This window comes from Neofelis nebulosa, chromosome 7 (assembly GCF_028018385.1).
Source record: "Neofelis nebulosa isolate mNeoNeb1 chromosome 7, mNeoNeb1.pri, whole genome shotgun sequence".
Classification (NCBI taxonomy): Eukaryota; Metazoa; Chordata; class Mammalia; order Carnivora; family Felidae; genus Neofelis; species Neofelis nebulosa.
This window is the reverse complement of record NC_080788.1, coordinates 128,532,809-128,676,987: the sequence shown is the minus strand read 5'-3', so window position 1 is coordinate 128,676,987 and position 144,179 is coordinate 128,532,809. Positions and strand designations below refer to the sequence as shown.

Sequence of the window (144,179 nt, the reverse complement as noted above, 5' to 3'; positions counted from 1 at the left end):
GTTTGGCTCTCTGTCTTTCATTCCTTGTTTTTTTTAAGGTTTTTTTTTTTTAATTTTTTTAACGTTTATTTATTTTTTTTGAGACAGGGAGAGAGAGAGCATGAACGGGGGAGGGTCAGAGAGAGAGGGAGACACAGAATCTGAAACAGGCTCCAGGCTCTGAGCTGTCAGCACAGAGCCCGATGCGGGGCTCAAACTCACAGAGTGCGAGATCGTGACCTGAGCCGAAGTCGGCCGCTTAACCGACTGAGCCACCCAGGTGCCCCAAGGTTTTTTTTTTTTAATATTTATTTATTTTTGAGAAAGAGAGAGAGAGATAGGGCATGGGGGAGGGGCAGAGAGAGAGGGAGACACAGAGTCTGAAGCAAGCTCCAGGCTCTGAACCATTAGCATAGACCCTGACGCAGGTCTCAAATTCATAAACAGTGAGATCATGACCTGAGCCAAAGTTGGACACTTAATCAACTGAGCCACCCAAGCACCCCATCTTTGTTCTTCATTCCTATTTCAAGACACCCAGGCTCAGCATGGTGGAACAGAAAAATATGGTCTCTGTTCTGCCAGGAAATTGTTCACGTAATGAAGAAATTAGCAAACCAACAATACGTATCAGAAAGAAACAAGAAAAAATGTGGAATGGGTCTTGTGGGTATTGGCCCAATGGGTCCAAGTTTAAAAGATTTATTGGCCTCGAAGTACTTAGAATCTGTCTTAGATGAGATGGCTTTTTGCAACGTGAACGTAATAATTGTCTACCTGTAGCATTGGTATGGCACTGTTATCTGTAGACCAATAGCATGGATATCACACAGGAGCATATTAGAGATACAAATTTTAAGTCAATTCAGATGTATTCAGTAAGAATATGTATTTTATGAAGCTTCCAGATAATATGTATTATATTTAAGTTTAAGAAACACCAGCCTACAGTAAATAAAGTGGAGATGGCTTAAGAGATTATTGAGGAAGGAGTCAGAAGGCTCAAGAAAATAAAAATGAGTCTCTTGGAAGGAAATGGAGAATGGTCCCTTTGCTAAAGCAGTGAGGAATGTATAGGTAAGAGGAGTAGTGGCATCTTTAAAAATCTTGGTGAAAGTGCTGTTCTCCAGGGCAAGGTTCAATGTAGGGATATACCTATTGACTGGGACCCCTATTTTGAATGGGAGACGGTAGACTCTGGAATGCAGAAGCCAGATGGCAACACTCCATGAGCAAGGACAAGGTGGATTAATGACCATCATGGATCACAAGGGCCAAATGGTAATTATGCTGCTTTAACCTGCAGGATCTGTGAAGATGATTAATGGATCCTGGTGTTTCGTCCTGAAAAGATAGACAGTTAAAAATAGGTGTTACTTGACTTGAACAACTAAGAAAAAAGAAATGAGAGCTAGTGAGTCAAAAGTTGACATTAGTGATCATGTCAACCTTTCAACCAGTTTTTAAATGTAATATTCCCTGCCTCAGAGCCATTGTCCACCTATGCGGAAGCTGAGTTTCTAGAGGAATATCCTTGCAATGTATGGGGCGAAAGTAAACGTCCAAACTTTTTGAACTGGACTGTTGGACATGGTGTCTGAATTTGCACTGAGACCAAGGGACTGAAAGTGCCGTCTTGGTTTTCCAGATAGAATGATGATTTAAGGAGTAGAGGTGATGGATGGAGTCTGACTCAAGTCCATTGTACAGTGGGTCTAATACATTCATAACTAATCCTGTCTCTATTTTCTAGCACCCAAGCATATAATTGGGATCGGTATATTTAATAGTTTAAAAAAATATCACATTGTTTTTATAAACTGTGAAGTGAGACATTCTTGGCAGAAAGGGTAAAGTAGAGGACCCTAAAACTGATTTCTGCAGTCCCTTGGCAACATAGTATATCAGAAACAATACTGTCTCCCAGAAGGAGTTATGAGATTAACACCACCATCTAACTTTCATAAAATGTAGAAGTGTAGGCTCCCATCATGTTCCCGTTCAAACCCAAAAATGTCAGGGAAGGCAGACGGTGGTAGTGAGGTGAATTCACAATGCTTTCCAATGTGAACTGGGAAATGTGGCGTTAACATTGACAGGAACACCCTCAACCAGTGGAAGATGAAGCTGATGAATAATGCTCTCCTTGCTTTTATCTCACTGGAAGAGAGTTTTGAGAAGAATATCACACGACTATCCAGAACATCTCATAAGATACAACATTAGTAGCCCACGCACATGGTGTCAAATAAAAACCCTCCTGAGAACCAGCTAGAAAGAACTGGCTGTAGGGGAGTAGGCCGAACCAGCAGTATAATCAAAGAGTTTATCAGAGTGTTTCCCCTAAAGATCAGTCCATTTTCAGGAGGGGCTATGAACAAGACCTTGTTTCCAATGGTGATCCAAAGGTCAGGGGCCCGAGGTGAGAAAAGAAACTTAAGTACAGTTGAGTCAAGTCAGTGGTCCTTTTGTTCAGATTAGTGAGTGTAGACAAACAGCTCACCCAACTATCTATGAGACAAAGAATGGGAATTTGAAGGGTCTGTGTCTGGCCTTGTCATAGGTAAACACAGGAGCCATCCAGAAGTCTTAGGTAAGTTGTATAGGGAAGGATTGTTCTTTGTAGTAAGTCTTTTCCCAAACACAACAAGTTGGAGATGTCTTGACCATGGCTATTTGCCAAGAGCACAGAACTCAGGGGAAAATTCAACACTGCCAGTGGTCAACTCAGAAGCATATCTTCTGATTGCCTTCCCATTTTTCTCTTTTTCATGACCTTGTCCCTCACTCCTGCTCTGTGGAATCACTTGAAAGTAAACTGCCTACACATAAGCCTTTTTCAGGCTCTGCTTTTGGGACAACCAGGCTAAGATAAAATAACAAAAGCAACCCTTACATTGAACTTAAATTAAGGGTCAGTGGTATAACAGAACTGTAGGGCTAGATTAGTCTTCAAGAGAATAGGCTTGCTCTAAAACCTTGCTTGGTATTGACAAAGACTTGTCAATATAGAAATAGTGCTCTGGGAATCTGAAGACCTGTATTGAAATGACTTATCAGTTATCGGAGTTTAGAAAAAAAAATACTTAAACTCTCAGTATTTCAAGTGTTCAGTCAGTGAAATAGAGGCAACAATACCTGAGCTCGCAGATTATTATGAGGATCAAATGCTGTAAAGTACAGAAAAGTTCCTTGAATTCCTTCTGTACAAGTCATTACTAATTCATGAATGGGTGTCTCTCCTTCAATTGTTTAATATAGGTCTTTGGCACGTAAAGAGGTGTTAAGTTAGGAATGAGAAAGAGAGGGAGGGAGGAAAACAGCAAGATGGCTGATGGCTGCTATGGATCTCTTGGAAACACATTTCCACCCAAATTACTCAGTGGCTTACATGCTCTCAGGCATCAAGGCCATGACCATTTCTCTTTGCCTTCTTTTTTATATATGCATTTACTCTGACTTAAGCTCAGCAATTGCTTTTTCTGTGAAAGGCCAGATAGTAAATATTTGATACTTTGGACTCTATGTTCTTTGTCTCAACTACCTAGCACTGCCTTTGTAACAAAAATGTAACCATAAACAGTAGTAACTGAAGGGGCATGGCTGCATTCCAAAAAATGTCAAAACTGGTGGCAGCTGGATATGGCCAGCCAACGGGGAGTAGTGTCTGACCCCTGATCTGACAGGAGTTTAAAGAAATATTCAGTTCTGTTAATATGCCATCCCACTTCATGCTTCTGGTTTTATTCATATACCTTTCCTCTAACAAAATATCTTTGGTTTGTTTGGCTGGTGACCTTCTAGCCATCCTTCAAAACAACATCAGAGACTCAGTTAAGTATTACCTCTGAAGTTAGGCACTGTTATCAAATATCCCAGGGAGGTCTTCAACAATACATCCTTTATTCTCCTGCTTTACCTTATAATCAGCTTTCTTTTGATGTGTATAATAATTTACTGGCCATCTGCATATCGCTTTTCTCTGTAAGAATTCCTTTAGGGAAAGGAAAGTTCATCTTTTAAATTCAGCTCTTATCATGTGTTTTTTGAAACGTTGGTTCGTTGCGCTGGTTGAAAATTTTAATGTATGATGTACAAATGAAACATTCGCCATGACTTTCTGGAAACTTGGTCTTCCTGGCTTGCAATTTTGGAGGAAAAGTTGCTTCCATTTAAGACTCAGACAACATAAGACAAATAAAAGTAATAATATTTGCCTGCGGTGACCCTCTTCTATTTTTTTTTTTTTTTTTTTACTGGAAATCTTTACTAAAGTTTGAATCTGTAGGGTGCCTCATTAGGAGAGATAACCAGATTTACAGCTGAGATTTTGAGAGAAGAAATAATGGAAAAAATCTGAAAGCATTTCCTTATTTTATTCAGACTTGCTCTTTCAAAATAAATAGCTGATTAAAAAAAGGACTCTTAACAGCAATTCAGACCATATGGTAACATACTATCTTCATCCCATTAAGATCCCAACATTAAGGCAATCTTCTTTAAAAGAAAAATGCTTTTAATAGGATTTTTACTATTTTTTATAGCTTTTCTGCCTCTGTCTTTAATACATCCCAAAATAAAATTCATACCCACATTGCAAAAAGGTTCTGTGTATAAGTTACTCATTGACTTCGGGACAGTGAACAGTGTCATCAGGAATAAATTTAAAACTAAACTGCACAAAACTAAAATTAAAACTAAAATCACCTCATACCATCAGCAGAGTTTATAATCCCAGGACTTGCATTTTCTTTAGAGGTGAAATATCTTGTATTTTCTTCTGGCTTTTTCTGTAGCAGTTGTATCAGCTTCAAATATCATTCTGGTGCTTTTCACTGCACTTAGGTCATAGTTGTCATTAGCTAAGAAATCCTGAGGAAAAAGTCAAACTTATCACGGGAAAACTACGAAAGGAACCAAAAACTCTGTCAAAATATTCGGGTTTGTAGCAGGTAGTAGTGATTATGAAACAGATTCCAGGATGAAAAAAAAAAAAAGTCAAACACTGAATGACTAGTCTGAACATTGCATAGTGAACCAAAAAGCCACAGATGTTTCCAGGTTTATGTCTGAAAATCTGGAAAGATGAATGATTTATATATTTTCATTTTTATGATGGGGGCAAGTGAAGTGAATTGTTCTGTAAGTAACAAGTCATGAGATGTTGGAACATATGCTGGAAAGCTCAGTCACTTGGATGCCAAAATTGGCTTCTCTACTTAGTCCTCACAGCTAACCATATTTTATTTCTGGCTCATAGATTCCTTCTATTTTAATAGAATTTTTTTTATTATTTTATGGAAAAAATGTAGAGGTGACAAATAACTTTTTGACTACTTTAAATATTGCAAAGAAATTTAGGAATTGTTTCAGTTGACGAGGTTTGGTATGAAGGGAAAATTAAGTTAGGAATATACGATTTTGAAAATATGCTTTCAGGAAAATCCATGTAGGCGATTTCTAAGGAAAGGTAAATACAACAGAGTGAAAAGTCTATATTCTCCCATTTTCTGCATCTATATTCTACAGTCTTAAATATATAAATATATATACATCTATATATTTATAGATATATAGATAATAGATGTATAGATATATAGATGTATAGACATCCTTAAGCTCACACTCCAGGTACCTGCTATATCAGGATATTGTCTTCAACATACTCATTGTGGATCACAATATGGACCAATAAATAGTATAGCAATTTATAATAATTAACATGCTTGTAATATTCCTTTGAATACGATTCAAATGGTATTTACACTAATACATTGACTTAAATGTTAGAATGGCTTTTTTCCTGCCTTACAAGTTTTCTTCCTTGTCTCTCTTTCTCACGCCCAGAATACCGTAGTATGGGCCAGAACCTGACATAAGCGCTGAACAGTTTCTTTCAAACACACCTGAACATTGGTCACTTCTAGTGATAATCCTAACATTTGGCTAAATGTTTACAGAAGAAAATTTATGAAAAACTATGCACTAATCACCTGGTCTGGCTAATTCTGTAAAAGTCTCATGTTCTCAGTAGGGAGCATACACAACTACACAAACCTACCAGGATCCTAGCTTCAACCTCCACCATGATATACCGTTCCTGATTTTAAAAACAACATACGGAATTCCCACTTGTGCTAGTAACACTCTAGTTAGGAGATACAAATCACAGCAGTTATTTGAACAAAAAGAAATTAATATAAAGAATTTTCTAACTGGATATAAAGCTGTTAACTTTACCTCAAAGGGTAAAGTGAAAGCATAAAAGCATCATATGGAGGTAGCAACCTCACAAAGCAGCTTCCTACCTGTCCCTAAAATCCCAAATGCCTCATGCGTGGAAGAGTTTTCAGGAATCTGCAGCTCACCTTGTAATGTCTCTGTCATTTCTGGAAGGTAGCATGTCCCGGGACCCCTGATATCGTTAAACAAAACAAACAAGTAAATATCCAACTTTTTTTCAGGAGGTACAGCAGAAGCACTAGCCTTCTATGATCTATTACATTCTAGAAGTGGAAGCCTCTTAAGATATCTTTTACGAAATCCACAATGTTACTTCATATACTTATGATAAATTAGTTGCGATTATTTTAACATTACTGGTAGTACTTATCAAGTGAAAGCACACTTTTTTGGCAGTTTGAACACTCATCCCTACCTCTGTATATACGGGACTGTTTCTTTTTATTAAAAGCATATTTTCCAAAGCTGATATTTGGTAGAATGGATATGTACCTATATGAAATTCTAGATATAGATACATGGTGTATGATAGACTGATAGATAGGTACAGAGATACAAAGATAGATCTCTACTATACATTTATGTATGAACTAGCTCTTTTATTATAGTAAAATGAGCGTATGTAGTCTAAACTATTCTCATGCATACTAGTGTGCTGTGAACTGGGTTCCAAATGTTACTCTTTAATACCAAACAACACTTTGTATAAGGTATAAAATGATGACATATTAGAAATATATTACTATGTTTAAGACCCATTATATTCTGAGATTTTTGCTCAGAATACCAAACCTTAAAAATTGTGTAAAGTTGGTGGGGTGCCTGGGTGGGTCAGTCAGCTGAGCGTCTGACTTCAGCTCAGGTCATGATCTCACAGTTTGTGAGTTTGAGCCCTGAGTCGGTCTCTGTGCTGACATCTCGGAGCCCGGAGCCTGCTTCAGAATCTGTGTCTCCCTCTCTCTCTGCTCTTCCCAGCTCATGCTCTGTCTCTCTCTCCTTCAAAAATAAACATTTAAAAGTATTTAAAAGAATCATATAAAATTGTTGATTCATCTGTCATACGATAGCATTATACTGAAAAAGTGGTTTTGCTTTGAAATTCTCCTAATTATGTCTCTTAGCACAGCACAGGTATATTCACCGAAACAATTTGATATCTGTGTGTTAAATATGTATATGAATTACATGCTTATTAAATACATAACTAGCCACCTATATTTATATTAACTTTCTGTGATTGTTTCATTCCTTACTTCTTTTCCGGTCTCCAGAACAACATATCTAACTGACAAATCTAACTGAACTCTATTTGGATGTCTCAAAGGCATCTAAAATGCAGCAATTTCAAAATGAAACTCTCTCTTCCAGCTTGATCCACTTAAAGTATCTGATTTTTCGTAGGGTTAAGGCAAAAATCCTCAGTATGTCATATAATGCATCCATTTGTCAGTCCTTGCTACTCTACACCGTCTCATCAACCATGACCCATTCCTTTGTCACATCCACATGGACACTCGGTTTTCAAGCTGCATCGAGGGCTCTGCATTTTCTAGTTTATCTGCCCAGATTGTCACCAGGCTCACCCACACATTCCCCAAGTTTGCCCTGTTTCTAGAGGGATTTTTTTTTTATGTCTTCAAAGGATAGGGAACATCTTTTTCTTACATGTTTATTTGATATAGCCAGGTACATACTAAACTTTGTAATGATAGATTTTTGATTTTTAAATTACCATCTGTTTCCTCCATTAGTCTCAACTTTTGTGTGTGTGAAAGCAGGTGCATCTGGTTTTTTTGGTTTATTGTTATTGTTATTATTGTTTTTTGACTATTACCTGGCACATTTTAGACACTCAACAGACATTTGTTGCAGGAAGAAACAAAAAGAGAATTGGATTCATGGATTATCAAGGAATTTTTTACATGAAAATGTCTTAAGTTTGGTGTCTGATTAAAATAATTTCAAACTCGGGCTCCAACGTGAAGAAACTATAACTTGAAATTTTGTATCATATTTTTATTAGCTATAATGAGCAAGACCTATGTTCCAATGAACATTAAATGAAATAGTATATGCAAATCATGGATGCCAAGCCATATTCTATGTATACATTCTAAAAGAAGTAATTCTCTCCCTCTCTAAATGAAATAACTAAATTTGCAGTGGTTTTCTGAATGCTTCACTACATCCAAATGTGACATCCAACTTGACATATAATCATAATTTTGCCATCAGGTTTCCTAACATGTTGGCAAATCTTTAGAAATTTCAGATGTATGATTTGTTTTCCCCAAATTTAAATCTCATTTTTAAAATCCCAATAAAACAATCAACTGTTTCAAGATAAATTATATTAATCTAACTTATTTGAAACTTTAAAAATATGTGCCATTAAAGGGAAATAATAGAGCTCTTAATACTTACAGCATATTTACATGTCGTTATAGACTGAATGCTTGTGTCTCCCCCAAATGTATATGTTGAAACCTAATCCCCAATGCAATGGCATGGGAGGTGCGACTTTGAGAGGTGTTAGGTCATGAGGGTGGAGACCTCGTGAATGGGGTTAGTGCTCCTATAAAAGAGACCCCTGAGAGTGCCCTTGGTTCTTCATCATAAGAGCACACAGCAGGAGTATGTCTTTCTATGAACAAATAAGCCAGTCCTCACCAGATACTGATTTTGCCACCAAGTTGATCTTGGACTTCAGTATCTAGAACTGTGAAAAATAAATTTCTGCTGTTTATAAGCCATGCAGTCTAGGGAATTCTGTTATGGCAGCCCAAACATACTAAGATATATTTCTCCAAGTTATATAAATAAATTTTGGCTATTTACTTTCACATGTTGTTTTGTTTTGGGGGCTTGGGGGGGGGCAAAATTATGCTCAGGGACTGAGTTTTTCTTTGCCAGCAATTTACTTAACACAGGTTCACTGTGGAAATTTCACCAGCCTATAGCATACAGGATGATGTCCCTCAGTAAGCCAATTACGAAATAACATACTCCAAACCAATGATAGATTAATCACACTATTGTTCCAGGCAAGGGGAGACAAAAGAAATAAAGTCCATATTTAGTTGAGGTGTACCTTTATACAAGCTGGAGCTCAGGACAGATGGCTTAGTCAACCAAGAGCTAACATCCAGCTGCCAGGGCAGAAGTAAAAGTCCCTGGTAGCTAGAGCATGATAGAGAAATAAGACCACTGGTATTAATGGGCAAGATGATCCTTGAGGGGCCTCTACAAGGCTATTGCCACTGCCAGTAAGAATCGCCTTCACTTGACAGGAGCTAATTGTCCAAGGTCTTTGGAGAGCTTTCTGAATCCGCAAAATGTTTCCTCGGCTAGACCAAACACTCTAGGATGGTCCTCACAAACTCTCGGTATCCAGCCTACGTGTCCCCTGTCATCATTGCTTCTTCCTATGTTTTGCATTGGTAAGCCCCGTGGCAACCCTTAGCAGTTGAGCTACTGAGTTCTTACCAGTAAGAACATAAGATGATGACATCTTAACACATCTTAATTACTTTTTGGATAAAAACGACTTTTGTTTGTCTTTGTCACAAACAAGTGAGTTACAACAACTTCACTTAAGTGGATTTGAAATCACATATAACATATATGTGATTATCTACACACACATATGTGCATGTGCTTATAACCTCTTTTAGGGCAGTCCTACTTCCACGTGCCAAAATGTGCTTCGAATATAGCAATTTCTCTTTATCAAGTAGGATACCTACACTGTCATTAAAATCATCATGCTGTAAAAATCCTTTTTGATTGTGTCGCATAAATTTTACATTTTTTTTTCTTTTTTAGAATTTTGGTATCGCATGTTACTTCCATGAGAATAGCAATTATAAAATCAGTCCTCAAAAAGTTCAAATATGTTTCAAAGGAGTACCGATTCCACTTTCACATTTAATCTGATTAGTACGATTAGATTTTTGTCTGGTTTTCGATGCAATGTCCTAGACCAGTAGAATATTGTCTCCTAAAATAATCAGGGTCAATCAACCAGATAGCTTTGGTATCAATGGATTGACAAGGATCTCCTTTAACATTTTTTTTTCTTCTTTTTGCTCAAAGACTTGTAATAACTGATCAAATAATTGGAGTACCAGATGGAATTATGTGAAGGTATGTGTATATTCAGGTGCTAAGAGACCATCAACAGCCACTACACTGTTATACTTGAAGTTCTGACAGTATACGCAGACTGACCGGAGCATTATGTGGCTGGGGCAGCATAGCTCTTCACCTGGACTCCAGAAGTCTGCTCGACACTACTCAGAAAAGTTTGCACCATCACACCCAGGTCTCCATTTTTCCCCCTTTTTATTTTTATAGATATATTAAACATATTACAGAAATTTTAAAAATCATATTTTTTCAATAACTAAAACAGTACTTCTCCCTCCTTTTTTTCAACTTCCTGTTTGTCCTTATGTAGGTATACTTAATTTTTTTTATATTTATATAACCGTGGATATACTTCTTATTTAGAGTCACTTGTATACAAGATGCTTTGTGCATTCCCCCATGGATCCTTTTGCCATTTTTACGCAGTCTGGGTTCCCTGTTGCAGTTCCAATAGCAACATCTATGTGTCTCTTTGTTAGAGGACTACCTCAAACTTTCAGAGTGCATTTTTCCTTAATTTATGTAAATGCAGAATAAATTGTATATCACATCCTTTACACAAGCATACTTTAAGAATTATCTGGGGCGCCTGGGTGGCTCAGTCAGTTAAGCGTCCGACTTTGGCTCAGGTCATGATCTCACAGTCCGTGAGTTCGAGCCCCGCGTCGGGCTCTGTGCTGACGGCTCAGAGCCTGGAGCCTGTTTCAGATTCTGTGTCTCCCTCTCTCTCTGACCCTCCCCTGTTCATGCTCTGTCTCTCTCTGTCTCAAAAATAAATAAACATTAAAAAAATTTTTTAAAAAGAATTATCTCATTGAGATAGAAATAAAATTACCCTCATTCCTTTGTCCCTAGTCAGAATTGGAAATATGACTTACTTTCTCCAGCGCTCGCCTCCAGGGGGTGCCACTATGTAATTTAGAGTGATGTCACATACTTTCTTGACTTCCTTCTCTTCTTCACTCTATTTTCTTACTTCCTTACCAGGTTTTCCTGTGGATACTTCCTAGCAAATCACTCTCAAATCTCGCTTCTAAAAACTACTCTGGGAAACCCAATCTAAAATAAGATATGAGGAACAAAATAAACAAATTGTTTAATGGGGATATTTTTTATCTCATGTGTAAAATAATTCTTCATGAAGGCATTTCCTAGATGGTTCTTGGTCAGAATTAGTCAACAGAATTAGTCAACAGTGAAGACAGGGTTGGTAGGCAAAGTGAAGTAGCTACCATTACTCTCAACACCATCATATTCAGATTCAGTGATGAACAAATTTAAAGATGATCCTCAAATTTCTGGCTGTCATCATTCTCCCCTGCCCCTCTTCTAGCTCTTCTTTCTAACTGCCAGCCAAGTTGACCACAGCAAACATAGGACCATCACCAGGAGCTTGACTGTGGCTCACAGAAAAGGTACCTACAGAAGGTCAACAGCTTTCCGTAGACTTCCCCATGAGTTTCCCTCTTCCTCTTTGGTAGCTGAAAGAGCTTGGATTCTATGATTGACTTGAAAAACAGCCTTCAGGAGAGCCTGGGTGGCTCAGTTGGTTAAGCATCCGACTTCAGCTCAGGGCACGATCTCGCGGCCCGTGAGTTTGAGCCCCGCGTGGGGCTCTGAGCTGATGGCTCAGAACCTGGAGCCTGCTTCCGATTCTATGTCTCCCTCTCTCTCTGCCCCTCCCCCGTTCATGCTGTCTCTCTGTCTCAAAAATAAATAAACGTTCAAAAAAAGTTAAAAAAAAGAAAAACAGCTTTCAGTTATTTTTCCAGACCTTAAATTCCACAGATCTTTTATAATTGTGCAAGATCTAATTTGTACACTTGGTTCCTTATAACATTCATTGTGACTTATACATACAGTGACTCACACATAATGGACATTGCATAAACATTTGATGAATAAGTTGATGGTGATTTCACTGGGAGAGGTAATTTACTAAGTGACTGGGAAGTTATATGCCCCAAATATTAAGTACTTTCTTTTTCACTAATAGAATTAAGTTCAGTCATAAGCAATGAAGATATTCCTCTAAACATATACTTCCTTATGATATTTAGAATTCATAAAAATCCTTTTTCTTTTTAATTTAGAAAGAAAGCAAAAGAAAGGCATAGGAGTAGAACATTCACGTCCCCCGTTGATAATTCAAATTGATCAAGTGCTCAGTGTACAAATCATTGCCTGTCTAATTGGAGCATAGATAAATGTGTCCAAGAAAACATGATTCAGTGTCCCTGAAAATAAATTGGACCACACTGAACTTTCTTTTTCCTGCCTAACAAAAGAAAGACGCTTCTACATAGGCAGCCAGGAAACATTAAGTCATTTCTAGTTAAATATGTGAAATTTTATAAATGACAGCTCAAAATCAAGGCTTGAAAAACAGCGGTGTTTAGATGCTGACTTTGTGCAAAAAGACCCAAAGTGCCACTTGTTTTATTCTACTTTTCAGTGAGGAAACCTAATAGAAACCACCATGAATTATGTCTTGCCTCATAGAGCCATGATGCTTAACCATGAAGGATCCCAAGATTTATCGTATATGTAAGAAACCATTCAATACAATAAAAACTCATGAAAATTAATATTTTTCAAGCTAAATTATTATAGAAATTATTTATATGTAGATTATTAATAGTGCCCTCATTATTCATTTTCAAGTTACTTAATCAATTCCAGTGGAAGCATTAATATGCTATCTTCAAGATAGGTATTATTCTGCTGTTTCAATTGGATTGTCAGTTTTTCCTCTTACTCCACTTTTCTTCCCAATAATATTTTTTTAAGTTTATTTATTTATTTTGAGAGAGATAGAGACAGGATGAGTGGGGGAGGGGGTGAGAGAGAGGGAGAGAGAGACAATCCCACGTAGGCTCCATGCTGTCAGTAGAGAGCCTGACGTGGGGCTTGAATCAATGAAACCATGAGATCATGACCTGAGCCAAAACCAAGAGTCAGAGTTTAACCAACTGAGCCACCCATGCACCCCCAATAATGTTATTTCTAATTACTTTTTTTTTCAGGAAGGAAAATAAACTATGAGGTGGTCATATAGTAAAATGCTGCCTTTAACTCTTATTGAGTTAAACAGCATACAACGCCAGACTGCACATTGGGAAAGCTTTCAATGTGTTTATATGCTAAAGATTTACAGGTGATTCTGATATGAAGCTAGCATTTTCACACCTCTCTTTCTTTACCATACAAAGCCCTAAAGATATAAATAGGTATAGATAACTATTTGTCTCATAAGTCCTCTAAAGGACATAAGCATTATTTAAGAGTTAAGCAATATTTAATAAAATTTTTCACACTAAGTAAATTGTGGAAAATACTAGCTCTAGTATCTATTAGCTGTGTGATCCTAACCTCATTTCTCTTCTCTGAAATGCATTTCCATTTGTAAAAACTAGAGACTCTCTCTACCAAGCCTACCTTGCAGAGCACTCCTAAAGTTCAATGCAATTAACGAATGTACAAATATGCTTTCTAAACCCTGAGATGGTGCATGGCTGAAAAAACAAACAAAAAAAATCCTGAATACTGTGAATTACGTTATGTATTTTCATTAACCCCTCTTCCAATCACATCTAAACACCACTTTCCCAACAACATCTAAGTTTGTGTTTGACCAAATACTTGGCCACCATAACCTAGTTGACACGTAAGATTAGCCATCAGAGTAGGTCTTCAATAAATAGAAACTATTTGACACAAACATGAAAACATACGGATATCTTTAACATAAAATAAAACTCATTTTAAAAATAAAAGCATTCACACATACACACATACACACAAGGAAAATTAAAATGTACTCCACCATTAGGAAACATTATTTATTGTTCATGTTGCTAATGTTGTAGGGGAATAAAAACAGAAGCACAAAATCTTCACTTAAGAATAATAGATATAGGGGCACCTGGGTGACTTAGTTGGTTAAGCAACCAACTTCGTCTCAGGTCATTATCTTGCAGTTCATAAGTTTAAGCCCTACATCAGGCTCTGTGCTGACAGCTCGGAGCCTGGAACCTGCTTCAGATTCTGTGTCTCCTTCTCTCTCTGCCTCCCCCCCCCCCCTCCGCTCACATTCTGTCTCTCTCTCTCTCTCAAAAATAAATAAGCGTTAAAAAATATTTAAAGGGTACCTGGGTGGCTCAGTCGATGAAGCATCCGACTTCAGCTCAGGTCATGATCTTGCAGTTTGTGAGTTTAAGCCCCATGTCAGGCTTTTTATTTCTTATAAAAATGAACATATTCTTGCCATATGATCCAGCAGTTATGCTCCTTGATGCTCACTCAAAGGAGTTGAAAACTTATGTCCACACAAAAACCTGAACACTGATGTTTATAGGAACTTTATTTTTAATTGTCAACATTTGGAAGTAATCAAGATGTCTTTTAGTAGGTGAACGGATAAATAATCTGGAGTATGTCCACATAATGAGATAGCCAGCACTAAAAAGCTGTCAAGCCATGAAAAGATATGGTAGAATCTTAAAAGCTCATTGTTAAGTGAAAAAAAGCCAATCTGAGAAGGCAACGTGCTGTAGGAATTCCAACTATATGCCATTCTGGAAAAGGGAAAATTGTGGAGACCATAAAAGGATCAGTGGTTGTCAGGGGTTTGTGGAGGGAAGAAACTAATGGGCAGAACACCAAGGATTTTAGAAGCAATGTAAATACTCTGTATGATTACTAATAATGATGTACACATGTCATTACACCTTTCCCTAAACTCACAGAATGCACAACACAGAAAGGAACTCTGACATCAACTTTGTGCTATGGGTGACTGTGAGATGTCAGTGTCGGTTCATTGGTGGTAACAAACATCGCACTCTGGTAGGGGAGGCTGATAATGGGGGGAGCTGTGCATGTGTGGGGTTATATGGAAAATCTCTGTATCATCCCCTCAGTTTTGTTGTGAGCCTAAAATTCCTCTTAAAAGGTCTTTTATTTATTTTTTTTTTAATTTTTTTTTCAACGTTTTTTATTTATTTTTGGGACAGAGAGAGACAGAGCATGAACGGGGGAGGGGCAGAGAGAGAGGGAGACACAGAATCGGAAACAGGCTCCGAGCCATCAGCCCAGAGCCTGACGCGGGGCTCGAACTCACGGACCGCGAGATCGTGACCTGGCTGAAGTCGGACGCTTAACCGACTGCGCCACCCAGGCGCCCCAAAAGGTCTTTTAAAAAGTGATCGAGGGGCGCCTGGGTGGCGCAGTCGGTTAAGCGTCCGACTTCAGCCAGGTCACGATCTCGCGGTCCGTGAGTTCGAGCCCCGCGTCAGGCTCTGGGCTGATGGCTCGGAGCCTGGAGCCTGTTTCCGATTCTGTCTCCCTCTCTCTCTGCCCCTCCCCCGTTCATGCTCTGTCTCTCTCTGTCCCCAAAAAAATAAATAAAAAACGTTGAAAAAAAAAAATTAAAAAAAAAAAAAAAAAAAAGTGATCGATATTGTCATTTGTAAAAACTGTATTGCAGGAATTAAGATGGGGAGATTGTCAGCCAGGGGCCAGGGAACATCATACGAGCCTAGTTCTATCTCAAAGTTAGAGGATTTTTGTAATACATGGCATTATCTAGGATCTCCTTCACAAATGATCTTGCCATCAACAGGGGGAGAGAACTTAAGAGAACTAGCTGGGGAGAGAAGGCACCCCGGACACTTGCCAGGGGAAAAGTTCAAAATTGTAGCATAAGCTAAACTTTGAAAAAAAAAATTAAAACTTTAAAATGGCAATTCAGAAATATTACTAACATATATTTGAGAAAATTCATGGTATCTGTTGAGTGAAACATACAGAATCTATAAATGTCTCAGGCCAGTTGTTCAGAATAGGAAAACAGTAAGAATCTATTTGTTAATTGAAACTTTAACTTTTAGGATTTGGAATATGTAATATCATCTCCTACAGAGAGTCATCCATATTTTCTGATCATTAGCTCTCAAATAAATATAAATGTAAATTACCTTTTCCTAGGAAATTAGAAAAGAACAATTTTGTAAACTGCATTATTTGTACTAATCCTCACATTTGCATTTTAAACTCAAAAGGCTAAGATGTGAGAGGGAGTCTCTTTCAGCACTTCTGGGACTCTCTCAAGGAAGAAATAGAGGAAGGGAGAAAGGGAAATTGAGATCAGCTCTGAGATTTTTCTTATTTTCCACAGTAAAAAAAAAAAATAGTTGTGAAATTTATAAAATCATTCCCAAGCTTTTCTAGCTCTCAGAATTTAAAAGGAACTATATTAGTATCATTTCTTCAACGGCAAATTTGGAACATATTATTTCTACCCTTAAAGGCTTCATATTAAATGAAGATTGATGTGTTAAAGCTGTGGCTACTGGTTTGTGTAGCATATGTGCCAATATCACGAAGGCTAAAACGAGTGGAAAATGTCAGTTTGTAGCCAGGAAACTAAAACAAAGGGAGAAGAAGGAAAAATGCGCCAGGCACCTAGACACTTAAATCAGCACTGTCGGGAATGTGGCAGACCACTCTCTCTCTTCTCATGGCTTTGGTGTGCAGAGGGACTGAGCTGTCATTTGTGTCATAAGGTTTCACTTAAACAAGGAAATAAACGAAGGTGCAGTGCAAATCAAAACATGGCTTTTGGTTAAACAACCAGAGCATGAATGAATGAGAAGGGTTCTTCTGGCTTATGTTTCATTAGATTCATCACTTAGTTATAATTTCTCTTCATCTGGTAATTCACATTTAATCCTCTGGAAGTTTTCAAACTATATTCTTTAAAACGCAACTCAAAAGTCCTGTTCTCATCAAGATGAAAAAAAAAATGGATTTCTGCAGAATCCATTTAATATGATCAAATACAATCTCTTGATAGAAGTTTCAAAATCAGTGGAATTGACATATTCTAGTGGTATCTTCCAAATTAGCTGCACTTATCATATTAGAAATATATACAAACAGGAGTGTGTGTGCATGCACACGTGCGTGTATGCGTGTGCGCGTGTGCACACGCCCACGTGCGTGTGTGTGTGTGGGTGTTTGGGGAAGATTCAAAATTATTATAACTTATGGCAGTCACAAGACCCTGCCAGAAACTCAAAATAATTTCTCTGGTTTTTGACAACAGTGAAAAAACACCACTGTTCACATAAAATGGAAGGAATTCCAGGGTCCTGCCATAGAGGGAACAGAATTCGATACACACATAACAACACCCAAATTATCTCACATTTAAAAACAAGAAGTCACTTTTGAAATGTTTCTCATTTGGCAGTTTTGATCTCTTGACCACTCATTCATTCCTGACTTACTTTTCCTTCACTATTTCCATGCCCAGTTTCCTTTTTTACCTTGCTTGCCATACACCGTTACATTTTTTCCTATACTCCTGACATTTTTCTTGTTTTGAAAGTTCTAATTTGTTTTCTTATTTATTTTTTCCTGGGCGACATATTATTTTTTGAAAAAAATTCAGAATGCAGTGTTTAGGGGCTGCAAATGCTGTTTTTTTTAATCCTATTTATACAAGAATCTTTTAATTTTCCTATGTGCTTTGGCATATATATATATTTTAATTTTATTTGGTCACACACTAAAGTGAGATCAACTGAAACTAAGATACTTGTTGGCTATATTTATATGTAAATATGTATTTGTTTGTTTCCACAAAGCCCTTGAGAGAAAGGAAGGGAACTTGAGAGTAGAAATGGAAGCACATGGAGTAAATCTTTCTCTTTGAAAAAGTCTTCCACCTAACTGAAAAAAATTATCTACTTCTAGATTAGATTGTCATAAATCCCATGCTCAAAATAATTTTTAGAATTGCAAAGTTTCATGTATTTAGAAACTACCAGTAATTTTAGCCTATGAAAATAAGAAAAGAGTCTGTCTGTTTAGCTAGAGAAGTACTTACTCAACACTCCACCATTTATGAAGACCTCTGGAAAAGCTTTGTGAAAGATACAGAAGAAATATCTACACATGTGGTGAGTGTTTCAACAAATCACAGTCTTTGCCCAGTGGGAAACTGTGTTAGTAAGTTCTGGCTGCTATAATAAATTACTACAGACTGAATGACTTATAAACAGCAGAAGTTTACTGCTTACAGTTCTGGAGACTGGAAGTCCTAGACCAATGTGCTTGAATGGTCAAGTTTGAGTGAAGACCGTATTCCCAGTTGTCAAGTGCCACCTTTCCAGTGACTTCTTGCTGTGTCCTCACATGGAGGGGGTATGGGGCACTGTGATCTTTTATAAGAGCCCTGATCCCGTTCATGAGGGATCTACCCTCACAACTCAAGCACCTGGCGAAGTCCTCATCTTCTAATACCATTGCACTGGGTATTAGGATTTTAACATAAATTTTAGGGGGACATTCAGACCATAGCACTCTGACTCTGGTCCCCCCAACATCGTGTCCTTCTCATATATCATTCAAAAGTCTACATCCAAAGTCTCATTTAAATATCACTTGAACCAGATATGCGTGAGAATCTAGGCTGCAAAACTATGAGATCAAATATGTGATATGCTTTTAAAACACAACTTCAGGACAGCCATTGGCTAGATATTCCATTCCAAAAGGGAGGGATAACAGGCCCTGAACAATTCCAAAGCCTTAACGCCCACTAAGGTGGGGAGTCCTGACCTCTGAACATACCAAAGCTATGATTCTACTTTCTGGGCACATTGAGATGGGGATCCTTCCTCAGAACACCCACGGGTAGTTCCCAGACTCAAAGCTTTAATTCTGAGCACAGCCTGTTTGTGGTTCTTATAGTTTGGAATCCCATGCCTGTGTTTCTTCTGGGCTGGAATCTAACACTTGTGACTCTATAGGTTTGAACTTTTGAGGGCAAATTTGCCCTTTTGTTCAACTGAGCGTCACCCTAGGGAGAGTTCTCGGTGGTCCCCTACCCGGATCCAGAACCCTAGAGCTCCAATAGGCTCCATCCTTGAAAAGCTAGGTGGAGATGTGGAAGAAGTCTCTCCACCTGTGATGAGTATCCATTCGAGAAAATCAGTTTTCATTCACTTAGTGGGAAGTAAACAAAGAACAGTCTGTAACTTCAAGACCTTTAAAATAAACAGTTTGGGGTACCTGGCCGGCTCAGTAGCTTAATTGACCAACTTTTGATTTTGGCTCAGGTCATGATTTCAGGGTCGTGAGATTGAGCTCCATGACAGGCTCTGCACTGACAGCACAGAGCCTGCTTAAGATTTTCTCTCTTCTGGGTGCCTGGGTGGTTCAGTCAGCTAAGCGTCCGACTTTGGCTCAGGTCATGAACTCGTGGTTTGTGGGTTCGAGCCCCACGTAGGGCTCTGTCCTGATAGCTCAGAGCCTGGATCTGCTTTGGATTCTGTGTCTCCCTCTCTCTCTGCCCCTCCCCAGCTTGCACTCTGTCTCTCTCTCTCTCAAAAATAAATAAATGTTAAAAAAAAAGATTCTTTCTCTTCTTCTCCCTTGCCCTCCCCCAACAAAAACAATAACAGAAAGCGGTTTGAGAAACAAGATGCTAAAGTGAAAATATTTAAGTTACAACTTATATGTAATATCGCTGTTCCAATGGAATAATTGTTTTAATATCATGCGTAATTAATATTCAACAGGACTGCCTAGAAAATTATTGCTGTAAAAATTCAAAAGAGTGCAAGCACGTTGGTCTGAGAACATTAGAGAAGTTTTGGAGAGTCGTAAGGATCTGAGCTGAGTGACAATGATTCGGTCAGATTTCAACAGGGCCTGAATGTTCAGAGAGAACAAAGATTAACCATAAAGTTTTCTACCAGCAACTCAATTTTCTGAGATAGAAGTAAAAATTTGACTGGAGGACAGAGAAGGAAATTATAATTTTAAAAATAAATATGAACTAAAGTTAAATATTGCTTGCAGCATAATCTGAGCATGAAAAATCTTTTACACTTTTTCCTGTGACTTCTGTACATCCATTTTAGTATGATTAATTAATGGCTAATGTCTTTCTTTTATTGAAGACTTAATAATGAAGGAAGGTTGAAAAATAAAGGGGAAAAATAACATGTGGATAGAAGAGAATAACTTTACTTAGTGTCAGATATTATGACCATGTAAAAATGTAGACAGTCTTGTGTCAAATTATAATAATTCAAATAAAAATGTCACAAGCATTCTTATCTCATGATTCACCTAGAAATATTAGGCTACCATAGATCATTAGTTACCAACTAAGAAAAGTAAAATTAAAAAATTCTTATTTCCAGTAGCAACAAGAGCATAATGTAACTAGAAAACACATAAGAAAACCATGCAAATTCTTGACAAAAAAATTTTATAAAACATTATTGAAGGACACAAAGAGATGTGAAAAAATGAAGAGATATACAATGTTAATGAGTTATAAAGCTGTCATTATAGCAAAATTAATCTATAATTCAATACAATTATAAAAATATATAACATTATTTTTCTTAGAATTTGACAAGACATCCCTCAAATTCATATGAAACGGAAAAGTGCCAAAAATAGTCAAGATAATGTTGACAAATAAGCAAAGATATCGAGTTTGTACTTGTAGACATTAAGACAGACTGTATCAAGAATCTAATGAAGACACTGCAGTCTGGCACTTAGAAGAAAAATGGGGTAATGAAGTCTGGGTTAGAAACAGATTCTTATAGACGTGCAACTTGGTATATGATAGAGGTACCGTCGCAAACATGTGTGATGTTAATAAATTATCTAATATATGGATGTCTCCCTTTCATAACAAAAATAAATTCCAGAGTAAAACTTTTCCAGGTTGAAGTTTCCAGTATGAAGTAGTTATTTTCTTCAATGCTCTAGAAAAGCTCTCCATACGAGGAGAAAAAGAAAAGAAACACATGCATGTGAGCGCGTGCACACACGCACACACAGCAACTTTGAGAAAATTTAAAAATACAAAAATGTAGAAATCCATAAGCATTCTTGGCTATCAGGTAGGGTCATGGAACAACGTTAACAGAGAAGAAACATAACTACAGGGTTCAGAAAAAGCTAGCAAAGCATACTACTCTAACGTTCCAGAAGAAAGGGTATAGCCTGATGGACAGAAGCAAAATCCCGTTTTGACCTTTATAATAAAAGCATGATGCATGGGTTGTCATTGCGAGTTTCCAAGAGTGACTATGGTTTCCAGAAGAAACTAGAACGGTCAACTGTAGAGTTGCTTCAAGATACCATGTCCTATCACTCTCTCACTGGATACAGAGCATGACTTTGGCTGGTATACCGCGTACAAGTTTTATCGGTCTTGTGTATCAGAGCAGAACGAATGGATTGAAAGCCACTCCAGGGTTTGTACTCCTTTTATGTTAAACTTATTAATATCAGATGCCTTTCTAGTCAGAGACATGCATTTTGACAAGATTCTACATCCATATATACCAAAGTATAAATACAAGTGGACTTTAACCTGTTTTCCTCTAGGCCCCCACTGTGGACCAGGGAAATTCTAAGAAGCTTCCCTTGCAACAGTGCCTTTTTGCTCTGATGTTTGTTGGGCAGAGGCTCAGCAGGGAAGCCGGGCATGTATGTCCCTAGTACATTTCAAGAACACCCACAAAACCCAAAATTAAAATTACTTAAAGCAAGATTTTTTCCCCCTCATCTTCTATTTCCACATTTGTGGCCTGATGGAATTTCTCCTTGGGAGGAAAGAGGCAGCTGAAGAAAATCTACCAGCCAAAGAATCATTTCCACAAAATATCTCTCTGTCAACACCTTAATGCCAGCAGAGACTCTTCCTGATCCTCAAACCAGCACCAGAGTGTGTAAGACGGACTCAACAGTGGGTGCTCAGGCCTACACACCTGAAAGGAAGCCTTTGTCTTTCATTAAAAAAAAAAGGAAGTAATCAAGAATTCAGGAATGTTTTTATTACATCTCACAGAGTCCCTTTGATTGGTGTATTGCTCATTCTTTTTCCATCGCTCCATAAAGATGGGAGGGAATACTGAGTGGTGAAAGCTGGTGGAAGCATTAATCTTTTATATCCATTCTAAGTAGTTGCTTTATCTGACAAAATGTTTCCTTCTGGGGAAGAGGGTGTTTGCATTATTCCCAATCTCCTTTTTGTCTTTAATCAGGAAGGTACCTCTGTATTTTAGGACATTCTCTATCACATATAACTTCGCCTGTTTCTTTTTCAGCATTTGGTCTTGCTTTAGGATTTGATACTGGATGGAGAGTTTTGGATTTTATGAAGTGGTACCATTAGGATTCAACAGTGGTGCCATGTGCTTTTTTAAAAATAGAATATGTACATTTTTTTTAAAAAAGAAGACTTCTACTGGGCACCGGGGTGGCTAAGTCGGTTAAGCGTCTGGCTTCGGCTCAGGTCATGATCTCATGGTCCATGACTTCGAGCCCCACATTGGACTCTGTGGTGACAGCTCAGAGCCTGGAGCCTGCTTTGGATTCTGTGTCTCCCTTTCTCTCTGCTCCTTTCCCACTCATGCTCTGTCTCTCTCTATCTCTCAAAAAATAAATAAACATTTTAAAATAAATAAATAAGACTTCTACTAAGATTATTGATCAAGCGTATTTTTTCTAGTCTTTCTCATTTATTTATTCATTCCATTGATTATATTGATCCCTTACTATGCAATAGGTCACAGACTGCATTTTGTGAGACGTTATTTTTGCTATTGAAAGTGGTTAATTTCTTGGAATTGAAAGAAGTGTAAAAAATATATCCTTTTAAGTAAAAATGATATGCATAGAGTTTGTGGTAAAAATAATAAACTCAGGCCACGGGGGAGATTTAGATTTCAGAGATTTAGATCTACATTTCATCTGGGTGGATCTGATCAGGGGATATCAGTTAGTTGAAGATATACATAGACACAGGGATGATTTTTCGTAAAAGAATGGGCTAAAAATCAAGTTGATAAAAATCTGGAAACAAGTTGAAAATTAAATAATAATATAATAAAATAATAGCTAGGACCATTGTAAATTAAAAATACACTGTACTCATATCTCATCTCACACCTTATAAAGGTACAACTGCACTGTGTTGCACTTTTTCTTCCCTCCCATGCAGACCTGATGCTTGATGCTAAGGTAGTCATCCTATAAGTGTGAGAGAAAATGCAAGAGAATCTTAGAGTCTCCAAGCCTGACAGAGTGATGCTGCTGAACCAACGTGAGCAGTAGCCTCTTCTCAGGTGAGCAAAATAAATCCTACTGATTTCAACTACTGTAAGTTGCATTTTACTACAATGAGCAATGATTCTCAATTGGTGTGTGTGTGTGTGTGTGTGTGTGTGTGAGAGAGAGAGAGAGAGAGAGAGAGAGAGAGAGAGAGAGAGGAGGAGGAGGATTTTGCCTGTAAAAGGGCATTTGACAATATCTGGAGACATTTTGAATTGTCACGACCAAGTACTACTGGCTTCTGGTGAGTAGAGGAGCCCAGAAACGCCGTTAAACATCCTACAGTGGCATACAGGTTGACCCCCCAAAACAAGGGAATATCTGGCTGCAAATTTCAATAGTGCCATGGTTGAGAAACTTTGACTAAAAGAGTTATACAAAACCAACGTTGTGGTCTGTATGTTTGTGTCCCCCTCAAAATACATGTGGTAAAATCCTAATCTCCAAACACAATGGCATTAAGAGATGTGGCTGATGGGAAGTCCTGAAGCCCTCCAGACTTGGATTAGTGCCTTATAAGAGAGACCCCACAAAGATCCCTTGCCTCTTCCACCACATGAGGACACAGCAAGAAGGCGCTACCTATGAACCAAGCAGAAGACCCTCACCCGCCGCCACAGGGAATCTTCCAGTATCTTCATCTTTAATGTCCCAGCCTCGAGAACTGTGAGAACTAGGTTTCTATTTTTTTATAAGCTGTGCAGCTGGTGGTATTTTGTTACAACGGTCCGAATGGACTAGGACAACCAGTTAGGTGAACATCTCTAATTGATTATCCTACCGCTTCTTCATTTTACCCGCGGAGAATGACCAGTATGTTTTCGTGCTGCACTGTACTTACCACACCATGATCCAATCAGTCCTTCCTATTACCCTTGTTCATAGCTGTGCTATTTGTAACAGCTGCTGCCTGGATCACTTGCGTGTGATGAAGTTTGTAATTCTGGGTTTGTGTTGGCTCACTTCGTGGCAGGAGCACCAGCCAGTTGCCCCAAGCTGTGAGGGTCCACGCAGTGTCCAACCTGCCTGGAGGTGTCCTCAGAAGCAACCTACCGAATGAATGAGGCCTTGTTTCTGAATTGTTAGGAAACGAAAAATACACATATTCCGAACGTGCGTTAATCATAAAAATACATGTATTAGATTTTGATAAGAGAAATAATCGTCCTCTGTTGCGTAGTTCACGGAGTGATGAGTGAATTTGGTTTCTTCTGAACTTAACACAAAACCGAACTTTTCCCTTTATAGTAATGGTTGAGTCAAAATATTGAAGCATTTTTCCTTATTCCTTTATTGTTGAAAGTAAGTTGAATAAAAGAACTAGTTTGAATAAAAGAACAGACTTGATGCTGTTGTAATGTGGCATAATAACTCTAAAAAAGTTAATGTTTTATGCACTTTTCACCAATTTATAATAATCACTTTTTTAGTTTGCACATTTCAGAAATATTTTGCACTGTCTCTAATCATCTATACACTAGGTATTTTCTCAGAATATTTTTACAAAAGTAAGCATTTTTACAAAACTAAACTGAAGGTAGGAATTCTACATATCAATTAATCAGGATGAAAACTGTTGAAACGTGAAGATTAATATTTTAGCATTTTATAATAAAAGCGTAAATATATTACATAAGTGTAATTCTATAAATCTAATGATTGTTTTGCCAGAGTGTAGTGTAACACTAAGCAGTAAGCAATAGTAACACATATTATAATAATAAAAACTACTGGCTTTTTGGAGCACTTGGTAGCAGGCACTTTCTAAACATTCTGTGTGTGTTATGTTATTTAATCCTTACAACACCCTTAAGATCAACACCATGATTATGTCCAATTTTCAGATGATGAAATATAGATGCAATTTACCTGAGATAATACAAGTAGTGATGGCATCAATATGCAAACTCTTTTTTTACAACTGAAATATTATATGACATCAAAATAGATGAAACAGACAAAGCAGAAATAACCTGTTGGTGATCCGATGAAAAGATGCATGTGGCTTCTGGCTCATTTCTTTAGGCCAAAACCACCTGATTTGGGGTGCCAGTTTTCCGGAAAAAAAAATGTGTCATTATTGTGTTTCTATATATACACCGATAGACAATTGTTATAGTTTATTTATGTACTACTAAGTATCTAATAAATACAAGCACTTTTGCATTTACTCATTTTAGTAGTTTGAATGTTGTCTATTTAGCTCTGAAAGAAAATGTCAAAATGCTAAGAGTTTTGAGTTTGGATTTGCCATGTTTGTATGTAAGTTTTGACTCTCCACTCACGGGCTAGGTGAGGCTCTGACAATACTTCACCTTCCTGAGACTGCTGGTCTGTAATATGTGGAATTGGCCCCTTCCTCCACCATTTGCCTTATTTGTAGGTAAAGATCCTAGTTCATTGCCAGGGATATATTAGCTAATCAATAAATGACAGCTAGTTTTTACTGTGCTTTCAGTAAGTTAGCAAAAATTAATAAATATTAATGTTAAGTTTCCAGGTGTCATCAATGCTACCATTACTATATTCTACTTATTTCCAATTTTTACTCTATAATAGCTCCCACTCATCAGGTGATGTGTTTAGTTACATGACCCATCACTTAACCTAGAACATTTGTCAGAAATATCAGTGCACTTATCAAGTATTTGCCACATCCATAGCTCATCTGCAGCTAACCATATTGACTTTGAAAGAGAAAATGTAATCTTCTAGGGATGTTTACATTATTGATATTTGCTGACATGGTTCTTAAGTTCGCTAAATAAGATTTTTCTTTTTCAAAAGATATTTAGATCTTTCAAGGTGTATTCCACGTGATCCAGGTTTTCCAAGTGCTTTGGATGATAAAATTACATAAAAATAAAATATATAATAATCTTAAGAATTAACTATTTTGACATGGGAATATATTGCATTAAATAATCTTACAAAGTTGATTGTACTTTATTCACTCTACAGTGTAGACTACAGGGTGATGATGTTAGATAAATATTCCAGCTTATCTAGCTTAAATATGTGACTAATGAGGTAAGCTTATAGGTTTATTTACATTAAAGATCAATCAGCTTTGCTTTGCTCAATGGAAACAGATTGCACTCCGACCACTAGCTAGCCTTATCACCAATGAATGAAAATAATCATACGGAATTGTAAGACATGGAAGCATTTAGTCAAAGTTCATTATCACAATTAGATAAAGTCTTCTGAATTGTAAGCTGATAATATCAAAATAATACACAAAAGATACATTTCTCAAGTAAATAAAAATAAATAAAACATGTTTCAATTCTTATTTTACTTTTACTGGAGGGTCCATGAAAGATTTACTTTTGCATGTGATGCCATTAATAGATCTAGAACTCCTTTACATGTTGTAAAATGACCAACTCTGCCTAGCATTCAAAGCCACTCAACCAATGTTCTACATTTCAAAGTCTTCTCTCTCATTAGTCTTATTGTGTTTCATTGATGACAATTCCTGAACATGTCATATTGTCTGTGCCTTTATTCTTTGTTTGACCCTCTTGTCTTTTCACTCTCCTTACCCATCATAGCTCATAGCCTTTTTTTTTTGAATGCATTGTCAATAAAAACTATTATCAGTAAAAAATATATAAATGAAAAATCACTATACTTTAAAAATACATTTATGTAAATTAAATGCAACTTGTTCCTCAGAATAACCCAATGCATTAAGTAGCATGATTAGAGTAAACCAAATTTAAGGATGAAGAAATTTAAATGCAATGACACTGATTGATTTTGTCACACTGAAAGTTAGTAATAAGGTGCCCAAGGTCACCATGATTCTATTTCTGTGCTTTCAAAATGTCACACTTGACTGCTCTATAGTCCTTACAACAGCTGGGGCTTCTTAAGTTTTTTACATGGTATAAGAACCCTTCATCTTGTCTGTCAAGTTATCTATGACCTATGTGTGATTTCCCTTGGAAATAGGAGTAAAGAGGATCCTCTTGAGGACTTTTTAATAGATTTTCCTAAAAGGTACAGAACATCCACCCAAGACTCTTGACGGATCACTAGCTAGTTTTCTCTACTTTCCAAAATTCCCTTGAATGCCAAATACTTGCTCTATCACCCCTAGACCAATTCTTCTCATACACTTGAATCTTTTTAAGTTCCGTAAGATTTTATCCTGCTGTAGACATTTCACTGAATTCTGAACCTTCTCTTCAATCAAACTGTTCATGTTACAGCTGACAGCATATCACACTTAGAGGGCTTTTTCACTGATCCTTTTCTGTGAACCCTTTATTATATGTTTCAATAGAGCCTTAGAAAGAGAAAATAAGTTAGATAAATCTGGCAAATAGTCGTTCTTCACACAGGGACAAAAATATGGAGAAGAGAAATGTAAAAATTAAAGTTATATCAAAATTCAAGAACGTGGGAACCTGAGGTTCACAAACATCAATTTGGGGAAAAACAACCTACTCCAATTACAGGGAAAGAATATAAATACTTTTTTTCTCTGGATAGAGAACATGTGTGTGAGAGAGAGAAAAGAGAGATCATGCCTGAATTACCATATTGCAAAACAAATAGGCATAATGAATTCTTGGGAAATAAACATTTAGAGAAAAATAAGGAAAGTTTTCATGAGCATGGTATTCAGTAACTTTCACACTTAAAATAATTACTTCCATTAGTAGTTACAGTGCTTTTCCCTGAAAAAAATTAAAAAGGTGTTAAGTTTCCAAGTGGGGAGTGGAGAGTAAGCACCACTTTTTCTACCAGAAATTGAAGGAAACGCTGAAGACAGATAAAAGAAAAAAAAAATAGTTCAAGTTTAAAATCAAGTCTACTTGGAAACCAATTTGACAATAAATTGTATTTAAAAAAATAAAAAATCAACTAAATAAAATAAAATCAATTCTACTGTATCAAAAGTATGCTTCCATATAAAATTATATACTAATTTTAGCAAATGTAAACTTTAGTCTTTTTATTTAATTGTAAATCATTTGAAAACTCATCATCAGGCTCTGATCAATCTGTAGGTATGGACAAAACAAGGCAGTGTTTCCCAGATTATAAACAGATGCTCCACGGGATAAATTAAAACATGTGTACATGCTATGATTTTGTCTATTATTCAACAACACAAAAATGACATAGATGGAAAAATTCAATCCCTCTAACTTGATGGCTGTTTTAAAGAATAAACTAATTTCACATAGTATTGATGTGTTTTTCACTATGTCATCTTTTATTTTTGTTTTTACTATGGTAATATAAAGTTTTAGACTGTAAGCAAAAACTAACAAAATGCTTTGGTATATATTTCTCCCAACCACCAGTAAGGCTATCTGCAATTCATTTTAAGTTCATAATTTGAAAAATCTCTTTTGGTGTTGACATTTTACTCCTCTTGGTATTCAGTGAATAATTAAGCCAAATCCTGCCTTCTAGAAAACTTCATTGTAAGGAAATACGATCCATTAATCAGAAATATATAACCACTCACAAATAATCAAGTGACATCTAAAAGAACTGGCCTGGGGCACCTGTGTGGTTCAGTCTGTTAAGCGTCCAACTTCAGCTCAGGTCATGATCTTGTGGTTTGTGGGTTTGAGCCCCGCTTACGGCTCTGTGCTGACAGCTCAGAGCCTAGACTCTACTCAGATTCTGTGTCTCCCTCTCTCTCCCCCTCCATGGCTGACACTCTTTCTCTCTTTCAAAAATAAATAAACATTAAATTTAAAAAAAAATAATAAATAAATATTAAAATAATTTTAAAGAACTGGTTCTGTGGTATGTTTTTTTCTATTTCCTCTTATTTATTTAAAAAAGGAGAAGAAATAATGGCACATTTTGTTTATTGAACTACTTTTTTTGAATCTGTTCATAAAAGAACTTATGAAAACTTAATATTAAATAGATTTACAAACTATGCAACTACATTCTAAAGCCAAAACTCTCCTGAGGACTTTAAAAGTGAAACAAGTTGACTGGAAAAATAATAATATAGAGATAAAATAAATAAGAAATTTATCAAGTAGAAGTATACATAGTATGCAGAAATTTGTCCAGAAATTTACTTCAAAGAGGATCTCTTTCCATTGGATAATAGTCTGCCTTTTTGAAGTGGAAGTTCTACTTAATTAAATAAATATTTGAATACCTATTATTTACCAAGCAGAGGCTTAATATTATAGGAGATACAAAGACTACAGAACTCTATTTCCATCATTCTGAATTAAAATATATTTTTTATTTAAAATATATTTACTAAAATATATTTATTTATCCACATATATTTACCCACATGCAATAATTAGGTAAATATATAATTAAATCATTATTAAAGTTTTTTTTGAAAATAAGTAGATGTTCATGCAGATAAAACCAACATCATATATTATCAGTATGGAATAAATCAGAGTTGATTGTCTGGTTAAGAAATTGTATGCAAAGGTTGGTGTAAGCTGAGTTCCAACAACAGTAAAGAACTCAATATATAACAATTTTAAAGTGTTATATTAAAATTCGAAATGTTATATGAAAAGTATACCAGAGTGTACTAGGATTTTTACAAAAAAAAAAAAAAGCAGAAAAAAAAAAGAAAAAAAAGTTCAATTCTTTATGGTCACTTGACAAGTACCTTGGATTGGAAATTGTTGCAGACCAGGAAGTTAGGATTGATGAACATGAATTTCTAAAGCCGTTTGGAAAAGGGTGGGAGAGAAGACCAAAGACAGGTCAACCCCAACATCATGGCAGTGAAGATGATCTTCATTCATAGAAAGTGTTCGGAAGAACAGACCCTTGCACGTTTGTGTTTAAGAAGCATCTCACACTTGGGGCTCCTGGGTGGCTCAGTTGGTTAAGCGGCCCACTTCAGCTCAGGTCATCATCTCACAGCTCAAAGGCTTGTGAGTTCAAGCCACACTTTGGGCTCCATGCTGACAGCTCAGAGCTTGGACCCTGCTTCTGATTCTGTGTCTCCCTCTCTCCCTGCCCCTCCCGTGCATGAGCTCTGTCTCTCGCTCTCAAAAAATAAACATTAAAAGAATATTTTTTTAATGTTTATTATTTGAGAGCGAGAGACAGAGAGACAGAGAGCAAGCGGTGGAGGGGCAGAGAGAGAGGGAGATACAGAATCAGAAGCAGCTCCATCCAGGCTCTGAGTTGCCAGCACAGAGCCCGACTTGGGGCCTGAACCCACAGACCGGGAGATCATGACCTGAGCTGAAGTCGGCCGCCCAACTGACTGAGCCACCCAGGCACCCCTAAGAGAATATTCTTAACTAAAACATTTTTTTAAAAGAAGAATCTCACACTTATTTATCCAAAATATACCTCTTAATCCCAGCCCTAACTAGAATCTATTCTTCCAGAAGACTTCTTCATTCTAGTAATTGAGCCAAATAACCATCCAGTTGGCCAAGGCCAAGACCAATCATCATAAATTCCTCCATTTTTCTTCACCTCAAATCCACTAGAAGTTCTACTGTTTACATTTCAAAATATTTTTGAAATGTCACCCCTTTTCTAGTAATTCCATGGAGCTAACCAGTGCAAGTAACTAATATTTTTCTTTTCCTGCTGCAATAGCTATTAAATGCTCTAAAAAGCTTTAAAAATTCTAAAATGTAATCTCGTAAAAACTAGGGTTAGATTTTTAAATCTTAAATCATTTCACTCTACTGTCACTTTTATAAGCCTTCTAATAAATAGCTCCTCTTTTAAAAAAAATTTTTAATGTTTATTTTTGAGAGAGACAGAGACAGAGACAGAGCGTGAGCAGGGGATGGGCAGAGAGAAGGGTAGACACAGAATCTGAAGCAGGCTCCAGGCTCTGAGATGTCAGCACAGAGCCTGACGTGGGACTTGAACTCACAGACTGTGAGATCATGACCTGAGCTGAAGTCAGACACTCAACCGACTGAGCCACTCAGGCACCCCCTAATAGTTCCTCTTTTTAAAGTCTAATTCCTTATCGACAGGATCCATCTTGCTGCTTCACAATAATTTTTCTGATCTCATCTTCTATCACATACTTTGTTTTACTCTTACCCCTCCCATACCCACATATTCAATATTATTTATTATTATTATTATTTGATTGCACCAGTCCTTTCCCATTTGTAGACTTCTCATATGCTTTGTTTGTTTGTTTCAACCATGTGTAGTTCTCTTATCCTAACTCATCAAAATGCTGGCTCAATCATACAAGACTTTGTTACATTATGGTAGGTGGGCTCATTTTGGAAATTATATGAATGGAAAGAAAATTGTGTTTGATTGGGCAGCCAAAATCTGTGCTGGAGGCATTTATAAAATTGTTTCCGTAATTAGACATTGGGTAGTCAATTATGCAAATAGAAATATGCCCCTGTGGTTAAGGAATTTTAAATTAGAGGGATATTAAGGCAGTTAAGTGATAGTCTATGTCATAAACTTCTCATGAGCACACAAAACCAACCTTCATAATATATATATCCTAATGTTATGTTTACATATATATTAGACACCACTGGAGTGGTGTTAAACTCCAGCATGCTTTCTATGTTTCCACAAAGCACCAGAGATTTAGGAGCCCTTATTTGTTTGACATCCTAAGCATGATAAAATTACTTAATCAAATTTTCTCAGAAAGTAATCAGTGTCGTCACACATCAATCTCTGTGCTATGGGTAGGTATTTATTCTTTATCACGGCTTATAAAATTAACTTTACCTTAAGATGACACTAAACAGGTTGGTCTATATGGTTTCTAAATATGCCTGATAACTTCTGTTTATTTGACTTCTACCATAAGACAACTCCTACATGCCCTTGTAATTTAAACCTTGACAACAAGTGCAGAATTACTTTAAATATCATTCACTGCATAGAATGGATAAATAAAACAGTAATTTACATGATTATGTAAAACATAGCATAGCTGATTTGCAAAATAACTCTGTTGATGAACCTCTCGGTTCAGGTTAGATAATATTAAACAACATAATTTTCCTCAGTGAACTCATCACAATACATTGAATTTATAAACCATCCAGTGATGCCTACTAAGAAATCAGAAAATCTGACTTTTCAAGCTTGATCATATTCAAGCCTAAAAGTGTGTCTGCTTTCTAACTGGTGAAACATGTGATTCCATGAACTCAGAAGAAAACTAGAAATAAATGTTGATTCTTTAAACGGAAGGTAGTATTTTCTCTTTGTGGAAACCAAAAGAAAGAAACAATGTTGCATTGAAGTTAACTGTCTGAAAATGGATTCCAAAAAGTTGAAATATTTACTACCATTTTTACTTTATTTTGTATATCTTTCTGTGTATTTTATATAATATTTAAAATTAAGAATTTTTAGACAGGCTAAGGGCATAGACTTTGTAAGAACACCATATGGCTTAAAGTTGTGGTTCTGCCACATGACCTTACAAATCTCTGGATCTCAGATTTCTCAACTGTGATATGTAGAAAACAATAATACAAATGTCATTGGATTTGCATTAAGTAATATATGCAAGACTTTAGAGCAATATCAGTTCTTAAAATAATGTTAGCTGTTATTGTTTACTACCCTAGTCCTAGCTAATGTAATCTCTTTCTGGCACTAAGATTTGGGTAGGATTTTTTACTTCATTTTAGACATGATTTAACAGAGGCATAAACAGTTTAACTAAATTGTCTATGTTCATTTGACTAGTAATTTCTAGAGTAATTATTCAAAAACAAGAATTTCAGTTGCAGACTGTCATCTTCCAATTTAGTGTGACAGTGAATAGTCTGCTAATAGAGTGCAGCGGCCCAAACAAATAACAGAACAAAATTTTAAACAGGTCAAAATAGGTTAATGGTGAAGGTGACACTTAAGTTTGAGTTCAAGGGACAGTTAGGAATTTTCCAGGAAGACCAGGGGAGAACAGTTTCCTAGAAGAAGAATTTATAGCCTTAAGAAGGTACTGATCATTTATCGAGATAACACTAAATAACTCATTAGGACATTAACATACAAAAGTCACTGGAGGGGCACCTGGGTGGCTCAGTTAGTTATGCGTCCAACTTTGGTTCGTCATGATTTCACCGTTTGTGAGCTCGAGCCCCGCATGAGCCTGGAGCCTGCTTCAGATTCTGTGTCTTCCTCTTTCTCTGCTTCAGCCATGCTCACACTCTGTCTCTCTCTCAAAAATAAAAGTCAGTTGAGTCTATGGACTGAGGATGTTGGACTGGATAGAGGCCAGATTATTGGGAGTCTTATAAGCCATATATATTTAAACGTAAGGACCCTCCACCCCACACACACATTGGAATTAGCACTTAATTTTAACTTGAGGCTTGTAGATTTGTTATTTCAAATTTTTTAGATCTCATAGCTCAAGTATAATGGAAGCTCTTTGAAGCCTAGACCATACTCCTTACTAGATCTTTCACAGAACTTAGCACTGTGTCCAAGAGTGGGATAATATAATTAATTCGTTTTGCTTATTGATATTTGATTGCTTACTCTGTCAGTTAACAACACAATAGGCCCCTAATGTAGTCATTTATGCTAAGCCCTATGTCCCCAATTTGAGACTTAGTTCTAGTTTGGGCACTGCCAGAAATGGAATATTGAATCAGTCTATCAGGAATCATCTGATAACACTACTTAGGTAATCTGCCTGACAGACCCCTGCTATCCCCTAAATGAAAGTAGTCTAGCGATAACAACCCACTTTTTGTCTAGTATAACTTCCTTGTTCCTCCTCTCTTCTGCCTATAAATGTCCTTCATTTTGTATAGCTCTTTGGAGCTTCTTTCTCTCTACAAGATTGGATGCTGCCCACTTTGAATCAATTCTTGCTCAAATAAACTTTAAAAAGTTTTAATGTCCCTCAGTCTATCCTTTAACAATTTTGCTGTCAGAAAAGGAGATCAAAGGAGACCCTAATGGTGGCCAGGAACAACAAACAACCAGTCCCTTAAGCTCATTGCTTTCTTGCTGCCACTGGAGGTGGTAGGTAAATCCCTCTCAGATCCCGTCTACATATTTTTTTCTGTGTGAACTTTCAGACTTTATTTGAGCATCACTTTTTCCAGACTGGGTTTGGAACCACTGGAGTTGGACTAGGTCCTACTTAAAAACCAGACTTGGTCTAGGTCAGATTTGGTCCAACATGGAAACCAGACTGATCCAACTTAAAGTGTACTGTCTGGTGCAAGGCATCAGGTGGATAAAATGTTTTGTGCCTAAACAAGCAAGTTAACCTTATCAGAGTTGATCTGGAATTACAGTGGCCACAGCAGAGAATTAACCTAGGTAAGTTTATTCATTTATGTGATGGCCTAGAGAAAAAGGGATCTCAGTCAAGCCCTCACTGTAAAGGGTAGAAGGAAAATTATTTTGCCTCCTCTACAATTTCTGGTGACAAAAATGAACCCAATAGCTCACCCCATTCACTCCAGAGGCTGCAGAGGAAATCCTAGGAAAAGTGGCAGAAGCTGGCAATGGGTGACAATTTTTATCAAAGTCAGGGCTACTAGATCTCTATCTGTCATGCCTGGTTGAGACATGAAGGTAAGATATTACATTGTCCTTTCCTTTGCAAATTCAGATTGGCAGGAAAAAAAAACATTCATAAGAATTCGATCTTTGAATTATCTCATGATTTTGTGTTTGGTGGCCCAAAGGTTGTTGAGCCTTTCTCTCTCAGGGACAGCTATGGCCTTCTTGTTTGCCTCATTTTGTGTCCTGAAAACCTGACTTGGCAACTCTCAGGTTGGAAACCCACAAAATATTGCCAGACAAACATATAAGTTTCATACCATTTTCAGGTAGACATGACTGGACAGAAATGTGGGTTGCATTCTGTTTGCAGCTGGGGTCCTACTGACTGCTCTTGCAGGGGAATTGTCTAAATCTTTATTTCTTTTGGTTATCTTTGGGAATGGCTCTGGATCTTGGGAGAGTACTATCTTTTTGCACTCTCTTTGGAGATGCCTCTTACATCCATGGAGTTGTTCAACACTGCCAGGAATATTTTACTGTTTGTCTCAGCTTAAACCTGAGAAGATATTTAAAAAGAAGAAAAGAAAGGAAAAGAAAAGAAAAGACAAGAAAAAAGAATTAAGTAGCTGCATGGTCAGAAGTTGGCCAAAGTGGAAGCTGATATTCAGAACCTTACAAGAAGTTATTATAAGGCCTTCTGCCGAAGCTAAAATGAAACTATGTCCCCAAAGAGAAAGAAACATATTCTAAAGACTTTATGGAAGAATTTACTAAAGCATTCCACAGACACACAGCTCTAACTGTAGAACATAGAAATATTTTGATTTCCATCTTAGTTGAAGATCTTCCTGATAAAAAGAAGTAAATTGAGGATAATGTAGTTAGATGGGTGGGTCAGACTCCAAAGATTTGTAACCCAAATCTTTAAGGAATTAAAAATAACTGTACTTGTCTTACAAGATGAACTTTTATAAAAACAGTAATGCAGCTCCAGAAACAATTCAAAGCCTACCTATACTTTTTACCAATCCCAAAATGTCCCCTGAACTTGTCAAAAGTCTTGCAGATATTGTAAAAGATCTGGACTTAGGTAACAAGAGTCACTCTTGGTGGAATTTGCTTTCTTTCTCTGTGCCTTTTGAGACGTCAGTATTCTACCTGGCCTTTTCTGGGAACCAAGCTAATTCTTATCAGAAAGTCCAGGGGTTGGAGTGGCGGACCTGGATGGCTCAGTCAGTTAAGCATCTGACTCTTGATTTCAGCCCAGGTAATGATTTCATGATTTGTTCTGTGCTGTCAACATAGAGTCTTCTTGGGATTCTCTCTTTTCCTCTCTCTCTCTCTCTCTGCACCTCCCTCATTCTGTCTCTTTCTTTCCCAAAAATAAACAAAAGAAGAAGGACGAGGAGGAAGTGGAGGAGGAGGAGGAGGAGGAAGGAGAGGGGAACAAAGGAAAGGTTAGTTTGAAAGTTAGGTCCATGAAAAAACCTTAAAAGTCTCTTTCACAATTATTAGTAAAAAGTTATCTCAGCAGGTAATCTTAACTCACTCCATCTTACTCACTCCATCTGCCACAAATATAACTTGGATCTAACTGTCCTTTTGTAAACTATGAGCTTTCCATTTTCATATCTGTCTCATGACTAAAAATTTTTAAACAAAGCTGTAAGATCTCCTCATGTCTGTCTATATATTTATATCTATGTAGGTATATATCAGAGATGTATGATTTTTTTTTCTACCTCTGGGTGGTATTTGCAAAATTAATTAGTAAAGACCTCTATTTAATTGGCTTAAAGACAAACAAGTATATATAAATCAAGCCTACTCCCAGAAATATAGAAACAAACCCAAATGTTTTTCAACTTTGCATGAATTAGGAGAATCTTTGGTAAATAAAAGCTAGCTAAAATTTATTGGTTTAATTAAATCAGGCATGCCTTTAGGGTTATAAACATTAAAGATTATACTTTTATTCTACCTTAGGTTTGCTAAAAGTCAAATATGCTCAAATTATATCTGTTACAGAATTTGTCATGCCATCCATATGCCTGCTCCTGCTAAACACATCTTCTCTATTTCCTTGGTTCCATTTTTTCAATTTATCATTGTTCTTTAACAATGAACGTTAATAAATATAAGTAGTGATACAATTTATTATTATTTCTTTAATTTACATATATGTACTTTATATATATGATTTCATATACATATTTTATACATATACATGCATACATATGTATATCTTATATACATATATAAAACATTGAAATAATAAAATATTGATTTCATATGCATATATAAAACTTTAACAACATATATATGCCTATAAAATGTTCCTCGAAATACATATAGTTTGCATAACAAGTTTATAAACGCTATATTTTATGTTTCACTGAGTACGAAACATTCTATAATTTTCATTTTGTGTGTGTTTCTTGGCTATATATAAATATTCCACTTGATTTCCAAATATTTGGTGTTTTCTTATTATCTTTCAATTTTTTCTAACTTCTCACTGATAAAGTGGCACTCTTGCTTCATTTCCAGCATATTTCTATTTTGGTAAATATTCTATGGACCCTATGTAGTGGGAGTGCTGACAACACTGACTCCATCTTTGATCCTCCATCTTGTTGGTGCCCATACAATGATCTCCCTCAGGACTACGTGTTCCAGGCCCTGTGGAGGTTAATGTATGCCTTGACTGGCATGTGGGAAGGCTTGTTCCAATCTCTCCTACAGTGACACACAGAAGGCCCCGCTTTAGATAACTAGTAGAGGAGACTGTGCACAGATGACCCCACTTTAGGTAACTAGCAGAGATGACCAGCATACAGAAGGTACCACTTCAAGCATTCCAAAGAAAGTGTATACACTAATGCACTTCAACCCTAAATACTTAAGAATTGTCATATATTTTCTAAAGCTTAATACGTTTTATTGACTTTATTTTTTTATCTGTTTATTTGCGAAAAAAATTTAAGATTGCTTCTTGTTATATGTATCAGATGTGTATAGAAATAAATACACATGTAGACATAAAATATTTTATTTCTCTTGTGTTATTTTCCTTTAATTTATCCCCCACATTTTATTGTTAGTATTCTAAACATAGATAAATTTTTAAATACCTATACCATAGATAAACATATTCCAACAACTTAAATTAAATTCTATAATTATTAGCATTTTGTCATATTTGTTTTATGGCACACAAATCCTTCCCTGTAGCCGCTATCAATATGTCTTATTAAGTTTCAGGCCAACTGTACGCCTCGCTCCAAATGCCACAGTATTTGTATTTTTAACTAGAATTTAATATCTGTTTACAGTTTTTAGGTAAGTTCTATTTAAATGAATAAATTTAAAATATACGGGGCGCCTGGGTGGCGCCGTCGGTTAAGCGTCCGACTTCAGCCAGGTCACGATCTCGCGGTCCGTGAGTTCGAGCCCCGCGTCAGGCTCTGGGCTGACGGCTCAGAGCCTGGAGCCTGTTTCCGATTCTGTGTCTCCCTCTCTCTCTGCCCCTCCCCCGTTCATGCTCTGTCTCTCTCTGTCCCAAAAATAAATAAAAAACGTTGAAAAAAAAAATAAAAAAAAAATAAAATAAAATATACAAAAGTAATTAATATTTATGCTAATAAATGCCCAATTTGCTTATTAATTTTTTTTAATTTTTTTTAATGTTTATTTTTGAGACAGAGAGAGACAGAGCATGAACAGGGGAGGGACAGAGAGAGAGGGAGACACAGAATCTGAAACGGGCTCCAGGATCTGAGCTGTCAGCACAGAGCCCGACGCGGGGCTCAAACTCACGGACCGTGAGATCATGACCTGAGCCGAAGTTGGACGCTTAACCGACTGAGCCACCCAGGCGCCCCTGCTTATTCATTTTTGTGTTTGTGGTGTATACTTGGTTTGTTCCTAGTTTAGATTCATTGGAAGTAAGCTATTATAAAGATTACTGTACATCACTTCGTGGATATCTCTATTAATTACTCTTAGGTAAGTTCCTGGAATTGGAATCACTGGTTTAGAATATATGCATGTTAAACTTTATTTTTAAAATTAGGAGAGTTGTGAAAATTCACAAAATTAAGTCTTTGTATCTCTCTCTTTCTCCTGCATAACCGCGTGCATAAACATATACCACACATGCACAAACACACATACAGATACAGCTTTTATAATGAACTGCTATCAGCAACACTCTCAGATGGAATGCTGTAATCCATCACAATTTTCCTTATTTCCTGGAACTCGGCATCATTTCCACTTTCTACAAAACACTAAATTTTACTTTAGATTCTCTATTACCATGTTTTATACCCTGATCCCGTGTTTTCCCCCAGAGTAGAATAACACTGCTTTTTGAAAATGAAACTTCTCTATTTGATATTTGTACATTTCTTAGAAATATGATGCTTTGATCTTTCATCATTTAAACATATTGATTTTTCTAATGATTTCCTGTCATCTCCCATCTTCGTTTCTAAACTACTCCTTCCTCCCCTATGACTTTCATTCTTACAGTGATTAATATATCCATTTTCAAAGATATGGAGAAAAGAGCTCTTCTCAGTAGGTTTATTTTCCTTCAGCATTTGAGTATATTACCTTATACTGACTCGGAGAAAATACCACACATGCATATGTATATGTATATATGTATACATACATATACATACATATATATGTATATAGATATGTATATAGATATATGTGTGTATGTGTATATATATATATATATATACCCAAAAGGATTTGAGAGGGTTTAGACAAATAAATATAATGTGAAACAGAATAATTAAAGGTAAAAACAGAACTTAAACCATCAAAAAAGTAATGCAAGTAATAAGTATCAGTAGTCTGGCTCTTATTTGCTAACAAATGTCTGCTGGAAATTAAAGCAGAGCTAGGAAATAAACTGAGAAGCATAAGTAGCTGACAACAAAGAAAGTCTCTATTTATCTACAAAGACAGCCTTCTTTGTGGTACAAGTGTTTGCTGTGCAGATATTTGTTATTGAATGAAGGGCCAGTTTCATGCTTGAGATCCCGAAAGTAAGAAGATGATGTTCTTATTCAGTTATCAATCAGACCTGACTTTGTTCTAAAGAGAATTAACTCCTATGTGGGCAACAGAGAGATTTACATGTAGAACTGATGGTTTTCTTCTAAAATACATCAGAATCTTGTCAATTACATGGAAAAGCCCTAAGTTCTTTGACATTCACCAAGGAAGAAGAAATTTAACATGAAAATATCCATGAAAAATGAACCCCTCCTTGCTTTAAGGATGTCAGTATACATCCTCTTCTTTTTAGTCTAAGGACATCTTAATGGACCTTTTGGGAAATTTTAGCTGTCATAGTCATTCCCAAACAAGTGACTGTCTTGACATTGGGAATGTGTATGTTAAATATGCACTGAATATGCTTCTTCAAGATTGACTTTTACGTGGTTATAATGTCATGAAATGCTGATCCTGAGAAAAACAACCAATGGATTCATCTGTTTTCAGGTGACTCCTAGTCATAAGTAGTACATATGTACTTAAAAATAGAAAACATTTCAAATATTGCAAAATTTGAAAACTTCCGTGGCCAAGAATATTGAAAATAAAATATACTAAATGCTCTCTAAATTTCAGACACAATCATCACCAGTAAGACAAGCAAAACTTTTAGCTACTATTGTTAACAGAACTTCTACGGGGGTGGGCGGGGCGGGGGGGAAGGCACTACAATCCTTTAGTAACACATATGTAGCTAAAGAATTTTCAATAAATCAATATTTGAAAGAAAAAGCCAAAATTCCAATGAAAGCCCACCAAAGAAAAAGGGACACAATGTAGCATATACATGCCTTTTTCCCATTATTGGATCATGGAAGAACCTAATATTAGCTCCTTCTCTTCCACCATTTACTTTCAATTCAGCACAGAAAGTTTGGGTACAGACTATTTTTTCCCCAAAATATTGCAAATATAAAATTCCTCTACATATTCTCTATATGTAGTGTCTCTAATAGACCTAAGCTAAATCCATACTGTTAAATGAGGCCTACTCTACACTGCCCATTTCCTGCATCCCCTTAGGTGATGGATTCAGTAAATGTCTAAACAGAGACAGCATCCATGTACATTCCACACTTTGCCTTAAGGTGATCTGACTTAAAACTCACTAGGAAATCATATCACCCCTAAAAGGGAGCAAATACAGAATAAAGAAAACAATTCTTTTATTCATGTCTAGTTTCCTATAAAGAAAGTTTATACTAATGGGATATTTCAACAGAAAAATAAGAGAAGCAGTGGTAATTTAGATGAGACCAGAGTTTCCAAGTAGTCCAAACTGATTTCCTGATGGCAATGTAATATGAATTTCTACAAGCAAGCCATTTCAAAATTATTTTCATAAAAGTTGAATCCAAGTTCTGATAAAATTCTAAAATAACCTAATTACTCCTTGAGAAAGTTCTAAATTGTAAATGTCGGTTTTGTAGAAGTGGGTGGAAAAATGCAAATCTGTGGTTTACATGCTTGAATATTATATGTTAATGTATTCTCAAATTAATAGTATGTCTCAGAAGAGTTTATTTAAAGCTAATCTTAAAAGTATTAATTCATAACTGTATAAATATCAACTTAAAAATGCATTACAATAAAATCAAAAGTAAGAAATAACAGGGGATGCTGTTATTTAATAACTGAGAGTTGTTACATATCTTTTAACAAGATATTTTAAAATTAGAAATACCACTATAATTGGAGGAATACAATATCAGCTCTCAGTCTATTTTTGTACATAAACTTCATCGCCTATGGCTGCTAATTATTGAGTCAAGAAATAAAGAAATAAAACTGGGGAGTCAGTGATTCTGAAAACATCAATTTTCCTACATCTCTCTCTTCCTTAATTAGTAAGGCTTTTCATGTTATTGCTTGAATTATCTAAGTATTTTCTTAAGGTTCCATTTTACTTTGAGAATATCATATTGACAACTCAACTATATGGAAGTTTAGGAGAGGAAAATCAGTGCAAGAAAAATTACAATAAGTACAAAATATATAGATAAATAGTTGATAGAAAAATACAGACATAGATATCATTGTATATATCATTAAAATATAGTTTATATCATTGCAAAATACAATATATATTGAAGGATCTTATAATTTACTAACTTCTTTCATTTGATATTGTCATTTCTATCTAATCAACCCAAACTGATTTTACTGTACTTCTAATCACTATGAGAGCTGAGAAATAATTTTAAGAAACTCACTGGACCCTGGATATACATCTTCATTATTTGTGACTAAAAGGCATATTGATATTCCCACATCTTCTATGGATTTGCTCTTGTTACCAATTGTTACAGATACCTTGTAATCAATGCAAATAAAACCATCATTATTTCACAGAAAACTTTGGTTTCATAATTGCAAATCTGTGTCATTTCTACAATGCCACAGACACACACACACACACACACACAGAAATATACATGTATTTACCTATGAAAGTAAACAAAGGAAGAATTATACATATATATTAACTTACATATTTAAAATACATGTGTTCTGAAAGAATAACTGACTAAACATAGGGGTGCACATATCTTTTCTTTTTTTTTTAACAAGTTTATTCATTTTGAAAGAGAGAGCATGTGCAAGGAGGAGAGTGGCATAGAAAGACAGAGAGAGAATCCCAAGCATGCTCTGTACTCTTAGCCCGAGGCCCAACCTGGGTTTGATTCCATGAACCATGAGATTGTGACCTGAGCCAAAATCCAGAGCCTGGCGCTTAACCTACTGAGCCATCCAGGCGCCCCGCCCCACGTGTATCTTTTCAAATTAGTGTTTTCTTTTTCTTTGATCATATGATATTTCTATTTTTTAATTTTTTGAGGAACCTCCACACTCTTTTCCACTGTGCCATTAAAAAGAATGAAATGTTGCCACTGTGACATGGATAGACCTAGAAGTTATGCTATGTGAACTGTGAGACAGAGAAAGACAAATACCATATAATTTCACTATTGTGTGACATCTAAAAAACAAAACAAATGAACACACACACAAAACAGAAACAGACTCATAAATACAGAGAACAAACTGGTGGTTGCCAGAGGGGCGGTGGGTGGGAGAATGGATGAACTAGGTGAAGGGATTAAGAGACACAAACTTTCAATTATAATATAAATGTCTCGAAGATAAAAAGTATAGCCTAGGGAATGCAGTCAATAATACTGTAATAACATTGTGTGGTGACAGATGGGAACTACGCTGATGGTGAGCATTGTATAATTTATAGAATTGTTGATTCATTATGTTGTACACCTGAAACTAATATAACACTGTATGTCGACTATACATAAACAAAATATAAAACTAAGCACAAAATAACTGAGTGTATAAACACTTACATGAACTTATACACGAGTATTAAACATTTTAAGCCAATCAAATGAGGTGGCAAAAAAAAAAAGTGGCAACCACTGTTATATATATCAATAATGCTATTTCCACTAAGGATAAATTATCAAGAAAATAATTGATCAATAAACAGTATTAGCACAATATATGATGTACTTTCAATGACCTCATTATGTGGTTGGTCATGTATTCCATCAGTTTTCTAAAAATCAATCCTTTAGATGTTAAAAATATATCTATTTTACTGAAAAATAATTGGCCAAATTGAGACATGATTAACATGTTCGAAAAATTCTCCTTTCATAAAGGAATAAATGAACTGAGTAGTAGACAAAGAACTGTCTTCCATACAAGTAACATACTTCTTGAAGCAAATTTAGTTTATTTTTAGAAATTCGGGAAACTAAATATATTATTTTTAGAAACATATATTTCCAATATTATTTACTAACATCAACATAGAGCTTACTGATTTGTCATTACAGGAGCCATCAATCCATGGCTTGGGATTTATGTTAATGCCACACTTTGAGTGAATCACCTTTTGGCCTTTCAAATTTAGTATTCAGATTTACTATGTGTTTTCTATATCACTGTTCCCAGTGAAGTGACAGTCACATTTTCATGGTAAATGCAGCAAAACATATAGATTGCACACTGCTGTCTGCCTTCTCTTCATATAAGCAGATAAGCAACAACCTGATATTGTCTTCCCTAATTACCGTTCCCATTCCTGTTATTGAAGTACAGTTAATTGTGCATAAAATGCCATAAATGTACTTCGGAAAATAAATATCTTTAAGAATAATGAAAAATATTTTAATAGCACATATATAAAACCATATATACATCAGTATACATATATTTATATCACTGCAATTGTACATAGTTTCTATTTCAAATGTGAGGATTTGTAATGAATGTCCATATTGAAAATATTTTAAAGCCATTTAAGATATATCAGAATTAAAATTATTTACCAACATTTGTTAAATGAATAAATAAATGAATACACGTTTAGAAATTCACAAGTATACTCCCTAGTAGATTTGAAGCTCCATGGAACAGGAAGCATTTCTCTTGCTCACTCACTGAATAACACAATGTCAGCACTTGATAGGATTTGGGGAATAAGCAATGGGTGAACTAGGTATAGTATTTTGAATCTGCCTATTATTTATTATGTCTGCAAGTTAATGAGCTTACTTAAAAATATATGTAAGATATATATACACCCAAATATACAATTAGCAACATCTCCAATACCTATCAATTTCTTAAGAGAAGTACTGACATATAGTGAATGCTTAATAAATGTTGACTGCAATCATTCCCTTCACTGGTAAAACTATTTTTTCTTTCAAAATAATCTGTCTCTTCTCTTTGGAATTATTTTTAGATTTGGTCTCTTTAATTATGTGACTATGTACAGAATTCAAGAATAGTTTACTACTGCTAAATACCTGTCGGTATGTATGTATGTATGTATCTCTATTATTTATAAATACTTACCTGGGAAATGCTTTATTGCATCTTCATGGTATACATTACCATCTGGCAATGAGTAGACCAGTTGAGTAGACCAGATCTGATATAATCATTGAAATTTGCCATAAATGCTTTAAAAATAGTCACATGAAATGTTAGACTTCTAATATCCATATAGTTCAAAAAGCACTATTGCCTACATTCACATTGGAGTAACAGAATCAATTGAGATAAAATTTCATGGCAGGTAGATATAAACCCTGAAAAGAGAATAGAAACAGCAACCTTTTAAAAATATGTACACATGGGGGTACCTGGATGGCTCAGTCATTTAAGCATCTGACTGCTGATTTCTGCTGAAGTCTCATAGTTCACGAGATGGAGCCCTACATCATGGTCTGCGCTGACCGTGAGGAACCTGCTTAGGACTCTTCTCTTTCTCTCTCTCTCTGCTCCTTCTCCACTTGCACACTCTGTTTCTCTCTCTCTCAAAATAAATAAACTTAAAAAATATATGTACACATGTATATATACACAATCGTGCCCATTATTTTGTATTTCGGAAAATTGTTTCTGAAGTTTTTCATAGATAATTAAGCAATTACATATATCATGTTTTAATATAGGCAGATTTAACATTCAGAATGAAAATCTCATTATACAAATTAAAAAAAAATAAATGCAATGTTATTACATTGGGAAGTATTTAACGGAGAGTATATAAAATTATTGGAAAGTGTTGGCCATTCAGGGGAAAAGCCACTGGGACTCTAAATACTAATGACTAGCTGGTTCAGTATCTAAGCAATATTTGTACTCTATCTTCCCAAATTAGAGAAGAGTGACAGAGAAAAATAGAGTGATATTTACAAATCCTTAAAAAAAGGTCATGTTTACTCAGATTGGTTAGTTATATTTTTATGATTTATTACAATAATATAAAGTAAGCTTTAAAAGTTTGAAAATCTGAAGCTTCTTTAAAAATTATGTTAAGTACCCCCTTTCCTGCTCATCATCTAGCTTTGCCTCTCGGTAATGGACTGAATGGCAAATGGACTGAATGGCACATGGATTGAAGTTTGCTTTATTTTTTACCAGAAGCTTGTATTCCTCTGAAGTTGATTTTTTTATAGCTATGTAATCTTCATAGCAGAACACTAAAATATCCTCTTTACTCAAAAGGAAAAGAAATTTTGACTCAGAGGATCATGATTTTTCAATCACTTTGTCTCCTGAATATAACCATTTAACAGGCAATTAAATCAAATGTAGTCATTGGAAAAGTAACTCAACATAATGTCTACTTAAATCAAGGACACTGTGCCAAATACATCGGCTCATTTTGGGTGCAAGGATCTTGAGTAAAATGTTCATGCCTGAGAGATAAATCTAATGAAAATTCACCATGGGCCAATCCATTGAACAACACGATTCCAGGGACAAATTGCATTCGTTGACTGAGAAGCCAATAAAATATATTTGCCCGAATCAGATCATATATTGGATAGATTTATATACAGACTGTTTATTAAAAGTGTATGCAAAAAATAGAAATACAAAATGTCAGTATACTTAGTTTGTACCTTTGATATGACATCATAAGGCAAATGACAGTAATTTTCCAGCCAGAAACAGGTGAGGATGATCTCTTGTCCTTCTGTGGAATATGTGCCTGGATGAGGCATTCTTTTGCCTTTCTTCCCTCAGTGAGTTTTGTGACTTTTGCCTTAAAGAATTCCTTTAAAGTTTACTGTTGGCATAAGTATTCCTTTACTAATCTTTCTGTTTCCTGTTTACACATTCTTATTAACATTCCATTCTTTTACAGCTTTCTCTTTAACCAAAACTATTACATTGGAACTTTGTTTTAACTACAGGAAATGAAGTTCACTTTTCTCTAAAAGTGAAGTTCTGCATGCTCTTTCTCTGACTTCTGCAATCTGCTGCAAATTATCTGTATGAATCTGTGACTATTTCTCAATGTTCTTTTTCCTCTTTCATTGAATTTACTTTCTTTCAATTGTGGACATCTGCAAATTTTCATCATTCCACAGCCTGTTCTATTCCTGACATTAATTCTAGGTATAATGGGAGGAACTATGCATTTCCCTTTGGAAGATTAATTATTTTGGCAGAAATAACACCCTTTACAGTACAATTATACTGGAAAAAAACCAAAATATTTCAGTACTTCAGAAAATACAAACAACATGATTTTTACTCAGTCAATGTTCATAGCGAGGCTGTGAGACATATGAGACATATGACCCAGTTTTCAGATGATACAACTGAGGCTCAGACAGCTTTCATGGGTTGCTCAGAATAACACAGCTAGAAAGTCGAAGATGTGGGATTTGATCCCAGAAAGGCAGAGCTCATGTTCCTAAACACCGTGCAGTGGTTGCCCTCTCACTTAAAAAAAAGTAACTCATTTCAAAGGAAACAGTCATACAGCAAATTTACTATTCATAAATACTTGCTTATATGTCGAAACGTTGTTTTATAAGAAATACTTGCCATCAATCATATATGCGAAAATTATTCTTTTATATTGTATATGTGTTCAATGACATGTAAAAAAATGCCACAAGCTTAGAGGTTTAAACCAATACACATTTATTTTGCACATTTCCCATGGGTCAGGAGTTCAGGCACAATCTACCTGAAAATCCTGTACTCAGTGTCTCGCAAACCTGCAGTCAAGGTGTTAGCTATGCTACACACTCACCTAAATGCTCAAATTGGGAAGGCTTGCTTCCCAGTCCCTTCAAGTTAGTAGCAAAAGTGATCCTCTTGCAATTATGGGACTGGGGTCTCCATATTTTTATTAGCTGCCAGCTCATCTATGAGCTCGGCTCTGTTTCTTGCCACGTGGCCCTCTCTACAGGTAGTTCACATTATGGATGCTTGCTTTTGTTGAGACCAGCAGAAGAGTATGCTAGGACAGAATCTTACAGAACAGATAATCATGAGAGTGACATCTCCTCGCCTTTACCCTGTAACATAACCTAATCAAAAGTGTGAAATTCCATCACCCTTGCCATATTCTGTCGGTTAGAAGCAACTCACTGGTTGTGTCCCCAACTAAAGAAGAGATGACCCAAGTTCCTGGATCTCCAAAAACGAGAAGTCATTGTGGGAGTCCCCTCAGGGTCTGTACAGAACACCGTTATGGTCATTTTAAATCATTTTAAATATTAATACAAGTAATACTACACCTTGGTTTAAATTCAGGTGAAGAATTTTAGGGAGAGTAACCCTGTCCCATGATATCTTTTGAATTTGAGTGACTAGCTGCAAACTTTTATGGTCTTCTTTAGAGAAGTTAACAATGTAACTTTTGAATATTAATGTATACCAATGATACAGACTTGATCCCTCAGTCTTGCTCCTCTAAGACTCAAGCACTCACCTCCCAATTCATCCAATGAGGAAGACATTTCCGCCTGAAGCTCTTCCTCTGCCAGTCTTCCAAGTGGCAGAGCTGAAGGGAATAATGATTACAGTTACTTCTTAGATTGTTGGAAACAAAAAGCTGTAAGTGGAATATATTTCAGCTTTGATTACTTTATTGACGGTCGCTCAGTGATCGACCTGCACATAATTGATCTGGGGAGCCCCACGGTACTCAGTCTTTGCATCTAATTGAGATTTTAGTGAACAACACCTAGTGAATTGAGCATAACTTGAAGGGAAAAAAAATAAAAAGATCCTTCTTGGCATTGCCCCCTATTAAATTCGACCCAGTTCACAATGCTGCTTGTTACTTTTTCATGCCATCCACTTCTAACTATGCCACTATCCACGGGGCTATTATCGCTTAGATTTAACTTGTACATATATATTTTTTTCTATTTATAACAGTTTAAGAAGTTCTTACAAGTCTAGGGTGAAGTGAGTATGAAAGTATTAGTTATTGAGTACTACCAATTAAAAATAGGGTAACAAAATATATTCCATATGGACGTGTACACACAACAAAGAGAATAAGAAATTCTGCATTTAAATAAATTATATTTCTTTGACAAAGGAAGGTGCTGGTACATAAGAATATGGAATTCAGGGCAGTTAAAAAATACTGATGTGCTTGGGTTATGCTCATACATTTAATGCTTAATATATTATTAAAGACAGCTCCAGGCAAAAGTTCTGCTCCAAAGATTGGAAAGGCTATTTTGTGGACCAAAATACCCAGTGAATAAACTGGCTTTGTGCACTCATATGCTCAGTCACAAGTTGGCATAACATTTAAAAAATTTTATGTTGCTTCAAGTGTGTGATAAAGATAACTTGATAATAATTCATATGGAGATAGATTTTATTTTACAGCATGCTTAAGACCTAACATTTGTCTTCAGTGTGATTGGCCTTCAGTCAGTGGTCTCAGTAGTATTCTTTGTGGTAAAGGAGGGGGAAAAAAACACAAATCTAAGTACCTTGTGTTTCACAAAGGGTTCACTTACCTCATTAGATCTGCAAAATAAGTCTAGAGAGCCATTTATTTACCTTCTACTTCAAAAATAGAAAAGAGATTGGAGGCACTCAGAATTTGAGAATATAACCCAGGTTCCATAACTCATGCCAAAATTTTTTTGGGGGAAAATACAAATTACAATGGTTATCATCCAATAGATTTCAAGTATCATCTCTCAATAGTATGTCAGAACACAAGGCACAATTAAATTACTAGACATTTCGGAACCCTACACAGTTGAGCTAAAATCACAGTTTCACAATTTATTAGATTCGGCAAATTAGTATTGTTATGTGACATCTCTGTGCCTTAAGTGCCTCCTCTGCCAAAGGAATACTAGAATATCTATAACACAACATGGAGGCATTTAGTGAGATAGAATGTATGTTTATAATTCATATGGTTGGTCCAAACAATTGAAAGATATACTTCTATAATGTTGTGCCTGTGTTATAGCATCATTAAAGCCAGATTTATATCAGTTCAATATCTAGTAGGTTTCCCTTACAAACTGTATTGAACTTAGCTGGAGGGCAATATTCATGCTTTCTAATTGATTTATTTCCAATAAAATCTAGCATGATGTTTCACTTATGGTGAGTTAGAGAATGATACTTGTTTAGAAGGTTTGCTCAGCATGTCTTTATTCTGAAAACAGCACCCCCCTGGCTGAAGTTGTGATAAATGGAGTCCTTCCCTTAGATGGAACTGAAAAAAAGAATGTATTTTCCATGGTGTCAAGAAAAGGAATTTGTGAGTATAGGTACTCTTGGTGACTACTGGTTTGGGCACTTGGAGAAAATGGCCAAGGATATAAATGGGTAGTACAGAAGGGAATAAAATAGCTCCTCACAGTGTGAATATTGTAATCTCTTAAACCTGTGACTCTTATTACTTTATATGTAGCAAAAACTTATTGCAAATATGATTAACTTAATGATCTTGACATAGTGAGAATATCCTGGTTTGTTCTGTAGACCCATCACAAAGATCCTTATAGGAAAGAGGTAGGAGAGTCAGAGTCAGAGAGAGAGACTTAAATATGCTACCTGGCTGGATTTGAATATGGAGGAAGGGGCCCTAAATCAAGGAATACAGATGGCTTATACAAGTTGCAAAAGGCAAGGGATGGATTCTCCTTTAAAGCCTCCAGAAATTTCTCTTGTTCTTTTGAAATTTAGTTATGTAGGACCTCAGATAGGTTCTATTTAAGAATGTAGTTCTGTCACCTCAATCAAAAAATAGACATTCAGTAGGTATTTGTGAAAATTAATAGTAGGCATTGTAAAAATACAGTTTAAAAACTGAATGTGCTTAGAAGCAACGATAAAGAATTAATATCACTTATCTTGAGGCTGATGAAGGGGAGGCTTCTAAATCCATCAACAATTACTGCTGTCCACACTTACTACCTTGGACTTGAGAAGAGAAATTATGAAAAGAAGCAAAAGATTAGAAAAAGATCCTGTTCTTGATTCACAGGACCACCCTAAATATTAATTGGATGATGTACAAAAGAAAATTAACTATTTTATCCTACTTCCAAATCTAAAGTATGTAATTTAACTTGAATCCCATAAAACAAAGAGCATATATGTAAATATATAAACTTATAAGAACACAACCCAATGTGTGTGTGTGCCTGTATGTATATATATTTTCTACAGATATTTTATTAAAATAGAAACCCACTATTATTTGAGTAGTATACAAGTATTTAATCTTGTATATCTATATACATATTAGAACAATAATTGAAATGTAATAAACATTGTATTTTATTTTTAAAAATTTTTTGCATATTTACTTAATTTGAGAGAGAGAGAGAGAGAGAGAGAGAGAAAGAAAGACTGAGCAGGAAGATGGGCAGAGAGAGAGGGAGAAAGAGAATCCCAAGCTGGCTCTGTGCTGACAGCATGGAGCCTGATCTGGGGCTCGATCTCACAAACCTTGAGATCAGACCTAAGCTGAAATCAAGAATTGGAGGTTTAACCGACTGAGTCACCCAGGCACCCCAACACTAGATTTTAATATAGTACTCAAATATAGAAGATTTAAATCAATCTCAATAACGCATAGTAGCCTTGCGAGTTTGGGCAAGAAATAAACTCTCATCAAATATCATTAAAAAAAATTTTTTTAATGTTTATTTATTTTTGAGACAGAGAGAGACAGAGCATGAACGGGGGAGGGGCAGAGAGAGAGGGAGACACAGAATCGGAAGCAGGCTCCAGGCTCTGAGCCATCAGCCCAGAGCCCGATGCAGGGCTCGAACTCACGGACCGCGAGATTGTGACCTGAGCTGAAGTCGGATGCCCAACCGAATGAGCCACCCAGGCGCCCCTAATTTTAAATATATATTCAACATAGGGGTGCCTGGGTGGCTCAGTCAGTTAAGCATCTGACTTCAGCTCAGGTCATGATCTCGTGGTCTGTGAGTTCAAAGCCACACATAAGGCTGTGTGCTGACAGTTCAGAGCCTGGAGTCTGCTTCTGATTCTGCATCTCTCTCTCTCTCTCTGCCACTCTCCTACTCATTCTCTGCCTCTCTCTCCCTCAAAAATAAAAATAAACATTAAAAAATGTATTCAATATATTTTTTACCATTTAATTTAATTGAATTTATTTTTTAGTTTATATCCAAGTTAGTTAGCATATAGTGCAACAATGATTTCAGGGGTAGATTTCTTAATGCCTCTTACCCATTTAGTCCATCCCCCCTCCCACAACCCCTCCAGTAACCCTATGTTTGTTCTCCATATTTAAAAGTCTCTTATGCTTTGTTCCCTTCCCTGTTTTTACATTATTTTTGTTTCCCTTCCTTTATGTTCATCTGTTTTGTCTCTTAAAGTCCTCATATGAGTAGTGTCATATGATTTTTGTCTTTCTCTGACTAATTTCACTTAGCATAATACCCTCCGGTTCCATCCACGTAGTTGCAAATGGCAAGATTTCATTCTTTGCTGAGTAATACTCCATTGTATATGTGTGCATATATGTATATTTGGGCTCTTTCCATACTTTGGCTATTGTTGATAGTGCTGTTATAAACACTGGGGTGGAAATGTCCCTTTGAAATAGCACACCTGTATCCCTTGGATAAATACCTAGTAGTGCAATTGCTGGGTCATAGGGTAGTTCTATTTTTAATTTTTTGAGGAACCTCCATACTATTTTCCAGAGTGGCTGCGCCAGCTTGCACTCCCACCAACAGTGGAAAAGAGATCCTCTTTCTCAGCATCCTTGCCAACATCTGTTGTTGCCTGAATTGCTAATGTTACTCTTTCTGAAAGGTGTGAAGCGGTATCTCATTGTGGTTTTGATTTGTATTTCCCTGATGATGAGTGATGAGCATTTTTTCATGTGTCAGTTGGCCATCTGGATGTCTTCTCTGGAGAAGTGTCTATTCATTGCCCGTTTCTTCACTGGATTATTTGTTTTTTGGGTGTTGAGTTTGATAAGTTCTTTATAGATTTTGGACACTAACCCTTTATCTGATATGTTGTTTGCAAATTCTGTCTCCCATTCCGTTGGTTGCCTTTTAGTTTTTCTGATTCTTTCCTTCCCTGTGTAGAAGCTTTTCTATTTTGATGAGGTCCCAGTAGTTCATTTTTGCTTTTGTTTCTCTTGCCTCCAGAGATATGTAGACATCTAGTTTGAGCCAAGAACTATTATCTACTGATGAGATATAATAAATGTACCATAATGGTTAAAAAAAAAAAAGAAAAGTAAAAAAAAGGAAGGAGGAAAAGGAAGTAAAGAAAGAAGGAAGAATTATGACCACCTTATCCCTACACTTATGAAACCACTGGATAAAAAATGTTGTATACCTTTGTAGTGATAATATGATGTATTAAATCTATGAACCCAAAATGCCATGATGAAAGATCAAATTGAATTATGAAAGTAAATGCATACCCAAGAGACGAATGACACATTAGCTCATTTTTAAGAATAAGTACTAATTCACCAGAGCAAGAATAGAGGAGGGAGCAATTAAGGAATAAAAAATATGTGAATATTCATTGACACTCCTGGGTGTCTCAGTTGGTTAAGCATCTGACTCTTGATTTCCACTCAGGTCATGATCTCATGGTTTGTGAGATCAAGCCCCATATCATCTACTAACAGCACAGAGCCTGCTTGGGATTCTCTCTCTTTCTCCTTCTCTCTGCCCCTCAGTGCTTGCATGCTTTCTCTCTCTCTCTCTCAAAATAAATAAGCATTTTTAATATGTAAATATTTGTTAAATATCATCTTATATCTATGGGCACATGATATAAGACACAAGATGGAGAGTGACAGAAAAAAAGGCTGATTCCTTACTTGTGGAATAATACCAGCATCTCTGGGTTGTTAAAGAGCTAATTTAAACAATGAATACTGAAGATATTCTATGCCCAGTTATAACTATATTTTTAACTTCACTGCCTAAATCTCACTCTGCTGTACCTAGATCTTTTATTAGGTCTGTATGTTTCAGTACTTCATTCCTTTTTATGGTTAAATAATATTCCACTTATTCCTTGATACACCACTTTTTTTTTCTTTTTATCCATCCATCAGTTGGTGGATATTTTCATTCATCGGCTATTATTAACAATGCTGCTACGGAAATTTCTGTACAAGTTTTTATGTGAACATATGTTTTTCATTATCTTGGGTATATAAATACAAGAGTAATTTCAGGTTGATATGGCAACTCTATGTTTAACTGGGGAATTACCAAACTGTTTCCAACAGAGATTGTGCCATTTTACATTCTTACCGGCAATGTATGTGTTCTAATTCCTCCACACCCTCACTAACTCTTGTTATGTTTTGTTTCATTGATGATATCTATCTCAGTGGATGTTAAGTGGTATCTCATTATGACTGTGATTTACATTTCCCTAATAGTTAATGATTTTAAGTATCTTTTCATTCACTTGTTGACCATACATATATTTATTTGGATAAATGGCTATTGAAATACTTTGTTCATTTTTAAATTATTTTGAATTTCTATGGTTGATTTCTAATGATTCTTTATACATCCCAGATTCTAGGTGCTTATCAGATACATGATTTTTAGATTTTTTTTTATTTTGTAGTTTGTCTTTCACTTCCCTGATAGTGTCCTTTGATGCATAAAATTTTAGATTATGATAAAATCCAATTTAGCTATTTCTCTATATTTTGCTTATACTTTTGGTGTCATATCTAAAAATCCATTGTCTATCCTAAAGTGACAAAGACATAGCCTGTGTTTTCCCTATGAGTTTTATAGTTTTAACTACTTCATTTAGCCTCCATCCATTTTGAGTTAATTTGTACATTCTGTGTGGATTTAGGATCCAAAGTTATTCTTTTAAACAAAATTTTAAAGTTTATTTATTTTTGAGAGACAGAGCATGAATGGGGAGGAGCAGAGAGGGAGATACAGAATCTGAAGCAGGCTCCAGGCTCTGAGCCATCAGCACAGAGCCCAATGCAGGGCTCGAACTCAAGAACTGGGAGATCATGACCTGAGCCTAAGTCAGACGCTTAACTGAGCCATCCAGGCACCCCACGAAAGTTATTCTTTACATGTGGATTTCTAGTAATCCTAGAACCACTTGTTGAAAAGACTTTTCTTTCCTCATTGAATGTTCTTGGCATGCTTTTCTAAAATCAAATGTCCACAGATACATGTGTCTATTTCTGGGTTCCCAATTTAACTGTATGGTTCTGTGTGTACATATTATGGCAATACTGCATGTCTTAAATACCATGGCTTTGTGGTAAACTTTGAAATAGGATATTTTGTGTTCTCTATACTTGGTTTTTTTTTTCAGGATTGTTTTGACTATTCTGGGAAACTTACTAATCCATATGAATTTTAGGATCAGCTTGTATATTTTTTCCATTAAAGTTATTGAAATTTTTTATAGAAATTATGTTGAATATATATTTCAATTTGTAGAATATTTCCATCTTTTGCCTATTAAGTCTTCCAATCCAAAAACACGAGTGTCTTTCCATTTATTTTGGTCTTCTTTATTTCAATAATTTTCTGTTTATTTCACTATACTCATCTGATACTTAGGATAAATTCATTTTAATATATTTTTATTATATTTGATAATATTCTGAATGAAATTATTTTCTTTTAAAATTTTTTTTTTTCAACGTTTTTTATTTATTTTTGGGACAGAGAGAGAGAGACAGAGCATGAACGGGGGAGGGGCAGAGAGAGAGGGAGACACAGAATCGGAAACAGGCTCCAGGCTCCGAGCCATCAGCCCAGAGCCTGACGCGGGGCTCGAACTCACGGACCGCGAGATCGTGACCTGGCTGAAGTCGGACGCTTAACCGACTGCGCCACCCAGGCGCCCCTGAAATTATTTTCTTAATTCCATTTTCAGTTGTTCATTCTGAGTGTAAAGAAATACTACAGATTTGTGTATATTGTTCTTGCAGCCTGGAACCGAGCTGAACTCATCTATCAGCTCTAATGTGTGTGTGTGTGTGTGTGTGTGTGTGCATGTGCTTCTTAGGATTTTCTCTACAGATTATGCGATCTGTCAATAGAGATAATCTACTTCTTCCTTTCCCATCTGGATGTCTTTATTTCATTTTCCTCCCTAATTGCCTTGACTAGAACCACCCGTACAATGTTGAATAGAAATGACAAGAGCAGACATTCTTGTGTGATTCCTGATCTTAGGAGGAAAGTTTTCAGTCTTTCATCATTAAATATGATGTTAGCTGTGGGTTTACGTGGGTGCCCTTTATCACATAGAAGAATTTAACTTTTATAATGAGTTTGTTGAATGTTTTTATCATGAAACGATATTATTTTGTTTTTTGTTATTTTGTTCAAATGAGTTTCATGCATCTACTGAGATGGTCAAGTGCCTTTCATTGTTTTTGTTCTTTATTTTATTAATATAATTTATTATATTACATATTTTCTATTAATTTTTGTACATTGTCCCAACCTTATATTTCTGGAATAAATCCCTTTTGGGCATGGTATATAATACTTTTCATATGTGGCTGGATTTAATTTGCTAGTATTTTGTCAAAGAGTTTTGCATTTATATTCATAAGTGATACTGTTCCGCAGGTTCTTTTCTTGTAATATCTTTATTGAATGTTGTTATCATGGTTATATTGGCCTCATAATATGAGTTAGGAATTGTAGTATTTTATTTTTAAAAGGGTTTGTAAGTTATTGGTGTAATTTTTTTTTATAAATGTCTAGTATAATTCACAAGTAAAGCCATATCTTCCTGAGTTTTTGTTTTTATTTTTGTTTTTTTTTGTTTGTTTTTGTTTTGTTTTGTTTTTGGAGGGGGGTTATTTTGTTTTCTGATTTTTGTAAATCACTAATGCAAATTCTTATTATGAATCTATTCAGATTTTTTAATTTCTTCTTGAATCAGGTTTGGTAGTCAGTGTCTTTCTAGAAAATTGCCAATTTTAACAAGGTTATCTCATTTGTTGGCATGTAAGTATTCATGGTGCACACCTGAAGTTCTTTTGATGTTGTTGTTTTCGTTTTTGTATGGTGGATACTGATGCCCTCTCTTGGATTTTTGATTTCCATAATTTGAATCTTCTCTATTTTTTTCTTGCTCAGTCTAGATAAAGTTGGCAAATTTTGTAGATCTTTACAAAGAACTAATTTTTGACCAACTATTCATATCTTTTACTGCCAATTGACCTGTCTTCTAGTTTACTGCTTCCTTCTTCTGTCCACTGAAGTCTACTGTTGATTGCTATAGTGAACTTCTAATTTTTAATTAATGTATGTCTTTACACTCTCTTTAAGTTCTTTAGACATGGTTGGAACATGGTTGCATTTAGCTCTTTGAATAAATATATTTAAACAGCTGACTAAAGTTTTTGTCTGGCAATTCTACCATGCTTCCTTGAAGAAAATTCTATTTATTCTTCCCTATCCTCCAGGGTTTGTTTATGTCATTGCTTATTGTAGTTTGTTCTTTTCAGTATCTTTTTAGGACTAATTCTAGAAAGTATATATTCCTTGTCATGTGTGGCCACTGAAGTTTCTTCATGATTAGCTTAGTGGTTAGCTAAAAATTAAACAGAGATTTCCCTAAACACCTGAAATCAGTAAGTCTCTTCATCTTCGTGAGATGTCTATGTGCATGCTGTAGCACACGTTCAACTCTCAGTAAGGCCATTTACCACTCTGCCTTGGCTTTTAATTCCTGCCTGTATAGTTTCAAGATCAATTGGGAGTGAGAGGTGAGAGATTAAGCCCTTCTCAGGGCTTCCCTAGGCATCTGCACAGCTCCACAAATGTGCATGACATTTTAGACTCTTAGAAATATGTTGGAGCTTTTCAAAGTTTCTGTGATGTCTTCTGTTGGCCAAATTAGATTCCGAAAAACTCATATTTAAAGTCCTGACCCCCTATGTGATTGTATCTGGAGATAGGGTCTTTGGGAAGTAATTAAGGTTAAATGAGGTTATAAAAGACTTTGATGGGACTGTGGCCGTATAAGAAGAGGAAGAGAGAGAAATATTTCTCTATCTCTCTCTTTTCCATGTGAAGACACCATGAGAAGGTAACCTTCTGCAAGCTAGGATGAGAGCCCTCACCAGAAATGAACCATGTTAGCACGCAGATCTGTCTTCAAGACTCTAGAACTGTAAGAAATACATTTCTGTTGTTTAAGACACCCAGTCTATGGTATTTTGTTATGGCAACATCTTAGTCTTCAGCTTTTTCCTATATGCTTTTGAGCAGTTTATTATGTGGATCAATTCTTATCCTTTATCTCCAGCCTCTGCAACATTAAAACACCTCCCTATAAATATTTTCAACAAATGCATCCCAGGAGAGCTTTTAGTGATACATGAGTTTGAGTCAAATCTAATAAAAACAAGACTTTCAAGTGGGGTATTTCCAGGGAATCACCACATAGGTAAAAAAAAATGCCCCCCTTTTTTTCATAATGAGAATTTTTGAAAAATCATAATCTGAGCCAAAATCAAGAGTCAGATGCTTAACCAACTAAGCCACCAAGGCACCCCTATTATTTATTTTTAATGCACTCTCAATATTTTAAAATCTAGAATTCTAGCCTCTTCATAATATTTGGAAATCTACAATACTAAAACTGTGCCTATAATATCAAAAGATCAAGGAAAACACGGCAATAGCTGGGTTGCTGTGTTGTGTCTTTCCTTACAATTTTATCGCCTCTATTCTCTGTTAGCCATGTCTGTCCAGCCCTCCTTTTGTTATTCAGATGGTCCCTGTAGGATCTGGGCAATCACCTATGATAAATTATTACTGGAATATATTATGTGATATTATAATAAACTCAATTTTCTAGAAAAATTAAATTTCTCAATATATGTCTGTGATGAGGGCCCATAGTTGATGTTGTAAATTAAAAATATGTAGATTATGACCTACTTAATAAGGAGCCACAAGCCACCTACATGGACTTAGCAAGTAGCTCCTTCAGCATACAAGATCCCACTTTGAGGAAGTGCAAACCCAGGGGTCATTTTGATTGAAAGTTCTGTTTCATTGCACTCACAAAAAAGAAGTAAAGCCACAAGATGTATCACCTACAGATACTATAAATCAGCTGGGGGTGGGGAGGGTGTGCAATAAGATGGAGGAAGGACAGTCCTCTGTCCCAGATCACAGAGACCAGGAGAGAGAGCAGGGTAGCAAGCACCTATTACTTGCAAGGTGTCTGGGGAGGAGGTCACTAACCTCTTGCAGCCTCAACTCTAAGTGATTATTTTAAAAGGTGCCCTGGGAAAAGCAGAGTGGGAATTTATGGCAGGAATCCTAAACTCAGGTCCTTATCTAAGTGTCCAGACTCTGGGTGTGAGTAGGGTTCTCATGTTGTAAAACGTTAGGCAGCAACTCAAACTAGTGGTTTTCTCATCAGAATGGAATTCTCCCTTTCAAATGTTATTAGGGAATGTGAAAACATATTTACTTGTGTATGTTAATTTGCTTAAAGTTTACAGATAGTCTTTTAAAGTCCGTTTTCTCTTTTTTAACAATCTGGTTCTGACACAGGTTTATAACCTAAATTTGAACAATCCATGTCATTTGAAAAACTCTAACCAAATAATTTAAAATGATCCCAGATTTGTAGTGCCTCCAGACAGTCAAATGATAGCAAAATATCTTGTTCAGAGTAACTCAACTTTAACGTATGTGCACCATATTTCCATTCTGTAAAAAATATGACTTCATAGTCAAAAGTCAAAAATCAGCTAAGGAAATAAGGCAACATGATTTATAGCTAATAAAACAAAATTGGTATCAGATTTTGAGTTAAAATGCTTATGATATTTTAATTATGAGAAGTAATGAGATGGATATATTTACAGAAGTAAAAATGGTATGAATATCTAAGAAATAAACATGTAGATTTTAAAATAAGAAAGAAAATAAATGTGGTTACAAATTTTAAATAAAGTAGGAATATAAATGTATGTACATACATGTGTACATATGTATGTGTAATCATTTAAATTATTAAAATATAAATACATAGCAGATATGAAACAGAAGAGTATTGATTACATTAAAGGAGTCATGAAATGGGTTTAAATGTAAAGAATGTAACAGATTTTAGGAAGAAAGAAAACAAAATGAAAATATAATAGGAACTGAAGAAACATGGAAATTCAAGACAGTAAGATAAATGTACATTAAATTAGAGTTTCAAAAATACATCCAATGAAGAAAATATTTAAAAGACTGAGATCCAAGAAATTTCCAGAATTGTTGAGAAATGCTAATTGCCAGACCTAGCAACCTAAAGCAAATCAGTAAGCGTAATATTCCTAATTATAATCCCAGGAAGGATAAATAAAATAAATTCACACCTACACATAAAGTAATTAAACCACGGAATTACTAATGTCAAAGAAACTTTCTATGAAGCATCTAGAAAATACACACACACACACACAAACACACACACACACACACACACACACACACACACAGTATACAAATCTTATTGACAGCTGACTTCTCAATAGCAACTATTCAGCCAAATTCAGAGAAATGAATTGTCTAGTTACCTGTATGAATTTGTTTATGTAAAGAAAAAAAGCAGAAACAAAAGGTGATGATATAAATCTGCATGATTATGACATAATGTTTTTATATTCATACACAGTTGGTGACTATTTATGACTACAGATTTTGGGGAACACCAAATATATAAATACAAATAATCAAATTATTTACACTGGACAAAAGACTACAACCCATGGGGATGTATTTAAGGGAAGCAAGCACATTTACTATTTTCTTAAAAAATTAAAGTAGTGTAAACCCTAATAACACATAAGTTGTAGCACAGTCTAGTGGAATATTACTGCCAGTAGAAGTAAAAGCAATGAAGATAATATGGTAACATACAAAATGCTTAAGTAAAAGATGAAAATAGAAACCGTTTAACTGATACATTAGTATTATTTAATAGCAGGCATACATCTAAACAAGGCCTCAGAGGAAATTGATTGCAACTAATTTTACATTATTCCATTTTTATTTCTAGTAAAATATCCATAAGACATGTTATGCTGTGAATTATCTTTTTTGTAAATTTGTTTCAATGAATTCAGTTAATCATGATCAGCATACAAATATTGGATAACAAAGAATTCATAAGATTATATTAGATTCTATTTATACATGGAATAAATCAAGATGTCTTCCATGAAGTATTTATAATCTAATAAGGATAAAAGATGACCAAAATACAAAGATAAACCTGTTATATTATGATTTGTTTACAAAACTTCAGAAATGGACTCCGCATACATTTAGCAAACATAGAATTTATTAAAATGTTTTAGAAGGAATTATACAATGTAAGAGGAAGTCCAAGAACCATTTAGGAATGGATGAGATATATGTTAATTTCAGAGATCAAGCTAGAAGTTTGTTGTATTCCTTTTCTATAGCTAGCTGACTGTTATAACAAATTACTACACACACAGGGGCTGAAAACAACATGACTGTATCATCTTACAGGCCTGTATACAGTTTGAGAGTCTGAAATGGGTCCTACTGAGCTAACAGGTGCAGCAAGCTACCCTCCTTTCCAGAGGCTCTATGGGGAGAATTGATTCCCTTACCTTTTCCAATTGTGAGAGGATGCTCAGGTTCCTTAGTTAAGCTTCTTCCTCCATCTGCAAAGCCTTCTCACGTTCTTTTTTCTGATTTTCCCTCTTCACCCTCTGTCTTCCACCTTTAAAAACCCTTGCAATTACACTCGGCTCACCTGGATAACATTCACAGGTTCTAGGGATTGGAACATGGATCCTGTTTGTTTTTTGTTTGTTTGTTTGCTTGTTTGTTTGTTTGTTTTAGGGAGAAAGTGAGGTGTTCACTACCACACTTATCAACAGTACTGTCACTGGAATAAATTATCTTTATTTTTCTGTCTTTCCACTCAAGATTTGAAATTCCAACAGAGAAAGCACGAATAGCCCAAGGTGGATCACTATATCCACTAGTTGGGTCTGGGGTGGAATTGTCATTCCCATCAACTCTGTGCTAAATGAGACAATTACTTCAAAGTAAATTGAGCTTCTGCTACTATGGGAGCAAGAGGAATGAATGCAAGAAGACATTGAATAACAAATGCCCAATATGATTAGTAAAACGTAAACAAACTGGCAAACATCGAAGCATAACATTATCAGTAGTATCGACATGTATTTTCCAAAGTGTGTTCCTCAGTATGTTAGTAGACTGATATGACTGCATACAAAGAAGAAGAAAAATATAATTGTTTCACTGTCACATAATTTTGAAAATTATCCTTTTCTTTGATACTTATTCAATAAATCAGTAAACTAAAGTGCTGTGAAATTTTATAGTGAAGTAATCTGCAGTTTTTTCTACCCTATTAGAGTAAGGAAACTTTTGCTTCTGCATTTCCTTCTTAATTCCAGCGAAACGCCCCAGAAGACCCATGCTTTGGGAGAGAATTCATTAGAATGACTTTCCTGAGTGCCACTGGATGAGACGACGTCAGTTTGTACAAGAAAAATGTGAAATCTGAAAATTCATATTGTGCATTTAAAGTAAAACATCCACTTCAAGATATTTCCACTGATGTGAGCAAGTGGAGTATCATGGAGGGATGGAATAACTCCACTCACTGAAAATATGCCTTATGAACAAGGATTGTGTTATTTTATTCAGCGTTATTTTGAAAGATTTTGTTTGTTTGTTTTTGTTTTGTTTTGCTTCTACATAACCACATAAAAGCAACTGTTACTATGTTCCACTGATGTTGAACATATCTTTTAAAAGCATTTCCTCAGTTTTGAGACCTCAGTGGTAAATATGTAAGAGCTCTCAAGGTTCCCTTATCTCCATCCTGGATATAAAATGTATACAATTTAACTGTGAAATGTAGTTGTACTGTGTTCTTTGAAACATGACTTTTCTTACCATTGATTCAATTTGCATTTGTTGAATGTATGATTTATTATTTAGCCTCTGGAAATAAAAGCACAGTGGGAGGAAATCAGAAAGCAAATCCAAGTGGCTCGGAATGGTAATTTCAGTTCATTTCCTTAATCTATATTGCCTCTTAATGTTTAGTAAAATGAAGACAATATGAGGTTTTCAGTTTTTCTCTTCCTTGACATTAGTTGAGCAAGTATTTATGATGTGCAGGTTATACATAAGATATTAGGTTTTGTATGTTGTGGATACAGTAATTAATAAGATACAGTCTCGGCAATGCATTAGTCTAGACCCTTGAGAGACAGACAGAAGAATGAACAATTTTAAAGAAAAACATAAAAGAGATAAAAAGTGTTATGAAGTTTCAATAGCAAAAGGAGAACTTTTTGTAGTGGGTTGGATTGTTTTAAATAACAGTTTTTTGAAAGAGTGTCACCAAATAAAGCAATATTCATGTGAGTTGGATTTTGCCAAGAAGCTGAGGGTGTAAGAAAAAAAAAAGGTTTGGATTATTGGTAGATACAGAGCTAAAAGCAAAAGCAAAGGAAAAATAATATGGATGGTCTTGAGGGAAAGGGTTGTAGTCCAGACAGCAGGAGTATGAGATGTATGAAAGGAAAATTTGAAAGAAAAGGTTCTAAACAGTAACTGAGTCCATGGAATCTTGGTGCTTAAACACTCAACTGTCAAATTGTTAGAGAATAGGAAAGTATTGAAGATCATTGAGCAGAGAAGTGAACATAATCTCTAGTACGCTTTTGGAAGACTGCTCCAGGACTTTGGTGGGAAGGCAGTTGAATAACAGGGTAAGATCAAGTAACACAAAGTCAAGCTAGAACTTATCCAGTCAAGAGATCATGTGACCTAGAATGTGAAGATGATGGGGAAACAAAAAGTAACGGAAGCTGAGAGAGAGACAGTGGAAAACATTTGAATAAATAGAATAAACAAGAGACTGCATCTGATAAGGCAAGAGATTCCCTCATGTTTTGCCATTTTCCATGAACAAAACCACAGCCAGTGAAATCTCTTTGCCCAGCCCTTATACTTACCCATCTAAGTGAACATGGTTGAAAAACAAATGCACAAGCACGATTACTGGTCTCTATATTCATGGCCTCTGACCTCAACCTCCAGTGCTTTTGAAATACCACCAGTCACTCCTAATATCTCCAGAGGCATTTTGCTCTCCTAACTCTCCTAGAAAAGTTTTTTCCCCCCAAACTTCTACATACATACAAATCGTCGGGGCATTTTAATACTAAGTCCAGATTTTGATTCAGTAAGCTTGAGGACAGACTTATAATTCTGCATTTCTTTTTCTTTTTAAGTTCATTTATTTATTTTGAGAGACAGAGGGTGTGAACAAGTGGGGGAGAAGCAGAGAAAGGGAGAGAGAGAATCCCAGGCGGGCTCAGCACTGTCAGCACAGAGCCTGATGTGGGGCTTCAACTCATGAACCATGAGATCATGACCCGAGCAGAAGTCAGATACTTAACCATCTGAGCAAATTCTGCATTTCTAACAAACTCCCAATGATGTTGACACTGCTTTTTTGCTTGGACCATACCCTTGGGAAGATATTCTTGATGACTATTCCATGTTCTTCTCTCTCCTAAGCCCATACCCTCTCCCCATCCTTGCTTTCAGTTAATGATCCTGCTCCTGACTTCACTGAACCAGTCAATATAGAAGGTGACAGTCTCAGAATCATACTTTCTTACATAACATCCTCTTTTATCTTTACAATCTGACTGGCTGTTAATCAGCATGTATGTTCTTAATGAAAGCCATTGCCTTCCTCTGTAGGGAGATCCCATCTCCTATTATCTACTGAAGGACATTTTCCCCCAAATTTTCCTCCTCTTGGTCTTATATTGTGGATTTTCCACATTCTTCTGCTTTGCTGAGTACAGGTACAGATAAGAAGCAGGTAGCAATTCTCTCTTAACCGCACTCCAAACTTTTGCTACCATCATGCCCCTGAAACTGCTCCTGTCAAATTACCAATAAATTCCATGTACAAAAGCCAGCAATCAATTATTAGCCAATACATTGCTTGAACTGCTTTGCATTTGACACATTTTATCAGTCTCTTAACAGTTTCCAGATTATCTCTGGGCTTTTTTTCTTCTCATAGGGCGCTCAATCTCTTTGGCAAGTGTCTTGACCATATAATATTACTTCATAAAGACTTAATCCTTACTTCTCCCCTCTTCCTGTCCCCTGTCTTCCCCTCCTCTCCTCTCTCTGCTCCTCTCCCTTTGCCTTTTGTTTCCTTCTAGTCCCTTGTCTTCTCTATTCTATATTCACTACCCTATATCTAATCACGTATCATTACTTCAAATTTCATCTTTATTTCTAACTGTATGTGTCCAGCCCACAACTTGCTCCTGAAACGCAAATCCTTATAAGTACCATTGGTTGTCTCTAAACACAGGATTGTAGATATCTCAACCCAACATTTCCAAAAGAAAACTCCTATATGCCCTGTTCTGCCACATTTGTTTGACTCTCAGTTTTATTCATCTTTGCCAATGGCAATCCATTCCTGTGGATAACTTCTGGTCAATCTTAATTTCTCACAATTGAATTCAATCAGTGAGGAATTCTGTTGGATGGACCTCTAAGATTTGTCCAGAAGCTGAGCACTTTTTACCACCTCCACTGCTACCCTTTGGTCTAAATTACTATCTTTTCTCAGATGAACTAACTACTGAAATAGACTCCTAATTAGTCTATCTCTGCCTCCAATAGCAGCCAGAATTACCTCTTAAACATGCAAGTCAGATTCTCAGCTTGAACCCTGTAATAGCTCTCAACTTCAATCAGAGTGAAAGCCAGAGCTTTTACAATAACCTACAAGATTTTGCATGACCTCTCTATCCGAATATATCATCTCTCTAATCTCATCTCCCACAGTTCACTTAGCTGCCCTTCACCTAGCACCCAGCCATCTATTCAGCACTTCCTTGCTGTTGTTCCAACACATCAGGAATATTCCTAAGAGCATTCACACCTTTGTATTCAGTTTCCTTTACCTGGTAAACTCTTTCCCAGATTAAACTATTGTTTAATCTCATCATATTCTTTAGATCTTTTCAAAGAAGGCCAATCTCTTTATTTAGTAATGAAAAAGTTTCCTCATTTTGCTGGGTTTCTTTGGGCCACACCAATTATCATCTTCTACATTTCTGTACTGTAAAATTTATTTCCTTATCATAGTTCTTATTTATTGTCATACAAAAACTTAAGTTCAATAGTTCTAAGAGTCTTTGTGTGTTTCCACTATACAGTGTAAGTGCCTACAACAGTGTCTAGAAGATAGCACAACTCAACAAATTAATTCAATAGAAATAATAAGACTCTCTGTTAGATATGAACAGGGAGAGAATTACTAGACACTCGACCTGTCAGTGCTCATTGCATTACCTGAAATGTCAGAGTACTTTTTCCTGGGCAACGCATGAAAAACATTTTGAAAATTGGTGTCTGTATTCCTTGCATGAGAACTACAGTTCCAGAATTCCATGAATCTTTCTGAATCCTGTTTTAGAGCTTCCACCCGGAGAGCTGTTAATTTCTTAGTATTTACGTGTTCATTTACAAATCAAAGTATTAATTTCACTTTAAACATTGGAGAATGTTTAAGTACCTCTTCAGGCAGTTTGTAATGCCAATGGCGGGTTACTGTCTTTCTCATAGCATCTTCACATACACTATGAATGGAATTACAGGAGATCACTTACCATTCAATTACCACTGCACCTATTGTTTGGCCTTGGAAGCTGCACTGTGCATGTTAAAAAGGGCTATTGAGTTAAGCCACATAATTTATTTAAGAAGGTTTTAAAAATACACATGGCATTTATCTTTTCAGGAGGTAGCACACAGCATGTAAGAGCAATTATCAACAAAACTGAAAATTAAATTCCTACAAGTGAAACAGAAGCATCCCACTTGTCAGAGTTTGTCAAAACATCTATTCACGCGGGCTTCACTGAAGAGAGAAGACCATCCTACTCAAAATAAAGTGCAGGGTCTCCTTGCAAACCTTTAACACACTCATATCTCCAACACATTTATAAATCTGTGTTCCAAGTTTCAAGTAGACATTCCATAGTAGGTCACAGTTGAGGGTGATCAGGCCAACAGGTGTCCTGCGACTGTTTACAAGGCAGCGTTTTAAGTTGGGGCCGATCATGTTGGCCTTTGTAGCACACTGTGTGTGCAAATAGGTTTCTTGTTCAAGCTTCTGCAACAAACAGTGGCAAAGCTGTTTGCAAAGTTGTGTCTAATAAGACAGCTTAAATGTGTTGCCACATGGGTATTTCTGATCTAGTTTTACAAGCTCTCTGAAGGAGGCTGCATAAAGAATCAAAGAATCTGCCAGCAGTTGAGATGCAACCCCAGGAAACGTCAAAGGCAGATTTCAGCCTAATGTTCTCGTGAAACGGAAATAACCAGCGAAGTGAAATCCATGTGTGTGTTGTTTCAAAGGACCCTCCGATTCGCTGGTTATGTGCTTAGGGGAGAGACAAGTCACCAGAATCCCCAGGGTTTCCCTTTAGTGTGAGCGTCTGTCTCCTCAGTATTCTCCCAGGCATGATGACTGCTTTGTGAGCAGAGCCTGCATCATAAAATTCACCCAGGCTTCTTAGCCACAGGAAATACCCCTGAGAAAAACAGAGCCAGAGGCGAATACTCATCGAGTCCCTCCCTGTCTAACAACCCTAAGATTTTTTCCAGAAGATACTAAATTAAAACAACATTAAGTAGGGAAAACAGGTGATGGAATTACCCGACCCTCAGGCCAAGTTCCAAAACAGGGCAGGACAGAACCATTCACTGTTTTTCAGTAATGGTGGAAAATCGGAGATTGGGGAGTGGGTGAGAAGCTGTGGGCTGATGATATGTTGGCCATCTTCAGATATTTTTTCTGTGTCACCATGCAAGCTGTTTACCCACTCGATTGGGAAGCTTGCTGAGGCATTTAGGTAACACACTGATGTTAAGATCTAGAGGGATACTAAATTCAGTATGTCCTGTCCAAAGAAATACAAGAGGCAGTTGGTCTTCAATAGAGGTTATCTGATACTCATGGCAATAAGCATATGGAGGAAGGCTTGTGTGTAACTGCAAGATGTTATTTCCTTAAACTTTTAACTAAGTAAATTAAAATGAATTTACCCTTAACTGGCAGAAGTGACATATATATTCCTCCCTTCAACAAGTCGCTGTTAAATGCAAAGTGAAGGAGAGATCTTCATAAGGAAAAAAACAGTCAATTTTCTAATTAACTTAAAGGAAAACACATCAGCAACAACTTTCAAACATGAATTCTCATGCAAAATCACATCTCTGTTTTACAACTATAATGGCTATTTTGAAATGTTAAATACCCTCACTCAATGGACTGTTATTTCTTCTCTGGTCTGAGACCCATACTGGTCTTTCTGTCAAGCTCATCTCACCATTATCTGACTTTGGACTCTCTATGTGTTTAGAATCACATGTAACATATGATATATACAGATATAATATGTAGATATTTAGTATCTATATATTATCTATTTTTTTTTTCCTAAATACTGACCAAAGTTTGCCAGGGATCTAGAAGGCCTTGGTTTCATACTGGATTAGGTGTTTGCCAGTTCAGTTGCTTTGGGAAAGTCATTTAAATTTCCAGAACATCAGGCTCTGTCTGTATAATACAGGGACTGGAAAAGATGAGTTCTCACATTGGTTCCTAACAGAGTATCTTGTTATGCTGTGACCATGCCTAGTCTTAAGTCCCCTATGAGAACAGGGTGGGTATTCGAAGGTGAGCATTTGAAGATTTACACATAAATGAGTCATCACATCCTTACTTTACACTTAGATAGCACTAAACTTTTAAACCATTTCACATATGCTTTCTTATAACAACCCTGAATGGGACTTAGGAGAGACATTACTGTTATGTTTTTTGGAATGAGGAAAAGGAAATGCAGAGTTAGGAATTTTCAATCTCCCATCTAGTGTCATGTGCATACCTGCTTCATTCCCACTCTGCTTCAGATATGAAAGTGCAACAACTCATTGTCCTTGGAAAAAAATACAAATAGCCTTTAGGATCCTCATTTATCACTTTTTAAAGATGGTACAGGATATTTCAGTACCTTGGATAAACTATCAAGTGCAGCTCACTGACTATATAGAAGCAATGAAGTAGTTGTTGTTGTTTTTAATGGACAAAAGCTCTGTGAACCATACCAGGAGATAGGCACCCTTGTCATAAAGCAAATGTCAGGAATTTGCTTAACATATGTATATATTACGTCAGGCTACCATATCTATTAAAATAAGTTACATTATGCTGCAGTAACAAAGCTCAAAATCTCAATGGCTTATTCTAAGGGCCCATCAATGGGAAGTTATGGATCATTCCCTAATATCTTTACTCAGAGACCCATGATGTTGGTGTAGCTTCTGTATAGTTTATACCTAGGATCAGGGAGGAAGGGATGGAATACGGGTATGGAAAAGTTTACACTGGCCCTTAATGTATCTCCCAACATGTGATAAGCACTTTTCAGCTTACATCTCATTAGTCTAAATAAGCCATATGATCATGCTCGAGTTCAACAGAGTTGTGTTATGTATTCAACCTGCGGGGAAGGTTTAAAAAACGTGGTAAAGATTAAAACAGACTACCATTCTTATTTCTGAAATAAGTTGATATACTTAAATATGGTAAAGATGACTAAGGTAAATAATTATTTATATCTGATCTAAACAGAAGTAATGTCAAAGTATAACAACTAGATGTCAAAAAATAGATTAAAGACCTCCTCCAAAAATCTATTCCTCCATAAAAGTATTGAGACCGTTATCCAAAACAGTTCAAAATCAACCTTTTTTAAAACTCTGGAAATCAACCAAAAGTTTGTAATAACCCCCAGAATAGTTTATTCAATAAAAATGGCCAAATCTCAGTGAAAATTGAGTGAAAAATGGCCAAAACTCAGTGAAAAGAACAAGTTTTGTGGTGTTTTAACTTGCCATAATTCTTTTCATTTCTCTCTTGACATATTTTTGGTATCCTTGAAAACAGCCTTAGAATTATAGTAACTATAAAAACCAGCAGCCTAGCATTTTAGGAGACACTCTAAGGGACAGATCAGAGTTAAAGCCCCTCCAAAGTCCCATGCCCAGGGAAGAATCCCTATTTGGCATGTGTGGAAGGTCCGTGAAAGACTCTATTCTTAGGGTTTGTTTGTACTGACATGACCCAATCTATGCTCTCAGCAGAAAGATGAATACCAAAGGCATTTGTCAAAAATAATCACTGGAAAATGTTTAACATCACAGAAGCTCGAAGCAGCAAAACCAGTTGTAAATAATAAAAGATTCACCAAAAATGTTAAAAAGACAAATCGGAGAAGGAGGTGTCCATAGTGGACTTTGAAAAACTTTAATGTATTTATGGAAATTTAAAAGGCCACATAAATGTAAAGAACCGTGCACATGCCCAGAAAATGTATAAAGTCCTAATCTCTCATCTCTGGCTGACCTTGAGGGTCTGCCTGAAAAAAAAGTGAAGGCTAAGGTAAGAGTTGTCTGGTGATTAAGGAAATCTCTGTCCAATCAAGAGCCAACCACGGAGCTAACTGGGAAAAGATTTCAGTGGCTCCACCAGACAAATAATACAGACTTTATAAAAAAAAAAATAGTCCAAACAAACAAACAAACAAACCAAAACAAAAAACAATGAAGGCCAACAAAAATACTCCATGAGGACTTTTCACTTTTTGGCTAAGCTAGTATCAAAAATAATAAGTTATATAAACAAGCTAAAATACAATTCACTTTGGGTGGAAAAAAAGTACTTCCTAATTTAAGATTTTATTTTCCTGATGCAAAAATATTCATTGAGCACCCTCAGTGGACCAGAACCTTGTTTAGATGAGGCTACATTAGTGAAACAGAATGCACAGTTTCCTGGGGCAGATTGCTAAACCTCCCAGGTATTCATTATGTCCATGTTCTTCAGCCACAGAGCCTCTCGTGGTCTTTCCACATTGATGTAGGTTGGGCACATGGTGACCTAATTTGGAGAATACAATCTTTGGCCTCCGTTGAAACTGTGTGTGGCAGCATGGCAGTGAACTCCAACCACCGAAAGATGAGCAGAAGTGAGAGGTGTCTGTTCCAGGTCAAATCTTTTTAAAGGAAATTGCTTTTTAACTCTAAGTGATTTGAAGGAACTAACTCTGTTTCCCTTCTCACTCACTGTAAAACAGATATCATGTAGGCAAGATGGCATTGATCCCTTTGTCAGTACAACACCTTAGAGAAGGCAAGTTCAAGACAGAAGGAACCCAGGGAGTTATGTCATTGCATCAACTAACTGACCTACATTCCACCCACCTATCTCTGGCTTCATGTGACAGAAAATGATCTGATTGAATCAATCACTTTATCCTTTAGTCTCCTTATTACCTATACCCATAAGTAGTAAAATCATTTCTTCTTATCCTCTAACAAACATGTTGAGCAGTTTATTGAAAATGAAGTCAATAAAAAAGTGGGCTTATTTTCCTCATTGAGACATCTCTCCCTTTATTTCCCCAGGGATCTCCTTTTTAATTCTCTTAAAATCTTGTAAAAATTAAGTATCTAATTTTACTGTGAAATAGAGTCTCCAAATAGAACATATTTCCTGCAAACGTATCTTGATAACTATTGTTTTGTATCAAGTTAAGTTAGCTTTGATTGGGAAATTCTGATTAGCATTTCTTTCCAGTGGGTTTTCTCTCATTAAATTAGGAAGATTTAAATATATTTTAAAACCATAATAGTATTAATTCTTCAGGGAAGAATTCTTCAGGGAAATCCAGTGAATTTTCCTTACTGGCATTTCTGGTCTACTTTCAAAAGTTAATTTTTCTGCTACAAGATCTAGCTTAACTAAAAAAGATATATATACTTTTCCAGAAAGATCATAGAATAAATGCATATCATGGGTCTACTATATAGGAAATATCACTTTATCTCAATCTCAGATCCCTTTTCTATGTCTAAATTCATGCAAATATTCCATGTAGAGCACATACAAATGTTTACATAATATTGTATAATAATATATGTGAATATTATGATTATAAATATGTTACACATATAATGTATATTTTTATTTTAATATTCAACAAGCTAATTTTATTTTAATAGAATTTTTAACCAACAGAAGGGGTGGATAAAACTGCAGATTACAGGGGAGGGCCTGACAGAAGTTAAACACAGCCATTGAAGACCCATAGAATAAATAATCAATCCTATTGCAGATATAAAAGCATCGGCAAAATTTTACCTATGTGCATTTTACTCACGTTTCTTTTCATTTTTCTAATCTAAGTACTCTTGCAATATTTTCATAGCACCAATGTTATAAATACTCATTTTGATCTATGGATAGAAACTACCTAAATTGCTTCAAAATGTTGATGGTTTTTCTATCTCTGCCCATGGTGCCACTTCTGAGTTCTCATTTACACTTGATTGGGGTTATTATATAAGAAAGACTTTTTAAGACATTGCAGTCTTCACACAACTTGCTATTTAGATGGTATATTAGGAAAGCCTGTCAATGCTAAATGTCTTTCTAGACTGTGAAATGTGAGTTGTCTGCTATTAAAATAAAAATATGAAGATAAAATTAAAATTTAACTTTATAAACAAAAGTGTATCATTTTACTTAAAACCAATTTCATGAGTAATTTTATCTCAAACCACGTCTCTATCTTCGACTAAAATGATCCACAATGTGATTAGAAGTTGGTCATTAACATGGACATTTAAGGATGTTTGTATGATTGACTGCAGCATGATTCTGCCAACACTTCCCCTGAGCAAAGTCATAGGAATATCATGAATCAAGGACAAAGAAAGAATTCCACTCTGCAGTTATCTTCTGGAACTTTTTTAAAATGCTGATTAACTAAAAATAACCTTCAGTGATCAATTGGTTTGCATTAAACTATCCATTCACTGCTTCCTAGGCACCCAAAATCGTCAGGAGATGATTGTGTATTGTGAAAAGTCATCAACCGCCCTCATCCTCCATGTTTAAAAAAAAAAGAATTTACCTTTTAAACACAGGGAAATAAGAAATGTAGGTGAAAACTTATGCCAGATTTTTCAGTGAATGGAAACATTTCCTTCTTTGTTCTTGGAGATGTTACCTAGGGAGAAAAACAAAAATGCTTAAGAGTTATAGAGACAAATACTTTAACAAAACTCTTCATGCTATTTCTTAATGAATCAAAAGAATGGAATATTTAATTCTCTCAGGAGTTTTTGATTAAATGTTGTTTAAACCTTTGTAACACTGCATTTCACAAGCACAGTTGAGTGTGGAATCCCCACCGTCTTTTACCCTTAACATCGTTATTGATATTCTCAAAACAGTGTTCTCCTATGCCATTTACAAAGACATCTGTCCCTAGTTATATGGATTTCTAGAATGCTGAGAGTCCCATAGATTCCATTTGGTGTTACTCATCATCTCTGTATACATATACTTTCTTCTTACCTAGACTTATTGCAAGTGATCATTTCACAGTATGTACAACTATCTAATCATGATGATGCACGCCTGAAACTAACATGTCAATTATATTTTAGTAAAAATAATCAGCTTCAGGGGTGCCTGGGTGACTCAGTCAGTTAAGCCTCCAACTCTTGATTTTGTTTCAAGTCAGGAACCCAGAGTCGTGGGATCAAGCCCTGCATGGGGCTCTGCACTGGTTATGGAGCCTGCTTGGGACTCTCTGCCTACCTCCTCAAAATATGAGCTTCAAAAGAGAAAAAATAAAAATACGTCAACATGGTCAAAATATTTGCTTCACTTCTGGGCACTATGCAGATTTTCAGCTTGGTTACCCTAGGAACTAAGTGTCCCAGCACACCCTTTCCTCTATGGTTCCAGGCAAGAGTTTGTCAAAGTGAGATTGTACTAGATTCAGAAGGCAAAAATGAAGGAGTTGCCATGACCCTCTGAGAGGTAATCATTGCTTAGGGGTGGTGAGAAAAACCACCACTTGGAATCTGGCAGGGGGTAGTTTGTCCTCACCCATCCTATTAATTCCAGCATTCCCTCCCATCAGCAAATCCCAATGATCAGTAGCAAAACCAGGCCCACATCAGACCACAGAAGTTGATGAAACTCACACCACAGAGTGTGAAACTCAGAGAGACCATAGTTGTGAAGAACTGACGTCCTTCCACAGATCTCCACAGTCGCCCATAATTCGCGGTATAATGACAGCAGCTGGACATCCCTAAATTCCAGGTGTTCTGGCGAGTTTCCTTTCACTTGTGCCAAATATGCTTATTGATTTGTCATAGGTTACTTAACTCCCCCTGTGGGAGCTTTTCTTCCCTAGCTACTCCCACAATTTTTTAAGATGTAATTCTTATGACAAATCTCTTACTCCAAAATAGTCTTCACAGGTTTGCTTTACTTGGTAAACCATAACTGACGTAAGCATATTTGTATCCTCATCACTTGGTCTTCTGAATCAGATTTCTACTCTGGTGTTCATTTTCCCCTAAAAACATATACACAGTGGGAAATGCAGTAGAGCAGACTGGTCACAATGTGTGTTGCCCTGAACACTGGCAAACTCTTATGCAGAGATACCTAGTTATATCATAACCAACGCGATTTTGAACTTCCCAAATTTTTGAATTTTATCACATTACATCCTTTGCCCTTATTAGCTTGCATTTTTTTCAGTTCAGAAATACAGAGTAAATGAATCTAAAGTCCCCTACAAAAGCAATGCAACACATTTTAAAGTCTCTATTTTACTTTTTTACCTTTTATTTTTTAACATTTTTTAATGTTTATTTATTTTTGAGAGAGAGAGAGAGAGAGAGAGAGAATGAGTGGGGGAGGAGCAGAGAGAGAGGAAGACAGAATGCAAAGCAGGCTTCAAGCTCTGCAGTGTCAGCACAAACCTCAACATGGGGCCTCAAACTCAGGAACTGCGAGGTCATGACCTGAGCCAAAGTCAGATGTTCAACCAACTGAGCCACGCAGGCACCTCTAAAGTCTGTCTTTAAAAGTATATACTTTTCGGGGTGCCTGGGTGGCTCAGTTGCTTAAGTGTCTGACTTCGACTCAGGTCATGATCTCACGGTTTGTGAGTTCAAGCCCCACGTCAGGCTCTGTGCTGACAGCTCAGAGCCTGGAGCCTGTTTCACTTTCTGTGTCTTCCTCTCTCTCCGTCCCTCCCCTGCTTGTGCTCTGTCTCTCTCTCCTTCAAAAACAAATAAAATAAAACATTAAAACAATTTTTAAGTATATACTTTTCTTTTGACATAGAAATTTCATGCCTCATTATGTTACAGATGATTTTTTTTTCTTTCCAAGATTTTATTTAAATTCCAGTTAGTTACCATGTAATGTAGTATTGGTTTCAGGAGTAGAATTTAGTGATTCATCACTTATATATAACATGCAGTGCTCATGATAAGTGCCCTCCTTAATACCCGTCACCCATCTAGCCCATCTCCCCACCCACCTCCACTCCAGCAACCCACAGTTTGTTCTCTACAGTTAAGGAATCTAGACTTATTTACTCACTGTTAAAATGAATTATCACATCAAAATTGGAGATTTTACATTCTTACTTGACTTTATGAAATTTGCAAGATATTTTTAACCAAGTTTTTCTATAACAGTATGCATACAATGCAGAAAACACAAACTCAAATGAAATTGTAAATTTCAAAGTACTCTTTGGAGTACAATTGTCTTAGCCTGTGACACCTAGAGTTTGATTATGCATCAGTTTAATTTCTTTAAGAACCAAGTCCCATTATAATAATTTCTTATGTAGTGCCTTCAAAATATCTTTTTCTTATCTAATTTATGTAGAAAATTTTCTATAAGCACCTGAAAAAATATCTAAATATGGGAAGACAATAAGAATTATTGGGTCCAATTTTCTTGATTTAAAAAAAAAAAAGCTAAAAATTATTTACTTTTCAAGAAATTATTTTCATCTGTTGGATATAAATTCAGGAGGGGATTCAATGAAAAGAGAGTAATTCACAGTTAGATTGAATGTCCTTGTAAAGAAGTTACATATGTTTGTCTACACCAACAATGTTTGTCTTTACAAATAATAATGTTTTGGTTCAAAACATTATTATTCAAAAAGAACTGAACAAATGCTTCATTTATTAAAGGATGAATATTCAGCAAGTGGTGAAGCAATGGCATATTAGAATGTATAGTATTCTTTGGTCAGAAGACATAGATTTTTGCCAAAGTCTACCACTCATTAATTAGCTGGGGGATCTGAAAAAAATCATTTGACTTCTCCAGGGACTTTTTTTCCATCTGTAAAAATCAGAGGATTGGAATTTTTGGAATTGAAGAACATCAATGTTTAAAGACGCATAGGCACTCTAAAACCCAGTATTTTATAAAAATTTGAAGCTTATTTTTTGATCAAGAAAATCTTACATACCAAGCAAGATTCTGGAGAGAAAGAAAGAAATTTAACATGATTATGCATTTTGTCTCATTAGGAGATCATAATGAATATAATATAACATGCTTTTCATAAACAAGGGGCATTGTTTCAGACCATGATCATTGTATCAGGTTATACACAGTAACCAGCTTAAGGAAGACTGGTATGTTAAAGAAACATTTGCTTCTACAATGGTCCAGAGCAAATGCAATTTTTCTGCCTTCTTTCTCTGCCTTTTGTTGCCTCTATTTTCTTTTTGTTTTTTTGGATGATGCAATTATGACTAATTTCTTTTTTTTTTCAATATATGAAGTTTATTGTCAAATTGGTTTCCATACAATACCCAGTGCTCATCCCAAAAGGTGCCCTCCTCAATACCCATCACCCACCCTCCCCTCCCTCCCTCTATTTTCTACTGTTTGTGCAGCTGCCACTGGAACCATCTTGCCTTCTCCATTTTAATAGATGCTACTCTCAAACTACATGAACTAAGATAGAAGGAAAATGATTTCCTTTTTATTATTAATATTTTATTTTTATTTATTTAATTTTTACTTTAGAGAGAGTGTGTAGGCAGAGAGGAGGGGCCTAGGGGGGAGAGAGAGAGAGAGAGAGAGAGAGAGAGAGAGAGAGAGAATCTTAAGCAGGATCCATGCTCAGTGTGATGCAGGGCTGGATCCCACCACCCTGGGATCATGACCTGAGCCAAAATCAAGAGTTGTATGATCAACAGATTGAGCCAACCGGGTGCCCCTAGAAAGTGATTTGTGAAAAGAAAACCAATGAATCATTACTGGAGGAGAGAAAGGATATGCCGAGAAGAAAAACAAACAAAATTACAGCCAATACAACAAAATCAAATCCACTACACTCTAAAACGAACTGCATCTTATTAAAAAAAAATGTCACCTTTCGGGATGCCTGCATGGCTCAGCCAGTCAAACATCTGACTCTTGATTTCAGCTCAGGTTATGATCTCACGGTTCGTGAGTTCGAGCCCCACTCACATTGGGCTCTGTGCTGACAGTGTGGAGCCTGCTGGGGATTCTCACTCTCTCCCTCTTTCTCTCCCCCTCCCCTGCTCACGTTCTCTCTTTCTCTTTAAATAAATAAATAAAATATTTTTTTAAATGTCACCTGTTACTTAATTCTAACAATCTTGTAGGGATATCAACACGATAATGTTTTTCTGGGACTTGTTTACCTTTGCACAAAATTTCTTTTCTTAGAGTATGGTACTTGGACTCTTGTTATAATTTCTTTCTTCTCTGTCCACTTGTGGAATAGTATAAAACATGATGAGGAGTGAGTTTATTGTAAGGTTAATCATATTGGATCTAGGCTAATGTTCTGGATTTGCCTTTAAATAGTTGTGTGACATTGATCCGGAACATATATAAGTATTAGTCTCTATCAGCTGAAAATGCAGTTAATAAAGCCCCATTCTCCTCCTTTTTTGGTGGAAATAAATAATCTACAAATTTATATTTCTAAATTGCTAGTGGCATGATTTTAAATGTTTAAATGCATTCTAATTACATGTGATAAAGGTAATTTCTCCAATCATAATTTGTTCCTAAGAGAAGGATGGAATGTGAAAGGCCAACAACACTGTCATCAGCCTCCATGGTTATATATTTATTTCTGAGGGAAAAAAAAACACAACAAAACTCATTTCTAAGTTACCCAGATCAAAATAAAGCCTTTCATTTATAGATGAATCTCAGCATTATTTTAATCTTCATTTGTTTAGTTTCTAATTTTCAGTACAAACCATGTTTGATTTTGTTTTTCCAGTTAATGAAAATGGATTTTATTTTAATATATATTACTATGTAATATATTATACTTATATTAATATTTAATTTATACAATATATAATCCCACATAAAATTCAAATATTTTTAAAAATAAATTATTGGTTTTATAATCTCTTTATATGGTCTAGAAGATTTACCAGAATTGTTTTAGCTCATAGACAATGGCCTATCATGGGCCATATGTAACCATGGCTGGTTACATATGCCATTATTTATTAAGTGTAGGATTAGAGTAGATCAGGGTATCCCAGATTGTTTCATGAAAATATTTTAGACATCAAAATAGAGTCATTAGCCTTAATATCATTTGTTTAATGTAAGATTCTGGAAAATATGAAAAGTAAGTGGAACACATTTTTGTGATTTACCTCCTAATGATGCAAAGGAGTATTTCTACAGATAATAAAGTCATCATGATGGATCTTTTTTCAGCTGGAAGAGAGTGTTCTAAAGTAACAAACTTCTGATAGAAATCCAAGAATTACATTTCTTTATCCAGAAATATTTTAACCAGTTGAGGTGTTTAAACATTTGAACATTGTATATCCTCCAAATTTCTTCTAATGAGAATGTTAGGTATTTCTCTAGAGAAACTTTTGGTTTTAATTATCATAAAGCATCTCAAGACCTTAAGAATAAAGGGGTTGGAATTGATAACACACACACACACACACACACACACAGGATATCTCCTAAAACACCAGGCCATGAATTAAATCTGAAATTCATAAGGAAACAAACCAGAATTTATAAAATCTTCTTGGACCAAAGCCACTATACTCTATCTCCCTCTTACAGACATTTTAAGAATAATGTACTGCCATAAGTAACAAAGTCATGTTTTAGAAATGGAGGAAGAAGCAAAAAAATAATTATTTGAATGGAAGGAATGTGGGTAAATGAAAATCAGTGAGGAGAGGACACTCTAAAAGAACTTTGATATTTTCATCTCAGGATCTGATCTTCTGTCTCCAAAACTGGCCAGGGTGTCTTGAGTTTGTATGACTTGTTTCTGGTACTTAAAATATTTATATGTGCATGTAATGACTCTGATTAAAAAATGAGAGAACATACTTTTCATAGAGGAAAACTTAATTATTGCTGGAGTAGAGGATATATTCTGGCCTAAGAGAGATTTTAACTGAGTCTTACTGCTTCAACCTGAGTTCCTCATCTCCTAGTCAGAGATATATGCTAATATACAAAAGACCTGTGCAAATTTTTAAAACTGCATCTAAATCTATTTCAAAATATGTGATAGAGGAATATACCCCTTAGCTTGATTATAATTAGCACAGCCACATGAAATTTTATTTATCCTTTTTAAAGTCCATGTTTGAGGATTTGATGGGATTCTTCACACTTTAAATTTTTATCATGACAGATAGAGGTTATATAAAATATTATGATCCTGCACACCCCCCTTAAAAAAAGACCCTTAATCAAACCTAGAGCAGTTCCATTCAAATAAGTAAGAATTAGTAAGGCCTCATCTGTCTCTGGGAAATACTGACACCACAAGTTTTATAGGCCAATTCATTCTTGCCCTCAGACTTTTTTAAAGAGCTCATATCATTGGGCCTTTAAAGTCAAATCACTGTTATATATGATTTCTTTTCCATCCATTTACAAATGTCATTTTTAATTCATTTCTAGATTGCACTTAATTGAGAATGAAACGCAGACCATGACTATCACCAGGGGCACATTAATTTTAAAGTTCCCTTATAGAAGATTTGTTTTTAATCACAGTGATTTTTCTTTTTCATCTCCATTTGCATTTGGGCTGGGCAAAGGGCAAGAAGAAATATTGAGTCCATCTAACTTTTATTGATTAAGATGATGTGAAAAACTAACTGACTTTCATTAATTATCTAAATGGCCTACTCAGTACTCAGAAATATGGGCATTTAAATATGGTATTTCATTGCATAAAACAACATAATCATCTTTGGTGTTTACACTATTGCAGAGGGATAATAGGGTCATATCCTAAAATTATCATGACTCATGCCATGTATTTTTTGTAGATGCTTTTAATGTTGGGATGAAGAAAAACACTGAAATAAAAAATTGAATGGATGGAGGTGGGGAAATGCCATGAAATGGAATAGTTTAATTGAAACATAAGTCCAAACTGTCCCAACCAACCCTGTGCAGCAACACCCACTGATGGGTTCCAAATGCCTCCAAAATAAAGACAATTCTTTTCCCCTTCTCCTCATTCCCTCTTCTTCTTCTTCTTCTTCTTCTTCTTCTTCTTCTTCTTCTTCTTCTTCTTTTTGGAGAGATGAAGAGAGTATGAGCAGGGGAGAGGGGCAGAGAGAGAGAGAGAGAGAGAGAGAGGGAGAGAGAGAGAGAATCCCAAGCAGGCTCCCATACTCAGCATGAACCCAACATGGGACTTGACCTCAGAACCCTAGGATCATAACCTGAGCCAAAATCAAGACTCAGATGCTCAACTGACTGAGCCACTCAGTCACCCCAAGGAAACAATATTTGATTGTCCAACTTAATTCTGAAGATTCCATCCATATTACAGTTCTTTCAGTTTTCAATTTCTCTAAGCTCTTAGCCAAAATGAGATGTTCACAAATACTTTTTCCTTTGTCAGAAATAGTTTCCTCTTCTTGCTCATTCCTTCACAATATCCCTTTAGAGTGGTTAACTCTTTATGTCTTCTGCCATATCAATTATCTTAACTCTCAGTCATACTGTCTCAGATTACTAGAGGGCTTCCTTTATATTCTTCTCTGTCGCCAGCAAATGACACCATGGAAGACTTATTATTTTATAGCTCTGGAAGTCCTAAGTGTGAACTGAGTCTTACGGGGCTCAAGTCAAGGTGTCAGTAGAACTGCTTTTTTATTGGAAGCTCTAAGGGAGAATCTATCCCTTGTCTTTTCCAGCACCTAGAGGCTGCCTGCATCACTTAGCTTGTGGCTGTAGCATTCCAACCTCTGCTTCTGTAATTACATCACCTTCCCTGACTCTGGCTCTCTCTGCTAAGGATCTTTGTGATTACACTGGGCTCACCTGGATAATGTAAAATATTCTTCCAACCTCAAGATCCTTAATCACACCTGCAAAATCCATTTTTCCATATAAGGGTATGTATTCACATGTCACAGGGATTAGAACAAAATGGACATCTTTGGAGGAGATGATGCATTATTCTATCAAATACAATATGGATATTTTAAAAGTAATGATTATTTTGCAGAAATTAGCAAAATTTACTTCATTGACTCAACACTTTTCACTGATTCTTCACTACCTGGAAGGAATTACTAGTTAAAACAAAAATGTGTCAACAGCAAAGCAACAATAGGATCTCAAGACAACTACCTAGTAACTTATTTTTCTAATGGGTACAGTATTTCCTGAAGATTATATGTGTAAAAAGTATATAGCCTTAATTTTTACACTAATGAAAGTTAATTGTATGTCTCAGCCTTCTAACTAACAGGAGAAATAATAAGTACAGTCAATTATGGGTTAACTGAAATCAATCAATTCCATGTCATTCTCTTTACTTCACTCTCTCTGGGGAGGATTTAATCTCAGGGAACCAACTTAATGTCATAGATTTGTTTCTTTCCATATTACCTTGCTGGTTTCTAAAATGTCATCATCCGTTCATGTTAAAAGTGAAATTTCCTCATCCTGCTTTCATTCCTGGGTTTTGTGGCCCAGGATCCTCTGTGTCTAGAGACTGCCAGTGTTATATCCACACCTACTTGGGAAACACATATAGAGGCATAATAAGAAGCAAACTATTGAAACTACTCAAAATGAGAAAGCTTTGGCAGAGGCAAAAGTAAGAAAATGACAGCTTCTCCACAGCTGTGTGTTCTTTTAAATATTTGTATGTATGTTTTAATAAAGTCTTGCAAATTTCTCTTAACAGAATATTTTCTTGAGAGCAAATCTTATATGAAAGCCAAAGTCATGAAATAGGTAGAAATGGAACTATTTTGCTATTACTTCCCAAGAATTTCTAGGGCTCAAGAGAAGCACAATTATCCATCAGACCCCACTTCTTCCCCACAACACATACCCTGGGTAAACTGATTTCAGGATGAAACACGCACCTATTTGGACTCCAGCTTTATAATTTGATAACCATTCACCCAGAGTAATATTACTTAATTCCACTCAGCTTCAATTTGACTCTCTAAAAATGGTCCAATTTATCTAACTTTCCAGACTTATTTTTAGGATCACGTGAGATGATGTAGGTAGTGCACCAACTATGTGCCTGGCAAGTATGAGTTCAAACACACACACACACACACACACACACACCTTCTCATCAAACAACCTCTGAAAGATAGGTTTTTGTCTTTTGATAGGTTTTTGTCTTTTGGTAAGTTTTATTGTTTAGCCATTTTTTGGAGTGATAAAGCACAAACTAAATCATATTTTGGTATCCCATGTCTCATAGTAAGAAAAATAAAGATGAGGAATCCTGATGAACACGGTATTTTATAAAACCAGAAGTGCATTTTAGAAACCAGAAATGTACCACAATGCATATTCTCTAAATAACTTTTCAATACAATTTGCTTATGTGTTCAGATGTGCAAAAGGTGATATTGCCACTGAAACACAGAAGCCCATATTTGTCTGCAGCCTGCTTCCCTTGCCACGTTTCAACAAAAGCATCTTCAGAAGTGTCTGGGGGAAAAAAAAAGTTTGGATACCCATCCTGGTTTGTGGCGCAAAATAGGGAGTTCTGTTTTGCGAACAGGAATACAGAACAAATTCCTCCTCTAATTGAATGAGTCAACTCACTTTGATTCAAGACTCTATTATCAATGAACAGACCTATTACAGTAAAACCTTGGATTGCGAGTAACTTGTTCTCCGAGTGTTCTGCAAGAGGAGAAACATTTCTAATAAAAAAACGAATGGTATCTTACGGTACGAGCAGTACATGACACCAAAAGTCACAAGATCATAACTGAACCAATGGTTCTTGAAATTGACTTTGATATACAAGTGTTTTGGATTATAAGCATATTTTCAGAATGAATTATGCTTGCAAACCAAAGTTTTATTGCATTACATTTTACTCTCAAAGATTGAAAAAGTGGGAAATAAGTAAATCTATCTATCTATATTTAAGCCCAAGACACAAGGAAAACAGAACAAATGTCTTTTCCATTTGAAAGATCTGAGAGTATCCAAATAAAATCCTTTATTTCAAGTTATAAAGGATTAAGAGATCTCTTTAAAATCGAGTCTGTAAATAGGCAGTGGTAGTATAGCTGTTAATAACTCGGTTATTTACATAACATAGTATAACACCACCTTTAGGTTTTCAAGCCCAGAGGTTTATTTCCTCTAGATCCAAGTCCTTGCAATTAAAAGAAGATACAGAATTAGGTAGTTTTATTTCACTATTTCTGCCTTTTGTTGCTAAGTTATATACTAATAATCATATTTGAGATGTAACATTAAGTTGCCTTTGGACAACAAAAAGCAGTCCATTAAGAACCAGTTCTATGGGATTTAGTAGAGATACTCTAAGTATCTTTTTCTTATGTTATTAAAAGTGCCTAATTTTATAAAATAAAAAACATTTGAAATAGCTCCTAATCGCTTCCTTTTCATTTCATTGCAGTTGTTCTAGAATAAGCTGAGGTTCACCTTCTACACCTCCCACTCCCACCGTGGACAGAATTATTAAGCGGTAGAGAGCAGCTTACATTTAACAGGAAGGGACACAGCTGAATGGCACTGGCATTAAGGGTGATTTTGAGAGGCTCTGTCTCTGAAGAAAATGAGAGATGAATGAGCCAAGAAGAGAGAACTTTGAGTTGTTTCATGAAGAATTTGATGAGATTTCAGTAGAAATGCTAAGTTATAAAACATGTGTCTCTTCCCCTTCCTAAAATGCCCATGATTTACTGATGCATTGGGAATCCTGATCGATTGTTGTGATGTGTAGTACAGTGGGATTCTGCTTTAAAATGAACAAATACTGCCACAGTAATTCTGAGAAGTCTGCTACTCTCAATTCTGCAGTTCAAGTAATAAGCTAATACCTTTCAAAATCTAACCACACATATGAAGATTTTCTAATTTTCATTAGCTTTTTTTCCTCCTGAACTATCTGTCAGTAAGCTGATTGGGAGAAGATTAAAATATATTAAGAATAATTTATTTTAGGTGTGCCTGGATGGTTCAGTCAGGAAAGCCTCTGACTCTTGGTTTCAGCTCAGGGGATGATCTCAATGTTTATGAGTTTGAGCCCCACATCGGGCTCTGTGCTGACCATGCAAAGCCTGCTTGGGATTCTCTCTCTCTCTCTCTCTCTCAAAATAAATAAATAAGATTAAAAAAAAGAATAATTTATGTTAACAGAATCCCTATATCCTTTAAGTATTAGAAAAACAAGGAGTGTTTCCCACAAGCAAAAACAAACTAAAAACTAACAGTGTCTTAAACAAACAAATGCTCTATTCCACCATACAATAATTCTAGAGGCCACAGTAACCCAGGGTTAGTTTATATGCTCAAAAATGTTAATTAAGAATCAGGGTTTTTTTGGTGTGTGTTTTTTTTTATTTTGTTTTGTTTACGGTTGAGCTCTGCCATTCCTAGGACATGACTTTCATCCTCCCGATTGCATGATGATTCTGTCACCTCCAGGCATTGTTTGTACATTCTGGGCAGGAAGAGGGTGGAAGGCCCGAGGGATATGCCAGTTGAGACTTCTATCAAAAATGAAACATTCCCAGAAGGCTTCCCCAGAGACTTCAGCTTATATCTTACTAGCCAGAGCCTGTAACATGTCCACATCTAGATGCAAAAGAATCTGGGAAGGTGAGTGATTTGACTTTTTAGCCTCTATAAAGGAACAAAAGCAGAAAGCAAAAAAAAAAAAAAAGTAAAAAAGCAGAAAAAAGAACAAACTGACAGTTACCAAAGGTGAGGTGGATGGGGGCGTGGGTAAAACTGGTGAGGATTAAGAAATACATTTGTGATGAGCACTGGGTGATGTATGCAATTATTAAATCACTATATTGAACACCTGAAACTAATATAACACTTTATGTTAACTATACTGGCATTGAAAGTAAAATATAAATTAGAAAAAAGCATAAGTATTAGTTTATATGTAACTAATCCTTAGGGCATGCCACATATATTATTAATCAATTAATCCTAATGACAAGCCCATATAGTAGTAGTATTATAATAAATTAAAGATGTTAAAACTGAAACTCAGTATAAGAAGAGTCCCCAAATTCATGAGCTTGAATAGCAGAACTGAAAATCAAACCTAAGTTTGTCCTATATCAAAAAGGAAGCCTGTGGATACTCAGATAATGCATGAATAATATTTTATTCATATATAAATAAGGGCAGATGGGTTTAATCAAAGCTGCACTGTAAACACTCTATTAAATGGGTATACTAAAATTGTTCTTGCATTTCTCATATATAAATGCAAAGAAAGAGAGAGAAGAAAATCTATATATTTGTTTTGTATCAAAGTAGGAGAAATTTTTTGAACACATGTTCCAGAATACATAAGGTGATATTGAAAGAAAAGAATAATGTTTTATTTTCAATTTCACCAGGTGATCAGTCTCTCCTATTTGCCCTAATTTAAGTTTAGAATACAGGTTACTACAGAAAAGATAAGAGTCTGATTCAAAACTCATGTCTGGGAACAGCTGGGTGGCTCAGTCAGTTGAGTGTCTGACTTCAGCTCAGGTCATGATCTCATGGTTCATGGGTTCAAGCTTCATGTTGGGCTCTGTGCTGACAGCTCTGAGCCTGGAGCCTGCTTTGGATTCTGTGTCTCCCTCTCTCTCTGTTCCTCCCCTGTTCACACTTTGTCTCTCTCTCTCTCTCTCAAAAATAAGTAAACATTTAAAAAATAAGCATTTAAATAAATAAATAAATAAATAAATAAATAAATAGAAAACTCATCTGAATCTTGAAAGAAACCTTCTTATTAAATCTTGTCAATTAGACAAAGTGACATTTCTGGCATATTATCTTTCTCTGTGAAGTTTATCAAACCACTTATACTCCACCAATTCAAAACATTCCCCTCTCCAGTTTCAAAGATGGTGATGAACTTTAAAACCAGAAATGTAAAGCATCCAAAATGGCGCATAATGTATCTACAGCACATATTGGAAGAAAAGCAAATTCTTTAAGATGGTATAATAGGTTAAAAAGCTATGATTGTTTTAGTTTCTCATACTTTTAGAAAAATAATGTATCAAAAATCATTGTATTATATATATATTAAAAATTCATCTTAAAAGCCTATGTAGATAGTATTTCCTCCCCAAATATTCAACAGATATATGCAAAAATCACTGAATAAGAAATGCATTTCTTATGATCATATAAAATACTTTCCAAATACACTGTTTATAGCAATGATAAGGAAATTACTACCAAGAATTAAGCAAGGTGTTCTTCATTCTATTTTCTCTATTGCTTCTAAAATGATATGCTGAAAATATAAACTTGGTAATATCAAAGCCCAAAATCACTCATAAATTTTATTTTACTCTAAGACAAAATTTTAAATCTTGTTCTTGGGATATCCATAGTTTCTGATCTTACTTTTATCACATTCACTTTCTTCTCAATTTTATGTAAATTCATAGATGAATGGAATATCACATTCATATTTTTATTGATTTCCATGTCATCAACTGATTTTACTATGTGTGTCATAATTTAGTCCTGAAGGGGTATCCTATAATTTACTATTAAGTCAAGAGTTATGGATGCTTCCTTTCATCAGAGTCACATGTTCCAGGAGACATAAATAGTGGAAATCCCTAATCCCTCTCTTTCTTGGCAACGATGAAAATCTGTATTGAAATCGTTAGTTTTTTATAATATCTATAACAGAATCATGTATTATCTATTAAAATACTCATCTATATGCACACACATGAACACATATACACACTGTTCAAACAGTATAGTCTTCATCATCTTTTTTCTCTTCTATCAAATTTTGATGATAAATATTTACTATTCAATAGAATTTTATAGAATTTTCCATTTTTAAACATTTCAACTTCATTTGGTGTTTTACTTTCATTCTTTACTTTAAAGTAGGACTCTTGAGGACTTGTACTATTTTTAATCCTATCTTATTTCTTTCTTTTGAAATATCATCCACTATTGATTTTCTTTCTAGGTAATAACTCTTGTTTTTCCTTATTAGATAGATTTTATGTGTCTTTTTCTTGCCAGGCCAAATTTCTCTTTTAAAAAATCCCTATTAGGTCATTTATTCTCTTTCTAAATACATTTGTATTTGTTTATTTTTCTTGTTCTACTGATAAGCTATAAATCATGACATCTTTTCAGCTTCTTATTACTACCTACTTACCTTATGTTTAAATTCTTCCTGTTCCAAAATCTAATTGGATGAAAGAATATGATGAACATGTGATCTTTCAAAATTGTTAGAACGTTTCCACATATATATTTCAGATTTCTTCATGACTAACAATCTAGAAGTCCTAAGTGAAATAAGCCTGCTGGTTGTATGGCTATTAGCAAAACCTTCTTAGTATTTCAAATACATAATCTGAGAACAATTCCCTCAATTAAATAGGTCATGCTTCCAATAAATTTTGTGTGTATTTGCATGAGGTATGTCGCCTAATATCACTATGTATAAATCCTCTTAAATATATTGTGTTTTTTTTTTACTTTTGAAAATTCTATAAGTGGAGGACACAATGCTGAATTTGAAAGACTTTTCATGCTTTAATATGCAGATTTTTACATTGAATTTTCTCAATTGTTTTACATTAGAATAACTTGCCTATAGCAAAATTCATTCTATTGAAGACTAATAAAGTAATAACTAGAAATCCAGAGTTCCTAGTCACAAAGTTTCTTAAAATCTGCGGGAAAACTACACTGAGTTTCAAAGGAATGAATAAAGCTAATGTTGTCATTTAAAATATCCTCTAAGGGGGGACCTGAGTGATTCAGTGGATTAAGCATCTGACTTCAGCTCAGGTCATGATTTCCAGGTTTGTGAGTTCAAGCCCCGTGTCTGCCTCTGTGCTGACAGCTCAGAGCCTGGAGACTGCTTCAGATTCTGTGTCTCCCTCTCCTGCTCACACTATGTTTCTCTCTCTCTCTCTCAAAAATAAACACTAAAAAATTTTAAAAAATAAAATAGACTTTAAGGAGAAAATACAATGTAGTTTCTGCCTACAGCCTCACAATCCATTACTTCTAAGAGGTCATCTCCTCCACATCACAGAAAGTTGTCCATCACAGAAAGTTGTCTAAATAAACATTTTTTTAAAATTGGATTTGTCATTCCATTCAGATAGATCTTATCATGGTCACATGCAAGATGAGCAGGAAGACTTGAGAGAAAGAAGAGTTGACCACCACTTAAAAACACTTCTCCTGACTTGGCCTAAACACAAGAGAAAATATTTTTTATTGTGCATAAGCAACCTGTTAATTGTGTCCATTTTTGCTACCAAAAGCTCATTCTTAGCACTACCAGTTTTTAATTTTTTATCTTAATTTTCTTAAATTACTTATCTCTCAGTGACCTGGAAATCAAATTTCAAATAAGCCTACCAGTAAAAAAAAAATTGGCCAATATTTGCATTAATCTATATAATACAAATATTGATTAATTATAAAATTATACTGCATATCAACCATAAGCAAAGATTGACATGGTGTAAGATTCAAATATGCTTACCCTTTAACAAAGAATAGTTTTTCTTTTCCATATTCTCTTTAAGCGTTCTTCTATTCACTATTAAGGACCATTCTTCTATTTATTGCCTGGATGCTAAGTAATTGATCATTGGTCTGGACTTATATCCTCTTTTACTCATTGATTTCTTTGTGAGTTTCTTAATGTAAAAGTAATATCTCAACTTATTCGAGAGGATATTTACAGTACTTCATCAGTTCAAAATCACAATTTGTCCTACAATTTAACATCTCTGTAATTGGTGTATGTCTTACAATTGATGGCACGGCCATAATTTCATTGGCTATGGTTTTGGGGTTTCACTTTCTAATTTTTCTTTTTCTTTATTCTTAGTGGTTTATAGAATAACCACTTCATTCTTGGTGGTTTATAGGTGCATCCTGTGATTGATAGCAACTTAGATTTGATGAAACATGGTGTTGTCTTTAATCCAAATGATATAATGTTGGAATAAGACTATGTATCTGAGAAAGAACATTTTATGTGGGCTGGCAAGATGGTCAAGATCTTTCTTATCACACACTCTTTATACCTCTGCTGGGCTGTCAGAATATACTGGGTCCAGCTTCTAGTTGCCAATGCAGCCAAATAGAGAAAATAAGATACTGCCCTATAAGGAATTTATAGAAGCCTCCAACCCACTACCATGCAGAAGCAGCTGTTCTCAAAGTTAACTGTGACAAACTTCTTGCCAGATCCCGTAGTCAATTCTACTGGCCTTTGATTCACTCAGCTTCATGGCAGAATTGATCAGACTTGAAACATATTTCTTGAAATATTTTCTACACATGAAAAATTAAAATATTTTCTACATATGGCTTATATGTTACAACATCCTCCTAGTTTTCATCCTATGTTACTACTCTCTCTTTCTCAATCTTTTTAAAGGATAGAATTAAGTTTTGCAATCCCTAATTAATTGCTCACTATTAACTCTCCTCTACACTTTCTATATTCCCTGAGTCTTCTAAACAATTGCATGTATATAAGTATAAACATAGAAAATGATATCAATGTAGTTTTAGCTTCTATATCTCTAGTCTTGGACATTTTTACTCAGATTTCTTCTTTAACCCAAATTAATTACATATTAATATTATATGTTATCTTTATTTTTATGTATTATTTTTATATCTATTATACTGGCTGCACTTTTATTAGTCATACAAATTTGTCCATTAACTATCTTGTATGTGCTAAATTCACCATATATCTTCAACAAATAATGCAAATTTTTTCTATTTTACTTTTTTAAAAATTTTGTTTATATTTGAGGGAGAGAGAGAGAGCACATAGGAAGGGGCAGAGAGAGACAGGGAGAGGGAAAATCCCAAGTAGGCCCCACACTAACAATGGGGAGCCCAGTGCAGACCCATGAACTGTCAGATCATGACCTGAACTAAAACCAAAAGTTGGTCTCTTTAACCAACTGAGCCACTCAAATGCCCCTACTTTTCTTTCTTTCTTTCTTTCTTTCTTTCTTTCTTTCTTTCTTTCTTTCTTTCTTTCTTTCTTTCTTTCTTCTTTCTTTTTTTATTTCCTTTTTTCATCTTAATGCCTGGGCTTAATGATTTCTGGATAAGAAATTCCAAACTCCAGTATAATAATGAATAGTTTTGGCCATCCAAGGTACTATTTATTCTGACACATGAAGAAACTATTTCCAAAAATATAACACCAAGTCTGATTTTTGCTATAGATTTTTGGTAAATATGCTTCACTTATTTATGGAAGCCTCCTCCTAATATGCTAAAAAAATTTAGTGTGAATCATTTGAAACTTATCAAATTTACTATCTACATCTATTTTTTAAATGTTATTTTTCTTTTTTACTCCATTAATGTTTTGAATTATGCTAATGGATCCTTTCATCTGTAAATCTTAAGAGGAAACATTGCTAGAAAATTATTTTCAACTTTTCAATTAATGTGTTTATATTTTATTTAGAATATTTATATCTACCCCTATAATTGACACTGTTCTTTAGTTTTCTTTTCATACAGTATTATTGCTTGGCTTTCATATTAGGGTTATACTGGATGCATGTAATGAGTTGGGAATCACTTGTAAAAGAAGATTTATACAGTTGGCATAACTTCCTTATAAAAAGGCATAGAAAATATTGTAAGGATCCTTGTGTTACAAATAAAACATTAGTAACCTTTTAAAAAATATTTATGTGTTTACACAAAAATATCCCTATTAACTAGACACTTAAGATAAGTATTTGATTCTTGGATGAAGACAGAGCAGAAGCATCATCTTTTTCTTCCTTTTCCTTCTCCATTTAGATAACAGAAAGTGTTAAAAAGAAGAATAAAACAATACCAGTATTAGAAAACAAGAAAGTAAAGAAGTGGTCGGTCAGAAAACTTGAGGGCAACCCAGAAAATAGACAGCTGGTAAAAGAACCAGTGACTCCCCTGCAAAAATCTCCAGGGAGGAGAACAATTCTTTCCAAAGTAGTTCAGGACAAGATACAAGCCTAACGTGGAAGAAAGAAAAAAATGCTACGACTGGAATAGACAGTAGGTCTCAGGTCATTCATTTTTGTGCTACAATTAGATCAGTGAGGGTGGCTGGCTCCTTAAATAAATGGCAATGCCAGTTGTTGGCAAGAGTGTGGAGCAACTGGGTCTCATTCACTGCTGTTGGAAGTGCACAATGGTACAGCCACTTTGGCAAAGAGTCTGGCAGTTTCTTTAAAAAGTTAACACAGTTTTCCATATAATCCAGCAACCACACTCCCCTCTCCAACTGACTTTAAAACATGTTCGTACAAAAACCCATACTCAGATGCTTATAGATGTTTTTATTTATAATCATTAAGAGCAAGAAGCCATCAAAATGTCCTTCAAGAAGATCAATGGATTAATAAAATACTATTTTGATATTAAAAAAACTGAGTTACCAATTTATGAAATGACTTGAAGAAACCTTAAATACATGTTACTAAGTGAAAAAAAATCAGTTTTAAAAAGCTATACATCTGGGGCGCCTGGGTGGCTCAGTTGGTTGGGCGTTCGGCTTGGGCTCAGGTCATGATCTCACAGTTAGTCAGTTCGAGCCCCGTGTCGGGCTCTGTGCTGACAGCTCAGAGCCTGGAGCCTCCTTATGATTCTGTGTCTCCCCTTCTCTCTCCCCGTCCCCTGCTTGAGCTCTGTTTCTATCTCTCAAGAATATATAAACTTAAAAAAAATTTAAAAAAGAAAAGAAAAAGCTATACACCGTACATGAAGAAACCTTAAATGCGTATTACTAAGTGAAAAAAAAATCAGTTTGAAAAAGCTATACATTGTACAGTTTCAATTGCACAACATTCTGGAAAACATAAAACTATAGAGATAATAAACTGATCAGTAATTGACAGAGTGGGGAGAGTTGAACAGATGAAGCACAGAGAATTCCTATCACTCCTTTAGGATGATAAAATTGTGTGATACTATTATCGCAAATACATGAAATGATGCATGTGTCAAAGCCCATTGATCTTTATAGCACAAACAGTGAGCTATGATGTATGCAACTTTTTATAAATCACTTAGGAGGTTGAGGGAATCTCTAGGTGTAATGCAGAATATGGCAAAAACAATTTAACTGTATTACAGAAGTATAAAAGAACCTTAGTAAACTGAGTGGGAGAAAATGTTGCTAACTTTGGAAGTGAGTGGGTTCTGTAAAACTAAAGGCAAAACCATCTGTATTAAGGATTGTACTCTAGTTGATAAGATTGTTCCCCATAGGGGTCCAGATTAACAGTTCTTATTCAGCTGTAAATGTATGTAAGAATTGAACCATTAAATCAATGAATCGGGGAGGGTGAGAATCTGAAGTCTAGCCTATCTGGGTATGGTAAACTAATAACACTGCTCCTAATTATCAAGACTTATTGGTGGTATTCACATGTCCTGCTTTGGTCAGCTCAAATGATTCATACACAATTTATATTACAGGATACAAAGGTTCCAAATCTTCTTCCTCATAACTTGAAAACTTCATCACTGAAGAAACGAGAGGGGGAGGACTGAATGAAAATACACAAAGAATTCAAAATACAAAATCAAAATTGTAAATGACTAACGCAATATATTAGTTTGACATGAGGTATTTTCATATGGTGCATGAACATTAAATTCTCCCAGTCTCCTCCTTCCTTCCCTTCTTGCATATGTGCATACAAATGTTTACCTCTTTCTTTCCTATGCTGAGAGGAAGAAATGTGTCTTATTGTCAAGAATATATTTAACCTACTTGATCTCATCTGCCCCTACTTACTTTGAAACTCATTTTTTTAAATAATTTCCTTTTTGAGATCATTCGGCTTCTTTCCACTTCATTTTAAACTGTGATGAAACTGGGTGGCTCAGTCAGTTAAGTGTCTGACTTCAGCTCAGGTCATAATCTCACAGTTCATGAGTTAGAGCCCCACGTGAGGCTCTGTGCTGACAGCTAGGAGCCTGGAGCCTGCTTGGGATTCTGTGTCTCCCTTTCTCTCTGCCCCTCCCCTGCTTGCTTGCTCTCTCTTTCCCTCTCTGTCTCTCTCTCTCTCAAAAATAAGTAGTAAACATTAAAAAAATAAAAAAAAATAACATATAATAAACTGTGATGAAACAATGCTAGCACCTTTTTTAAGTCAAATAGAAAACAAATGTGTTTCTCACATTTCCACTTTTCTTCTGAATTTAGTATTTGTAGGCTCTTCATTTCTTTTTTTGATAATAAACATCCTGATGGGTGAGAAATATTTAATTATGTTTTTGATTTTCATTTTCCTAATGATTAGTTAATCAGAGCATCTTGTCATGTGCTTACTTGGCCATTTGTATTTCTTCTTTGGAGAAACGTCCAGTCTTCTGCCCATTTTTCAACCCGGTTGTTTATTTTTTGTTGTTGTTGAATTGTAAAAGTTCTTTACATATTCTGGATATTAGCCTCTTTTCACATACAAATGTTTTCTTCATTTCATGCATTGCCTTTTCACTCTTTTGATTTTTCTCATCCAAGAATATGGCATGTTTCCCAATATTTTGTTTTGTTTTACTCACACAGGTTTTTAGGGTAATTCTGTTTAATTTACAGATTTGTGGATTTATATTTTAGTTATTTCTTAGTTAATTTGGTATTATAAAAATGATCATTTTTTCTAGTATATATTCTTTCTACTTTTTGTTAATACATGTAAATGCTGTTGATTTTTGTATATTGATTTTATTACCTGCTACAATTGGTATGCTGATTTGCAGATTTTACTAACTTTTGTAGAATAAATAATTCCACTGTGGCCAGTTTCAAACTTTCAATGGTTCATTCACTGGCTTGCAAAATTCCTGAACTTTTAACAATCTGCATTAAAAGCCCATCCAAGCTGGCCCCAGCATTACATTGCCTGATACTTTAATTAATTATTTGTTTGTTTATAATAGTTTTTTCATTGATTCTTTTGGAATTTCTAAATGTATAATTATATCATCTGCACATAGAGGCAATTTTAGCCTTTCTACTTCATACAATTTTAATAGTGTCCTTTTGTCTAATTACACAAATTAGCTAATATTTCCTCTCAACCATTAAATGTTCCTGGAGATGGTGGCTATCCTTACCATGATGATTTTGGTGGAGAAGTTTCTAATATTTTCAATTAAATAAGCTTCTTTCTTGAATTTATGCAGATGTTTTTGTTTTTGTGGATGTATATGTCTTTGTGTATGTCAAAGATATCTAACAATTGCTGTTTTACTGAGTGTTTTTTTAACATATAATAATGTTCACATTGCTTTTTGTATAATGCTTTCTCTGCTCCTACACGGACTCTATGGAAATAAGCATATGATTTTTTTCTAATTTCTATTAACAGACTAAATGCATGAATAAATTTCTTACTAGTGAAATATCATTTTACCTGGAATAAAATCTCTTTGGTCAGGACTTTCCCCTTGATATTCTATTTCATTCTGCTGTTGTATTTTATTACCTACTAAATAATTTTAAATGTTTACAAAATATTCATAAATGTGATTAGTCTATACTCCCTCCCAACATATACTCTATCTCTCTAATGTACTTTTTACCAGGCTTTGAAACATTACAGAATCTTGAAAGAGTTATTAGTATAGATCTTAAAATGGTCCAGCAAGATGCCCAATCTACCTTAATCTCATTATTCCATTAAAAGAAAATTGGTAGTTGAAATATATGTTTAGTAAAAACCCTTTACATAGAAATAGTCTATTATGAGGGATGTGAACTATATGAGATTATAGTCTACATCTGTCTCTTGATCTTGGTTCAGTGGTAACATTATTTCTATTTTACACATGAGGAAAGTGGATGCATGACTTGAAGTGTTCAGTTGGTTAATTAGCAGCAATAAATTCTAACCTGATTCTTTTGACATTAAGATAAAAATTCCCATGTGTTTTTGTTGCCTCATCCTCTAGTGAAGCTGAGGGTACACTAATCTATCCACTCCCATGCTTTAGTCCTTCCTTTAGCTAATGGATTAGGAATAAAACCTAGAATTATGGCATATCATTTTTGTTATCTGATTAACTAACTGAATAGGAATGTCACAAAATTCTTTGCCCCATGTCCTCGATGCCATATAATCAATGACTCTTTTTTACATGTTTATTTATTTATTTTGAGAGAAAGGGAGCACAAGTAGAACAAGAGCAGAAGGAGAGAGGGAGGGAGAGAGAATCACAAGCGGACTCACCACTGTCAGTGCAGAGCCCAACGCAGGGCTCGAACTCACAAATCATGAGATCACGACCTTAACCGAAATCAAGAGTCAGATTCTTAATTGACTGAGCCACCCAAGTATCCCAATTACTCTTTTTTTTTTTAATTTATTCATTCAAAGAGAGAATGAGTGAGTGGGGGAGGAGCAGAGAGAGGGAGAGAGAATCCCAAGCAGGCGCCTCACTGTCAGTGAAGATCCTGACATGAATTCATGAACCCTGAGATCATGACCTGAACTTGAACCTTTGGCCACTTAACCAAATGAGCCACCTAGGCACCCCAATCAATAACTCTTAACAAATGAACTGATGATTTTTGTCCTTCCAGAGTTCTTTTGTAGTCTTTTTTCTACCATTCTAGTTTATAATTTGGCTTTATTACTTTAATTTAGGAGAAAAGAAAACTGTGAAGAACAGTAATACCTTGGATAATATAGAAACAAATATTTCTCATTTGATAAAAAGTAATAAGCCCTTTAAGGGAAAACTGGACAATTAAATTAGTTAACTACAATGTATCCTTTTTTATCGTCATAATGCAATTAAAGCCAGGTAATTTTAAGTGCCTATAGATTAGCATAACCTAAAGAAAATGGCAATAAGCTGTAAATAATAAGTTTTTAATTATAGCTGTTAATCATGGCAATTAATACTATACCCTTTCAAGTTTTGTTTTTAAAATAATGGCCTTAAATTGCCTTAACAAGATTTAATATAATTCAAGAACTCTTGTGAATATACTAAATAGTTATAATAAACTGCATCATTAATTTAATAAAAGAAATGTTTTAAAAGGTGAATTTGAAAGGAAAAGAAAAAAGCAATAGCTGTAGACAAACAAAGGCTTTTTCTTTCTCCCCATGCGTTTATTACTTGGGGGCAAAATGGGAACACAGAATAATGATTCCTTCTACTTTCGATTTTGTTTAGAGAAGAGGAAGAAAAATTTACTCGTCCCACTCTAATTAGAAGGCAGAACGTATTCCTAGCATCTGAACAGTAAAGAATGTCATCACAGAAAGTGGCAAAGGTTAATTCTGCCAGAGCCTGGGATCCCACCTCTTCCTGGATTATTTAGTAACCTCTGTGCTCTGTTTTCCTTCTCAATTGTCTCCTGATTTACTGCTTCTATTTACTTTCCCTGACATACTTTCTTTCTCACAAGTGGAGGCTGATTAGTTTTTGTTATGATTATATGACTTGATCTCTGTGGAGAATTTCGAGGGAGCGGTGAAAGGTGCATAATGAAAAGATATGTGGCTTCTACTGAGATTACAGAATTAAATGTAATGCAAAGTTTATGCGAGAAGAAATGAAATCACTTGAACGAGCTGAAGGAAAGATGAGGAATAACGGTGCTGTGGATAGTTATGAAGTTAATCTAAATTAAAATATATACTGGAATTAATTTTGTCTTCCTGGAGAGCTGAGCGCTCCTCCCTATTTCCTTTCCTTGTGTTGACGTAGAGAGATAAATAATGTCCTCTCTTTCTAATGCGTGTGTCACCAACCAAAACAATCTCAAGAGGAAATCTGTTAGGTAAATGAGTTTTCCCAAATTGTCATAGTCGCCTATTGAGACAAATGAGTTAGTAAATTTCAGAGGATTCACCACTCATGAGTATTAAAGTGCGTGTTTGGTAAGGATTATAAAGTGCATTCAGTCTTCACTCCATGTATGTGAAGTAATATGATTAACTGAATCCTAGAAGTTTAGTACAAATGGAACATTATAGGCAAGGTACAGAAATTAGTATTAAAAGTATTTATTGTTAGCTTTCATATAGCACTGCTTTAAGTAAAAAAAAAAAAACAAAAAAAACAAAAAAAACAAAACACCATTGAAATCTTGACTTTTTTTTTAAGAGAGAAAAGAGCCAGAGCATCAGTGGGGGAGAAAGCCAGAGGGCAAGAGAGAATCTCAAGCAGGCTCCAACCTCAGCCCTGAGCTCCAATATGAGGCCCAATCCCACTATCTTGGGATCATGACCTGAGCCTAAATCAAGAGTTGGATGCTCAACCGACTCAGCCACCCAGGTGTCCCCAAATTTTGACCCTTTTTTTGAGACTTGCTTAACCAAGGCAATCCAAGAAGATACCTTATTTCATTTTAATCCTTATAGTAATTAATAACATTGCACCCAAATAGAAAAGTTATGCCATTCTATTATTTATCCTATGTACTTTTATATATCATTTACAAATTTTACATTTTTTTACAAATTATATATTTATATGCCTCATATTTCCAAAAATAACTTCCTAGAGGTCTGAGGACTTCCCTTATTCTTTGGAAACTTCATATCTATCAAGCCTCCTTCAACATACCAGGCATTTAATATATATTTTATACAAAATCAGTTGAACTGATGAGTTTTCCACATGATAGTTAAACTTTAATGTGCCTAAAAATAACCTGTACAAATTATCAAAATGTTCATTGTCAGGAACCAACCTTTTCCCCAATCTGAAAATCTATTTCACTAGACCTGGGTTCAAATTTATGGTTTTGACATTGATGTTTATTTGTAGGTGGTAGAAGGAATATATCTGGAGAAACACTGCATAGAGAAACTAATTTACTCCTCAAAATAAACACGAGATAGGTGTCCTCATCCCATTCACAAAATTTGTGTTTATAATAAATTATAAGGCTGGTATTTGAACTACAATAAATACAGCATGCTTGAGAAGTTCAGATGCTAGCACATTTGTTCCCAAATAGCCCAGAAGGAATAAGGAAGATATGATTTCCTTGCTGAAAATGTTCCCCCTCCAATCCCTTTCTCAGCCAAGAGCAGCTCTGTTTCTCTTTGCAGTTCCTGTTTTCATCTTTAAAACATTTGGATGATCCTCTATAGAAGATGTAGCTAGATCTGGGCCATACTTTGGAGAGAGAAATTATTTGTTCGTTGTTTTCCTTAGGATATATTCTGTTTCTAGATTTTCTGCTCTTTATTTTTTGTGATCCTTCAAGTAATGGTTATAAAGGTTGGAAAAGCTAAAAACAAAACAAAACAAAAAACAAACAAAAAAAAACAAGATAAAACAACAACAACAAATCACAAAAAAACAAAAAACAAGTATATGCCAATATATTTTTAATCCTAGTTTCCTTCTCTTCATGCTTAGTAATTCCATCAGTAGCAGCTATTTTGTTGGAAATGCCTTCTGCAGTAATCCTCATAGGGGAGTTTAGAGTGCCTTGCCAAAAGACATACTAAATAATATATTCCCATAACTATTACAGATCAATCTTTTGGTAGGAAATAAAAAACAGGGACAAAAATAGGATTATAATTTCAAATTCACTTCTGGGGACCCCAGCTGTCTTTTTAAATCACCTCTCTTTTGCTGCCTGGTTCTTCACTTGCAGCCCTGTCCAACCTCCATGCAAGAACACTCTCCCAGGGCCAAAAACCAAAAATTAAGGTGCCGATGGTTAGCAAAATACTCACTATCATAAAGAATAATAGCAAGTTCAAACACTTCAGAAGCTTGTCGATTCACACCAGAGTACACAACAGTAAGACTAACTGCTGATTATATGGACATAATTATTGAGACGATTCTGCATTTCAGAATGAAGAATTTTTTTATCCTAATTAATTCTAATTCTCTAATTTCAATTAATATACTCCTTTACCTAGAAAGAAATTACGTTTTTCTGAAATTCTTTTAATGTTTATCTTTGTGCATTCAGGATGCTATAACAGAATACCAGACACTGGATGGCTTATAAAGAACAGAAATTTATTTCTCACAGTTCTAGAGGCTGGCAAGTCCAGGATCAAGGTGTTAGCAGATACAATACCTGATGAGAGCCTACTTCCTAATTCATCTTGTTGTGTTCTTACATAGCAGAAGGGGACAAAGGAAATCTCTGGAGTCTCTTTTGTAAGGGCAATGACTTCATTCATGAAGGCTCCACCCTCATGACCTAACCACCTTTCCAAAGGCCCATTTCCAAATATCATCGCTTTGGTAGTTAGAACTCCAACATATTAATTTGGAAAGATACAAACATTTGGTCTATAGTTATGTCTAATCGTTTGTATTTAGTTATTCTATTCTGAGACAAATAAAGTCAAGTCATTTTTTAATTTAACTTATTTTAAACTGCTAAACTTTCCAAATGAAAATAAATATGTGGGACACAATTTTTCATTACTAAGAAAAGTATTCAGGGGCACCTGGGCGGCTCAGTTGGCTGAGCATTCAACTTGAGCTCAGGTCATGATCTCGTGGTTCAAGAGTTCCAGCCCCATGTCAGGCTCTGTGTTGACAGCTCAGAGTCTGGAACCTGCTTCAGATTCTGTGTCTCCCTTACTTTCTGCCCCTCCTCTGCTCATGTTCTGTCTCTTTGTCTCTCAAAAATGAATAAAATTAAGAAGAAGAAGAAGAAGAATTTTAAAAAGTATTCAAATCCCACAGTCAAAAAATTGAAACAAAACAAACTGGCTCTATTAAACTTTTTTTTTTGCTTCTGCCATTTACCATTTACAAGAGCTCTGTTGAGAATACCACAATAAAAATATAAACATAAAAAAAATAGATAATTTTCAGCTTAATTGAATTATATGAAGTAATACCAAATTTGCCATCCTCACTGAAGCATATGATCCATTCCCCATGCCTACTGACAAAAATCTCATAAATCCTATACTATCTTATCTGATAGATGCTACTTTTAATCCAACTGCATCAGAATCAACAGTGGTTAAACTGTTTAGTTAGGTTAAATTAGCCTAATTTAATGCTGCATTTCTATGTCTTGTGTTAAACTTAAACACAAAATGGAAACCAGATTTGAAAATTTCCCAGACAAAACCATTTAAGCAACGTATGCAAAACTAAGTCTAGCTTATTTCACAGACATAAGCAAAACTTAAGTTATTTCTTGTAAATGCCTCTGAATATCATACAAGAAACTTAAGTTATCTTCCTAAAATGGTATGCGATAATTACTTTTAATCAATTCCCTGTCATTTGGAAATTCCCATTGGAAAGTTAACCAGTTTCCACAATTTTGATGTTATAAGCCACCCCGTAACATCATGCCCCTGAGATTCCTGTCAGTTTTGAATTGAAAGCTCTTAGTTCATGAACTGTTCTTACATGCACAATAAACTCTTCCTAAATACTATTTTATTGATCTGGTAGTTCTAATCTTGCTACTTCTGGATTTTTGACATTTGCAAGTCATGGTTGCAGGAATCAGTGGCTATGACAAATTCGTGACAAATCACAGAATTACATATTGATCTAACATACCCATCATTGCCTACTCCCTTCTCTTTCTTTATAATAATCTTAAAAGAAAACAGGACTTAGAACCAATTTTGTTTCAAATAATACTCTCTCAATAAAAGCAATCAAATAATTAATAATTATTAATATGCTACAAGCCTATCTGAGCACAAAATAATTAAATTAGCCTCATTCTCTGTGCCATGGAATAAAGGTTAGGTTGGACCACATAAAAGAGCAAAACTTTGTACAAACTAGGAGTAGGAGAGCGTAAGAATTCATGGATCACAAAATGCATGAAGTGGCAAAAAGCATCCCCCACAAAGTTCAAACCAGAGAAACAGATCAAGGTCTTTTTGTTATGGAAACATGGGAATTTAACCGTCCACTCCCCCCCAACCCCACAAAACAACAAATCAATGGCTTATCAATTTAAAATCCAAGTTATAGAAATAAAAACAAATGAACCCTATCTTTCTAGTTTCTGATAAATGGCAGAGTAGCTTGATGGGGCTAATGTTCCATGGATAACAATCTGAAAATGAGGGCATAATAGTTTTTTTTAATAAGGTATTTAAAGGTGTTAAAGAATAACCAAAAGGAAAGCATGAAGAAGCTAGAGGAAATTTGACAACTGAAAGATGAGAACTGCCTTGGGGAAATTGAGGCATTTGGCAGAGAGCACTCTTAAATCCAACTGGCCTGAGTGGCAGAAAGTTGCAGCTCACTCTATAATGGAGGACAAAGAATGGGACTAAAGAAACTAGAAAATTAAGGAGAGAAACGCAGAAGGAAGGGAGACACAAAAAAGAGGACCCACAAACTATGCATATAAACTCTGCCGAAATCCTCAACTTATTGTTTTTCTTTTTTTAATGTTGATTTATTTTTGAGAGAGAGAGATACATACACACAGAGTGTGAGTAGGGAGGGGCAGAGAAAGAGGGAGACACAGAATCCAAAGCAGGCTCCAGGTTCTGAGCTGTCAGCACAGAGCTCCATGCGGGGCTTGAACCCATAAACCATGAGATTATGACCTGAGCCAAAGTCGGACCCTCAACCAACTGAGGCTCCCAGGCATCCCTTGATGTACCGTTAAACTATAAATGCATGGGGATATCCTTATGGTGCATGTCATAGATTATTTGCAAGTATATTTCTTGTAGTAATTTACTAATTATCTCCTATATTATTGATTGCTTTATTAATTGCACTGTGGTTAAAAAACATACTGTTGACATTGATAATTCATTTCTCAAATTGTAAAAGAGTGTTCTATGGCTTAACATATGCTAGTTTTTGATTAACATTTGCTAGTTTTTTAAAAATAATGTATACTTTTACAGTTTTTTGGTACATTACTAAGTATGAATTAAGCCACTTTTGCTTATCTTGTTCTTTTAGTCTTCTATATCATTATTAATAATTTTTGTTTGTTTTGTTTACTGAAAGACTGATACAGCTGTGATAAAAGGTATGTATAGCTCTTTTATTTCTGTCAAATTGTCTTTATATATTTTAAGCTATATTCATAGGTATGTATATTTGAGGTAGTCTTATCTTATTGTTTAATTACATATTTAATCATCTTGAGTTTTCCTTTATTTCTTACCAGAAATTTAATCATTGAGCTTTCTTTTAATTCTTACTGTGTGTATTAAAGATGCATTTTTAATATGAAGGTTGTGATATTTTGACATTTTTTAAGTTAATGTTTACATGTTACATATTTTTAAATCCTTTCCTTTCAATTTTCCCCTTTCAATTTTAATGTATTTTGGGGTAAGATGGATGCTTTAGTTTATTCCTCAGTTCAACCATATTGTTTTTTTAATTTTTTTTCAGTTATTGGGTATATGTTTTTCTTTCTTTCCCCCAAGTTTTTATTTACATTTCAGTTAGTTAAACATACATTGCAATATTGGTTTCAGTGTGGAAGGGTCCCCTCCCTAAGGAAAGATTAAAAAAAAACAAACCTCAAGGCAATCTTGCTATTCACATACTTGACAATATCCCTCATGACCTGGTAACATGAGACCACTTAGTCAGACTGCATGTTTGTGTGTGTTACCATATATAGGAGACAAAGAAGTAAAAAAATATATATACAAAAAAACTACACCACATGGCGTTCGTGGTGTTCCGACCTCAGTTGTTGGGGTAGGAAACCAACTGAGCAGTGCCAGCGGGAATAAAGTTGCTTCCAGGAAAGAAAAGTCTCGGTGTCATGACTCTTTGTATGAGAATCCTGCTACATTAGGAATAGAATTTAGTGATTCATCAGGTACATATAACACCCAAGGCTCATCACAAGTGTCCTCCTTAGTACCCATCACCCATCCAGCCCATATCCCACCCCTCTCCCTCCATTAACCCTCAATTTGTTCTCTATTGTTAAGAGTCTCTTATGGTATGTTTGCCTCTCTTTTCCCCTCTCTCCCGGTGTTCATCTGTTTTGTTTCTTAAATCCCATATATTGTTTCTTAATTTTATTACTTAGCTTTTGATATTAATTAAATTGCTGTTATATAAATATGAATCTTCCTTCTTACTATTTGTTTTCTTTTTTTAAGTTTATTTATTTTGAGAGAGAGAGAGTATGAGCAGGGAAGGGGCAGATACAGAGAGTGAGAATGAGAGAGAGAGAGAGAGGGAGAGAGAGAGAGAGAGAGAGAGAGAGAGAGAGAGAGAGAGAGAGAATCCCAAGCAGACTCCACACTGTTAGCACAGAGCCTGACCTGGGGCCCAGACTCACAAACCTGGAGATCTTGATCTGAGCTAAATTCAAGAGTCTGACACTTAACCCACTGAGCTACCCAGGCGCCCCAACTACAGAACATTCTAAATCCCTTTGTTTCCTCCTGATATCTACTACTGATTTATGGTTATGTATTTACCACTGGGATTTGCCAAGATGTCCTGTCTAATATGACAAGCGCTGCCTGGACTCCATTTTTTTTTATCATGCCGTTCCCACACTAACCTGCACAAACTTTCGAAAGTTCTAATTAATTACTCAGTCTTCCAGTCACATCTCCAAGTATCACTGGGTACCACTAGGAGAAAGCAACACCCAAAATCAGTTCACCTCACAAAGCTTTCGGCTTTCTTAGGCATTTGCCCTGCATTCTTCAAGAATCTACAGTTCTTATTTCCTCCACATCGGGAGCTCTTCCTGAATGTCCATATACCCACAGAAATTCTATGGATGGGCTCTAGAGATTGGACGACCTGGGTATAAAGGGGTTTAACAATCTTCATATTCAATGCTTAGATTCTTCATGCAAAACTGGCTTTATCAGAAATAGATGAGGAAGCCCACAATTCTGGGTTTCCATTTTATTGCCAAATACATTTTCATGATTTCTGAGTTGCAGGGCTCTTGGCAACAGAGCTGAAGAAGAAACAGCTTCACTCTGTTTGCCATGACACCGTACCTTAAAATGCCGGCTTGCTTGAATTCTCCTTTTTTTAAAATAGAAAAGCTATGTTGAGGTAAATTGATCCTCCTCAGGCTTTGCCTTCGCATGGCTAAGGAGTGTTTTTTCTCTTCATTAAAAAAACCCAGCCTGACCCAAGACCATTGCTGGTGCTTGAGTGAGGTGGACAGCATAATAGTCAATTTTAAGTCATTTGTTAGGTGACATTTGCATTTTGATTCCTGTGCACCAGAATATGTCAGGAAAGTGTGTTTATGCATGAATAAGTTAAAAAGGGAAGTCCTCATGGAGTAAGAGTCATAGGAAGGATATTTCTCCTTTCTGGCTATGAAAAGCACTGGCAGAAATATGCTCGGCAAAAGATAATCAGGGAGAATATTCCATGCTAAGTAATAAGACTTATAAATAGTTGAACCATTGAATATAACAAATTTCAGACAATTGAAAATCATAGGCTCTTTTCATTAAGCAAAACAGACTGACTCTTAACATAACGCACGTTACAGAGAAAGAGATTATCTAGAGCATTCATATACATGTATTGGGGAAAAAAAGGGGGAAGAAGGGAGAAGTCAATTTTCTATGCCAGCCTCTGTTTCTCTAAGCATAACCCACGGGTTTCAGAATTTAAGATTCCACTTGTCAACTTTCTCCCAAAGACAGCAAAGGAAAGGATGATACTATACAGTCAGAATTTTGTCCCTTCTGTGGCATTCTGTCCTCCTGGAATGAAATCTATGTCTCTATCCCAGTAATAATACACAGGATACATGTCATTCTCTTCTCACCAAAATAAATATTCTGCACCTACTGTTTTGAATATAATATGTACCAGTTTTCTGTCAGGCATTCCAGCTATGCTGCATTCCTGCTGATAGCCTCACAGCCCTCAAAAATTTTTAACACTCTTAAAAAAGCAGTTGCTCGAGGTTGTACTTCTTTTTGTTTGAACAGTGGATTATGAGAGCCTAGATGTTCCTTTTACAGGCGTGGAACTTTACCTGAAATCCCTTCACTTGCTTAGCAAAGTATAATTGTCAGTGACTGCTGAAAGGGAAAATAATTCAGTACCTGGAGACAAAGCCTGAGGTAGGAAAGTCTGAGTCCTAGACTCTTAGTTCAATAGTTTTAGCAACAATAGAAAAAATCTAAATTATATTCTTTATGCTCTATATTCTATTTTTAAAAATTCCAATATACTGGGGTGATGAGCAGAGGATCTGCTAAAGAACAGAAATGTAGGAAGAGAAGGAAGGAGAGGAGGAGGTAAATGAGAAAGAACAGTGACAAGAGACCCATATTTAACGTCTGCTTTGTACAAGGTATGGCACTAAGTTCCATGTGCTAAGTTATGCATGATGACTTTCAAAATTCATAACTTCATTCATATACACTTCGAATTGTAAGGATTATTATGGATTATTGTGAGGACTAATATTATCACCATTTTCCAGATGAGAAGCCTGTGGTTTAGAAAGGATATATGACTTGTCCAATGTTGTAGTTAGAAGAAGATTCAAAGCCAGATTTGACTGCAGAGTTACGTCCTCCCTCTTCTTTTAGAAATGCTAAGCCAAGAGGTTCATCTAATTTGGGTTCCAGTGAAAATCTACACGTATTTTATAAAATTCATTTTGTAGTAGATATAATAAGAAACTTGATGCTAATCCCTCCAGGTCAGAAATCAGGAGGGACAAATCACAGGGGGAGCCAAAAATAAATTTATTTGGAAAACAGGCTAGTCATTGCCACCATGGAGAAGCCTCTGCAGAGCAAACCAGAGCAAATCAGGAAGGAGATTAACAAAGTACACATTTAATTTAATCATTTTCTTCCAAATATATTGCAGTCACTTTAACAGGTAAAGCTAAACTGAACACTTCAGTAAAAAGAAGGAATAAAGAGAACTGAATATATATGGCACAATCATCCATTTTAAACAAAAACAAACCTCAAGACCAATGATGTAAACTGCTTCCTTTGTTCGCAAAGAGTCCTGCCCAGAGGGTGTAACTAGCATTACTTCCAAAGGCTATTCTGGCCTACAAAACACAATTAGAAAAAAGACATTTTTACTTTTTCTGGCAGGGGGGAAGGGGAAAAGCATCTTAAGAGGGTCTTAGAGATGTTATCACATTATGACTTCTCCATTCTTCTGTCATAACACCTGGATTTGGGAATCAGTCAATCCACTAACTTTAGGCAGGGAATGGGAGAAGACCAACTTTCTCCCTAAGAATAAATAAGTCTTGCCTGTCAGATGAAAATAAAGATCCTTCAACCAGCAAAGAGAGAAATAATGCTCCAAACCTCAAAAAAATTATTTTTCTCTTTCTCCTTAGGAACAATATTCTTTTCACCTACTTCTGCCAGACCTTGCCTTTCCCAAGAGTCTCTTTTGTCTGGATTTTTCTCTCTCAGGACACCCTTTATCAGCTCCAGCTGTCCAAGGTAAGGTTTTTTCTCTCCTTCACAAAGAGTTTTCAGAAGAAAGAAACTTTAATTACAACCCTTTAGAGAGTCAACTGAGTTATTTAGAATTGTTGTCTGGATCTTCTAATTTTATCCAACCTTGCCTTGGGGGCTAGTGAACGGTAGTGGAAAACACAGGTGCTTTTAAACAAATCAATCTTTATAAAAATCTCTACTGTGCCAGTAAAAAGCTGGTGGTCATGGGTGAGTCATATCACCTACTTTCACTTAAAAAAAAATTGAGAACATAATTACTGTGATAGAGAGCTCTTAGGAGGGATAGAGACATTAGCCAGGATGCATCTAGCATGATCTCGGCAAATTTTTGGAGACACTTATGAAACCTTTGGAAAGAAAGAAACTTTGATACTTAGGGTATTAGGCAGGAGTTTAGACACTGGGCGGGGTGGGGGGAAGAAGTGAGGGGTAGGAAAAATATGTTGGTCTTTACAAGAAGAAAATACAGCAAGCTGTGATGAGAATGAGATCAATTGAGGGGTCAGAGAATGTGGATGATTGAGGGAAGCTATTTAGGCCCTCTCCCCTTTTACCCAAAAAGCCCCGTTATCAAATTCCTCAAACTACACATCAGCCTTCTCTCCCTCTCTTGTTACTTCAGCCCCTCAGAAAAATCCTGAGGCAGAGGTTAAACACGAAGTCATTAGGGACAGGAAAGGACCTCCACTTTGGCTCCTAAGACTCTGCTTTTCCCCCAACAGGCTCGAGCAAGCCACATCATATTTTATTTTATGATATTCATGGCATAGTATCTACTGAAGGAGGACCTTAGCATTTGTTTCCTGCACTTGGAAAAGAAGGGTGGAGTTAGAAGGATTGGGGTGTCCCAATATCACTCAACCACCTGTAACATAGATTCTGGCCATTATCAGTGTCAGGTGGGACTCCTCTGACAGGTAGCCTGCATCCTTTGACTAAACACCCTTTGTGATAGGAAGATACATCAATCCATTACGTTTCATTCATATTTTTTGAGGGAAGTATGCATTTAAGACAGATCATCACAAAATGATGATAATAAAAGTGGTACTAGTGATAAAAGTGATAATATTAATAATTTTAATAATAACAAAACAAATTATCACCGCTAAGTAACAACTAGGTGACATCTTTGGGATGATGACATTAAAAGCACTTTTTAATTTAATTTTTATAAAAAAAGTATGCAGGTTTTGTTATTATTTTACTGATGAGATGATGACCAAGGCTTATATTAATTAAGTGTAATGCCCAGACTCACGCAATTACTTAAACTCCTTAGTGGCCTAGCTGAGGCTCCAGAAAAGGGGCAACTTCTTCAGTACAGTACCAACAGGCTGGACAGAGACAGGATTTATGGAACTAACACCCGAAACACTGAAACAGTGCCAAGGGGCAGGGGCTATGCTGACCTTGAGAAAAGGCAGGGGCCATGTTCTTAATGGCTTCAGGTATTTTGTTTGATGTGTGTGTACTGGTGTGTGCATTTCCTATAATTTGGACACCATGCAGCCACAACAGTCTGGAAATATAGGTATCATAAGTTCCAAGTTTACTGATGAACTACTTGAAACACGGAGAAATGAAATAATCTCTTCAAGATCATTCCATAATAAGCATAAGAAATGAAATGCAAATTAAGTACAGGTCTCCTGGTGTTTCTCCATATTTCATTCCTTCTATGGTTGATGGTAAGTTTATTTTGTAAAAGATGAATTCATTTCAAAATATTTTAGGGGTGCCTGGGTGGCTCAGTTGGTTGAGCATGGGACCCTTGATTTCAGCTCAGGTCATGATCCTAGCATCCTGGGATTGATCCCCGTTCAGGCTCCAGGCTCAGCGTGGAGATTCTCATTTGCTCTCCCTCTGTCCCTCTCCCCTACTTGCACACACACACATGCACACTCTCTCTCTCTCTCTCAAATCAATAAAAATAGGGGCGCCTGGGTGGCGCAGTCGGTTAAGCGTCCTACTTCAGCCAGGTCACGATCTCGCGGTCCGGTCCGTGAGTTCGAGCCCCGCGTCAGGCTCTGGGCTGATGGCTCAGAGCCTGGAGCCTGTTTCCGATTCTGTGTCTCCCTCTCTCTCTGCCCCTCCCCCGTTCATGCTCTGTCTCTCTCTGTCCCAAAAATAAAAATTAAATAAATAAATAAATAAATAAATAAATAAAATAAAATAAAATAAATAAAAATAAAAATAATAAGATAAAATAAATTCTTAAAGAAAGTATTTTAAATTACTTGAGAACATGTATATACGAATCAATCTTCTTGGTATATTTTATTCCATTTAGCTGTTAGTTGGTAATAGCCAACCAAAGTTGTGGATCTGGAAGTACTTGTGTGTTTATTAGATGAACACAGTATTAGATTGACAAAGTTGTCATAGACAGGTGAAAATTTGAGAGGCTTCCGCAGTCACCCTTGGGATTGTGGCAGTGTAGTGGTGTGCTGATGGATGCTCACCCAGTGGATCTCTGGAAGGGTGGAAGCCCTAACTGGTAGTGTATATCAGTTTTCATGGTGTAAATACTTTCACCATGGCCAAGTTCAAGCTATCAACATGTCACTAACAGGAGTCAAGAAGAAATGTATACAATGCACTGACGAGCTATTGCAAGCCAGTCCAGCAAACCACTGAAGGTCATGCCATAAAAGGCATACTTTAAGGTGAACATAACAGAGGTAATGAAGTGAAATGTTACTACCTGGTAGTCCACACCAAGCAAATATGGCTACAAAAGAAAAAAGCCAAAATTTATCCGGTGGGTATCTTGACATTGGACAGTATTGACTTTATGCTATAATCAATGTAGTTCAGATTTTGAACTTCCAACCTCTGTTTGTTCTTTCCATGGCTACATTTCTAAGATATTTTACAATGTCCTTCTCTATAAAATTCAAGAAATGGTACCAGTGCTAAATTGGACTTCTTCCCGAAAGGTGAGTCACATTCATCAAAAATGACGGGCTATATTGAGCAGGCAAACTTATTCCTTTCTTTCATTGCCCCAATAAATCATGCATTTATGGAAAAGGACTTTAAGGACACCCTAATAATTTCACTTCCACAACTCCACTAATCTCAAATCTTCAACATTGAAGGTGTTAAGAGGAAACCCTGTGATAAATAACATCTGCAAAGCAAGGAATGGTTTCTAAACCACCCACAAGAACACTTGATCAAGGCAGGTATTACTGGACTTCAGACAAATTGCTCTGACTCCTCTGAGGAGCCTAATAATTTTGGATTGTTGAGCCATCATGGGAGAAAAATGTAATTGGTCTGGAAATTAGTTTTAGCAACATCATTTTGAGATTATCTTCAACATATTTATTAGGCTCAGTCTTATGTAAGGCCTTATAGGTGACATGAGGGAAATAAAAAGAAAATAACATTTATGTTGATCTGACAACACTTTCACACACGCAAAAACAACAGAACATACGTATTAGAACATAACCTTGAGTTATGCCAGGAAAAATATATCCTAGGAGCTCGAGGAGTACACAGAAACATAGGATTTTAATTACTAACGTAATCTGAAGAAGATTTGTAAAGATGCCAGGATGCAAGTCTGAGTTTGAAGTTGTATCAAACACAGAGATGAGAATTCATCCCCAGGAAATTTGGGAAGGAGAAAGAGGTTTGATGATCACATCAGGAACACACATCAAGTGGATTGGTTAAATTCATTCACATGTTATAAATTTACCATAGATCATTCCAGTTATGGTTTGGAGTGTACATAGTATGAAGACTTCATAGAAGGTGATAGGCAAGAAAAGCTATCTACTCAGATTGCTAAACTATGCCAAACAAAATGCTCCACACCTTCACCAACAAAGAGTATTTCCACTCTATTTACAGCCTCGCTCGTCCTATGTAATAGTAGTTTTAATTTGAAATTCCTAGATGACTAACATGATTGAGTATATTTTCAAATATTTATTTCCATGTGAATATCCTCTTTTGTGAAGTTCCTATTCAATTCCTTTAGTTATCTTTTTTCTAATCAAGTTTCCTTTTCTTTACTAATTATAGGAACTTTTTTTTTACATATACTATGGAGATCAATCTTTTGTCAGTCATGGACACTGCAAATGTCCCACTCTATGGCTGGCCATTTCACTTCTCTGGAAGGTATATTGTATATTGACAAACACAACCTCTTAATATCCACAGAATGTTGGTCAATTTTTTTTTTTTTACAATTAGAGTTTTTTTTGTGTAATCTTTGTCATCTTTGTATTCTTTGTATACCCCACCGTAATGAAGATATTCTTTATCAACTGAAAGATTTTTTACATTAAAATCTAAAATCCACCTGAGATTGGTTACCATTAATACTGGGAGTGGATTAAAATCTCTTTTTTTTTTTTTGATATCCAATTGACAAAGTGCAATATATTGAAAGTACTGTCCTTTTTTTTTTTTCCATCCTTCCGTTGTGCCACTTTCACTGTAAATCAAGTATCTATACTGAGTTTGTCTCTTTATTTTTTTAAGTTTATTTATTTATTTTGAGACAGAGAGAGCGAGAGGGAATCCCAAGCAGGCTCCATGCTATTAGCACAAAGCCCAACACAGGGCTCAAACTCACGCACCACTAGATCATTACCAGAGTGGAAAACAAGAGTCAGACGCTTAACTGACTGAGCCACCCAGGCACCCCTATCTGAATCTGTTTCTAAAGCCTATGCTGTTCTCTAGGCTGATTTGACTAACCTTGCACCAACAACACTCTTATTTTAATTACAGTAGCTTTGAAATAAGTCTTGATAACTGGGACTTGTGGTCTTATTTCAGCCATTTTCTTCAAGATTGCATTGGCTATTCTTGGCCCTTACAAGGTTTATATTATATTTTACAATCAGCTTTTAAGTGTCAACAAAAGAATTCCACAAGAATTGGGATTTTTCTTCCTTGGGATTTCAGTAAATTTATAGATGAATTTGGGGATAATTGGTTATTTATATCCTAAGTCTTCTATTCTATGAATATTTCTTCATTTTTTTAAAGATTATATCAACTCTCCTTCAATAATATCATGTGATTCATTTGGTATAGCTTTATCTCTTCTTTGTTACATTTTTTCTAAGTATTTGAATGATTTTATCACTTCAAATATATTGGGGATTTAAATACTAAAGGCATTTAAAATCCTTGAAGGAAGTGTAGGGCAATATCTTTATAACTAATGGTCTAGAATGATTTATTGTATGTGACAAAATTCACAAAATAAAAATTAAACATGCAAAACATTACAATATTAAAAGAAATACTATTTATAAAAAATACCAAAAATGGAGAAAAACATATTGAAATTCAAATAGTCAGAAGATATTGACAGTACGCATAACCAAAAATGGAAAAAAAAATTTATATGTCTAATTAAGAAAGAACAAATATCTAATGTTTAAATGACCTAAATTCATGGAACAAGCACTTAGCAAAAGAAAAACTACAAATGACCTACAGACATAGGACAAGCTTAGTAATGATTAGTAATTATTATTTCTCACTAATAATCATTCAAAAGCAAATTACAGCAAATTAGCTAAAATCTAATCACTTGTTTATCGAAATATAAAATGTCTGACAAAGCTGAGTAGCGGTGAAGAGATATAGCAGGGCAACATTTACACCCTAAAGAAGAGGGTAGTAAATAATTGATAGATTAGTTTGTAAAACAATTCACATTGTGTTTTAAAGCTAAATAAAATCCAGCAATTATACTCTCAGGCATATGAATTAGCATATTGATTTTTGTTTATTTTTAAAATTGAGGGTTGTGACATATTAGGTTGTGCAATTATTTTGGTGGGTCATATACAGAAGCTTTGAAAATGAAATAGAATAGAGGAGAAAAGATCAATATTCACCTAAGGATAAGGGCTTCAGTCATACACGTATTTGCTGCCAAGAGGCAATCCACCATGGGTCTTGGTGGCCCTGCACATTCCTACTTGGTATGTCAAGAATTCAGAGCTCTGCCCACTCTTTGTCCAGGCCACGACTCAGGGTGGTATTTGCAGTGAACAGCCTTGGGGGATGAGGTAATGTCTCCCCCCCCCCAGACAACGTGCAGACTTACTACATAAGCGGAAGATCACCCAAGCTCAGTGTTTCTCTCTCGTAACACAGCCCACTGCATGTTCAGGCATCCATCACGGACCCTTTGTGTCACACCTGTGGGACTTTGAGGTATGGGGAATTGATGCCAGAAAACGTGAAGCTCTGGCTACTGCTCTTGCCATGAGTAATGAGGTCCTTTGTCTCTGACCTGAGAGTTTTGTGTCTCCTTCCAGTATCCATGAAATAATAGCAGGCCAGTTTGTTAGCTTGCAAGTAAGATGATATTCCACACTCTGCACGGTTCTCCCTAATGTTTTCCTGGCCACAATGTGAAACTTTTCTAGCTGCGGATCACTGTCAGAAGAGTTTGAAAGCCATTTCACCAACCAAGAAACATGTAGAAAACATTGATAGTAGCTGTATTTGGAATAGCGAAAATAAAACAAAACAGAAGCTGAAAACAACACAAAAGTTAATCATCAGGATGGTGGATAAATCGATACTAGGATAGCCATTTAAAGAAATAGAGAGAGAGCAGTGAAAATAAACAATCCTCAGCAACATGCAAATGGGTCATAGAAACAATGTGGGTCAAATAGGGTCGATTACAGATGACTACCGGCAATATGACAATATTTTGATGATTTTTTAAAATAAAGATAATTAGGGGCGCCTGGGTGGCGCAGTCGGTTAAGCGTCCGACTTCAGCCAGGTCACGATCTCGCGGTCCGTGAGTTCGAGCCCCGCGTCGGGCTCTGGGCTGATGGCTCGGAGCCTGGAGCCTGTTTCCGATTCTGTGTCTCCCTCTCTCTCTGCCCCTCCCCTGTTCATGCTCTGTCTCTCTCTGTCCCAAAAATAAATTAAAAAAAAAAATAAATAAAGATAATTAAGCAGTATATTAAGACTACATACATGTGTGGTAAAAATCATTATTTTATTTCTTTCAATTAGAAAGAAAAAATTATAAACATAACATTCAGGACAGTGGTTTTAGTCCTGGAAAATAGTTTGGCTCATGTGATTAGCATAAGCACATGAGTAGCTTCAATGAAGAATGTATGCACAGGAGTTCATTAATAGCTCATAATGTAAAAATATAAAACATATATTAATTTCATGTGCAAAATATTAGTTGGTAATTTTTTTTAAATCACCTAAATTCCAAAATAATGTAATGCAGAGGTGGAAGAGGAGAATGGGCAAACTACGCAGACTGACAATACCAAAAACTATTTGTTTCAATCTTTAATATAATTGCCACCAATGGAGAGTAAAATAATTTAATTTCAAACTGCATTAGTTTTTACTGCTTGGAGCACAGACTAAAGATGTTCCTTAAGTAACCAGTTTTATATTAAGTTCCATTTTATTTTATATAAATGGAAAATTGAAAATACCAGTAAATTCAGATTTAGGGCTGAATATTTTATTTGTAATTTGGGTGGAACAGCCCACCCATACCACTTTTCTGTGTTAAAAAGAAGCTCAAGGAGTATTATACCCATAGCTTAAGAAATCCAAACATGAGAATATAGAGAAAATGTTTGAGAAGCTTGAAGTTAAATGGATTCCTCTCTATATGCACCATGCTGAGTGAAACATAAAATTAAATTAAATTCGCAAACAGAGAAACATTCCAGGTTTCAAATGTTGCTAGTTTCCTCAGCTCCAACTCTACAAATAGAAATTTAAAAAATTACATTGAGCTATGAAGGCATGAGTCCTCCTGATGATAAAGCAAAATTTTCAAATATAGAATCATATGGACCAGTGAAGTATTTAAAGGGGGATGGGGAAAGGGAAAAAAATCGTAAAAATCATTTCTAAAGCATGAACATGCATTTGTTTATAGAGTACCATTTATTCTTCCTTTCGTAAAAAATGAACAAATAAATAAAAGCAATATAAGGTAAATGATTCTGTGCTGGTTTGACCATGCCAACATACAGGATTTATTTCTAATTCTGTTTGTATATACGGTACAAATGGAGTCTTATTAAATCTGTGGCTTCTAGTCTCATGATTACTTCTTCACAATTTATTCCATATGCCCTACGGCATTTGTAACCCTTACTCCATTAAAAACCCTTTATTTTTCTGGCTTCTCAATGATCCCATTACTTTCAGGGGAACCCGAGCCCATTTGGTTTGCAGGAATGTCACCTCAGCAAAACGTCTCTCAACAGAGATGTCTGCCTGGTCCAGAAAGCTGTAGGGCCGTGGGCTGGGTTCCTGAATCTTTGGGGTCAGCAGTAACCTGCCTTCTCAATGCTCAAGTCCTTCCCTGAGCCTCCATTTTCTACATTTGGCCATTCTCTCTTGCTGTGGAGGGAGAAGCAAACCATAGTTACTTTAGAGCCAGCAGTTAGACTCAGGGTTTCAGGAATTTACTTCCCCCTTAAGAAATAAAAGCAACGTACCCCCAGAAATGTATAAAAACTCTGTTTAAGAGGAAATAATATGGAGTCAGTGTGAATGAGCTACAGTCCTAAATTGATGCTGGGTTTGGCTCCAATCTGCTGAGGAAATTGAAGGCTTCACAAGGCCTGGACATGGTGTAGCAGAAATAGAACAAAAGCCAGAAGAGCGGGATTCCAGATGGTAATGTTGAAATAGCTCTGAAGAGAAAAGTCCATCATCTCTGAACTTGCTTGAATCCTCTAATACGAGCATCACTCAAATGCTTAAGCATGTGACTTCTACAGAAGGACGTAGTGTATGACAGTAAGTAGTGCCACAGCAGACAGAGACACTTCCTACCTCTCATGTGCTAATAACGTTTATGACACAAAATGTTTCCAGTTCACGTACAGGGTTTGGTGATGAGGCGGTAGGTCCGGGGCGGCCTGTGTTCCTCGAATTCTGCCCAACACTCCTGCCTATGAACAGTATCGCCTGGATTTCTCTACTTAAATTTCTTTTAATTTTAATTCCTTCCAGAAGGTAGTAACCAAAGTAGGTCATACTAAACACTGTCTTATATCCCTGTGATCTTCTGTGTGGTCTCACCTTTCTACCATCTGAGCGTGTCTCTGCAGGATGGCCGAATATGCCACCCCAAAGTATGTCGCTTTGGCACATTATTTTGAGACGTTGGCACTTGAAAAACAGCCAAAGTAAGGAGAGGCCTTCTCTGAATTACCCTTCTCTACCTAAACACAGACCCTGCAAGAGGAACTCAGTTGTCTAAATCTGCCCCAGGAGCTTCATCTTCTGAGGAAGATTGACTCATGACAGAAGGAAAGATGCCACACGGAACACACTGTCACAAACTGTCATACCTCCCAATCTGTTTTTCCAAGGGCATCAAAAACTACCTGCTCATCTTTCCCCCAAGTCACTTCCTCTCTTTTAGAAAGTCTACCCCCCTCCTTCTCTTTCCCTATCAATATAGTGTTTAATCCTGAATTCTATACCAACTCCAGGAGTTACTCATTTTCCCTGAGTTTCTTCCATGCATATAGGAGATATTTATATTAGTAAATTCTATTTGCTTTTCTCTTGTTAATCTGTTTTTTATTATGGGAATCTCACCTAAGAACTCAGAATAAGAGAAAATTACCTTTCCTCTCCTTCATCACTATCACCCCCACTTTCACAAACACTTGCCAGCCTCCGTGACATCATCCTGTGTCGCCTCATCACTGCCCCTCAATGTTAACGTGCCCCTCCGTCCTCCTCATTGAAAGAGCAGATGTTAAGAGAGTTTTGGACTGAACGAGGCTGAAGCTCCAATACAACCATTTATCGGCTACAGTATAACCCAGGGTCAGATAGTGAATGTCTCTGAGAATTAATCTCCTCCTCAGTAAAATACTTGCCTCAGTCTCTGGTTGTAAAGCCTGGCTGAGCTGATACCGGGAACAGCATCAGCTAGTGACCGGCACAGAGTATGAACTTAATTCTCGGCACTGATGAAGGTGAAAATGAAAAGGAGGTAAAGGATGGTAAGATCGATAATTAGAATGAGCATTATTGTATAATCCAATGAATTTAGTGGTCTCACAATATCATACTGCTTTATATCAGGCATAAGAACATCCAGAATATGATCTAGGAAAATGAAAAGATATACAAGCACAAGACTTGAAGATAAGAGCTGACAATCAGGAAAGAACTTTCAAGGACTTTTTCTAACCATAATGGTTCTTCTAAAGAAAAAATCATCTCAAGAGATGAAACTACACATGTACTAACGTGAAGCTGTAGAAACACTGCCTTCATGATTCGTATTAGAAACATTTTAATTACTATCACACATGCTTTTGATAAAACATGCCAGTAAAGTTGAGAGAATAGGTCATTCATTTTTTAATATTGCCTGTATTTTAATAGAAGTCAAAGTACGCTCATAATTTTATTTTATCACCTCTCAGGATTGCAAAATATTTTCTCTTTTAGATTTTGAAGAATCAGTATTCAAAGCTTCTCATCTTTACATAGAACATTTAAGGAATATAAGTGTTTGTTTTATCCCTTTTCGGGCAGAAATGTGTGTTTGGGGAACTTGGAGGATACAGAATGTACTTTTCTTTTAGTTTTAAATTGTCCTAAAAAAATCAGGGAGGCCATGAAAAATAAGTAAAAATTGAAAAGCGTGGAAGTCAGTAGGGGAGCATTTTACGGAAGAAATCGGTCAAGCAAACGTACATAGACCAAAAGCTTGGAATATTGCCTTAGAAAAGGAACATTTGATTGAGTGCAGTAGAAGTCAACTAAGTGGCTTGTCTGAAAAGGGAAAACTTAGTGGAAGAGTATCTGGACACCACATCAAAGCCATTGCCAGCAGTGTACCTGGATTTCACCAGAACCTGGAACACGAACAAAAACATCAATGAGAAGACAAGCACTTACTCTTTCCTCTGCTTCTGTTTAAGGGAAAATGAGTGCTCGTCTCTGACTCTCCCTGTGTTGTCTTTTAATTTTCTCCCTTTGCATACACATATTAGTTTTCTCTGCTCTTCTACTTATTCCATTACGACCATCTCAAAATGGCACCTCCAATCATCTTTTACCTTGAGTTCCTGTCACTATCCAACAAGACTGCCCAGTTTAGGAGAAATAATAGAATTGACTCAGTTTCAACCATAATTTATTCAATCATCTCTGACTTCAGGGAAGGATAATCAGGTGGATAGGTCTACAAGGCCCCACTGCTGTGAGATGTGCAATGCACAATACAGGGTATGTCTTTTACAAAGGTAAAGTTACATACGTGTAAATTCACTTTGTCTAAAGGGAAATATTTCTAAAGGAGAATATTGATATTAATCAGGTTACATTCATTAAACAATATCGGATGATATAACCAGGAAACCTTAATATCTCAGTCACATACCCAAATAGAAATATGCTTCTGATTCATGTAAATTCTATCATTTAATGGATAGATGTGCCAGAGTTGTAGAGAGTTTATCTGCTTCACACATTCAACCAGATTGTCTGGTAGAGGTTCTGCCATCTTTAATACAAGGCTTCCAAGAGTGTCCTGGGTTTTGACATCCAGCCAACAGAGAGGAGAAGATCATGGAGAATCATGTGTTGGAGATTGTCATGGACTAGTCCTGAGTGGGAGGCACATTACTATGGTTAAATTTCCATTTATTAGTACTCAGTTATATGTATACATCTTACTTTAAAGATGTCTGGAAAATACAGCATAGAGTCCAGGAAAAAAAAATATTTGGGGCTTTGATTATCAGTATAAACGGGTCGGATATCATTCTTTTGTCAATGTGGAGTTATTGAATATTTTTGAGTTAATAAGGTAAATTTGAACAGTAGTTAAAGTGATGTAATTTGACTTCTATGTATCAAATATATTAGAGGTGGAGGACTAGTGATTTAATTTCTAAAAATGAGGGAAACATGTTGAAATGCAGGGTTTTTAAGAAAGTAACTTCAACAAATCACGGAACATAATAAGACAAAGACCAATGTCTTCTTTTTCTTCCTTTCAAAAACTATTTATTGGGGTGCCTGGCTGGCTTAGTTGGTACAGTAGGTGACTCTTGATTTCAGGGTTATGAGTACAAGCCCCATGTTGGCCCAAAGCTTACTTAAAAGCAACTATTTATTGAATGTCTACCCTGTGCCAGAGAATAAGAGATATACTAGGAATGCAGTGGTTTACTTTTCATGCAGTTACTAACAGCTGTAGTCTAGTGGGATGGGGCTGATATAATTTATTGAATTACTAATTCAGTACCAAATTAAATTGTGATCAATATTGTGAAAAGGATAGAAATCTATGAATGAGTGTAACAAACTAGGAAAGGGCTCTCAGAGTAAGTGAAATTTAAATTATGTGCACGTGCATGTGTGTGTGTGCATGCATGTTTACATGACTCAGAAGAATCAGGTGATGTTGCAGATTAGGAATTCAGGGAAAAAAAGGAGTTTACCCAAGAAAAGTATATCTGATGGATATGATGATAAGTTCAAATATGGAGTTACTAATTTTGAGGATGTTAGCTAATATCCAAGAACATATCTCTATTAGTTAGTTACAAATGAGGAAATGATGATAGGAATTCAAAGAAAGTCAGATTTATACTTGCAGACAACTTTGGTGCAATACCAATGATTTGGGTGCCACTTTTGACAGGCTCTAGGCCTCACTTGGATCCTGTACAAGCATATTTCTTATACAGTATTATAATTCATGTCTATTTTTGCTTTCAAAAATGTATGTTTCTTTTTCTTAATTTAGGTCTGATGCTGCATCATGATTAAATGTTTAGGTAGTTGAAGTTCCCTCTGGATTATCAGTTCCTTGGGAATGTACATGTTTATTCATCCTTCTCTTCCCATGCTTTGTAAAGAACCCAAAACAGAGCAGGTGCTCAATAAATATTTGATGAATTGGAGAGAATAAAGAAATGAATGATGAATGGGTACTGTGTATGCAGAGATGCACAAGGTTTATGGAGCAGAGAAAACCGAAGAAGGTACCAAATCTTGGAGGCATGAGAAAGCCTCCATGACGTACAGAAAATGTAAAGTGTGGGTGCAGAAAGGTGATGGGGACAAACCAGGACAGATGAATTAGGGCCACACTATGCAAATCCTCTATGGCCTAATAGAGCAATTTAGGCTTTACTCTGGAGGATATAAGAAGTCATCATAATGTTTCAAAATGTGAGTAGCTAAAGAAAAAGATGGAATGTAAGAGTTGAGGACAATTAGTGATTGAGGGAACAAAAAGCTATTTTCACATTTCAGATTAAGAATAGTGATGCTGAACTAAAGCATGTTCTGTACCTCTGTATGCAAACAAAATTACAGTTTCTAGAAGATTCTTTAAAAAACAGAATCTAATAAAGCTGAGGAAATGACTCAAAAAGGCAAAATTACTAATCCTGTTCCTGTGATTAATATGGTGGTCTTTCTTCACATACCTGTGAAACTTTGCAGATAAATTAAAAAAGTATGATTTTAAAAATTTACATATGCTTATATGAGGCAGGAAGAGGCACCATCAACTTTTGAAAGGAAATCTTATAGGAGATTTTCCAGAGAACTGTGATCAGACTACCCCATTCAGATGTGGTGCTACAGAGTACTGGGTCCCATAGTGGCAACTTTATCTGATGACAACAAGTCAAGATCACAAAAGCAGCCAATACAAAAAAAAAAAAAAAAAAAAAAAAGAAACAGAATGGGTGTGCTGTGTTCCAATAAAATATTATTTCCAAAAACTGCTGGTGGGCCAAATTTGGCTTACAAGTCATAGTTTGCCAACCTCTGATCTGGTACCTGATTGTTGTAAGAACAATGTGTGAACAAGGTAGGTCAACATCACAAGGCATAATAAAATTGTTACTAAAGCTATCTCAGAATTCTGCATAACATGCCATGCTATTACTAGTAGATTATTATCTGGAACAAGGGGGAAACATGTCAAGGTGGCACAGCAGTTTTCTTTGCAAATGAGACACACATTGAAAATTATTTTTTGATGTTCATAAGGTCAGTAGCCCTCGGAGCCTGATGTTAGGAATCTTAGGGACCTGATATTACTGGAAAATGAGTCCCTTTAAATTACACTAATCTGAAATGTCTGCTTCAAAGATCAGTGATTTATTAGAGTATCGGGCTGTCTTCATCAGATCAGGCTGCTATCACAAGATACCAATGAATGGATGGTTTAAACAACAGAAATTTATTATTCGCAGTTCAGGAGACTGAGAAGTCCAAGACCGAGGTGCCGGCTGACTTTGCTCCTAGTGAAGACCCTGTTCCTGTTCCGCACATGGTCATCTTCTCCTTGTAGCTTCACATGGCGAGGAGAGAGAGAGAGGAAGCAAGCCCTCTCTTGTCTCGTCTTATAAAGATGCTCATCTTATTGTGAGGGCCCCACCCTAACAACCTAATCACTTCTCAAAGTCTCCATCTCTAAATACCATCACATTGGTGATTAAGGGTTCGACATATGAATTTGCAGGGTACATAAACCCAATAGCATAGGTCAAAATAAACTTGGCAACTGAAGTCAAGTCATTGAAAAGTCTTTATAGTTATCTTCTCAGTCACCAGATCACTTTTAACAGCTCCCTCCCCATGCCAAACTAGGATAGTGTATTGACCATTTAACCCTTTGATGACTGAAGAAATGTTTTATGCCTTTACCTCCTGACTCCATTCTTCCTCTCATACCATGCCCATTGCTTCCTTTCACCCACATGCCACCCCGCTACCAAGACCCTTGATTCTGAAACCTCAAATGGCATTTAAGTTTCACTCCAAAATGAAATTTTTCCAATAAACTTCTTTGTATTCTGTCATTTGAGGTCCTGCCCTTCCTTGCTTGTTGTGGAACCCGATCCAAGATCCCAGAATTTCAGCCTAAGCCAGACACTGTTGTCCTCAAAGGGATTCAGATGTTTATGTATGTGTATAGCATTCATTCAAAGAATGGTTTATAATAATTATAAGTAAAATATTGCAATAAAATTATAACAAGAATAATTACATATTTCCTTTGTGTTTAATATGTGTACATGAACCTTGTGGCCATTCTTTTAAAAATAGTTCATGGGGCGCCTGGGTGGCTCAGTCAGTTGAGCACCCGACTTCGGCTCAGGTCATGATCTCACAGTTTGTGAGTTCGAGCCCTGCATCGGGCTCTGTGCTGACAGCTCAGAGCCTGGAGCCTGCTTCTGATTCTGTGTCTCCCTCTCTCGCTGCCCCTCTCCCGCTTGTGCTCTGTCTCTCTGTCTCTCAAAAATGAATAAATGTTGAAAAAAAATTTTTTAAATAGTTCTGTTTTGCTTTTCTTATTTTATCCCTTATATTGTGTATTTATGCATATATGCATGTACACAAACACATATTTATATATGTTATATATATACTCTATATAACATTTATGTATGTTATATATACTCTCTCTATATATATTAGAGTCCCCAAGTCCTCTCTATTTAAGGAGGAAAGTTTACCTTATTTGTGGATATTTTTAAAGAGGCCTCTCCTAAACTCCTCACTTCAACATTTTTATTTCTTTCTTATGAAATCTGGAGTTTTCTGAGAGTTCAGTCAAGGTCATGGAACACTTAATTTTTAATCAGTTATTTAGACCCAAGATTGATAGTTTTCAAAGTCAACTCCTAACACTTCTTCTGGAAGGTGTACCTGTGTTTTCTGCATTTCTTCCCCATCACTCTCTTTTATTATCCTGAAGAGAAAGTATTATTTTTGATTTTATGACAGCTCAGCCGCTTCTATCAAAGAACAATCTTTGTCATTCCTCACTACCTATCTTCTTCTTTGCTGATCTCTTGCTCCCTCTGAACCAGAAACATTCCTTAGATTTATGGACATTTCTGGTACAATGTTCTTTTCATTTTGTTGCTTAGATCTTTACTCATTTTGGTTCTAGTTTCTTTAGCTCCATTTTGGGTTTTTTCCAATCTTCCAGTCTTTGACATTTCAATCTATTAGTCTTCTTTCTGTATGTGCTTTTTATTCACTCATAGACTAGTCTCAGCATTCATTTCTCTTCCTGAGCAGAGAGAATTCTGCCTTTGAACAAATGATGCTTTTCTTCAATGTATTTTTCCCATATAGTCTTCCAACACTAAGTGATTAATTTTTTTGTACTTACTGAGGGCCTACTATGTATCAGGTGATACATATAAGCAAGCTTCATTGAGTCTCACAACTACATAATTGATATATTTCTACACATGGGTGACTAGAGGCTTGGATGGATTAAAGGGTCAACATTTATACAAGTACTGGCTTTATTCTCCAAATATTTACTGAACTGTTTGCAAACTCCAGGCACAGGATCAGATGTTGGGAGTGTAGCAGACTAGAAAACTATTGATATCCACATTCTCATGGAGCATTTTGCAGGACATTATCAGTATATAAGTAAATGTGTAATCAGATATAAAATAACCTAGTATTTTAAACATATACTAGATATATAAATTGTGATATACGTAAGGAAGGGAATGCATATGTGTTTTGATAAGACATAATTGGGGGTGAGGTGGTTGGGATAGGTCTCAGTGAAGAAACAACATGGTAGCAGAAATCTGAGAGGGCAGGACTTAGTTTTCAGAAATGAGACAGGAAGTGTATCCCAGGCCCAGGAATGTGAATAAAGCAAGGACACATGGCAGGAAAAGTTGTAGGTATGTTCAAGAAACAAAGTATTTCCAATAATGCTAGGGATTAAGCAGCATGAGATGAGATTGAGAGATGGGACGGTCATGCTCCAAAGTATAATTTCTTCCACCTCTCTCCTAGAAGTCATTGGCATTTTCTTGACCCAGCAATTTAGCATTTATTCTATGGCATTTAGTGGCATTTGTTGTTATGTCAACATTGAAATGTCTCAGGACTCAGGCTTGGTTATTCTTACCTAACTATATTCACATTCTTGGTGAATTCACTCTCATGAAGTTTCAAGGCTTCAAATACATATGTATCCCAATGACTTCCAATGTTGCCTATAGCCGGGACCTCTCCTTTGAACTCCAAAACTATATATCCCCATATGTAGACATCTCCACTTGGATGTTTGATAAACTTCTCAAAAGGCCAATTTCATTAGCAGATTGCTTATGGGGTCTGGGATTTTATTTTACCCCCATTCACAAGCCAAGGAGCTAACTCCTTGTTAACTCCGTGTACTATTTCATGGATGCTTCAGAAGACACAAAACTCCTGTTTTGAATTGTTTCCCTTGATCCTAAGTCTTGTGATGTGGAGGAGGCCAGAGAGATGCTATGCATGCAGTGGATTTTCATTGTTACCAAGGGACTCTGAGTTAGCACAATCCACTGCTTGTATAACAAGCAGTAGGCAAGCTTGCTATCTCTCCCTGAAGCAGAGACCTCATCTTTCAAAGTTGCTCTCTCCAAAACACACTCTGAGAAACTGCCCAAGTTAAGAGCAATCGAGGCCTGGTCATTTTTTGACATAACTAGAGAGACAAGTGAGAATTCAAGAAACTCATGGAGGACTGTCTCACACGATCCTTCCATAAAGTGGGTGTGGTTGGCATCACGAAGGCATGTGGAGAGGAGTATGAGTCTAAAAGCTACTACTGTATCCCTTGACAGTAAGGGTAGTTTAGAGGCATTGGGACCTGGTTTAAAAAAGTCAACAAAGAACTTGGTTGGACTTATTTCATCCTCAACCCTGGTGGGCTGATGGCTGCCTGGGCTGGCAAGGCCTAGGTACCTGGGTTGAAGTCTGGGTGTCTCTCACTTGCTTTTCACCATGAACATCCCATAGACTATCTTCAATGAAGCTGTTTCTTTGATGTCCACTTCACCTCACCTCAGCAAAGAGAAGGATAGATACTGTTACCTGGGCCAACATTCCAAGAATATAGATTTCCCCACTCAAAATTTGTTTGTTTTTGAAGTAGCTTCTCATCATGAGTGGACACTCCTCTGAGGACAGAATGTCTCCCCAATCCAATCAGTTATAATACCAGCTCCACACTCTCTCTTCTTCTGAGAAATGAAACTCTACAAGCCTCTTCATCTTTTGCCCCTCTTAAGATCATCTTGCGAATAAGGCATCCTTTTGGTCATCACTCCAGTTGAGGATTTGATACCCATTTCTACTGTCAAATCATATAAAGATACCCAAGATATGAGTGCCAGCATGGTCTCCTTCTATCTGGCTATGGGCTGAGTTGTGAAGATTCCTAGCTCTGCTTGTGTCTCCTAGTCATGACCTGGCTTACTTCTAGCTTCTTGTAGCTTCTCCACACTCAGAGACTCCATTATCGTCCCTGATCCTACCTTGTGAAATGGGCCTGCCAGGTTGCTCCTGCCACAGGATTCCTACCACACTACAGATGGCTTCCTAATATGCTTGTATTTACTTATTTAGTCTGTTTATAGTTCCTATCACCTACTAGAATCAAAGGTCTCTGGAGGAAAATAGTTTTTTATCTTATATTCACTAATATCTCTAACACTTAGGACAGTGTCTTAAACATAATCAATATTCTTATTATCATGTATAGAATGAATAGATACATGTCACTATTGATTTGTCCATCACTGCCTTCACCACTAGAATGTATTCTCTGTTAGAGTAGGGCACTGGATGATCTTTGTCACTGCTGTATTCCTTATGTCTAAAATAGGAACAAATCACATATTTTTTCATAAATGTATCCTGAATAAATGCACTGAATGGCCAAAGGAAGTGAGTCCTAACTAAGCTATTTCCAGTATAAAGAAATGTAACAGTTAACTTCCACTTAGGTATCTTGCTAATCACTTAAAAAATTAAGTTTATTTTAGAAGATGTAACTCATTTATTGATTCGGCAAGGATTTATTATTTGCAAGCCTGTATTACGGGTTCATCCCTCAGAAGGTTTAGTGGAATTTGTTAAAAAAAAAAAACTAATTCAAAGAATGGCCATTGAATGTGACAGAGACTGCTGGCTATTTGCCAAAACTTGTTTCCTCTTCTTCCGAGGCTCACATGTGCCATTCACTAGCTCTCTGGTTGGTATTTGTGGCACGAGGAGGGTTTTCTGACCGGGGCAGGCAAGCTGAAGGGACATGTGCCCCCTTCAGGCTTGGCCTGTAAAATCTTCCCATGTGCCACTGCATTCCCCTCCCCGCCCCACCGCCCTGGCTACCCAGAAGGGGGCAACCCCCAAGGAAGTTTTGGAAGTTGCACCTGGAAGATAGCAGAGCTCGTTCAGATATTGGCCATGAAAGATTTCGTGGTGCAGAGCTGCCTGGCCAAACTATGCCCCTCTCCCAACTACTCTTAGAATTTATTTTCGGTTCAAGCCATTAGATATTTGGGGGACATTTTTAAAACCCACTTACTTTAGCATACCTTAACTCACTGAATGAAAAGGTTTGTTGGCTTTTGAAAAGGAAACCGTTTTAGGAAGACTTTTCTAAGTAAAATGGTAGCAACACAACATTCAGTACCTCTTGTTTTCCAAGGTCACAGTGAAGGCGAATGCATTAAGGATGATAAAACTTATTCTGTTAGATTTACCCCCACAAGTTATTGGAAGGATTCTCAGACAAATTCTTCATACGGTTTCACTCAAGTTTTTTCTGAAGAATCTCCACAAGTTGCATCTCCCATACATGGGAAACCGTGTTGCTTCTCTCACATGTTGACTCCAGCTTCCTTCCTCTTCCTCTGATTACCACAAGTAGTATTTCCTGGAGGGATCTCTACGAGGACTCTACACAGCAGCTTCCGGCACTTGCATGGAAGACCTTCCACCAGGCACAGTCGGGTGCGTCCAAACCTCTGGAGACAGAGATGTCAACCTGCCTCAGTGGAACAAGCAACTGTGTCACTGGCAGATGTGGAGAGAGGGCAACTCACTCTCTTCTCTGTTGTTTTGCACTTACAGAGCGAAAACAACTTATTAATCTTCTGCTAACATTGTTTCCTACTTTTAATGCTCTCAGACCTGGTCACAAATGTGATTCTTCTTCCTTTGGGGGTGCCGCTAAGGGAACATTAAACCCAATACTCTACTGGAAATCCCCTTTCACACTGATAATTGGGGCTGTGATACCAGTCTAAGCTTTTCTGTCTGTTCCTCTTTGTCCTTCAGAGAATTCTGTCCTCATTTCTTCATGCAAATAACTTCCTAGCCAAAAAAGCACACAAGTGCACCAGAAAAAAGCAAAAGTTTGACTCTCTAAACTGAATACAGCTCAAGGCTCAGGTTGAGTCTTGTTACATAAATTAGCCATTGATTTACCGCCAGCACACTGCTTGTCACTAGAACATGTACCAAATGATATATGGAAAGGAATTTATAATGAAACGAAGAACAAAAGTTTTGGGTTTTTGACATTTGTTTAGTTGTCTTGTATCAGGTGTGTGTATCTGAATGTGTTTAAGTGTGTGTGTGTGTGTGTGTGTGTGTGTGTGTATGTGTGAGTTTCTTCAACTTCATTGGAATAATACTATTTACTTTCATTTACTTAAGAGAATTAAAAAATATATATTATTCATTTAATCATGACTAAACAGATGCCCTTTGTTCATGTTTTCATTTTAAGAAAAATGACCCGGCAAACTAAAGTTTCTATTAGCCCTGCTTAGATGACTCAATATGATATGTAAGGGGAGAGTATGGATTTTTAATTAGCCATGTGGCCTCAGTGAAGTTAGTAGTGTAGCTTATATAGAACAGAAGTAGAACCACAAAAATGCTCATTGAAGTTCCCTGTTATTAATAGGTAGCCTCTCTGAATTTAGCTTCCTAACTCTTCAATAAGGACACGAGTTTTTTTCAGTCACATTACGAGGCTTAGACATAATGTATGCAAAGTGACAATCTTATTAGGTACTTGGTAAATAAAAATTTATTTTCATGAATAGAGAACAAAGTTGAACTCTGTTTTGGAAAAATGATTTAATAACCCTCTAATTGCTAGTTGAAACCTCTTAAAATGGGGAGAACATTGTAACCTATCCCACAAAGTTGAGATAGGACATGTATCCCACTACACTGTTCTCATAATTAACCAAATTAGATAATCATTAGTATTACTAAAAATTAGATTACTTTTCCAAATGTATGTGAAAAATCTGTCACTCATAGCTTTAAGATCATTTCTAAATGTTTCCCTCTCTTTTCTTTTTACTTTTAAACTAAGTTCTAAATATTGAAGTGTCTGTATGCTCAGAGTATTTTTTTGTTTTTAAATCTTTATTTTTAAATAATTTTGGATTTATAAAAAAGTTACAAAATAATAGAATTTCAATATATTATTTACTTAGCTTTCCCTAAAGTAAACACCTTGTAGGGGCGCCTGGGTGGCGCAGTCGGTTAAGCGTCCGACTTCAGCCAGGTCATGATCTCACGGTCTGTGAGTTCGAGCCCCACGTCAGGCTCTGGGCTGATGGCTCAGAGCCTGGAGCCTGTTTCCGATTCTGTGTCTCCCTCTCTCTCTGTCCCTCCCCCCGTTCATGCTCTGTCTCTCTCTGTCCCAAAAACAAATAAACGTTGAAAAAAAAAAAAGTAAACACCTTGCATAACCATGGTACACGATCAAAAAAGGAAAATTAACATTGATATACTCCCATTAACTAATCTAAAGACCTGATTTGAATTTCGTGAGTTGTCACATTAATGTTTTTGTTTTTGGTTTTGCTTTCCTCTATTCAATCCAGAACCATTCATTGCATTTAATTGACATGTCTCCTTAATCTCTTCCAATCTGCAAATCTGCAAGAGTTTCTCTCTCTCTCTCTCTCTCTCTCTGTCATTTATAACCTTAATACTTAAGAAGAGGACTGGTCAAGTTTTGTATAATATCATTTATTTTGTTTGCATGATAATTTCTCATGATTAAACTGGGGTTTTTAGCAAAAATATCACTGAAATGAGTTTTTCTCTCATTACATCACATCAAGAGAAACCTAAGGTAAGTGACTTATAACTGGTGATACTACCTTTGGACAGTTAGTTAGTGCCAAGTTTTTCCCTGATAAAGTTACTAGATTTCCTTCTGTGGTAACAGGCATTTTGTAGGGAGTTACACTGCAGCCATAGAAATATCCTATTCATCACAATTTTGCTCACTAATTTTATTTATTTATTTGTTTATTTATTTATTTATTTGTTTATTTATTTATTTATTTATTTCTATTTTTGAGAGAGAGAGAGAGAGAGAGAACAAGAACGGGGGAGGGACACAGGAAGAGGGAGACACAGAATTTGAAGCAGGCTCCAGGCTCTGAGCTGCCCAATGTGGGGCTCAAACTCATGAACCCTGAGATCTGAGATCGTGACCTGAGCTGAAGTCAGATGCTTAACTGACTGAGCCACCCAGGCACCCCACTCGCTAATGTTAGTTTATCATTGATGATCTTTGTCTTTGGTCATTATACTGTGCTGTTTGCTCAAAAACGAGTTTCTATTTCACTCATTTCCTGCTCATTACCTAATTATAATTCTACTGCAAGTATACAAGAACTGACACTACAAAACTAAAAGAAAACATAGGGAAGAAGCTCCTTGACATTGGTCTTGGCAATGATTTCCTAGATATGACAACAAAGCACAAGGAACAAAAGCAAACATTGGCAAGTGGGACTACATCAGACTAAAAAGCTTCTGTGTAGCCAAGGAAACAATTAACACAATGAAAGGAAACTTATGGTCTTAAACTTTTTATCAGTATTTGGAGTCAGTGGAAACATTGCTATGAACCTTCTTTTCAGAACTTTCTTGAAAGTACATCCCACATCTGTGCTACTTCAGTTCTCTTCCCCCACACCTCCTTTCTGCCTCCACTCTCTCCCTGTTAGTAACTGATCTGAATAGTTTCTGGTCATCATTTCCATATTTCTTAGCTACAAATATGAATATGCATATATAACTTATCATATTTCCGTCTTTTTTACATGAAGTATATTCCAAATAATTTTCACTTTGTTTAACAATATATTCTTGAAATTACTCTATCTTTGATCATAGAAATCTACCTCCTTTTACAGTTCCATTGTACTCAATTATGCGTACATCTATAATTCATTGATGTACTCTCCTAGGTATAGATATTTAGGTTGTTTCCAGTATTTTACAATTATTAATAATGTGGAAATGAATAACCTTGTGCATATGTATTTTCATATTGTGGCAAATGGAAAAAAAGACAATTAGACCATTTTTTTCTGAGCCATCGATGTGTAAATTACTGTAAATATTATTCAAGGTCATTGTGACTAAGCCTGAAGGCCCACAACTTACTTTATAAAATTTTAATCAAAATTTTGTTTAAGAAATATAACTAACATCTATTCAAATAACTGTTAAATCATTCAATATAATTGTTTTAGCCCTTTCAGGCTGCTATAACAAAGTACCACAGGCTGGGAGGGGGGGGTTATAAACAACAGGATTTTTTTTTTTTTGCCACAATTCTGGAAGTTAAAAGTCTGAGATTTAGGGTGCCAGCATGGTCGGGTAAAGGCCTTTTTTTAGGTCACAGATTTTTCACTGTGTTTTCACATGGTGAAAGAGGAAAGGATTTCTCTGGGGTCTCTAATCCCATTTATGAGGGCTGCACCCTCATAATCTAAGCATCCCCCCAAAAGCCCCACTTCCTAATACCATCACACTGGGCATTGGGATTTCAACATAAAATTTGGGGGACACAACATTAACTACAGCATTAATCTTTTATCACACTGACACTGTGCCTAGCGTTAGTTCAGGCAGACAGCAAGATCATCTTCCTGTGGGCATATGGAACGTTCATCTAATGTAAATTTATTTATATCACCATTTTTCCTCCATCCTTTACACTTCAATAGGATGTCATATTCCTTAGTTCTTATAATATATGAACTAGTAAATAGATCTGTCTGCTTTTGATGAGCAGCATACCTTCCCAAAGTTTGTAATAAATACACATTAGGAACAAAAGGCCAATAGTGGTACAGAGAGTTTAAAATTTTTTTTTAATGTTTTTGTTTATTTTTGAGACAGAGAGAGACAGAGCATGAGCAGGGGAGGGGCATAGAGAGAGAGGGAGACACAGAATCCGAAGAAGGCTCCAGGCTCTGAGCTGTCAGTACAGAGCCCGACGCAGGGCTTGAACCCACCAACTGTGAGATCATGACCTGAGCCAAAGTCGGACGCTTAACCGACTGAGCCACCCAGACGCCCCCCAAGAGTTTAATCTAATGCCAAAATTATGCTGCTAAGAAGTGGAGGTGAATTTGAAATCTGACAGTCTGTTTTCCAAATCGACAATATGTTGAGTGGAAGTTATGAATACTGATGGATTTTAAATGATAGAGACAAGCATTTTTGTGTCTGTGTATTTTCTGACACACCAGCTACTGGACCAAAATGAAACCCATCCACCCCCTAACCCTCACAACATGTCTATGAGAAGGGCACAAGATCATGCCACTGCTTCAAATAAACCAACTCATTAAGTGCAAGAAAATGACAGCACCAGGAACATCATATTCTGCAGACTCTATTCTCAACCTCTAGATTGCCATGGTGATTTCTAGGGCATTACATACATTGATTAAAATCTATAATCATCTTCCTTCACATTTTTTTGTAGCACTTGGTACTAGGCACAGCATTTTACATGTTCTTTATAAGTCTGAGAGAAAGGCTGTCCTGTCCAGGTAACTTGGTTTTACCCACAAGAACACGGAATCTCAGAAAGCTATAGTGCAATCCTTAGGGTCACGGGGCAACAAGTTGCGTGCTAGCGTTGAAACCCTGCGTGGAGGAATCCCAATTTCAGAATTTGGGCTTCAAATTCCAAAATCTAAATTCATTGAATCCTTTACCATTAATGAGTCTGATATCATCTTTAAAAAAAGATTATTCTTAGGTGCGCTTTTGTTATTTGAAATAAAGACACCTGCAGAATATTGGCAGTTATTTCAACACCTCAAGTAAGAATCAAGAGATCCATTCCTGGTCCTGGTTTCGCTAATTACCAGCTATATGACATTTGGAAATCCATTTACACTTTAGTAACTGTTAATTGGAGGCTTGTCTAGCACACACACTTTTTTAGAGATATACAGTGAACTGACAGGCTCATAAAGAGCAGCTGTTCAGACTGCAGGCAATTACCTTTCAAGAAACTCCCAGGGGGAAAAAATCCATATAAGGATTAACCCTCTCATCTAAAAGATACCTAAGGATATGGACCTAAAAAGCACTTTGATTTGCATATTTTTCTCATAGCATTTGGCTTTATCTTTGGCTGATTCTGAATTTCTGCTTGGAGAAAAAAAAAAGCTAAAATTAGGCTCTTAATTTATTCTGCTAGTCACATATGCTCTCTTTCATCTTGCTAACTTGTAATAAGTGGATGTCCTAATCTCATCGTTCATACCCTTTTCTTGTAGGCAGGATTAAAAAAAAGAAGGAGAAGAAGAAGAAAAAGCAGAATGAGCAATTTGTAGAGAAGAATATAATAAAGTCCTCCAGTCCTCCTAGAAGGAACTTTTTTTGTTAACAAGGCCTTACATTGTCCCACTGAATAATGCAAAATTTGTTTGGTTGTACCCTGCAGGGCTCCCAGGCCCGGAAACCAGGGGCAGCAGCGGCACTGGGTTGGCACAAAGTAGCAGAAATGTCATTTTTTAATTATGTGGTTCTGAGGGGAATCTATTATCCACTGCTGAGATGCTGAAATCAGACAATTTATCTCCGAGGCAGCTCTGTCTACAATCTAGAATATATATCTCTTGTCACTGCAGGAAATAGAACGAAAGGGTGTTTTTATTTCTGGTGCCTTATGTTTATAAATTTATTCTTTTAAGTTTTGCCAGTGAAAGGGAATAACGTCCTAACGTATTGCTCTGCCGTTTCTCCTTCCTGAAGGGTGTTCAACTCACCCAGGCTCGTTTTGCCCTGGCTGGTATCAAGCCCTCTAGGCCTCACATTTAGTAAGTCTTTGCACTGCCTCCAACTCCTGTTCCAAATGCCCATTGCCAAGGTAAATAGAAACAAATCTTTAACAAGGACCAAGCGAATCAGAGCCATCCACCTAAATTAATACAAATACAAATTGCTCTTTTGCATTTCAAACGAGATGCTGGAAACTATTTGAAACATACCCTTTCTTCTCTTGTGAGTTATTTTCATTTAAATGTAAACTAATACTTATACCTACCAGCTTGTTCATAATGACTCTTCATTATTTCTGATTTTTTTTTCCCTTAAGGTATCAAAGCAAATGAAAGAATTTAGTTCATATTTGTCTACCCCTCCCCCTTTCTTTAAAAAAGCTGCCAAATTCATTACGCTCACTGCTCTGTGTGCATCAGGGCTCCGAGCAATTCACATCTATTAACCATCAGGTACAAGCTAAGTGCTTTTAAAACAAATGCGTGCAGTTTATTTTAAATGAATGTATGCTTTCTATATTTTATAATAGCATCCGGAAATTTGATCAAAACCTGGCAGGCAGAATGATAATAGCTGCATTGCCCTCTAGTGTATACTATTGGTATAGCAGTATAGGTATAGGAAGACAAATGCAGAGGATTTTTTGTTCTGTTGCATGAGGGCACGTGTGTGTGTGTGTGTGTGTGTGTGTGTGTGTGTGTGTAAGATTTCAGAATCAAAAGAAAGTGCAATGTCACCTTCTAGGCTATAGAAGTGGTTTTATTCTGAAACACAAAGTTTTCAAAGACTATGAGCTGGTTTCCTAATGCCGAAAGCACACATCACTAAGGTATTTTCGGGTAGCCTTCTTTGGCAGGGTGAGCAAGGGGAAAATGTGATGATCTTTACTATAGACTTCATTGCTGTAAATATTAGGATGTAAACATTCCAGTCAAAATGTTCCTCCACCCTGGCTATTCTTTTATAAACATATGCAACTCAGATGAAAGAGGAAATATGCTTTAACATGGTGTCATTTATGGTCACATGTTTCATAAAATAAGTAAAACACAAAGGAAATCATACTTAAAAGGATTTGCCTGCAGGTATACACAGTTACTCATCATTTACAAATAACCATTACTACTACTAGCACTATTAGGTTCATTTGGGGATTTTATTCTGAATCTGTCAAAGCAAGCATTCCTCGAAAGCTCTTCCAGACTGTGACCAGGAATATTAGGGGACTGTGATATACGGGATAAACACACACACACACACAGGGAGGGAGACAGGGACAGAAAGAGAGAGAGGGAGAGAGGTGAAATCTGGGGTAACTGGAATTTATTTTCCAGCTTCTGTGGGACTTGAACCATAATAGAAACACATACACATCACAGATTCTCACCCAAGACCTGCCTTTAATTTCTGGAAATCACCCTAACTTTGTAGCTTCTTACACATACCACACTCCTCAGCTGGGTCTGTGATATTTCCATCTTATCATTTCCCAGTTCCTAGACTCTGAGGCATATAGCGAAACAATGTATATTTTTTCCTAACTGTGCAATAATAGCCAACTCCAGAGCCAGGCATCATGAGTTGAAATCCTACTCCTGACCCAAGCTCTGCTACTTCGGGTAAGTTACCTAACATTCTGAGCTTCAGTTTCCCGTCTCTGAAATGCAGAATATGAAAGCATCTATCTCACAGAGTTGCATGAAGATTAAATGAGCTAGGACATATATGTCAATCAGCATAATATCTATTATATGTGAATATATCCACTCAAAAAGCTGTTAGCCATATAAATACCATTTACACTTCAAAGCACGACGCAAGATGACCTGTTGCCATTGCCAACTGAGATGGAATCCCCAAAGCTGACAGCAAGAGAGAGAGACTGTAGCAATGGGAGTCACCTGTGTGAAGAGGCACTGTATTAACATTCCCTGAAATGCTCTCCACTGCAGTTACTGAAGACAGCAAAGCAGGGCAGCTGCAGAATGCCTCATTGAAGGCACAGGAGTGGCTGGAGGTCGTCTGCGAAACCCCTGTGTAATATACTAATGGATAGAAAAGTCCTCAAATACAGCAATTGACTGGCTCTTTCTGAATCCCCACAGTGGTTCTCTCCATGGAGTCTTAGAACTGGCATGTGGAGAGGAAAGGGTGCTCTGTGTTTCTTCCAATATATCCAAAGGGAATCAAACACCCCAATTTATTAGGGTGTTAAGGTTAAAAGACCATTTTATAGTCTAGAAAAAGAAAGAGGTGCTATGGCTCACATTATTGTCAACTACTTTCGTTTTAAGTAGTTAGCTACTAAATCTTAGCAGAACGCCTCAATTCTCAGGCTATTGGGGTCCTGATTTGAGACAAAAGGATTTAAATTTCTCTCATTTAGAGATTTCACATGTGATTCTATTACTTGATCATGTCTTAACTGGTGAAATAAAACCTGATTCAGAAATCTGATTCTATCTACTAATCCAAATATATATAGTAGATTATATATATATATATATATATATATATATATATATGTATTTTTATGTATTATATGTATATTTATATACAAATACATATATATTTATAATCTACTATATATACATCATAACCTTCAGAGAGAAAATAAAGGGACTTATTACAAAAATTAATTGAAAATATGATACAAAATATTCAAGGTATTAATACATTTAATAAAAAGATAAAATAACAAAATTTTGAGATAGTTTTCACAAGGAAATTACTGCACTGAAATAAGTTGTATATGAGAGATTCTATCAAATTCAATATTAATAACAAAACTATTTTTCCTCACCAGAATTCATAGCTAAGCAATTCTACCTCTCAAAATAAGAAAACATAGACATACTATCATCTATTTAAATATTTCAAAGGTACTCAACTGTTAATTAGTACCTCCACAATTAGATTATTTATTTCAAATTCTAATTTAAGTTTCTCCACCTATCACATAGTTGAACATGTACATCTGAACTCTCTCTCTCTCTCTCTCCCTCTGTCTAATGGTGTTTTAGGCTTGACTTTTAGGCTAAAGGACAGAGTACAGTGTACTAAATCTTGCCAAAATTGTGTTCTATTTTTATTCTCTTTGACTCAGGTCCAGTAGGTATTTTTACCATCTTCATGAATGTTCTTGCAGGGAGTCTGGTGTTCTATCTTCCATCCCATTGAAAGACACTTTAACAAAGGATCAAAGAAAATGTAACCTTTCTTAAAGACTCTCTGGTATTTCATTCTGTTTTTTATCCCTTAAGGCAAATTGTAAATTTCTCCCAATCTGTTTCTACTACAAAATTTTTGTATTCGATAGAAAAATAAAAGAAGCATTTTTATAGCTCTTTAATGTTAAGTAATAGGTTGTTTCCCTCCATCTGGCATAAAGTACCTTTTCTTTTCTTTTTTTTTTTAAGGTAGAATGACAATATTCTTCTTTATCTTGTTTTTCAGCCACAGCATTTCCCACCTCTTGCTATAATCCTTGCAATACCATTCAGCATTGGTTTGTCTATTTTATTTACTTTTAATTTATTAACAGAAAATATCTTTTTCAGTACAATGATATCATTATTTAGCAGCAGCAAAATTTTGGCTAAAATATGCCAGGTTTCCACAAACCTGAAATGGTTCATGCGAGATTAGTATGAGACTAGCAAAACAGCAGGTAGCAGATCTTCATTTTAAAAAACAGAATTAAAAATCAAATTAAATCTATCCATTATGGTGTATATATATATATATATATGTAGTAAGGGAATATATGATGGCTAATTTTTTAATGCTATATAAAAATCAAAACACAAACAATGAAGTCCAGCAATGTTTTGCATTTATGTCCCTTGGTTAATATTTTGTCTCCTAAAAAGGAGACAGCAGACCCAAAATGGAGTCTCTTGTGCTAAACCCCACATCAGCAAACCAAGACTTAATACCTCACCCAACTGTGGTTTCAGCCTTCACCGGGATTGAAACCTTAACTGGTCAGTCTGGAATTTTCTAGTCAGCACTAGTGATGTAAACCATCTGAAAGCCCCCTGCTGCTCTCCAAAGGAAGGTGACCTCTCCCTAAATAATCCCTTTTGTTGTTATTGACTTCCTTATCCTACCACTTCTCTGCCTTTTAACAACTTTTTCCTTTTCTGAAGCTGTTTGGAGCTCCTTTTTATGGCCAAGTGGGATGCTGCCTGATTTAAATTTATTCAGTTGGATTCTGTTGTTTAACATGTCTGAAATATATATAGACTTTAAATAATTGATTGTGAACATGGAAACTGGTAAGCTGATGTGGGGATACAGGCATATTATAAAACCTTCTTTTCCCCAAGATGGTTCCCTTTTCCACTTTTATTAAAAACGAGAGAGAGAGAGAAGCTTATTGAAAACAGGAATATTGCCTCTCCACATTGTTATTTAAAAAGAACTAACAAAACAGGTGCTCCTGAGCGGCTCAATGGGTTAAGACTCCAACGCTTGATTTCAGCTCAGGTCATGGTCTCAGGGTTCATTAGATCGAGCCCCGCATTGGGCTCTTCGCTGACAGAGCAGAGGCTGCTTGGGATTGTCTCTCTCTCCCTCTCCTACGTCCCTCTGTCATTCGTGTGCTCTCTCTCTCTCTCTCTCAAAATAAATAAATACACTTAAAAAGAAACTAACAAAACAAGTTTTCATATTTTCTGCTGTCATGATTATTTCAAGCAAGTATACGATTTTATAGCATCAAGGGAAAACAAAATGTTTAATGTTTAATTAAAACCTTAATTAAAATGTGTACATCAAGACCATTCTTTCTTTCTTTATTCAGAAACACGTTTATTTAATCACAAGCTCTATAATTCTTCGATCCTAAATTGTATTTTGCTTTTGTGCTTTTTGAATGGCAATTCCATATTTTTTTTTCATTAAAATTTAGTCACATCAGGCTATCTGCAATATATATATGTATATCATATACATACATATATATATGTGTATATCATATACATACATATATATATATGTATATCATATACATACATATATATATATGTATATCATATACATATATGCATAAATAACAATGAGAAACTAACACAACATCGTGTGTTAGCTATCCTGGGGTTAAAATTAAAAACTTGGGCACCTGGGTGGCTCAGTTGGTTAAGCCTCTAACTCTTGGTTTCGGTTCAGGTTATGAACTCACAGTTCATGAGTTCAAGCCCCATGTCTGGCTCCACACTGACAATGTAGAGCCTGCTTGGGATTCTCTCCTCCCCCTCTCTCTTTTTGCCCTTCCCTTCTCTCTCTCTCTTTCTCTCTGTCTGTCTCTTTCAATAAATAAACTTAAAAAATTAAAAACTTAATAATAGGAAAAGGACAATAAGAGGAAAGCAGGAGAAGGTAAAATAAATAGTCTCTGGCAGGAAATCTATACATTTTGTTTAAAGAAACATCACTTTGGCTTCTTCAGGACCATTCTTCAGGGTGAGTGGTTTGTTAAGCTGAAGACAAAAAGAAGGAAAAGAAAAATTGTGGGCCATTATAACTCATAAAAAAAGTAGAGGAGGAAAAATTGTGAGTTTAAGGTCTACCGGCTCACCTGTGTTACCGGCTGCCCAGCTGCACAGTCAGCCATTTGGTAATGACTGGGGAGGCAATGAGAAAAGGAAATCTATTCTGAAGGTTTTACTGCAATGATTGATTCTCACTTTCCTACCCCAATTCCAAACAGTTTGGTAAGGGATAGACATTAGGCAAGTAGTCCCTCCGTAACCTGCTGAATAAATACTAATTTTGGAATGTATTGAAGAGTTTTGAAACGTCCACCTCAAGATATGTAGCAAAATACATTTTGTATGAGATCATCCCTGACAAAGCTGATGCAAGACCAGAAGAGGTTAGGATGTGAAAACCAGACGATTGTATTTTGAATCTCCAAAGCCATATTGGGTCACAGGTGGAAAATAGCCCTCTTTCTCATTTCTGTTAATGAACTGTTCATTCTCTAATTAAAAGAAATGAAAAAGAAAGTTAGAAATTTCTCCATACTGCATTATAATTTCATAGTATGTTGTTTTAGAGAAACGAAAGCAAATTAGAATGTGAACCTGACAACGTCAGGTAATAAGGATGATGATTAAAAGGCAGACGAGCCTTCCACATCAATGAACACCACTGAAGACTGAAGTAGACTGACAACCAACGTGATTCAGTAAGGCACTTTTTATATCTTCTGGCACTTTGAATAAGCTGATTCATCACTTTCATCCAATCTTTTGCTCAACCAGTGATTACTGAAGATCTACCAGGTGTTAGCCCTCTGTAGGCCCAGCAAAAACAGCAATTAAAAAAAGGCAAAGTGTTTGCCTTCTTAGATTTATATATTTAGTGGGAAAGTTAAGATATGCATAGATAAAGAGATTTTAGTTCTACTACCAACTACAAAGAAATAAAACACAATGAAGAAATTGTAAGTGACCTATGGTTTATATGTAGAGGACTGCGTTAGTGTGTTAGAGAAAATTTTTCTAAATGGTAAAACTTGAACAGGGATCTAATTGATGAAAAGAATGTATTCTTACAATATCCAAGGGAAGTGGCTTCTTGCAGGTGAAAGAAGAACCAGCAAGTTCAAAAGCCCTTACGTGATGATACATCAGTCATGTTCAAGGGGTCCAGGTCCAATAAAAAGGTCAAGTGTCAGGAGTTGGGAAGATGTGAATGGACTGTATGGAATCAGAGAGACAGGGAGAAGTGAGATCACATAGGCTTCCTTGCAAGGATTTGGGCTTTGTTCAAAGTGTAATTGGAACCCATTAGAAATATCACTTACATGTTATTTAAAGAATGAATAGAATATGCATAGTGATCAGGGAAGAGTGAAGCAAAGATATAATTTGGGAGATCGTGAAATAATCCAGTCAAGAGACAGTGGTGTGGTCCAGGGTTTTATCTCTGTTTTTTTAGAGTTTTTAAATTTTTTTAATGTTTATTTATTTCTGAAACAGAGAGAGAGAGAGAGAGTGCATGAGCTGGGAAGGAGCAGAGAGAGAGGGAGACACAGATCCAAAGCAGGCTCCAGGTTCTGAGCTGTCAGCACAGAGCCCAAAGTGGGGCTCGAACTCACAAACTGTGAGATCATGACCTGAGCCGAAGTCGGACGCTTGACCAACTGAGCCACCCGGGAGCCCCCAGAGGTTTTATCTTTGAAAATGATGAGGAGATCTCCCATGTGGGATTTATATTAGAAGGAGAAATGGCACAGTATTCTGATAGGTTGCATGTGAGAGATAATGGAAGAAGAAAAGAAATAATCTATCCTTTCTGGTGTCTTGACTTGAAACAAATAAGTGGTGTCATTTTCTAAGACGGGAAAGATGGGTGAAGATAATGTTAAAGGAAGAAAAATAGGACTTCTGCTTTATATATGCTAATTTTGACATGCGTGTTGGTCATTAAAGCCTGATGCTGAATAGGCAGTTGGATAAATGAGCCAGTCTGGAGTAAGGAGAGAGAGTGGAACAGAGATGAATACATAGGAATATTTTGTAAGGATGGGACATACAGAGCCATTTGACTTGATTAGATCAGCCAAGGAAAGCTTGTAGTTAGAGATAAGAAAAGCCCCAGGATATGGAGTGTTCTGCTGTACTGATTAGGGCAAAAGACAAGAAGTGAGAAAAAAGTTTAGAAAAGAGCAGACAACAAAGAAGGAGAAATACTGTGAGAACATGGTATCCATAAATCTAGAGAATAAAGTATTTCAAAGAGGATATACTTCCTTCTTCCAAATTCTCTGAGAAGACGGGGAAAGAAAGTCAACCACAGAATCTGACAAGATAAACCTTAATATGAAGTCTTCCGGTGAAGTTCAGTTGGAAAAAAAAAAATCCAAATTGGAGTAAGTTGGGATAAGACAGGTAAGAGTTATAACAAAATATTGACAATAGTTTGGAAAAGTTTTTCTGTGAAGAACGGAGAAATGGTGTAGCACCTATAGGGTGGCAGGGTCCAAAAGTTTTGTTTTCTCCCTATACTTTCCTTTGATACCTTTTTTAAAAAAATTTTTTTTAAGTTTTATTTATTTTTGAGACAGGGAGAGACAGAGCATGAGCAGGGAAGGGGCAGAGAGAGAGGGAGACACAGAATCTGAAACAGGCTCCAGGCTCTGAGCTGTCAGCACAGAGCCCGATGCAGGGCTCGAACTCATGGACTGTGAGATCATGACCTGAGCCAAAGTCGGCCGCTTAACCAACTGAGCCACCCAGGCGCCCCCCTTTTTTTAATTTTTTTTAAACGTTTTATTTATTTTTGAGACAGGGAGAGACAGAGCATGAACAGGGGAGGGTCAGGGACAGGGAGACACAGAATCTGAAACAGGCTCCAGCCTCTGAGCTGTCAGCACAGAGCCCGTCCTTTGATACATTTTTAACAAACCATGAGCGATATGCAACCTCACTATTACAGCACTCTTTACATTTATGCTATTATATTTACATACGTATATTTACCTATGTAAGTCTGTATTATTATTATTAACTCATTGCTTTCACATTTGTGATATTTATTATGATCAGCCCTGGCTTTTTTTTAATTCCCACTAATATTCATGTTTCTTAAGGTGAGCCAAATTTTATTAATTAATCTCCCTGCTCCAGTGTCTGGATAGTTGTTGGCATGGAATAGTCATAAAAAGTTCTTGTTGAATAAGTAAATAATTAGTACAGTTCCAGCATAATACACCCAGTAAAATTTAGAAACATCTTGTTATGACTAGGTACCATGTATCCACGGTACCATGAAAATGCCATAGTAACTCCAATCCATATTAGCCAAAAGACTCCTGAAGTGAAAAAGAATGACCCAACTATGTAATAACAGTGAATTCCTTTATAAGGAAAGATCAAAAAGGATCATGGTTACAACCTTACCCAAAGAACAACACTAGAATATCACCAACACTGTGGTATCTTCTGTCTGATAGCAGCATTAGAGTTGGAACCATAATCACAAATATAACCTAACATGGAAATGACTCTTAAAGGGAGACCTTCAGTTCATTTTTCTCTGATACTGAATTTCCAAACTCCCAAACTTCCGACAGCTGTCTTCACCAAAATATGACAACATTGATGCCTCTGATTCAACATGTTGAACAGGCCACCTCTTTTCGACCTTCTCTGGGTACCTAGGCTTATTCTCTAGATAGGTAGGTAGGTAGGTAGGTACATGTACAGAGATGTATTTCTCCCAGTCTAATAATTTGTTTAATTCAGTTAGGCCTTTCCATCTACTAATGGATTTCTAACCTCTTTTCCACTCCTATGACAACATATTAATCGAGGCTCTTATTCTCACTCAAGTGGTATGCAGCCAAAATCAATGTATCTGTAAGTCATTTACATCTCTCTAGAGGCAGTTTTTCCATAAAATACCTTTTGTTATTTCCAACTACCTAGTTAATAAAGTTCAAAACCCTTAGTTTTTCATTTAAAGTCCATTGGGATCTACTTCCAGTCTTTATCAATTTGAAGAATCAATATTTATTCAAATAAAAAAGAAAACATTGGAAAACTTCTTCCCAAGAGTTTGCCCTCATGCTTCTATTCAATGGAGCTCATGAATAAAAATAATTTAGTAGAATCCTGGGCACTGTTTTCTGGGGAGCAGAAAAGTAGAGTTATCATGAGAATTATGCTTCAGGATCCTTCACACACACAACCCTTCCCAGACTCTGGAGAGAAGAAATTTTGCATTTATAATTTTGTATTCTTTTGCATTGAAAAGAATTAGCAAATCACACAAGCTTCAGGCTCATAGACTTGAATCAGCCTTAATGTTTTGCCTGAAACCCACACTAAAGATATTTTTGTCCTACAAATTCTCATAGCCTTCCTTATAGTATATATTATATTCAATCTTATGTCATTGCTAAATATTTGTCTTTATTTTATCTTCCAAAGATGATACTCCTAGAAATAATATTCCATGTCTATTTCCTAACTTGTTGACTCACACAAAGGTCTAACTCAAAATCTATCTATTCAAATGAATGAAAGATTACCATCTGAGATCTGTTCCTAAAACTTTGTTTCTTTAGAATATAATGCAAATACTTCCATGAGGAAAAACCACCTGACATCTTTTATATAAGGATAGAAATGTTTTTCAATGCAAAAGTCTAGGTTGAATAAAATCTAATTTACTTTTTAAAAGGTCCCTGAATTGTGTTATGAAAATTAATATCCCGTGAAAATTAAAAGTTCCAAGCATCTGAATGTTCTTCCCCTGTTTGTATTAATCTCTATTTTAGTGGGAGGACTGGTTTGCAGTTTTACTTCTTCTTCTTAGTATCAATACTCATTTTTCATGTACTGTGTAATGTAAGACATTAAAACATGTCACTGAGATTCATATTGAATCTGGGATCACAGCAAGGATCATAGCTTTCCCCTATAATGTCCAGTCATCACTGATATTTTGTCATATCTCATCCTCTTTCAAGTGTAATGAATCATCCTTCAGATTTTTATCTTATTAGGAAAACTGCTGCAAGGCATACTGTATGCTCTAGCTAGCACTCGAGATTGTCATTTTAGTACCTGATGAAAAACAGGAGAACACTATGTAAATCCAAATCTTTTTGCCTGTCTTATTTTGCCAGCAGCCTCACCTGCCCCAACGATCAATCTGAAAGGTAGACGCTTTTTACTGAAATTGCACTTAAAGAATTAATTTGTGTAAAATATATAATTTCTACTATTTAAACCAAAAGCTAATTTTGAACTTCTTTTAAAATCTCAATGATTTCTAAAATTGCAGTCTACTTTTTATTGCTATCTTATTCCTACCTATATTCTGAGGTCCTTTTGCAAGGACATAATTCTAGAAAATTCATTTGATTAAAAAAAATAGATAAATAAAATTCCTGGGGCTCATGAAGGATGATTGGGAAAAACTGTAACTTGAAAAATTCCTAGATCTCACCTCGGTCCATTAAGAAGTGTCTTATCCCTCTAGGGTGGCCAGCTTTGTTTAACTCTAAAGTGATTGCCAGAATGAAATTAGATTAATTTTATTTGACAAAATAAGAACATAAAGTGACAGGTAAATTTAAAGACAGCACAACTTCTCTTATATAAAAAAATGCTTGGTATTAGTTTTACTGTAAGGAATGTCTCATTGGGACTTTAGAGATGAAGGGATGTTGGAATCTATGCAACCATGTCAGTGACAAATGTGCATTTTATATATTTTTACTCAGACATCAGTAGGAAGGAAGGTTTTTAATTTTTCAGGAGAAATAACTTCATTACATATGGCAATGTATTATTGATGGTGAACATCCTCAATGATATTTAAGCAGTTCCACTGAAA

The 144,179-nt window shown here is 36.0% G+C and overlaps 1 long non-coding RNA gene across 1 annotated transcript; it reads left to right on the top strand.

Annotated features, from left to right (window-relative positions):
* Positions 1-46,552: 46,552 nt before the first annotated feature.
* On the top strand, positions 46,553-106,849 carry LOC131518262 (uncharacterized). The gene is made up of 4 exons (XR_009264976.1): positions 46,553-46,628; positions 50,055-50,149; positions 84,877-85,050; positions 106,742-106,849. It is a non-coding gene; the product is annotated as an uncharacterized LOC131518262 (long non-coding RNA).
* Positions 106,850-144,179: the final 37,330 nt, after the last annotated feature.